Below are 121,942 nucleotides of genomic sequence, written 5' to 3'. Positions count from 1 at the left end.
GGTGAGTGATCAAGTTTATGTCAAGTAAATATGTAAAACTCAATCACACCCACTTTTCAAAAGAGCGGAGAAATGATCTTTCTACCAGTGAAGTAAGAAGGGAGAGGCGCAAGGTCACCAAGGAGTGGTGAAAGTGTTACAATTGGATAAGGAACAGGGTGTGTGTGTGTGTGTGTGTGTGTGTGTGTGTGTTGGTGGTGGTTGGGTTCTAATCCACAGCAGACCAATGTTCAGGATGCAGCTTTGGGCAGGGAAGAGGACACTATAGCAGAAGTCTGTGGTTTTTGCCCACCCTAGTGTCCCACTCAGTTTTCTTTTGGGGAACCACTTCTCTCCCCTCTCAGTCTATTTAATTTGAATAGGGCTGGCCATAACCCTCCCCTCACCAGCTCCAGGGACTAGACCTAGCCAGTTTATTCTGTTTTCCTGATCACAGTGATTGGTTCAGGGAAGGTATGTGACCTAATCTAGTCCAGTGAGAACCAACCCTGAGACATTTGCTGCAACTATCACAAAAGAGGTTCTCTTTCTACTGGAGTTGCCAAGCTGGTGGGATGTGAGCCTGGAGCTCATGGGACTCCGTTACCATGAAAGAAGAGGCTTTATGCTGAATGTCAATGCAGAGGAAAGCAGAAATGAAAGTTTGTGAAAGACAGTCCTAACGCTAGCACTTAGGTGCCTGGATCCAGCCATACCTGAAGTCCGTTTTAATCTTAGAACCATTATGGGTTTTTTGGTTGTTGCTGTTGTTGATAAATATTGTTTTATTCATTTACTTTGTGCTTAGATTAGTTGAGTTGATTTCAGCTGCTTACCCCTAAAAGAATCTTGATAAACTGAGAGAATATCTCCTGAGCCTCAGTACAGAGACATGTGAATGAGAGGGCAAAATTAGGAAGGGCTGCAGGAGAAGCAGGTCCTATCCGAGGAAGCAGAGGCTATCTGAGTCATAGCATATAGCCAATCTGAGGATTTATGGTGCCCAAGGAAAACTGGCATTTGTTAAACAAACATTAAAACAGGACTAAAACTTATATACACAGATGTGCCAGGCGTCTATGATCTAGGTTAGTGTTAAACTTCACTTGATGGTTCCTGGCAACAAAGGTGATATGGGAAATGTGTTTTTCGAAACGGTTTCCAATTTTTGCTAAAAGGATATGTTCTTGTTTGGGGCTTCCCTGGTGGTGCAGTGGTTAAGAATCCTCCTGCCAATGCAGGGGACACGGGTACAAGCCCTGGTCCAGGAAGATCCCACATGCCGCGGAGCAACTAAGTCCAGTGCGCCACAACTACTGAGCCTGCGCTCTACAGCCCACGAGCCACAACTCCTGAGCCCGCACACCTAGAGCCTGTGCTCTGCAACAAGAGAAGCCACCGCAATGAGAAGCCCGCGCACCGCAACGAAGAGTAGTCCCCGCTCGCTGCAACTAGAGAAAGCCCGCGCACAGTAACGAAGACCCAACACAGCCAAAACTAAATAAATTAATTAATTTTTTTAAAAAAGGATATGTTCTTGTTTGTCTGGAGAGACAAGTTTTGTTTCTGAGCTGAAGCTTAGGGGAGAGTTTTTCATTATTAAAATGCAGAGTGATCCGAGCCACCAGGAACTATGGGAGCTCGGTGGAGACACCTCACCCAGCCTGGGGGGATTGTCAAGAAGGTTTCCTAAGGAGGAGACCTCTGAACAGAGACTTGAAGGATGAATAAGAGTGAAGAAGGTAAAGAGAGGGGGAGAGAGGGCTTCCCTGGTGGCGCAGTGGTTACGAATCCGCCTGCCAATGCAGGGGACACAGGTTTAAGCCCTCATCTGAGAAGATCCCACATGCCGTGGAACAACTAAGCCCGTGCGCCACAACTACTGAGCCTGAGTGCCACAACTACTGAAGCCTGTACGCCTAGAGCTCGTGCTCTGCAACAAGAGAAGCCGCCGCAATGAGAAGCCCGCGCAGTGCAAGGAAGAGTAGCCCCCGCTGGCGGCAACTAGAGAAAGCCCGCACAACGAAGACCCAACACAGCCAAAAATAAATAAATAAAATAAAAATTTATAAAAAAAGAGAGAGAAAGGGAGAGAGAAAAGTATTCTGGGCAGAGGGAAGAGAATGCAACGGCTTGGAGGCAAAAAAAGAGCTTGGGACCTTGAGATATTTGAAAGGTACCTGTGGCTACAATGTGGAGTGTAAAGAGAGGAGGTGGGCAGTGATGGTGGAATGGTGCATGCAGGTGAGATCAAACCAGATCTGAAAGCCATGAAAGAAGTTTGGGCAATATCCTGGTAGCACTGGGGAGCCATGGCAGAGTTTTGAGCAGGACAGGAACACAATGTGTGCCTTATAAAGATTCCTCTGGTTGCTATGTGGAGAGTGGATAACAGGAGTGAGACTGAAGGTCAGAAAACAGGAAGGAGGCTGGGGTGCAGATCTGGGTGTAAAGAAGAGACGCCTGGGCCAGAGAAGGGGCAATGGAAGTAAAGGAGAGGAGACAGATTGAAAAGATATTGAGGTTCACCCATACATCAACATATTAATATACTGATATGGATAAACAAACTATGGTACACCCATACAATGAATACTACTCAGTAAGAAAAAAGAATGAACTATTGATACACATACAACACAGATGATTCTCAAAATCATTATGCAGAATGAAAGAAGACAGACACAAAAGAGAATTACTATGTGATTTCAATTCCATGAAGTTCCAGAATGGGCAAGGCTAATCTACGGTGGAAAAAAAAAAGTGTAAATGTGCTGAGGTGGGATTTGCCTGGTAAGTTCAGGGATCAACAAGGAGACCAGTGTGGCTAGAGCACAGGGATGGATGGGAAGATTGGGAGATGAGATCAGAGAGGTGATGTGGGGGAGGAAGTGGACAGTGGTGTGGAAAGATCATGTAGGGTGAATTTTTTTAGGTTATGTGTTGGCTTTCACTCTGAGGGAGATAGAAACATAGAAGGCTTTTGAGCAGGAAAGTGACATCTGAGTTAGGTCTGAATGAAGTCCTCTTTCCCCACAAGTTGGAAAGAACTGGAAGCTCTCTTGTTTACAAAACAAACCACCCAAACGAGATTTATTTTGCTCATGAATCTGCAATCTGGGCAGGGCTCAGTGGGGACAACTCATCTCTGCTCCACTTGGCATCAGCTGGGGCAGCTTAAAGACTGTCGGCAGGAATGATCTGATGCTTCCTCACTCACATGCCAGGTGGTTGATGCTGCCTGTCAGCTGAGACCTCACCTGGGCGCTGTGGCTGGAACATCTACATGTGACCTTTCCATGTAGCTGCTTGGGCTTCCTCACATCATGGCAGCCAAGCCCCAAGGGAGAGGGAGAGTGAGTGAGGAGACAGGCAGAAGTTGTGTCTCCTTTACGACCTAGCCTTGGGAGTCATGCAGTGTCAATTCTTTTCATCAAGGCAATCACAAAGTCCTGCCCAGTGGAGGGAAATAGACTCTACTTCATTTTTTTAAAAATTAATTAATTAATTAGGTTGCACCGGGTCTTAGTTGTGGCACACGGGATCTTCGTTGTAGCATGCAGGATCTTTAGTTGCGGCATGCAGGATCTAATTCCCTGACCAGGGATCAAACCCGGGCCCCCTGCATTGGAAGCATGGGGTCTTAACCACTGGAACGCCAGGGAAGTCCCCAGACTCTACTTCTTGATGGGAAAGGTCAAGCTTCCACAGGAAGAGCATGTGGAACTGGAAATATTACTGTGGCCATTTTGGAGAAATATCTGCCACATTCTTTATAGAACATTATCTTGGAGCTCTGCCTATGAGCAGCACCATGGAGGTAGAGTCTTAGGCTTTGGGATATTGGAGAAAAAAATGCTTGATTTATTGACAGGGAAATAGGGTTCAGCAACAAAACCCCAGAACCAGGCACACACCCAATCTGACAAGTCAGCATCTCTGGCTACTGTTTTCTGTACATCTGCTCAGATATTTCACTTGCTGATGTTCACCTCTGTAAGACTCACTCTCCCTACTGCCCAAGACTGGGGGGAATTGCTCCTAACCTCTCTACGGCTGCCTCTTGTGATCTGATTTTCTCTCTGCTCTCCCTTCCCCTGGCTCTGACTCCTCATAGTATGGGTTTATAAAGGTCAGCTGGCATTCCTGGAACACTGCCAGGGGCAGAAAATCCCTCCAAACTCAAGCCAAGGCCAACCTGGAATCAGATGATGGATGTAAGTAGGGCGAGGGTTCTGTGCCCAGTGCTGTTCTGCTTTGACTGGAACATCACGACAGCCCCATTAAGTGGGCTCCATTATTTTCCTATAGTTTAGTGGTTTCAGTATATGGTTCTAGAGACAGGCTTTTGGCTCCATCACTTGCCAGCTGTGTGACCTTGACCATGTTATTTAACTTCTCTGTGACTCAGAGAGTCATTTCTTTTTTCTTTTCTTTTTTTTTAAAAGTTTTATTATTTATTTATTGGTTGAGTTGGGTCTCTGTTGCTGCGCGCGGGCTTTCTCTAGTTGCGGTGAGCGGGGGCTACTCTTCGTTGCGGTGCGCGGGCTTCTCATTGCGGTGGCTTCTCTTGTTGCGGAGTACGGGCTCTAGGTGCGCGGGCTTCAGTAGTTGTGGCACGCAGGCTCAGTAGTTGTGGTGCACGGGCTTAGTTGCTCCGCATCATGTGGGATCTTCCCGGACCAGGGCTTGAACCCATGTCCTCTGCATTGGCAGGTGGATTCTTTTTTTTAATTTTTTTTAAAATTTTTATTTATTTATTTATTTATTTATGGCTGTGTTGGGTCTTCGTTTCTGTGCGAGGGCTTCCCCCAGCTGCAGCAAGCGGGGGCCACTCTTCATCGCGGTGCGCGGGCCTCTCACTATCGCGGCCTCTCTTGTTGCGGAGCACAGGCTCCAGACGCGCAGGCTCAGCAATTGTGGCTCACGGGCCCAGTCGCTCCGCGGCATGTGGGATCCTCCCAGACCAGGGCTCGAACCCGTGTCCCCCGCACCGGCAGGCAGACTCTCAACCACTGCGCCACCGGGGAAGCCCCTGGCAGGTGGATTCTTAACCACTGTGCCACCAGGGAAGCCCGAGAGTCATTTCTGAAAAATGCATTTAATAAAAAAATAATATACCCTGTGGTAGATTGGATTATTGTTTCCAAATCTCCACTCCCCTGCCAGCCAAGGGGCTCCATCCTGGAGGGTGGACAGACAAGGCTCAGACAGGCACGGTCACTACCCACATGTCCACAGGCATACATGTCCATGTGCATTTTGATGTCACACACATAGGTCTCATGTAACAGGCTGCCAGTAACACACAAGTCAGTAGCAACACGTGGATTCTGACAAGTAGACGTGTCAGTACATACCATGGTCAAGATATATGTCTTGGGGCTTCCCTGGTAGCACAGTGGTTAAGAATCCGCCTGCCAATGCAGGGGACACAGGTTCGAGCCCTGGGAAGATCCCACATGGCGCGGAGCAACTAAGCCCGTGCACCACAACTACTGAGCCTGCGCCCTAGAGCCCATGAGCCACAGCTACTGAAGCCTGCGCACCTAGAGCCCGTGCTCTGCAACAAGAGAAGCCACCGCAATGAGAAGCTCGCCCACCGCAGCGAAGAGTAGCCCCTCTCGCCGCAACTAGAGAAAGCCCTCGCGCAGCAACGAAGACCCAACGCAGCCAAAAATAAACAAATTTATAAAAATAAAAAAAAAAAAAGATATATGTCTTGGCCTTAGGCATGCCTTGATGTGAGCCTGCTTGTCGATGTTAGCATGTGGATGCTTGTTGTTGCACACACAGATAGTGACACATATCTGGGTTCTGTAAATAAGGGCACCTGTCATCAATAAAACATGTGAAACACGCACGACTATAATCACACACATGTAAAATCTTGCATGTCATGGTTCCCTATGCAGACGCTGATGTGTATGTTGGTGTAGATGCAGGTAACTGCCCCGCATCTGCACTGTGGCCGGAGTCCCCTGCTCGCGTGCTCAGCGCTTTGGCGCCCCCTGCAGGACAATCTCTCACTCGACTCTGGGAGGCCAGGAGGCCCCTCCCAGTGCCCTGAGTCCCCCACCTCACTGGCACATCCCTCCTTCAGGGTTCAGTGAGCAAGCCTCAGTAGCTGGGGCAGTCCCGGGAGATGTATGTCAATCTGTAGGGCTTCTGGTATTTGGTGGCCAGGGCCAGGGAACCCAGATTCTTGCAATGCACTGTGCAGTCCAGACCAGGAGGGGTTTCCTGGGTTCCTGCCCGAGTTCGTAGGTGCAGGAAGAATCTGTTAAGGATCATCTTAGGCTACAGCGGCTCCCATTTTACATATAAACAGCAAAAACTTTACACTATTTTAATATACTCTGAATTTTCCAGGAAAGCAACTACCTGTGAATCAAGGGAAGATCATACCCTGTTTGGGGCAAAAGTTGGTATTAGGAGTGCTCACCATGTCAGAGAATCATATCACTGACATTCTCCGTCTTTAGGGTATTTGAATCCCAGACAATCTAGCTGGTCACTCTGTTTTGGTTTCTCTCTTAATAGACATATGACTGTTTTTTGTTTAGCCCTTATTTCAAAATGTCAAATATAAAGATAAAAATTTGACTGAATCTTGTCTTCTTCACCTTAAATCTAAACTTATAATTCATCAAAAGCAGGAACATCGGGCCCTGTAATGTCTGAGAACATTGACCTAATGGAACACTTCTTATTTAATCATAGATTACAGGCTCACCATCAGTCATCCACAATTCCAAGACCAAATAGCTCTGAAAAGGAGAGATTGTTGTCTAGTGTACTTGACAGCAAAACCTGACCCGACCCGGGCCATTTTGGTAATCTATATTTATCCCACTGTGGTGGGATAAACAGCCCACATTTCACTGTGGAAATATTGATCTGTTTGATTCCAGGAGCCACCCTGAACCTAGCTGGGCTGACCTCATATATGCCATAAACACAAGCCACCTTTCTAAAAACCAAACACATGCTTCATTCCTAAACACACATGTCTAGTAAAGGATTGTAGAGTGTATTTTTCTTTTGTTTCTTTTCTAAACTACAGATAACGTATTGCAATAATTTTAAGTTAGAGATTATATGTACAAATAAGTTATGCTGTACATGAAATTTGTTTCCTGGTAATAAAAGGAATACTATAAAAATCTATTATTTTTAAAGGGGGTACTGGATTGAATAGATTTAAGATTATTATATTATATTACTAAGCCAGTGATTCCCAAGTATGGTCTGCAGACCCCTGGGAGTCTCTGAGATCCTTTTACGAGCTCCACAAGGTCAAAACTATTCTCATAAGACTACTAAGATGTTATTGACTTTCTTCTTCTTCCTACTATAAGGTAAAGTTTTCCAGAAGCTATGTGATGTCTGATGATATCATTGCTCTGATATTAACATGTAATGGATTTATCATTGCTACTTTTCAATGAATAAATAAATATTTTAAAATTATCAGTTTAAATTTATATAAGGTAAATATGAATAACTACCCGGTGGTGTGCTGGTGCCAGCCCTTACTGGCTTGGGAGAGTGAATTGTTAAATTTAGGATCATGTGTACCAGTTGTTAAAACTTTGATAGCATGAAATGGGCCATGGTGAGGTATTTACACCATAGAAACATTATATCATGGATTTTTTTCAGAAGGCTGGTTGAACAGTACACCATATTGTGTATTACCCACACAAGCAAAGACTCTCTGGGGGTCCTCAACATTTTTTAAGAGTATAAAGACGTTCTGAGACCAAAGCATATGAGAACAAGTGGTCTACCTAAACTGAAAAACAACGAAGCCGTAACCTAAGCCTGACGCGCCCCCTGGTGGATGTGATGATATACACACTCAAACATACAGACCTAAAAAGTGTGTGCGTGTGTGTTTGTGAAGAAATAGCTACAGGTAAAGGTCACATTGATTACATATTTTTAGTGTCTTGATTTTACATAATAAGAACACCTTCAATTTCTTGAAATATTATGTGCCAAGGAATGTTACAAGATTTCACATCATGTCATTTAATCCTCACACCTATCCTATAAGATAAATATTATTACCTCGCTTTGGTTTCCAGAGCCACTGAGAGTAAGTGGCCGACATAATGCCTCATCACCTCACCTTTGAATATTTTGTGTGTAATTATTGCAAACAAGGGCCGCTTTTCCTACATAACTACCTTCAATATCAGGAAATTCACATGATACGTCACTACCTTTTAAGCCTCAGACTGCATTCAGGTTTTACAAATTGTCCCCCTTTATAACAACAGGGCCCAAGTCAGAACCACCCACTACATTTAATTGTCATGTCTTATTTGACTTTCATGACCTTCACCCTTTTGAAGCTTGCAGGCCAATTATTATTTATTTTATTATTATTATTCTATTTTTTGGCTGTACCGCGCAGGATGTGGGATCTTAGTTCCCCGACCAGGAATCGATCCCACGTCCCCTGAAGTGGATGCACGGAGTCCTAACCACTGGACCACCAGGGAAGTCCCAGGCCAGTTATTTTGTAGAACATCCCTCGATTTGGGTTTGTCTGATGTTTTTTCATCATTCACGACAGGATGTACACCTCTGGTAGGAATGCCGCAGAAGGGATTCAGTCTTCTTATTGCATCCTTTCCGGTGACATGTGATTATGATTTGTCTCATTATCCATGAAATTAACTTTGATCACTTTTAATAATTTGAGCCTATTAATACCTCTCACTTGACTTCAAAGTGATATTATTGGGGAAAGGTGGGGAGGAGGGATAAATTAGGAGTTTGGTATTAACATATGCACACTACTAAATATAAAATAAATAACCAACAAGGACCTACTGTATACTATAGGTAACTCTACTCAATATTCCTTTTTTTAAAAGATTTTTTTTGATGTGGACCATTTTTAAAGTCTTTATTGAATTTGTTACTATTTTATATTTGTTTCTATTTTATGTTCTGGTTTTTTGGCCTCGAGGCATGTGGGATCTCAGCTCCTCAACCAGGGATCGAACCCTCACCCTCTGCACTGGAAGACAAGGTCTTAACCACTGGACCAGGGAAGTCCCTCAATATTCTGTAATAACCTATATGGGAAAAGAATCTGGGGACTTCCCAGATAAGAAGATAAGACTCCACGCTCCCAGTTCAGGGGGCCCAGGTTCCATCCCTGGTCAGGGAACTAGATCCCACATGCATGCCGCAATTAAGAGTTCGCATGCCACAACTAAGGAGCCCGCCTGCCACAACTAAGGAGCCTTGGAGCTGCAACTAAGGAGCCCACCGCAACTAAGATCCAGTGCAACCAAATAAATAAATAAATTTTTTAAAAAAAGAAAGAAAAGAATCTGAAAAAGAATGGATATAAGTATATGTATAACTGAATCACTTTGCCATACACCTGAAACAAACATAATATTCTAAATAAGCCATAGTCCAATATAAAATAAAATTTAAATTAAAAAAATACAAAGATTAAAAAATGATATTACTTTCATACATTGGTGTGGAATGTCTATGCAAATTAAGTTCTTTCTTAAAAAGTCCTCTGTGTAAATCCAGAAGTAAAGACAGACAACTGTTACTTTATCTTCCATAGACAATACCACATAATACTCCCCTGAGGAAGATACTTACCAAATATTGTAAAATAGATTATACTCCTGGATGGGAAGAATTTCTTTTTAAAGTGCTGCACTAGATGTAGAGAACGGACTTGAGGACACAGGGAGGGGGAAGGATAAGCTGGGACGAAGTGAGAGAGTAGCATGGACATATATACACTACCAAATGTAAAATAGATAGCTAGTGGGAAGCAACTGCATAGCACAGGGAGATCAGCTCGGTGTTTTGTGACCACCTAGAGGGGTGAGATAGGGAGGGTGGGAGGGAGGGGATATGGGGATACATGTATACATATAGCTGATTCACTTTGTTATACAGCAGAAGCTAAGAGAATATTGTAAAGTAATTATACTCCAATAAAGATGTTTTAAAAAATAAAAATAAAAAAATAAAATATCACTTCCTTGTTAACATAAAAATAAAAAAATAAAATGCTGCAACATATAAAAACATATCTAGTGCCATTCTAACCAGTTTTTCATACAATTTGAAAATCAAACTGTGAATTTTTGGGGAAAAAAGTATTCTCAAAGATAGGCAGAGAAAGTAGGATTGGGAAAATAGGCAAGAATGACTTGCAATGCTAATATCAAATCAAAGCATGGTGTAAATCTATGTTAATTAAAAGCAGGGTGATGATTTCACAGGTAAACAGATGCATATGAGGTGAGCTGAAGCCAAGTAAAAAGCTGGTTAATTTATATTGTGCATTTATTATGTGGTGAAGATAAAATTCAAATCAATGGAGATAAATGGAGTATTTTAAAATAGCATCTGACACGCCTATTAATTTGAAAAAAATTAGTTAGATGCCAACTTCACAGCCCTCATAAAATCATAAAGTGATAGGGGAAAGAATGGTATATAACAAAGAAAAGCCACAACATTATTAGAAAAAAATATAGACAAATAAGCTTAAACAGGTTGATAAGTAATGCCTTATGAAGGTATATATGAGAAAGATTTACGAATCAGATTCTATCCAAAGTAAGTATCTTCCTATTTTGTGTGTAGAACTGAAAACATTATGAGGTCAATTGATGTGTTATGAAGTACTGTGGTTTTCTCTGTGAAAGAATAAAGTCAGAAATATGGATGGTTGAGGAAAGAATGCTGGGGCAGTGGATGAGAACTGGAGATCTCTACTGGTTTCAAAAGACCATCCCTCACATGAGGATCCCAGGCTCCTTGGAGAAATGGCTGATTCCAGGTCTAGGTAAGTAAAGTACCAAGTGAGTCTGGCATATCTTGTTAATGCAAAGAATAGAGATGTTCTCAAAAATCAATGGGACATTTTTAGAAGACAAAATAGCCAGCGTGAATAGGATCCTTGTGTATAATTTTGGGATTTGTGTGTGTGTGTGTGTGTGTGTGTGTGTGTGTGTGTGTGTGTTCTGTGCTTCCACCAGGAGCACATAACATCCAGTTCTCTCCCAAGTTACCCTGTTGGCAGCCATTCATTGATGGTTACTGCTTAGACACATTCATTCATTTGAGTCACAAAATGGTAATAATGTAATTCTGCCCTTTTTTCCTACCTTTTTAATTTGGATTACTTCTATAAAGAAAAAATTCTTTCTCAATTAACTATACGCCCTGAGGTCCAGATCTTATGTGAAAGGCAAGATAAATGTTTGATTCTTCTTCTTCTTCTTTTTTTTTGGGGTGGGGGGACCAATTTTCATAATAGTGACCTGGTTCCCTGATCCTGTAACAGAAAGAGGGCTTGTATTTTCCTTTCCTGTCCCTGGAGGGAAGAAGTGTTAAAAAACAAAATTCAACTGAGTACATTTTAAAGACCTTATTGGCTTTATTCAAATATTCATGAATTCGGTAGTATCCAATCTAGCAGACAGAGGGGGTACCAGGTGCTGTCATAAATCCTGTCTGTTCCCATAACATACCAAAGTCCTTTAATACCCCAAAGGCATAGAGACTGTCAGTATAGATGTTAACCTCCATTCCTCTGCCCTTATGAGAGAGTGATTCATTCACCCACCTGAGCTCATTTAGCATATGGGAGGGCTTGATATTCAAGAGGTTGTGTTGATTAGGGGCGGTGTATCCCACCTGGAAAATTCCAACTCTTCTTGGAGGTAAGAGCCTTGGACATAAAGACTAAGATCAACTTGGAGAAGAGGGATTTCTGATAAATCTAATCTAGGACCAGATAATAATCTGATGTTGGGAGCACCATCTTGGGATATCCGATCAGTGGGTAAAGGAAGCAGGGCAGCAGGGTGAAGGTTTTGACAGGGTATAAGGTGATGTGAGAGGGGGAGAGTAGAGTCTGTTGAGACACACAGAGATGCTGTGTATTCTCATTAAGCAATCGGTCTTTACAGCATGAGGGACATGTATATTCCATGGACGACTCAATACCAAATCAGAGGTGACTTAGACAAGTTTGGAAGTTGAACACACAGCACTTGAGGGGCATCCCCTCAAGGACAGAAATCCCTCCCTCACAGAATCACTAGTTCTGCTTGTAAAAGATGAACTGATCAACATCACTAATTATTAGAGAAATGCAAATCAAAACTACAATGAGGTGCCACCTCCCACTTGTCAGAATGGCCATCATTAAAAAGTCTACAAATAACAAATGCTGGAGAGGGTGTGGAGAAGAGGGAACCCTCCTACACTGTTGGTGGGAATGTAAACTGGGGCAGCCACTGTGGAAAACAGTATGGAGGGTCCTCAAAGAAACTAAAAATAGAGTTGCCATATGATCCAGCAATCCCACTCTTGGGCATATATCCAGACAAAACTATAATTCAAAAAGATACATGCACCCCTGTGTTCATAGCAGCATTATTCACAATAGCCAAGACATGGAAACAACCTAAAGGTCCATCAACAGATGAATGGATAAAGAAGATGTGGTACATATATACAATGGAGTACTACTCAGCCATACAAAAGAACAAAATAACGCCATTTGCAGCAACATGGATGCAACTAGAGATTATCATACTAAGTGAAGTAAGTCAGAAAGAGAAAAACATACCATATGATATCACTTATATGTGGAATCTAAAATATGACACAAATGAACCTATCTATGAAACAGAAACAGAATCAAGGACATAGAGAACAGACCTGTGGTTGCCAAGCAGGAGGAGGGTGGGAGAGGGATGGATTGGGAGTTTGTGATTAGCAGATGCAAACTGGTATATATAGAATGGATAAACAACAAGGTCCTACTGTATAGCACAGGGAACTATATTCAGTATCCTGTGATAGGGACTTCCCTGGTGGAGCAGTGGTTAAGAATCCACCTGCCAATGCAGGGGACACAGGTTCGAGCCCTGGTCTGAGAAGATCCCACATGCCGTGGAGCAACTAAGCCCATGTGCCACAACTACTGAGCCTGCATGCCACAACTACTGAAGCCCGCATGCCTAGAGCCCGTGCTCCGCAACAAGAGAAGCCACCACAATGAGAAGCCTGCGCACCGCAACGAAGAGTAGCCCCCATTCGCCGCAACTAGAGAAAGCCTGTGCGCAGCAACAAAGACCCAACGCAGCCAAAAATAAATAAATAGATAAATAAATTTATTTTTTAAAAAATCCTGTGATAAACCATAATGGAAAAGAATAAGGAAAAAATATATATATATATATAACTGAGTCACTTTGCTGTACAGCAGTAATTAATAACATTGTAAACCAACTACACCTCAATTAAAAATAAATAAATAAATAAATAAATAAATAAGTAAACAAACACACACAGAAAAGAAACTGAATTGGAAAAGGACGAAAGAGCTATTACATGTCGACCAAGTTTAAAGGAATGTCGGGCGTTTATTGGTTGTGTCTGGTGGGGCTGAGAGCGCGAGTCTGTCTGAACAAATGTCAGGATGAGGCACAATTGCTGAGGTGACCCTGCCCCTCAGTCACCCCATCTCCTCCCAGGGATCATCTTCATCTTCACAGAAGCTCTGGGTGATTGGAGTGAATCACATCAGACAGCGAAGGAGGCTGAAGCCCAGGGTCCTTCATGCATTTGCTGCCCTCGTCCAGGACCCACACCTGAGCTCCTGGCTGGGGAAAGTCGTTGTCTCCTCCTTGGCCATCTGGGGGCTGGACAGGCATCTAAAGGGGGTGAATGATCGTGGCTCAGAACATTAGTGGGAATGGGAATGGGGGTGTGAATCAACGAACAAGATTGAGTCTCAGCATTGTTTAAAATAACTGAAGCACAATAGGATACTAAGAGCGATAAGCCCTGCCCAGCTGGTGTAGTAATGATAAGAATTATTTTAAGAAACTTCTGTGTTCAAATGAACATATCTAGGAAACAGAAACAGACTCACAGACATAGAGAACAGACGTGTGGAGGAGGGGTGGGGGAGGGAAGGACTGGGAGTTTGGGGTTAGCAGATGCAAACTATCATAGATAGGATGGATAAAAAACAAGGTCCTGTTGTATAGCGCAGGGAATTATCTTCAGTATCCTGTAATAAACCATAATGGAAAAAAATATGAAAAAGAATATATATGTGTATAACTGAGTCACTTTGCTGAACAGCAGAAATTAACACAACATTGTAAATCAACTATACTTCAAGAAATTTTTTTTAAAATAGGAAGTATACAGCAAAAAGAAAGAAAGAAAATTCTGTGTCTGGTATTGACACACAAACAAAAGCACTCAAAGGGGGACTTCCCTGGTGGTGCAGTGGTTAAGAATCCGCCTGCCAATGCAGGGGACATGGACTCGAGCCCTGGTCCGGGAAGATCCCACATGCCGTGGAGCAACTAGGCCCATCTACAAGGAAGAGTAGCCCCTGCTGGCCGCAACTAGAGAAAGCCCAGGCGCAGAGACGAAGACCCAACGCGACCATAAATAGACAAAAGCATTCAAAGCCCTTTGTAAGTCCTAGAAAACAAGTGCCTTTCTCTAGGTCATTTTCCTACCCCCAGCCCCTCCTCCTGCATACCTGACATTCTCTCTGTACTCCTGAAAATCCACCTCTTTCCTGCCTGTTTCCTGGGAGAGGTTCCCCGTGGCCAGATAAAAATAACACCTAGATGCTGTCAGGAGGAAGATTCAGTAAATTTATTCCTGGGGCAAAGGGGAATCCAGCGAAGAAGCAGGTGAAGACAGGAACTGGTGGGGACTTCTCTGCTGGTTCAGTGGTTAAGACTGCGCTCCCAACGCAAGGGACGCAGGTTTGATCCCTGGTCAGGGGACTAGATCCTGCATGCCGCAACTAAGACCTGGCGCAGATAGATAGATAGATAAATAAATATCTTTTTTTAAAAAAACAGGAACTGACAGCATCTTCCTGGGTTTCACATCCAGGAGCCCAGCTCCACCATCCTTGACTAAGAGCTGTGGGAAGGACAAGCCAGGTCTTGTTCAGGGGTGTCTGACCAGGTCCAGCCTGTCCTTCCTAGGGGGTTTGGAGGCTCTTGGACTGGGATTCAGGAGATCTGAGAGCTATTCCAGCCTGTATCACTGACCAGCATGGGACCTCAGGTCACTGTCTTGCTTGAATCCAGGGAGCAGGTTGAGAGAATTCAATAAATGGCCAATTGATCTCACCCTTACTGTCCAGAAACCCAGAATCCTTTAGACATGGTGGAGGCAGAGAGTCCCAACACCTGAGACAGCTTCCACTCTGCAGCCTCGGCCCTGCCTCACAAAGCCAGGCTCAGGAGCAGAAGACAGAGCCACTCCCACACAGAGAGGACCCAGGTGGGCAGAATGGGATGGGGCCTCTGAGGGAGCTGGTGGTGAGATCGGATAGTGCTGTGTGTAATGGCTTTTATGACACTGGAGAAGGGATAGAAGCAGGTTGCCAGCACAAAGCCTCATCACTGTCAAATCAGGGGCTCTCAGTGTCCATCGAGACCTGGCCTGGTCCCCGCTGCCCTCCTAACAGCACAGCCTCTGAGTCTCCCCTGCAGTGTCAGGATCTCTCTCCACTTTCCTACCCCAGGGCCTGACTCAGCTGCCCTGAGACATCAGACTCCAGGCCAGGGAGGGTGGGTTGGACTCCTCCCTCCACAGAGATGCTAAACCCGACCCTGGCCTGGGGACTGAGCTTCTCTCTCACCCTGGCTGGGATCCAGTCCTGGCCTAACTTCTCTTTTTGGTCGAGACAACCAGGTTTGCATTCCTCCAGGAAAATCCTGACACTGAGTACCAAAGAGATGAACCCCTTTATTTATTGATTGATTGATTTAGGCCATGCAGCGTAGCATGCAGGATCCTAGTTCCCTGACCGGGGATGGAACCTGCGCCCCCTGCAGTAGAAACCACGGAGACCTAAACACTGGACCCCCAGGGAATTCCCGAACCCCTTTATTAGATGGGGCAGGTAAGTTAGTGATTCTTTTTTTTTTCTTTTTTTAAAGTTTATTTATTTATTTAATTTTATTTTGGCTGCGTTGGGTCTTCGTTGCGGTGCGTGGGCTTCTCACTGTGGTGGCTTCTTTTGTTGCAGAGCACGGGCTCTAGGCACGTGGGCTTCAGTAGTTGTGGCTCGTGGGTTCTAGAGCGCAGGCTCAGTAGTTGTGGCGCACGGGCTTAGTTGCTTCGCGGCATGTGAGATCTTCCCGGACCAGGGCTTGAACCCGTGTCCCCTGCACTAGCAGGCGGATTCTTAACCACTGCACCACCAGGGAAGTCCATTAGTGATTCTTAGGAAAAGAGGAGGTGATCCCCAAACCTTCTCTGTTCTCAAGTGTTCTAACCACTTGTCTGTGACTCACTGGGGAAAATAGATATTACATCATTATATGGTTTATACGCAGTCACAGGAGAAAGTGCATTAAACAGTATAGCACAGCATTCTGTTCAGAGCACACTCTCCCGTATTCTAGTCTATTCTTATTCAAGTAAAACGTACTATTGTTTATGCCCAAGTGAATTGGTTTTACATCCTACCAGGATCCCCCAGTCTTTTCCTTGGGAAATATTGTTCTACCTGCTGCTGTAAGGGATGGGGCCAGAAGAGCAGATGGGGAAATGGTCCTGCAAGAGGATGTGGAATTACCGCATCTTCTGTCAGGAGAAAGGGGGTGGTCAGTTCTTTGCTATAGGGTGGTGATTTCTGCTTCAGAAGCCTTCTCCCTGGTCTCCTGCTTCTACTAACTCTCCTGTCCACCTTCCTCACAGCAGACAGACACAGGGAAGTTCCACAGACACAGATTTGACCACCTTCATCCCCTGCTTATGATCCCTCCACAGTGCCCCGTGAGCTCAGGATCAAACCCAGAGTATCTGAAAGCCTCACGAGATGACCAGCCCTGCCACCTCCAGCCCCTCTCCTGGCCCCACCCTCTGCTCTTAGAGGCTCCAGATTCACTGAATCAGCCACAATTCTAGCTCATCCTTGAAATCTCAGGGAAGATGCCACTTCTCCAGTATCATCATCGCAGACTTTCTCCAGGTAGGACTTGGTCTTCCCCACTTATGGCTTCCCAACCAGCCCTGACCTCCCTGAGTCAGAGGCTGGATCTGTGTCCCCAGTGATGGCACAGGATCTGCTACTGAGTTGGCACTGTGTCCTCACATCACCTAGTGTTACAGAACCAAACTTGGGCCTGCTCGCCTGTGTGCAGTAAAGCCAATCTACTGACACCAGGTTGTGATGAAGGAAAGTGCAGAATTTACTGCAGGGCGCCAAGCAAGGAGAATGGGCAGCTAGTGCTTAAAAGACCCAAACTCCCCAATGGCTTTCAGGGGAAGATTTTTAAAGACAGGGTGAGGAAGGGGGGTTGTAGGGTGCATGATCAGCTCGTGGGCATTCTTCTGATTGGTAGGTGGTGAGGTAATCAGGAGTCAACATCATCAACCTTCTGGTTCCAACTGGTCTGGGATCTATGTGCTTCTGGTCAGCAAACAGTTAACTTCTTCCACGTGGTGGGGCTTTCAGTACCTGCAAAACAGCTCAGGAACTTCCCTGGTGGTCCAGTGGTAAAGAAGCCACCTTCCAACGCAGGGGACACGGGTTTGATCCCTGGTCAGGGAACTAAGATCCCACACGCCACGGGGAAACTAAGCCCACGAGCCACAACTACTGAGCCTAGGCACCTCAGCTGGAGCGCTCACGTGCCACAAACTACAGAGTCCACCTGCTCTGGAGCCGGTGTGCCACAACTAGAGAGGAGCCCACGCGCCACAGCGAAAGATCCTACATGCCTCAATGAAGATCCCGCATGCCACAGCTAAGACCCGAAGCAGCCAAAAAAAAAAAAAAAAAAAAACTGTCAGAGTCAAATATGAGAAAGCAAGTCCTCCTCTTATACAAGGACATGAATAGTGTTACCTGTAAATGGCCTATTCGGCCGTTTGAGAAAGTATAGCAATTCAAACCCAAGGCTCTCTGACCCTGAAGCCTCATGACTGTTGAGTCTGGTGTTCTCAGTGTCCATAGAGCCCTGGCCTGGCCCTCAATGTCCTCCCACCAGTACAGCCTCTGAGACCCACCCTCTAGCCCTGCCCTGATCTCCTCTCACTTTTCCACCCAGGTCCTGACTCAGCCCCCTGGAGAGATCAGGCTCCAGATGGGGTGAGGGGAGGGGGCTGGGTTCCTCTCAAGGGATGCCCACCCCAAGCCTGCCCTGGGCAACCAGCTTCTCTCTGGAACTGGCAGGTATTCAGACCTACCTCGCCCCTCTTTTTGGTAGAGACGCCAGGCTGGGTGCCAAGCCTACCTTCAGCCACCCCAGGAAGCACCTGGGATAGAGGATGTGAGAGCTGAACCCATTATTGGGGAAGACGTGATGGGACAGCTAAGTCACTGGCTCTTAGGAAAGCAGAAGACAAGCCTGCGCCTGGAGTCTTTGCAATCGTGTGTGTTTGTTAACCATTGTATGTGACTCACTGGGAAAGATAGATATTACATCCTCATGTGAGTTAAGATTCTCTGCAGTGCACACTATTCTATCTTCCATCAATTCTCTTTTCATTTTAAAAGAACTCATTAAGATAAACTCATTGGTTTTACAACCTGAAAGAGCATCACGACCCACAGTTTGGAGAACACTTTTCTACCCTGCAGCTGTAAGAGGAGGGGAGGCCTGAAGAACAGGGGAAGAAATGGTTCTGGGAAACGAGTGTGCTATATATCCCACCCCCTTGAGAGAGGGCAGACATTTAGAACTCTGGTAACTGCATGATTATTTCTGCTCCAGAAGCATCCTCTCTGGTTTCCTGCTTCCTGTCTGTCCACCCTTCTGTCCACCCCCCTCACAGGAGACAGACACTAGGATTTCCCACAGACCCAAATCTCACCACTTTCATTCCTTGTTTAGGATGTGTTCTTGGCACACAGTGCACTCAGATGAAGCCAGAATCCTCACCAAGGCCCACAGGGTGACTGGCCCTGTCCTGCCCTCTGCCCTCCCAGGGCTGAGCCCCCTCTGAAATAGTCACAATTCTTGCTCATTCTTAAAATCACAGCTCAGATGTGCCCTCCTCCGGGAAGCCCTCCCTATCACCCTTGGCCCTTCTTCCCAGACCTGCTCACTCTGGTTCATTATTGTCTGTGCCCCAACTGGACATGGGAGTCAGAAGGAAAGGGTCTGGGACTAAGTCACCACTGTGTCCCCATCATCAGATAGCACAAGGCTGGTGGCAGAGCAGGTGCTCAGGGAATATTGAAAGAATGCATGAATGAATGAATGAAATCATAAATGGATGAAGGAATAAAATGTGTTCAGAGTGTATCTAACTCAACACGTCTTTGTGACATACTGACATACTGAGAACTGGCGCCTGAAGTTCAAACCTCTCCCTCTCTCCAGACATCTCTCTTGTCCTCCCTGTAATACTGTTCCTCAGCAAGGCCCGGTGGGATCTCATACACTGGGGAAGGCCTCAGGGTCCCTTTTTGCAGAAGGACCTCCCTCCCAGCCATCTCTCCCCTGCTTCCCCACCCCACAAACATAGGACTCAACCCTGTGTTGGGGGCTGGAAACCCAGGCTACCAACAGCATCAGGGCCCTGCCAGGAGTGAGCAAGTTGGGATGGGGCTCAGAATCTTCTCTATTCTTGAGTTTACTGATTGCCTGGCTGCATCTATTAGGAAAAATAGACATTATATCATAATGCATCTTTGAGATACATGCATCATGCGTCTCAAAAAAAGCGAAAAGAAGTATAGGCAAGTGGCTTCCCTAGTGGCGCAGTGGTTAAGAATCCACCTGCCAATGCAGGGGACGGGGGTTCGAGTCCTGGTCTGGGAAGATCCCACATGCCGCAGAGCAACTAAGCCCGTGCGCCACAACTACTGAGCCTGTGCTCGAGACCCCGCGAGCCACAACTACTGAAGCCAGTGCACCTAGAGCCTGTGCTCCACAACAAGAAAAGCCACCACAATGAGCAGCCCGCGCGCAGCAATGAAGACCCAATGCAGCCAAAAATAAATAAATTTTTTAAAAAAAGAAGTATAGGCAAAAATGTGCACTGTCAGCCTCCCTCAGGGGAGCAGCTCTTTCATCTTCTGATCCCAACTGGCTTCTCTCAGAGGAAAAACTACTCCCCTCTCCCTCAGATCTACTTAAAATCTGGGGTGGATTTTTTGTCCAGAATGGCAACAAAACAAATAAAAGTATGGTAACTATCTTGGTCACACCAATCACCTCTAAAGTCATCTATTGCTTACCAAGTACCCAGCACAATTTCTCCCATTCTCTCATTCATATTCTTCACATCTCCCAAATCAGTTATCATTTATATTGTTTAGATTATTCCCAAAGCAATCAACAGATTCAATGCAATCCCTTGCAAAACCCCAATGACATTTTTCCTTCTTCCAGTAATGTGAAAGCGCATTCTCAAATTCATATGGAATTGCAAGGGACTCTGAATACCTCAAAGAATCCTTAAAAGAACACTCTTGGTAGACACACAAGTCCCAATTTTAAACTTACTATAAAGCTACAGTAATCAAAACAGTGTGGTACCGGCATAATGATAGACATATAGATCAATGGAATGGAATTGAGTTTCCAGAAATAAACTCATGCATTTATGGCCAATTGATTTTTTTGTTAATTCTTTATTTATCCAGAGAAGCTATTCCTTAGCCCAGATATTCATAGTTCATAGTTTCATAGTTCAGAAACACAGGTAAGTGACAAACTTCCACAGAACTCAACCCAAAGAAATTCTTTGCATTCCAAAATCACTTTGCACTCTGAAAGATACCAGCCTTCCTCATCTCCTCAAAATCTTTTATAGAATCATAATTTCTGTAGACAGACTTCCCTGGTGGTCCAGTGGTTAAGAATCCACCTCCCAATGCGGGGGACGCGAGCTCAACCCCTGGTTGGGGAACTAAGATCCCACATGCCGTGGGGCAACTAAGCCCACGCACTGCAACTGTTGAGCCCGTGCACTCTAGAGCCTGCGTGCCACAACTAGAGAGAAGCCCGAGCACTGCAACAAAGAGCCCACATGCCGCAACTAAGACCTGACACAGCCAAATAAATAAATTAATTAATTTTTAAAAAAAGAGTCTCTTTTTAAAAAATAATTTCTGTAGAAATCTGCATTTGCAACTCTCAGGGAGACAATGAATGCTCCAACAATATGAAATCACAGATTCTTGGCCAGAACGTCACACATCTGAGGGTTTTGTCAAAGAACTGGAAGCCATGGCAGTTTTTTGCCTTGACAGTTCAACAACAATGTCCTTCCAGACTGATGGAGAAATGGACTTTGGCCAATTGATTTTTTTTATATATATAAATTTATATATTTACATTTATTTTTGGCTGCGCTGGGTCTTCGTTGCGGCGAGCGGGGCTACTCTTCGCTGCGGTGCGTGGGCTTCTCATTGCGGTGGCTTGTCTTCTTGCGGAGCATGGGCTCTAGGTGTGCGGGCTTCAGTAGTTGTGGCACGTGGGCTCAGTAGTTGTGGCTCACGGGCTCTAGGCGCATGGGCTTCAGTAGTTGTGGCACACGGGGTTAGTTGCTCCGTAGCATGTGGGATCTTCCCAGACCAGGGCTCGAACCCGTGTCCCCTGCATTGGCAGGTGGATTCTAAACCACTGCGCCACCAGGGAAGTCCTGGACAATTGATTTTTAATGAGGGTCCCAAGACCATGCAAAGTGGGAGGAAGTTTTCAACATGTGGCAGACTGGGTCAAATGCATATCCACAGGCAAAAGGATGAAGTTGGACCTCTACCTCACACCATAAACAAAACTAAATCAAAGTTGATGAAAGGCCTAAATGTAAGAGTTAAAACTAGAAAAGTCCTAGGAGAAAACATAGGAGTAAGCCTTCATGACCTTGGATTTCAGAACAGTTTCTTAGATATGACACCAAAAGCATAGAGGCAAAGGGAAAAAAAAACCCAGCATATATTGGACTTTAAAATTTTTTTAAAGTTTTGGGTATCAAAGGATACTGTCAAGAAAGTGAAAATACAACTCACAGAATAAAAGAAAATATTGAAAATCATATAGCTAATAACGATCTGGAATATAGTCTTCAGAATATATAAAAGAACTCCAACTGAATAACAAAAAGATAAATAATACAATTTTAAAATTGGCAAAGGACTTAATAGATATTTCTCCAAAAAGATATCCAAATATCCAATAAGCACGTGATAACATGATCAAAGTCATGTTTTAAGGGAAATTCAAATCAAAATTACTAGGAATTACCACTTTATAGCCACTAGAATGGTGGTACTCTTTAAAAGATAAAAAAAAAAGTGTGTTCACAAGGGTATGGAGAAATTGCAAACTGCACACTTTGCTCATGAAAATGCAAAATGGTGCAACTACTGTGGAAAACTGTTCGTTCCTCACTAAATTAAACATGTGAACAAACAAATCTACTCCTGGATTATAACCAAAAGAATTGAAACAGATGTTCAAACAATCACTTGTACATAAATGTTCATAGTAGCATTTTTCACAAGAGTCAAAAGGTGGAAACATCACAAATGTCCACCAAATGATGAATGGGTAAAAAGATGTGGTATGCCCATACAATGAAATATTATTTCTCTTAAGAAATGACGTGCCGATACATGCTGTAACATGGATGAACGTTGAAAACATTGTGATGAGTGAACAAAGCCAGACACAAACCACCACATCTTTCATCATTTATATGAAAACTTCAAAGTAGGTGAATACACTGAGACAGAAAGCAGATCAGTGGTTTATAGGGGCTGGGAGGACAGTGGAATGGGCAGTGATTGCTTAATGAGTATGAGATTTTCCTTTTGGGGGGATGAAAATATTCTGGTGATGGTTATACAACATCTTGAATATACAAAATGTCACTGAACTGTACAATTTACAAGGGTTAAAATAGTAAATTTTATGTTAGGTGTATTTTTCCACACACCTAAAAAAGAAAAGTAAAAACATTTGAATGGGGGGTGTGTGTCCAAAGAACAGAAGGAACTGTCCACACCTCTAGTGCTGACCAATTCGATCTGTTTCTGGAATGATACTTTCTCTGAGTATCTTCCCTTTATAGGGTGATTTTGATTCCCAACTGCTCGTGCAGAGCAAAGGTTGGTGTGGTTCCCCTTAATCTGAAACCCTTGATCTGTTCGGTCCCAGAAACAACTTATTCCCTTCTCACTGAGGATCAGAAGTACAGCTGGCCCTAATTCCCAAGTGTCTTCCTTGACAGCAAAGCCACAAAAAAAATAAAAGCTGTGAAAAGTGCTCAAGAGAAGACGTCCAAGGTGCTATCAGGATGTAATGAGGTTACAGACCTCATCCTCAGAGTTCAGGGACATTTCATGAGGGCAACATTTCAACTGAAAGCTGGTGCGGGGCAGGGGCGGGGGCAGTGAATAGAATGCAAATGAAGAGAGTGGGGAGAGGGTCAGACAGAAACCATCATGCATGAACCCTGGAACCTGTGGATGTGGGGGGCACAGACACTGATGCTGAGGCCCAGGAAGAGGGAAGAGAGTGGTGAGGCATACAGCTGAGGACTTGGCGGTTGAGCCATGGGAGACATCTTGGGTTGTAATAAGCAGTTATAATAAGTTGGGGGCAAGGGGGAACCATGAGGAATGGGCAAGACAATTGGCATCATTGCCCTCCACTGAGGGCCCCCTTGTCTGCAGAGGCTGGGAAGCTTCAGACTGCCTTTCCCACATGGCCTTGCAGCTGGGATTCTGGATGTATTTGAAGCTCTGGGTATCACAGCCATGGAGTCACCAGGTGTTTCCCCAGCAGCAACCGTGAGTTTAGGCAATAGCTTTGAGGTGCTGAAAAGCCGTTGAGCAGAAACAAGGGCATCAAGATCCTGGATCACAGCTCAAGAGTGCTGTCCTGGGTATCATTCATGGAGACACAGCCTAGAGCCTGTTACTCCAGCACTCCTATGACATGTAGGCTCTTAATTCACTATATCATGTGGAGGATCCAACCAGGGCTGGGTCAAGCCAGATCATCCATTCTTTCATCACTTGAAGTCACTTTGCAGGGAGCAGGGGTCTGTTTCTGTAATCCCAGGGATATGGTTGGTGCAAAGGGTTGACGCAGCCTCCCCATCAGCCAGCAGAGGAGCAACCTCCTGGCTCTGGGGAGCCCCAGCCCCTTCTCCTGCATACCTGACCTTCTCTCCATACACCTGAAAGTCTACCTCATTCCTGCTTGTTTCCTGGGAGGGGCTCCCTAAGGCCAGATGGAAATAACACCCAGATACTGCCAGGAGGAAGGTCAAGTCTATTTATTCCTGGGGCAACAAAGAAGCCAGTGGGAAATCCAGGGAGAGCAGGAACTGACAGCATCACCCTGGGTTTCACATCCAGGAGCCCAGCTCTGCCAGCCCCAAGAAGGGACACATGGGAACGTTAACCTGGGTCTTCCCCAGGGTTGTCTATGAGCAGAGGCTGTCCTTCCTAGATGGGCTGGGCCAGGGATGTTCGGAGGCCCCCGGACTGGGATTCAGGAGACCTGGGATCTAGTCCAGCCTGAGTCACTGACCAGCAGTAAGACCTCAGGTCAGTGTCTTCCTTGGATTCAGGGAACAGAATGAGAGAATAAAAGAAGTGGCTGTTTGAAGTCAGGGTCTTAACACTCACTGCCAAGAGAAGTAGAACTTTCTCTAGCCATAAGTAGAGGCAGGTCCCGACACCAAATGATGGCTCAACCAACACAGGTCAGGTCCCTCCCAGATCTGGGCTCTCTTGCAGAAATCAGAGCTGTCCCCAGACAGGGAGGTCCCATGGTGGGCACAGTAGGATGGGAGTCTCCGAGGGGGCTGGTGGTAGGATTGGACAGGACTTTGTGCAAAGGCTTTTTTGATACCTTGAGAAAGGGGCCGAGGCAGGATGTGAACCCAGGGCTACCTCATCCCAAAGTCTCAACGCTTTTGAGTTAGTGGCTCTTGGTATCTACAGATCTCAGAACCGGCACTGCTCTCCCATCAGCACCCAGGCCCCCCTACCCTGTCCTGATCTCCTTTCACTCTCCTGCCCGTTAGTGACTCAGCTCCCCTGAGACACAAGGCTCCAGGCCCTGGAGTGCAGTCCCTCTTCAGAGACGGAACCCTAACCCTGCCCTAGAAAACATCCTTTCTCCCTCACCCTGGTTGCCGTCCAGGCATCTACTGCACTCCAGATTTAAGCAGAGGCAACCAGACCTGACTCCTGTCCTGCCTGGAGCCATCACAGGAAGTGAATGGAATCAAGGTCATGAGCAATGTGCCCCAACCTGTAAAACATGACGGGGCAGCACTCATCAAAGGAGGAATCTGCCCTTGCCTCGAGCCTCCTCCATTCAAGACTTTATTAACCAATAGGCTGCAACTCTGGGAAAAAATAAATATTATATCATTATGTGGCTTCCAACATCCTTGAGGGCAAGTTTCAGGACACAATGTTTAATTGTTGAAATCCATTCCCTAATCTACATATTTTCAATTCAAAAATAATATAGCTTATGACCAACTCGAGTGGTTATCTAACCTACTAAAATATTGCAATCTGCTGTTTGGAGCTACTCAGCGGCTGCAGGAGAATGGACGCCAGAGACCAGAGGGTGATGTGGGGTTGGGAGGGGAGCATGCTGTACCCCTGCCCCCATGGGTGAAAGAAAACATTTAGGACTCTGGTAATTGCACAAATATTTCTGCTACAGCAGGATCTTCCCTGGACTCCTAACTCTAGTCTCAACCTTCCTGCCCACCCTCCTCCCAGCACAGACACAAATCTGAATACTTTCCTTCCGTGCTCGGGACCTGGCCATGGTGCCCAGTGTCCTGAGGATAAAGTCCTGAGTCCTGGGACTTCCCTGGTGGTGCAGTGGTTAAGAATCCGCCTGCCAATGCAGGGGACATGGGTTCGAGCCCTGGTCCAGGAAGATCCCACATGCCGCAGAGCAACTCAGCCCGTGTGCCACAACTACTGAAGCCCACACGCCTAGAGCCCGTGCTCCGCAACAAGAGAAGCCACCGCAATGAGAAGCCTGTGCACCGCAGTGAAGAGTAGCCCCCACTCGCTGCAACTAGAGAAAGCCCGTGCGCAGCAACAAAGACCCAAATCAGCCAAAAATAAACAAATAAATAAATAAATAAAATATTTGACTGTGCGGTATTTGTAAAAAAAAAAAAAAAAAAAAAGTCCTGAGTCCTCCTCTAGGCTCACAAGGGACCGACCCTGTCCCCCACTCCCTCCATCTCCCTCCGCCTCGCCTGCCCTCCACCCTCTCTGGGCTCAGCCTTCCTGAAATACAGTTCTGGCTCATGCTTGAAATCTTAGCTCACATATTCCCTCTTCCAGGAAGCCCTCCCTGAACTCCCAAGGCACGTGATGACCTCCCCCCAGATCTGGGCTTCCACAGCCACTAGGTTTCCCCTTCCCAAACCTGACCTCTCTGAGCCATCGTGGTCTAAGGATGGTCTGTAGCCCCCTACGATGGGACAGGACCTTCTACTGAGTCATCACTGCATCCCCAGCGACCTCTAACACAGGGCTCGGCACACAGCTCGCCCTCAGCGAATCTTTATTGCCAGGCTCTTAAATGTGTCTGTGATCTCTTTCAGACCAAAAAACAATGGGTCAACTGGGGCTGATCATCTCCATTTTACAGGGAAGGAAAACTGAGGATCAGAGAGGAAAAGTCAATTTCCAAACAGGAAACCTGACGTGTGAGCACTAGTGTCCACCCCACATCCACCCTCTAGCGCTGGGCTGAAGAGGACACCTCTACCTTCACCTGAGAGACACCAGAACTTGCCCGGGGACAAGCTTTGAGGCTGACCCGGATATTTCCCTCTCCTCTGCTTCTGCTGGGTCTGGACACTGATGCAGTTCCCGGCTCATCATGCAGGAAACGCTCTATTCCTGCTTCACCAGGTCACTCACATGGCTTTTGTCTGGAATGGGAGCATTTCAAGGAGGAACCTGAGTCTGGGCCTGAGCTCCAGGTGGAAGGGAGTCTGGAAGAACCAGCGTTGGTGGCTCCATCGGGGAAGCAGAGACACAGAAGGCAGGGATGGTCCACATGCAGGAAGGGGGTCTAGAGGGGCACAGCTGCCTACAAATGTGACAGATCACCCTTCCAAGCTCTGGAGAGAAACTTGTCCTTGCTGGGGTGAAGTCTGGGGTCCCCCCAAGAGGTGGATTCCTGCAGGATCTGGGAGAGAGACCTCCCAGTCCTCACTGCTCAGGGTGACCTGGATCCACAGAACCGACCCCACAGTGTGCCGCAGATAAATGGGTGCTTCACCTTCTGTCTTCACATGCTGACCCCAAGACAGCTCTTCTCAGATGAAATCACACATCCATCTCCCACTAAACATGCCCACTAAGCCAAAGCCTTTGAGAATCTATTGATGGTGGTGAAATTTCTCCTGCAGACAAGAAATAGTGAGAGTGACATTGATTACAACAACACAAACTATGATTCTTTGCTTTCTCATTGTCTTTCTCTCCCTCTTTCTCAGGAACACCATGAAAATTATGACTTTGGAATGTCTTACTCACCACTCCGTCATCTGTGCCTGAACAAAGCTGGGACACCTAAGGCACTAAGTGGATTATTCAGATGCACCTGAATAAATGACCATTAATGAAGAGACAGAGAAGACAGAAGAGTGTGAGTCCCAGGGGTCCTCCACGGCCTTTTCCACGTTTCTGTTTCATGAGCTTCTCCAGCATCCTTCTGAGGAATTTCCTCCTCTGCCCAACCTAGTTCAATCTGGAATTTCCAAATGTGCAAAAACTAGTCTCTTTCACCTGAATACCCTGAGCTGTGGTTTAGTGAGCGGTTCCTACATTGGGGGTCCTAGCCTGAAGCTGTGAGGTCAGGGAGCAGACAGGCCCCCCTGTTGGGATGTAAAAGGTAAGCAATGAGCAAAAGAAAAGTGCAGAAAGTAGAAGACTCGTAGGATCTGATGGAAAGGCTGTTGGGTGGATTCATTCTGGGAGAGTGGGAAGGACCCCAAGAAGCATCCTGTGCTTTCCTGTTTGCTAAAGAGGTTGTACTGTGGGGGGGTGAGAGGGAGGCTTTTGGGGGAGAGGATTATGGTGTATCATTGGTCTTCTCCTGGCTCTCAAAGGATTGACATCATGTTCGACAGTGACGTGACTGACTCCACATCTGAAACCTGTTCCTGCCCCAAGGACCCAGCACGTCTCTGCAGGCCAGGCAGGAAGGCAGGAGAGCTGATGACATCACAAGCTTATTTCTGGAGCCGGGGGGGAGGATAAAAGCACCTGCCAGGATTTTCCAGACTTCCTTCGACTCCACTGCAACCAACACAGAGCCATGAGTCCATAATGCTGCATCCTCGGTAAGGAGGACCCAACCCCGATTCTCTTGGAGCGCATCTCCAATCTCAGCCACAATCCCATCTTTACTTAACTCACCCTACTCCTCCTCCCCATCCCCGAGCCAGGCAAGTGGCTCAATCATAGCGATACCCTCTCCATATCCCCCAGGGCGGCCCCATCCACATCCGTGATCAATTTCCAAACTCATGCCGAATGACATATATATCCCAGCTTCCCACTCCAAGCCCCATCTTCTAAATTTTAATATCAGTCATGTACGTAACACGGCACCAGTATCAGCCCAGGCTTCTTTGGACCCTGACCCTAGCTGAGCCTCCTGCTCTAAACTCTTCCCTCCCAGGGAAACACCCACATTCCTCAGAACCCTAAACCCATTTCTTCTAAGAGTGCTGCCTGCATCCCTTCAACTTCCACAGACCCATAACCCCCAGACACCTAACCCAGGTCTGCCCCAACCTTTCTCTGAGCCTCGGTCAGGACAGACGCCCCCTCAGACCTTCTCCTCTTCCCGGCTGGGCTCCCTGGGGCGGACCAGTGGTTGCCCATCAGCCTCCCTTCATCCCTTTTTTCTCCCACAGCTGTTTTTTGGTTTTGTTTTGGTTTTGGGGGGTTTTTTTTGGCTGTGGTGGGTCTTTGTTGCTGCGTGTGGGCTTCCTCTAGTTGCGTTGAGCAGACTTCTCATTGCAGTGGCTTCTCTTCTTGCGTAGCATGGGTTCTAGGCACATGGGCTTCAATAGTTGTGGCACATGGGCTCAGTAGTTTTGGCTCGAGGGCTCTAGGGCGCAGGCTCAGTAGTCGTGGCGCACGGGCTTAGTTGCTCTGCGGCATGTGGGATCTTCCCGGACCAGGGCTCAAACCCGTGTCCCCTCCATTGGCAGGCGGATTCTTTTTTTTTTTTTAACATCTTTATTGGGGTATAATTGCTTTACAATGGTGTGTTAGTTCCTGCTTTATAACAAAGTGAATCAGCTATACATATACATATGTTCCCATATCTCTTCCCTCTTGCATCTCCCTCTCTCCCACCCTCCCCATCCCACCCCTCTAGGTGGTCACAAAGCACCGAGCTGATCTCCCTGTGCTATGCAGCTGCTTCCCACTAGCTATCTATTTTACACTTGGTAGTATATATGTCCATGACACTCTCTCACCCTGTCACATCTCACCCCTCCCCCTCCCCATATCCTCAAGTCCATTCTCTAGTAGGTCTGTGTCTTTATTCCCGTCTTACCACTAGGTTCTTCATGGCCTTTTTTCTTTTTTCCTTAGATTCCATATATATGTGTTAGCATACTGTATTTGTTTTTCTCTTTCTGACTTACTTCACTCTGTATGACAGACTCTAACTCCATCCACCTCATTACAAGTACCTCCATTTCATTTCTTTTTATGGCTGAGTAATATTCCATTGTATATATGTGCCACATCTTCTTTATCCATTCATCCGATGATGGACACTTAGGTTGCTTCCATGTCCTGGCTATTGTAAATAGAGCTGCAATCAACATTTTGGTACATGACTCTTTTTGAATTATGGTTTTCTCAGGGTATATGCCCAGTAGTGGGATTGCTGGGTCGTATGGTATTTCTATTTGTAGTTTTTTAAGGAACCTCCATTCTGTTCTCCATAGTGGCTGTATCAATTTACATTCCCACCAAGAGTGCAGGAGGGTTCCCTCTTCTCCACACCCTCTCCAGCGTTTATTGTTTGTAGAGCAGGCAAATTCTTAACCACTGCGCCACCAGGGAAGCCCTCGCACCGCTGTCTTGGCCGCTCTCTGCATCCTTTTGCTCCTCTGCTCACACGGAGCCCCAGGTGAGCCCAGGAGGGATGTGGACACTTGGGGGTGGGGTGCAGCTCACAGAAGACCCCAGCCTAGGACTTGCCCACCCTGCTGCCTGGGCCACATCATCTCGGTTTCCTCCAGTGTCCCCCACAGGCACTCACCTGATGCTGTGCCAGCCACACGGGAGATGTGGAGACAAGTTCTATGACCCCCTGCAGTACTGTTGCTATGACGATGCCGTGGTGCCCTTGGGCAGCACCCGGAAGTGTGGAAACTGCACCTTCAGGGTCTGCTTCGAGCAGTGCTGCCCGTGGTTGGTCAAGAGGCCCCAGGAGTCCTCCATGGTGAAGGTGAAAGGTCAAAATTGTCACTTGGACCCGTCCTCGGACGACAGGGTTTGTCACAGGTGAGGTTCTGTCCTTTCCAAGGGAGGAGGGGGTGCAGGGGAGTGGGGAGGGTCTGGATGCCTGTTCTGTGATTCAACAACCGCCCCACTCCCGGCCCAGGGCTCTTCTCAGTGTCCTTCTGTCCACATCTACCTGCTGTATTCCATCCACCTCTCCCTTCTCTGCTCGCTTCTTTCTCCATTTGTTTTTATTTCTCTCTCGTCCTCTTTGTTGCCTTTCTGTGTCTTTCTTTCCACCCCTCTGCCCACGATCTGTTCATCCCTCCATCTCTGTCCATCTCTCTCTTGCTCTCTCTCTCTCTCTCTGTCTCTCTCTTCAGTGTCAGCTGACAAGGGCTCAGGGGACCAGAAGACAGTTGGGTGCTGCTTCCTGAATGAGCCTGGAGAGGTGTGGTGTCACCTTAGATCTGGGACGTGGAGTGGGTATTTGGGGACAAGAGATGCTCAGACTCAATCCTCCCTCCTCATTCTTTCTCCTCCTTAACATTCAGCCTGAATCTGTCCTGAGTAGGGTGACCGGTCCCCTTTCTATGACCCTGGACAATCATGAGAGATTATTTTGCTGTTGGAGGTGCCGAGGGCCCTGACCTCTCGCAATTACCCCTGTGACCAACACCATGAGGCACAATCCCCAGGCTGCCACTGGGGACCCTTCATGAGATCTGTCATTCCTTTCCGCATTTTCGCCACTCCACTAGATGCCAAACACAAGGCACTTTATAAATTTTTCAACTTTACATACACTGTCATGGTGGGAGCTTGAAGCGTTAGGAATGGTCCTAAACAGTGGACATAAGTCCTTTTTCTGGCTTCCAGAGGTTGCAAGGTACACCCATTTTTTCCGTATACGAACAAATACCAAGATACCATGACCGCCTGGTTTCACTGAATAAAAGACCCGTCTCAGTCACAAGGCTCAGCTTTCTTGCCTTGACCTCGACAGGGTGTGGCACAGGGTGGAGGGCGCGACCCACAGGGAGGGAAGGGCCTTCCGCGCTGATCCTGAGTCCGGACCTGTCTCCCCCGAAAGACGGAGGTTGGGTCGGTGCGCCCCCTGGCGGGCAATGGACTCAGGGAGGGGCCGGGCGGCTCTGAGCGTGGACCAGCCCCCAGGCGCCAGCGCCGCAGAGAGAAAAGTCGCCTCTCCCGAAAATCCAAGCCCAGGGCTAGGACTTTCCACCAGCCAGTAAATTGTGGTGTGGGAGTTTGGGACTCTCACGCAGGAAGAATTTACTTGTCTCCAAAAGGATTTCTTTGGAATAAATCAAAATTTGCAGCATTATAAGATTCTGGAAACGGACAGATCTGAACTTGGTAAAACACAAAATAGAGGGAAAGGTCAGAGTGCACAATCTGTAAGACCTTCTTCCTCTTGAGTCAGCTCTGGTCAATGAGGGGCCTGGAAACATCCGGAGTGTTTGAACCTTCAACCGAACGTCATTTCAGCCCAGGTCCCTCTGAGGGCCACACCCATGACACCAGCACTTCCCAAGCGTCTAGAACAGCAAGTGGGGAAGGGGGCCCATGATTGTCTGAGGCCCGTTTTGGGACACCCCCAATTCAGTGACGCAGAGTATCACCCTACTGTGTGCAATTTTGATATAAAATTGTTTTAAAATAAAATTAATACATAGAAAATAATTTTCATTTCTTTCACAATACAAAAAGTACCCTATATAAGTCTGGACCCAGGAAGGGAAGGGACTGGCCCATGAAGTAAGTGTAAGGAGAGAGGAAGGAGTTTGGTTCCAGGGTGAGGAGGTGGATTTGGACACCGTTTCAAGTCATTCTTCATTAGATGGTTCCAGAAGGGGGTTGGATGCAGGTGCGGCTTGGCTCAGAACTGAGCTAAAGAGAAGATGAGGGGACTTCCCTGAAGGTCCAGTGGTTAAGACTCTGAGTTTCCATTGCAGGGGGCATGGGTTCGATCCCTGGTCGGGGAAATAAGACACCGCACGCCACAAATAAATAAATCAAGTAAAATAAAAATAAAGAGAAGATCGGGAGGTGGGGTTGCACATGAGGGGTAGTTATGTGGGACCAGGGCCAAGCGGGGGTGTGGCACTCAGAGTATAGCCCTGTGGGCGGGCCCCAGACTCCATTCAAATATGGGAGCCAGATCTCAGTCTAGACGATCAAGGGCCGAGCAGCACAAGTGAGTAGGTGAGAGGCTGTGGGAACTGCAGAGTCGAAATCTATTGATTCTTATCTTGCCTCGAAGTGTCCCTCGACTTTTCCTTCTTCTTCTGCCCTGTCTGTGTTCTTCGCAGTTGCCTCTCTTTTTTTAGTCTATGTCCTCTGGGGATCAGATCCACCCATATTTCTCCTCACAATCAGATTCCAATTTCACTTACTATAATGTTGACACAGTCCCTTCTGGGTCAGATTCCAGAAGAGCAAGTTGGGATGCAGGACTGGCATTCGGTTCTCTTGCTCCTTTCCTGGACGGGGCAGTTGGTAGTGGAGGGACTTTGAAAATCCACTCAGGTGGGGGTAGGAGAGCTACCCATCATTTCTGAGGTGCAGTGGGACCCTCTCCACAGCCACCACCAACTCAGCATAGCGACACATGGCCCAGAATAAATGTTCTGGTGTCTGTGTGACCTCCAGGCCTGGCATGGGACTTGAAGTGGCCTTGGTTTGTTCATTTCTGGGTCCACGGGGCCTTGACTAAGATTATGGCAGACTCACCCTTGGAGAGCTTGTGAAACGATTCATTCATTGGGTTGGAGAGAGGATTCCCATTTCTAGGAGATGGAGGTGACCGTGGGGGAGACGGTACAGGGGAAAACTATTCTGACCCTCCATTCTCTACCCAATTCCCACGATTGGGTTAGTTCACGAGTTCCGAACTCCTCTCACTAAACCTCTCAATGAAAAATGTCCATTGGTGCAGAAAGTGCTTTCAAATATACTAAGTGCTTTATTAAAAATTCCACACCTGTATATACAAAGAGAAAAAGATTTTAAATTCACTTTTCTCTGTATAAAATAGCACACAACATTCCCCAGTTACAATGACATGAAACTCTTAACAAAATTTTAAAGTATATTATGTTCCTGGTTGGAAAACTTAATTATTTTAAAAATGTTGTCTGTGTGTGTGTGTTTGTGTATCCCATGACATTCCAGTTCCTGAATTTTAGGAAGTTTCTGAATGAGATTCAGAATTTTGTCTGAAAAAAGTATTCTCAGAGATAGGCAGAAAAATGAAGAATTAAGAACAAACGAGGACTTCCCTGGTGGCACTGTGGTTGGGAGTCCGCCTGCCAATGCGGGGCATACGGGTTCGAGCCCTGGTCCGGCAGGATCCCACATGCCGCGGAGCAACTAAGCCCGTGCGCCGCAACTACTGAAGCCCGCACGCCTAGAGCCTGTGCTCCACAACAAAGAGAAGCCACTGCAATGAGAAGCCCTCGCACCTCAACTAAGAGTGGCCCCTGCTCACCGCAACTAGAGAAAGCCCCTGCACAGTTAGGAAGACCCAACGCAGCCAAAAATAAATAAATAAAAATAAATAAATTTATTTTTAAAAAAAAGAATGGAACTGTCAGCTTACTACCAATGGTAGATTTGAGGTCAAGTCCCAGTGATGCTTTTTTTTTTTTTTTAATTTACTTATTTTATTTTTGGCTACGTTGAGTCTTTGTTGCTGCGTGCGGGCTTTCTCTAGTTGTGGCGAGCAGGGGTTACTCTTCGTTGTGGTGTGTGGGCTTCTCATTGCGGTCACTTCTCTTGTTGCGGAGCATGGGCTCTAGGCGCACAGGCTTCAGTAGTTGTGACACTAGGGCTCAGTAGTTGTGGTTTGTGGGCTCTAGAGCTCAGGCTCAGTGGTTGTGGCGCACGGGCTTAGCTGCTCCACGGCATATGGGATCTTCCCGGACCAGGGCTCGAACCCATGTCCCCTGCATTGGCAGGCAGATTCTCAACCACTGCGCCACCAGGGAACCCCCACCCCCACCCCAGTGATGCTTATGTGGCACTATGAGTCAGACATCTTCTAAGGGATCGACCCATGAGTTAGATACGTTATAGTATCAGCCCCATTTCGCAGGTGGGGAAAACTGAAACACAGAAAGGTTGTCACTTGCCCAAGCTCACACACTGGAATGTCACCAGAATTCAAACTCAGGCAGCCTGGCTCTGAATAAGGGCTCTGGACCACCAGGCTCTACTATCTCCCATGTGGCAGCAAGGTGATTAGCCCTCTTCCGGCCTCAGTTTACTCAACTGTGAAATGGGCTTCCCACCAGTCACCTCTTCAGTTTGCTGCAAGGGTTAAATGACATCGGGCTTAGGTCCAGGAGAAGTGTTTTTAAATTGGGCGCCTTTGTTTCTTCAGTTCCTTGCAGGAGGATGGGAGAAGAGGCCTGGCCGCCTGCCTCCCATGTTAAGTCCTGGTGAGTTGTCCAATGCTCTACTGAGAGGAGAGACAAAACAGGGCAGAGATCCAGACCCTGGGTCTTCCAGAAACCACGGGGCGAAGTGCCCAGGGGCCTGTGTGCCTCTCCCCACACCCCACTCTCGGCTGGGTGAGGGGCCCCTTGGCTTTACCACGGTCTCCCCCCTCCGGACCGGACCACACCGCATCCTGTTGCGGCCCCGCCAGAGAAGGAAGCGGAGTCTGGGGTCCCACTGGGAAGTCCCGCGGGGTGTGATGCAAGGCCTTCCCTGCCCCCCACGCAGATAAAGGCGCAGAGCCAGCCTGGAGCTGCTAGCCATCTCCGCGCGCCCTGCCTGCCATGACCCGCCGCTGCGTGCTGCTGCCTGGGCCCTCCTCGGCCGTCCTCGGCCTCGGAGCGGCTCAGGAAGCCTCGGTAAGCTGCATCCCCATCGTGCCCCGCAGAGGGTGGAAGGCCCTGACGTCCGAGCGCAACCAGCGCCTAAGACGGCCCGTGCGCTACGCGGTGGTGTCGCACGCAGCAGGCAGCGCCTGCGACACCCCGGCCTCTTGCCTGAAGCAGGTCCAGAACGTGCAGCACTACCACGTGCGGACGCTGGGCGGGTGCGACGTGGGCTACAAGTGAGTGAGGAGGAGCGGCAAAAGCTGGAGACGGGACTGCAGGAGAGAGAGGCGCGCGGGCCCGGGAGACCGCAGGGAAGCTGTTCTAGAGCCGCCTGGCCGACACCCCGGGCACCTTAATCAACCGCGCAGCATCTTCGTTTGTCCCCAGGGTCGCTGCTTAGGGCTGGGCGTGTGCAGGCAGCGCAAAGATGCTAGGAGGAGGGGAAGCGGCTGCAGTCCAAGCTCTGACCCCAGAGGAAGGGACAGACTTTGCCAATACACAGGAAGATGTCCTGTGCACTGGATTCCCTTGGTAAAGTCCGGTGCCTCGTTAAGCACCGGGCCGGGTTGCTGTCCCAGCTCCATTTACTGCTGGCTGAGCCCTGGGGCAGGCATTCACCCTCTTTCAGCTTCAGTTTCACCTTCCTCCTCTGCAAAGTCAGTGGGGTCGTGGCCCACTCCATCACTAAGCCAGCCAATACCACTTAGGACACCGCCTGGTGTGCAGTGGGAGCCCCCAAATCCATGGACTGTTGGCGCCTATTACTATGTGCCAGGCTGTGCGCCAGATGCTGGGATGGGGGCACAGCCATGAACAGTGTGAATCTAGCCCAAAGGGATTTAAAGACCAGCAGGCAGCAACAGGTGAGAAACAAGCAAAGTCAACAAGATGAATTCAGATGGTGAGAGAAGCGATGGAGAAAAGGAACAGAGTGACTGATGCGGCTCTGGCATATGGGAGCTGAGAGAAGAGTGTAGTAAGCTGGGGGTACAGCAGAGGTAGAGGCCAGGAGGCTGAGTGAGTGGGTCATTCCTGAGGGACAAAGGTCAGGGTGACTGGAGGTAGCCGGGAAGGGTGATATGAAATGAGGAAGGAGTTGGCAGGGGCCAGATGGCACAGGGTCTTGTGGGCCATGGGGAGGACCTCCGTTCTACTCTAAGACAGGAGCCATGAGAGGGATGTGAGCCTGCTTGGGTATGAGAAGCTCCCTCTGGCTGCAGTGTGGAGAACAGACTGTAGGGGGGTGAGGGCAGAAACAGGGGCAGGGATTGGTTAGATCGGCCTCTGGGGCCCATGCCCACCAGCTCCCTTTCCAGGGTAATAGGCTGGGGTCCCGCACAGGGGCTTCTATAACAAGAGACTCTACTGGTTCTCAAGCCTCGGTAAACACCAGAATCACCTTACTGGAAATGCAGGTTCCCAGGCCCCACGCTTAGAGACTGCTTCAGTAGGGCTGGGGTGAAGCCAGAAAACCTGAGGACCTCGCTTGGAAAAATCTGGAAGCCTTCAAGGGTATCCCCAGCTCTTCTGGCTCAAGATTTTACAATTCAAAGGCTCCAACTTCAAATTTTTTTCCCAAGAGTCAGGCGCTCCAATTCTAAGCGTTTCCCTGAAGGAATGAAGAGCAGAGCTTGGCTCCACAGCCTCTGGTCTAAGTCACTTTACAGAAAAGCAAACTGAAGTTTGTTCCTCAGATTTTAGGATTTGGAGTCTGATCCAAATGTTTTGAATCCCCCTTCCTTGTCGCATCTTGTTTGGAGCCTCAGCTTCTTCACCTGTAAAATGGGGCTCCTGACTACCCACCAGGTGGTGGGGTTTGAAGTTTAAATTAGATGCATCCATTTAGCTAATATACAGAGAGTACCAACTGCTTGTGCCAGATGCTGGGGCTGTGGCAGGACCATAACCGGCCCAGTCCTGGGGGTCAATATCACTATGGTATTTCTAGTCTCTTCAATCCAGATTCTGAGAGTCTGGCTTCCCAAGTGGCAGATTCAGGACCCAGTATTAGAGTTCCCACATTCTGTGCATCCTTGCTGACCTTGTGAGCCAGAGGACTGAGGTGACAGATATCGCATCTCCAAAACGCCGATCTTCTGGTTAACTCTAGTGTGCCAACTCAAACTCGCTCAATCAGGACGTGTTGAATGAGTGAACCTGACAGATCTGCTGCCAGGATTGGAAACCTCAAAGAGGCAGATGCTGGGGCTCCAGGGTTTGTGTCTGGTTGCGGCGCCAACCCTCGAGTCCCTGATCCTGTCACTCAAGTGTACCCCAGCAGGGAAGAGGAAGCAGGAAGCAGGCTGGGGAGAGGGCAGAAGAGCTTCTCAGTGGAGAGTTCTGAGAAGCATTAGTGTCCAGGACGTGACCTTGGGTAAATAATCTAAGTCTGCTTCCTCAGCTTAAAGTGGGGATGACAACAGTGCCTGCCTCCGAGGACTGCATGTGAGAATTCAGCAAATCAAGAGCTCAGCCAATCCTCCAGGGAGGCAGGAGAGAGCCAGACCATGTGGGTGGGAGTCACGGAGACCTGGGTGAAAATCCTGACTCCTCACGGCGTTGAGGATGCAAAAGGTACATGTAGAGCTGTGCCTGACAAATGGCAATGGCCATGGTCATTGTTCTTACTGTGGAAGATTAGAGGATAGGAGGAGGGTGTTGGGGAAATTGTGTGTGAGTGACAGGGACAGGGGCAGGGCGAGCAGAGGACAGGGAGGGAGTTCTCCCCCACCCAGAAGCCCTCCGTCACTCATCCAGACCACCCTCCCACCCCCATAGCTTCCTGATGGGAGAAGACAGGCTCCAGTATGAGGGCCGGGGCTGGAACACCTTGGGCGCCCACTCAGGTCCCACCTGGAACCCCATATCCCTCGGCATCTCCTTCATGGGTAACTACATGGGTAAGTGACTGTCCAGCCATCAGCTAGGGGACTGACATGGAGCCTGGGGGATGGCACTGCGTGGTGAGTAGTTGCTGGGAGGCTCTGCCACCTACAAGCTCTGTGACCTCGGGCAAGTGACTCTGCTTCTCTGAGCCTTGTTTCCTCTTTTGGATAAAGACCATTTTCAACCACATGGTTTCAGTGAGGATTAGTTCATCTCTATAAAAGTTCTTAGACCAGTCAATGGCACCTAAGAAGTGCTTGATAAATGGCAGCTATTGCTGTGGCTTGGCTGGGGAGGTCTGGGGGCAGATGAGGGCAAATAAGCCGTTATCTTGACAGCTGACACTTGCTGACGGCTTACTCTGTGCATAAAATAACTCTTTTGATCATCCCACAGCCCTGTGGGCAGGTGCTTTCATTCTCCCCTTTCACAGATGAGGAAACTGAGGCACAGAGAGGTTAAGTCACTGCTTGGTGGCGGCAGGCTGGGTTCTGGGCCCTAGTGGGCCAGCTCAGAGTACAAAATCAGAAGCACTACCCACACTCCCTCTGCCCTTCGAGAAAGCCCCAGCCTAACTCCTGCCTCTACCTCCCACAGATCGGGTGCCCCCGCCCCGCGCCATCAGGGCAGCCCAGAGTCTGCTGGCTTGCGGCGTGGCTCAGGGATTCTTGACTCCTAGCTACGAGGTCAAAGGACACCGGGATGTGTAACAGATGCTCTCTCCAGGCAACCAGCTCTACGAAATCATCCAGCAATGGTCACACTACCACCGCGTGTGAGGCCCTGTCCGTCTTCTCACACCGCCCCCCCCACCCCATCAGAAACCCCACTGCCTCCCCCTCCCCCAATAAAGGCGAAACTCAAACTGTATTTCCGTGTCCCACCATCCCCCTCCCTACCCTCTCTCCCCCCCATAAGATCCCAGCCATCCCCCCCCAATCTCCCAGAACTCTGATCTTGCTCAGAACCCAGAGGCCCCGACCCTGAACCAAGACCCCAGAGATCCCAGCTTGGAAGCCACATCACAGCTCAGAACCCAGAGGCCTCAGGTCAGAGCACAGGAATAGCACCAAATCAGTGGAGATGTCACCACCGGAAGCTCAGGGGTCCTCACCTCCTGGGCAGGGAGCCATGCGGCAAGACACACCCTCTCTACCACACCGCCAAAGACATCCTGGGCAGCATCTCTGCTTGAACTCCTCTGGGGACAAGCTGCTCACTCCCACCCCTCAGGTCCCCCCCTCATTGCTTTAGAGAGTGCGGGAGTTTCTTCTGAGCCTGTACTCCAACCTGCCACCCAGTCACAGGCATGGCCAGAAATACACGCAGGTCCCAGTTACACCCCCTCCCCACCCGATCTTCATTCCTCCTCACTCCACCCTGACCCTTCAGTCATAGGCTGAGGGATCCCAAGGGCACATATGTTTATTTACAAAACACACTTACCCTCCCTCCCAGAATGCAATGGCTTCGGGAGACGTAGGGATTAGGGCCTCACACACCTGAGACCCCAAGAGCACCAGGAGGAGCGGGGGGCCTGGGCGGGGCCAGCACACACCGGCCCCGCCCCTCACGCCGAATCCATCCGAATCCATCGGAGGGGCAGTAGTCTCTCTCCGAGGTCACGAGCGCGTGTCCAGTCTGTTCATGTATTCCTGCAAGGCCTTCAGGCGGGCGTCGATTTCGGCCATGTCAGCTGCCTGGTGGTCCGAGCTGTACTCTGTGAGAGCAGGCGTGGCTGTGGGGGTCCGTGAGGGGCCCAATATCCTGCCCGCAGTAGCATCCCAGCGGGCTCTGGGGCAGGTGAGGGGGAGATGTGGAGTCCCAGGCTCACCTTTGATGGGGACCCAGCCCCCCGAATCGGCCAGGTGTCTCTGATGGCGGCCGCGTTCCAGGGGGCTAGGCTTCTGCTGCTGGGGGTGGCAGGAAAGGGGGTCAGGCACCCTCTATGCCTGCCCCCCAAATCCCACCGGCAATTCTGAACCAAAGGACCTCATAAAAATTAAGGGTTGACACCTACTGAGCACTTATATGCAAAATAAACTCCTTGTAGCTTCACCAGAACCCTCAGATGTGAATGCTGTTACCATCCCCACTTAACTGATAAAGAAACTGAGCTACAGAAGCTAAGTAACTACCGTGAGTCACACAGGTTCTAGGAAGGGGAGGCAGGTTTCAAGACCTGGGAATTTGAGGCCAGAGCCGGTGCTCCTAACCAGAGTCTCCTGCCCCCACCTCATCCCCAACCTCCTCTCCGATCCAAAGGTCTCAAAACACTGCCTCCAGAGGCATTTCGGAGCCGCCTTTACAACCTGATCCCCTAGAATGGAATCATGGGAGAAAGGGCCAGCGAGCTTCCGGTGGTTTAAAGCTGCCCCTGCCTCCTCCAAAGCCTGAGGAAAGACACTCACCGTATTGGACCCACTCCAGGTGGTGGGGCTGGGCGGCTTCCCCCGGCGACGAACGCTGAGAGGACGGAGTAATCAAGGACCAATGGGAGGGGTCTGTGGCACCTCCCACCTCGCCCTCTTCCATGGTTTCAAGGCTCCAGCCTCCATCACCCAAGCTCCCCGCAAAAGACAGTTTCGAGTCTCCCCAGACACCCGTTTGGAGGCGGTCCTTTCCCCCAGCCCAAGTTTTACCCTCTAGGGAGGGATTCAGAGAAATCCTCGAACTCGCTGCAGGAGCTGGCGGACGAGTAGCGGCTGCGGAAACTGTCCACTAGAGGGAGAAAGAGAGCGTGAGCCTCTTGCACTGGCCACAGCCCCGCCCAGCCCGCCTGTCAATCCCGCGCGCTCCAGCCCAGTTACCCGAGGAGCTGCGGTTTCGGGAGCGGTTAGCCGCGTCTCCTCGACCGGTCACGGCTGCGGGGGGCCGAGTCTGGCGAGACCAGGAGACGGATGGACCGTCCCCGCTTCCTCCGCTGCCCAATCGGCTTCGCTGCTGCTGCTGCCTGGAGAACGAGAAAGGAGACGCCCACCTGTGCGCCCAACTAATTCGGGAAAGGGCGTCGCTGCGCCCCGTGGGTCACACCTAAATGGGGAAAAATCATGCGGAGACACAGACCAGGTAGGGGTGGGAGAGACAAATAAGCAGGGCGGGGGAATGGGGGAGGCTGGCGATCAGGAGAGGGGATGGAGGTCAGGCGCGAAGCAGGAGCAGGTAGGGGGAAGGGGAAAGATGGAGCAGATGACAGGTGATGGAGATGGGAGTTGGGGATGGATGGTCAGAGGGTCAGGTAAAGGGGCAGGGATACGGGCAGGTGAGGAGAAAATGGGTGCTAACTTCATCTTGATCGCTCTCTGCTTCTTCTCCTTGGCTTTCACAAAGGCTGTTGGGTCGAAACGGGGCACGCGACCACCTAGGACCGGGTGGGGGTGGGGTGTGGAGAGAAGAGGAGGCTGGAGTCATAGGATCACGCCTCCACAGTTCTAGTCCCATCCACCTCCTCCCACGGGCAGGGCAGGGTCGTCACAGACCTGTGGGCGAGGGCGAGGGGCGGGCAGGGCGGCCTTGACCCCGGCCCCCGCGGTCGCTCTCCCGGGATGAGGAGCGGGCAGCGCCACGGCCACGCGACGTGGAGCGCTCCCGAGACGTCGAAGCCCGATCTTCCCGGGCCGAGGGCGGCACCACCGGTGTAGTCCGTCTCCTGGGAGCACAGAGCCCACTGTCAGTTTCCCACCGGCGACAACTCCTATCCCAAGCCTCTTCCCGGACTGCACCATCTCCGAAACTTCAGGCCCATCCCCCATCAACTCCTAAACATTCACGTACTTACACGATCCTCACAGATACCTTCTCCCAGGGTCCACCCCTATCGGAGCCCCACAAACCACGCCCCCCCAAAACCCATCTGTCACTTCCCTACATCCTAACACATCCTTTCACCAGACCCTTCTCCCAGAGGTCTCCCACAGCTCCCTGGAAACCCTTCCCAATTTTTCAACACCCACCCCAATACATGCCAGCAAACATCACTCGGATACCCACCTGCTTAGCCACGCCCTTTCGCCCAACTAGACCTCAGACCCCGCCCCTTTTCGGTCCCTATCTCCAGGTTCAACCTCCTGAATGCCGCCTCAGGCCTGCCCATCTCTCTACAGACCCTGCCCATCGTTTTCAACTACTGTGTGTCCTTCCCTATGCCCCATGCAGTCCATTAGGCCCCACCCATCCCTCCGTTCCCGCCCACTCTCAGGCTCTACCCGCCCTCTCCACCCTACCTGGGCCCCGCCCCGTCACTCAGGCCCCGCCCAACCACGCCCGGAGCCCACCTGCAGGCGGGGTCCACAGCTCCAAGGCCCCACCCACCCCGGGCCGCGCCCCTCACCCCCTCTTGTACATGGCCAGCTCGGTGTTCAGCGTCTTCAGCCGGGCACGCAGGCTCCGCTCCGACGCCTTCACCTCCTCTAGCTGCCGGGAAGGAAGAGGGGCGTAGAGGTCCAGACTGAAGCCAAAGTCCGGGACCCGCCGGCGCCCAGCCGGCCGCCCCGCCCCCTCACCTCCTTGGCCAGGCGGCGGCAATCCTGGCTTCGGCGGCCGGACCCGCGGTGCCCGAGGCCGCGCTCCTGCCGCAGCTCCAGCTCCAGGCCGCGCACGAGCCCGCGCAGCGCCTCGACCTCCTGGCGCGCCGCCCGCCCGGCCAGCGCCTCCTCGCGCGATCTGCCCAGCTGGGCCTCCAGCTCGCGCTTCTCAGCCGCCAAGCGCGACACCCTGGGAGGAGGAGGTAGAAAGCGAATGCTGGGGCGGGGTGAGGGGCATGGTGCCATAGTCCTCACTCCTCCACTGTGGTGGGCACGCACCATTTCTTGATCGGTAATTAGAGAAATGCAAATGAAAGCCATCAAGAGATGCTGAGCTGACAGGAACTTTATAAGACAGGGATCCAGCTCTCAACATCCAAACCCATCAGTCCCAACACCACCTGACAGTAGCAAATACACAGCCCCGCCGAGGAAGGCACTCTCAGAAACCTGAATCTGATTAGCCTATAGGTTTAACAACCACTTCGCGGGAAATAAACAGAACAGGGGACTACGTGAACCATGGAGATAAAATCAACAAAATCCAGGGACTTCCCTGGCGGTCCAGTGGTTAAGACTCCGCGCTTCCACTGCAGAGGGCACGGGTTCTATCCCTGGTCTGGAAACTAAGATTCCGCAAGCTGGGTGGCCAAAAAAAAAAAAAAAATCAACAAAATCCAGACTGTGGGAAACTGTACAAATAACCAGGCTTCTTCCACAAAGAAGTAGCATGAGAAAGGGGGGGAAGGGGGACTGTAATAAATTAAAAGAGATATGTAGATACTTATTCACACAAGCCAATTACAAAAAGACTTTCGTGAGATGATCAGAGAAGTGTCAGCACATACACCCTGGGTATCAGATGACATTAAGGAATTTTTGTTAATTTTGTTGGATGTGATAACAGTGCTTATGTGGTTTTTTTTCAAAAATGTCCTTATATGTTAAAGATACATATTGAAGTGTTTACAGAGGAGATTCGGTGTCTGGGCTTTGCTTCTCAGGAGAGAGGAAAGGGCATAGATCAAACAAGATGGGCAAAATGTAGATAACCGTTGAAGCTGGGGCACAAGTACACGTGCATTATACTACTGTCTACTGTCCGTGCTTGGAATTTTTCCCAATAAAACATTTTTTAAAATCCGTGGCTCCCCCGCACTCTCCAAGGAGCTTCCCCATTCGGTCCCTTCCAGCTGACTTCCCCCCTCCCCTCCTCTCCTCCCACCTCCCTCTCCCATGGTGCTCTATGCAAACGCAATTCCCTCCTCCTGAACCCTCTCTCTCTCCTCCTTCTCCTGGCAGGAACCACTCCACTCATCCTCCAAACATCACATCCCCCCCGGGGAAGCCTGCCTGCCCTCCCAGCCAGGCTGTCATGTCCCTCTATTCTCTCCTCTCCTGGCTCTCTGTACGTTTCCTTCCCAGCACCAATGATGGTGGAGCTGACATTGATCAGTGTGATCATCTGTTTTCTGTCTGCATCCTCACTCCAGCTGTCTGGTCACTGTGTAGGAACTCGGGCTCTGTGGCCTGGCTGATGGCATCCAACTCTATTCCACTTCTTACAAGCTGTGTGACCTGGGGCAGTTTCACTTCACATCTCTGTGAAGTGGGACGATAATAATAACACCTGCTGATAAGGTTGTAGGAATCTGTAAAGAGCGCTTAGACTGTGTCTGGCACTGAGTGATGGCTCGGTAAACATTGGTAGGGCCAGGCAGTGTGCCTGGCACACCGTAGGAACTCAGTAAATGTTGGATGACTGAATGAATGAATCTTGGAGTCTTCCCAAACTCCCTAACTCCAAGCTGGGAAGAGAAAGGTAAGAACCAACAGTCCCGTTGTGGATCTCACGGCAGATGACGCCACCTTGTGGCCATCCTGGGAAACACATGCACACCCACCAGGAAGACTCACAAGGTTCTCCAAGCCCCATGAGCTTGCACTTCTGGGAGGGGAGAGGTCTGGTCCTCCCAGTCAGCACTGAGCGCTCAGTCCTGGGCTAGCAGCTGCCAGCAGTGCACAGTGGCTGAGGAACCAAAGGTGGCTTGGGCTGATTGCCTGGATTCAAGGTCTAGCCAGGCCATATTACTTCACTGTGTAACCTGGGGCAAATTCTCTAACCTCTCTGGGACTCAGTTTCCTCCTCTATAAAATGGGGATGATAGTAGTGCCTACTTCGGGAGGATTAAATCAGTTAAATCATACAGCACTGAACAGAGTCCCTGGCACACAATTAAATGCTCGATAAACAATAGCTACTGGTATTATTATTATTACTACTACTAAAAATAGTATTAGCCCTCCCCAATGAGTGAGGCCCCCACAAGATGGAGACCAAGTCCCAGTCAGCCCCTCCACAGCCCTCAGCACACAGCAGGCACTCAGTAAACATGCCCATCAGGTTCCTGTCACAGCCCCCCATAACACAGGCTCCCTTTCCTGCCTAACCCCATCTCCATTTGCAATATACTCGGGTGGGTATGTGATCAATGCCTCTCTGCCCCCTGCGCTGGCACTACACCATGGGCAGGGAAGGGGCCAGCACAAGAGAGGCGCTTGGTGAAGGTGGATTCAACTGAATAGAGCCCTGCCTCGCACCCTGTCTTTGCACATGCTGTTCCCTTTGCCTGGAATACCCCTCCCTTCCTAGGCAGGGTCAGGTCTCCCTCTGGACTTCCTCAGCCCCATCCATGGTGAATCTTCACTGTCTGCAGACACATCTGTCTCCCGCCCTGGACTGGGAGCCCCAGGAGAGGACAGGGCCAGAATTATCTCGGTCATTGCTGTGTCCCCAGCACCATTAACACATGGTGGGCACAGAGGAGGGGCTCAGAATAAGTATTTGGGGAATGAGGGATGGCTGTCCTTCCAACAGTGCTAAGCATTGGGTCCCGCAGTGCATGATGGGATGTGTCCCCCCCAGCCCCAGCCGCCCACCCCCACCCCCAGACTTACTGCTCCCGCAGATGCCAGATCTCAGTTTCCCGGCTGTCCCGAGTGTCCTGGCCATCCAGCCCTCGAAGGCGGCTCAGCTCCTCCTTTAGTGAGCGAATGATGCCCTGCAGGACCACAGGGTCTGGTTTGCCCTGGTACGGGAGGGGCAGCGGGTAGTGAATCCTGAGAAGGAGGATTAGAATCATGGCATCTCAGAGGCCAAGAATCCACCCAGGAAAGGACATGTGACCATTTCTGGCCAAATACTACAGGAAATTGGTTGGGAATCTTCTGGGAACACTTCTGGTTTCCTGATAAAAACAGCTGATGCAATTAACAAGCACAGCCCTGTTCCATTTCCTCCTGCTTTGATATAGATGCAATGCCTGGAGAACCAGCAGCCATTTTGTGACCATGAAGAGATAAGGATGCAGTCAAAAAGCCAACACATTAAGGACGAGGAAAAGAAGAACAAAAACAAAAACAGAAGGAGCCTGAGTCCCTAACAAAACTGTTAAGTAGCAGCCATCTACCTAGACATCTCGTTATGTGATAAACTATTGTTTAAGGCACTGATAATGGTTATCCTGATACTTGTAGCCAAACACAATAATAAATGATATAACCCTCAACACTGAAGATTCCAAAGGCTAGGCTTAAGCAACATCCCCACCTAGCCCTGGGTACCAGGGGTCCCTAAGTTCTATCCACATCCCCTCCCACCTGACCACCAGCTACCAGCCTGATGGGTATACTTGTACTCACCTGTCAAACTCCACAGAGTAGATGAGGATCAGGTAGCGCTTGGAGTTGAGCTGGGCCGATCTCGAGGCCAAGGGGCCTGGGCGGCCCCCCATCTTTCGGTTCCGCAGGGACTCCAGATCTGTGTAGGTCAGCAGGTCAAGGGTAACCGACTCACTGCTCTGTTGGAGAGAATGGGAGGAGCTGCCAAAAGACCCAACGTGGCCATACCCAGAGCACACAACCCACACACCTGGGCCACGCCCCATTCATTCTTTGGGCTAGCTGGGCTTTTCCACACTGAGGCTGGTGATCAAGACGGCCCTGCCCCATGAGGGGCTGCCACAGGACATCATCAGAGGGAGAAACTGAAAAGAACCTAAATGCTTAGCCATAGGAGACAGCTTAGTGCTGTGGCTTCCAAGTACTGTCCACAGACCCCTGGGGGTCCCCAAGACCCTTTCAGGGGAATCCATGGGGTCAAAACACCTTGCATAATAATACTAAGATGTCATCTGCCTTTTTTGCTGTGTTGACATTTGCACTGATGGTGCAAAAGTCATGGTGGGTAAAACTGCTGGTGCCCATTAGCAGAAAGCAAGCCAGGGGCATCAAATGCACTAGTAACCGTTGTATATTCCACTGCCACGCAGTCTCCGCAGGGGGATGGGAAGGAGGGAGAAACACACAAATAAATAAATAGATAGATAAAAACACAGAAAATGAAACCTAGGAATGTCCTTGATAAACCTGTAAAAATTATTAATTTTTTGGGGGCCGCACTGCGCAGCTTGCAGGATCTTAGTTCCCTGACCAGGGATCGAACCCGCACCCCCTGCGGTGGAAGCGCGGAGTCTTAACCACTGGACCGCCAGGGAGCCCCAAATTATTAATTTTTTTGACTCTTGACCCTTGAGTGCACAGATTTTTACTACTGTGTGTGACAAAATGGAAAGTTCACATTCGGCTGCGTATCAAGGTACGACATTTTCTAGGAAAAGCACTTGTGTGATTGAATTTTGAGCTAAATTAGCCACTTTTTCATGGAACACTATTTTTACTTGAAAAGGTACTGACAGACAAAAACTACGGTTATTCAGTCTTCGATGTTTGGCAAGCATTTTCTCAAAAATGAACAAAGCGAGCCTGTCACTTCAAAAAAATACAGCTAACAGTATTTGTTGCCAACAATAAAATTCAAACTTTAAAGTGAAAATTAGAATTTTGGAAAACTTGTATCTGCCACTGTGTGCTTGACAGCTTCTCAGTGTGGAAAGGCTTTCCTGGACAGATCAGTGAGGATATTAACAAATATGACTTCCTGATACTGTATAATGAAATGTGTCAACATCTGGAAGATTTGCACAACTCCTTGAGCCAATATTTTCCAAATGACCAATGCATGATGTTACAAATGATGCTACAAATGCATGATGTTAGAAAATGGGTAAAAGATCCCTGCAAAGTAAAGATACACCAATAGATTTTAATGTCACAGAATAGGAAAAGTTCACTGGTATGGTCTCAGATTCCACACTGCGATAAACCTTTAAGAAACTACCACATGTCCAGTTTTAATGCGCTGGCAAAAGAGGATATGCACAATTATCTGAAAAAGCTATTAAAGGACTCCCTTTTTCAGCTATATATCTTCCTGAGGCATATTTTTCTGCATGTACGTCAATCAGGACATATCACAACAGACTGCAGAAGCACATGAGAATCTAGCAGTTTTCTATTAAGCCGGACATTAAAGAGATTTGCAAAAAATGTTAAAAAAAACCACACACACTATATTTCTTACTACATGATTTTGGTTTTGAAAATATTTTTCATAAAAAGGTTATTTAGGTCAGTAACAGGTTTGTTATTGTTATTTTTAAATGAATTTGTAAATATCTTTATATTTTTCTCAGTTTTAATTTACAATATGGCAAACAAATATTGATAGATAAAACCTGCATGAACAAAAGCTCTTTGGTGTCCTTAGTAATTTTTAAGAGTATAAAGGGGTCCTGAGACCAAAAAGTTGGGTTTTTTTTAATTAATTTTTATTGGAGTATGGTTGCTTTACAATGTTGTGTTACCCTCCACGGCACAACAAAATGAATCAGCCATATACATACCGGTATCCCCTCCCTTTTGGACTTCCCTCCCATTTAGGTTACCACAGTGCATTAGGTAGAGGTCCCTGTGCTATACAGTATGTCCCCATCAGTTGTCTATTTTGTACATAGTATCAATAATGTGTATGTGTCAATCCCAGTCTCCCAATTCCTCCTACCCCCCCCCCCTTTCCCCCTTGGTATCCATACATTTGTTCTCTACGTCTGTGTCTCTATTTCTGCTTTGCAAATAAGAACACCTATACCATTTTTCTAGATTCCACATATATGCCTTATTATACGATATTTGCTTTTCTCTTTCTGACTTACTTCACTCTGTATGACACTCTCTAGGTCCATCCACGCTGGGACCAAAAAGCTGGGTTAAATAAATCATGATGCATGGGTACACTGGCACACTAAGCAACCACTAACAAGGATGACAAACTCAAAAGTTGTAATAATAATAAAAATAGACAATACCTGTATAGCACTTATTATGAGCCAGGCACTATTCTAAGCTTTTTACATGTAATTCATTTAATCTTCGTAACATTATGAAATGGGGACTACTATCATCCCCACATTACAGATAAGGAAACTAAGACATGGAGTAACTGGCCCACGGCTCCCAAGTAGTAAGTGGTAGTGATGACTGATTTCAGAGTCCATGATCTTGGCCATTATGCTATACTGCCTATAGATACCAAAATGTTAACAGTCTGAGGTGGGGGATAGAAACGGAATTTAGACTCTTACTTTCTAAGTCACACATTACTTTAATATCATCACAATTTTATGAGTGCATATTTTACCTGTAATCAGAGAAATAATGTAGTTCACAGTTTTTTAAATGATGTCTAAATAGCATCTATGTCACTCTAAGCCCCAACCTGCTTCCTTCTTTCCTATTAATATTTTTAACTATTTGACATTATATATTTTTTTCAATTGTCTGTCTCTCCCACTAGACTGTCAGGTTCGTGAGGGCAGGAATTTTGTCTCTTTTGTTTACTGCTGTATTCCAGTGCCTGGCACACAACAGATGCTCAGTAAATGAAATGAATGATTATCTATATCCACTGACATGACTAAATTTTTATGAATTATTGTTGAATCTTTTAAAAGGCTACAGAATACCTTGGGAAATATATCAACTATATAAAATTATAGATCTGCAAATACATACACGTTCACAAGTGAATACAGAAATGGAGAAATGGCTGGAGTAATTTTCATCAAAATATTAATAAAAGGGACTTCCCCAGGGGTCCAGTGGTTAAGTCTCCACCTTCCAGTGCAGGGGGTGTGGGTTTGATCCCTGGTTGGGGAACTAAGATCCCACATGCCATGCAGTGCGGCCAAAAAAATATATATATTAACAATATATTACTAGGAGTGAGTATTGGGAATGGAGTGACTTTTACTTTCTTCTTTACATTTCTCTGTGACTTGAATTTTCTCCATGATAATCACTATCATTAGAATTACAATCAGAATAAGCCATTTACATTTGGGAAAGAAGAAAAGAAAACGATAGCCCTGTTCCTTCAATGAAAGAGAAGGTAGAGGGTCTTGCATACATCAGGTGGGCATCTACCCTCCCAGAGACCCAGGGAACAGACAGCTCTCCCAGCCCCCAACCCTGGCCCCTACCTGGGTGAGGGCCGACTCCAGCATGTTACAGAAGATGTTGAACTGTTTGAAGTTCCCTGTCTTGTGAGTCAAATCTTCGATGACTAGGTAGGGAGAAAAGTCCTTCCTGAGGTCTGACCACTTGCCCAGCCCAAGGGCAATGCACCCAAGCTTTCCACCTTTCGCCAACACCAGTGCCTCTGGCCCAAGGGATGAGCCCTACACCCCCTCCCCAGCTTAAAGAGCTTCTAGTCAGGTAGAAGAGGCAGGTGGACAGGATCCTGATTGGCCTCATCTTCTGGGAGAAGCTGATCCCAGGGAAGGACAAGTGAGCCCACCCAGGCAGGCACACTCACAGCTGGCATCGAACTCGGCCCGCCACTGGTCGGCCGTCATCCGGTCCTCCACCTCCAGCTCTAGCACCTGCCCAGACACCATCACCCGCACGGCATGCTCCACACCCCGGAAGACGTAGTCCACCTGCAGGCCAGCTGGCTGGTCCATGGCCAGTGTCGCTGGAGAGGGGAATGAGACAGAGACCCAGAGGGGCTGAGAGCCCAGACTCAGGAGCTGGAAGGCCAGAATCCTGTGCCTCAATTTCCTGTGCCTCTCTGTGCCTCAATTTCCTCATCTGGAAAATGGGTACAGTAATGGCACCTACCTCATAGAGCTGTCATGAGAATTAGATTGGACAATACACATAAAAGCACTTGGAACTGTGTCCTGCACGTTACTATGCCCAATACACTCTGGTTAATAGAATATATGATTTCCAATAAGAGGATCAAGATTAATATATTGATTACTAATTTATTAATCCTTATACTCATTATATATTTATTATTTGTTCATTTATTTAAACATTTGTGGAGAAAAGTCAAGCTGTAAAGGGAGACAGAGTATTGAGATCAGGCTGGGCAGAGATTTTAAATAGAGGGTCAAGGGCAGGCCTCCCTGGGGAGGTGACATTTGGGCAGAGAACTGAAGAAGGTCAGGGAACGAGCCAAGTGGCTATCCCTAAGGAAAGTGGTCCAAGTCGAGAGAACAGCCAGTGCATGGATAACAGATTATCCATGATAAACTTAAATCATTTACATTGAATTAACAATTGAACTTCTTCATTAGTCCGCTGTAAGCATAAATACTTTCTCTCAGCCAACAGGACTACTACTCACGTTAGTTCCATGAGGAGCTGGAGGAGAGGGTAGGCCTCCACCCTCAGCATGAACTCTAGGGACTGGTTCAGAATGGGAGCCCCAGGCTGCTTGGGTTCGTGTCCAAGTTCAGCTATGTGCACTTAGATGGGCAAGTAACTTAACCTCTCTTGGAGCCAGATTCCTTATCGTTAAAGCATAAGCCATCCTGGGTGCTGGGGATATGATGAGAAACCAGATTCTGTCCCTACCCTCGAGAGGGTGGCAACAGTTAAAGACATAAAAATGTCAACTAGTGGGGAAAGGGAATGCTAGGGAGTAGGGGTTGCTCTTTTAGCTCAGGTGGTCAGGGAAGGGCCACCCCCTCCCTGCTGAGCAGAGGCCTGGAAGGAGGGATCGGGGGAAGACAGGTGAATATCTGGGGATTAGGATCCAGGTAGAGGGAACAGCCAGGCAAAGATTCCAAGGCAGGATGTACCTAGTTTGTTCTGAAAACACCAAGGAGGTCAGCGTGAGGGAAGGAGAGGGGGAAAGTGAGGAGATCAGAGAGGTAACGGGCCAGATGATGTTCCTGCAGGCCTTTGTAAGCCCACAGAAGGATAACAGCGTTCATCTCCTTAGACTGGTGTAAGGATTAAATGAATTAATCATGTTAAACTCCTTGGTGAAATTGAGCCATGCCTGACCCAAGCAAGCACTCAATACATATCGGCATCATCATCATTTTTTTTAATTGAAATATAGTTGATGGACAACATTATGTTAGTTTCAGGTGTACTACACAGTGACTTGACATCTGCATACATTATGAAATGATCACCACGACAGACCTAGTAACCATCTATCCCCATACAAAGTTATTCCAATATTATTGATCATATTATGTGGCTTATTTTATAGCTGGAGGTTTGTACCTCTTAATCCCCTTCACCTATTTCATCCCCACTCCCAGTCATCGCTATTCTTGTTATTATTACTTTGTTGTTGTTTCTGAGCTTGAAAAGGACTAGAGAGACAAGGCCAGCCCATTCCCTTCCCAGTGTACAGATGGGGAAACTGTGGCTCTGTGAGAAAAAGAGCCCTGTGCAGAGTCCCACGGGTGCTGCAAAGACAGAGCCACCCAGGGATCCCCCAACCCAGATCATGGGGACTCCTCCAGTGCCTGACCTCCTTCTCTCCCCACTGTCTCCTTTAGTCCTCACACTTTCCCCAATTTAGTCCTTCCTAAAGTCTGATGTTGGAAAATTTAATATTTTGAGCCTTGAATCTCTAGGTCAGTGATTTTTTTTTTTTTTTTTTTTTTTTGACCGTGCCACTGCACGGCATGCAGGATCCTAGTTCCCCGACCAGGGATCGAACCCGCACCCCCTGCAGCAGAAGCACCGAGTCTTGACCCCTGGACTGCCAGGGAAGTCCCTCTAGGTCAGTGATTTTTAATCTTTTTAGAGTGCTCAAGCTTTTGAGAATCTAATGAGATCTCTGAACCCTCCCCAGATAAATGAATAGATCCATAACCTCTGCAAGTAATTTCAGGGTCTCCCAGAATACCACCCGCCCAGGCTCATCCACAGATCCCCTTTCTCAAATGCCCAAGGACAATCGCCAGAGCCCCAGCCATCCTAAGAGGCACGTCTCTGCCTCTAGACCCAAGCTCTTAACTTTATCTGGGGGAGGCGGTCTCTGGAGCTTTGGACGGACTGATGAAATCTGGAGAACATTTTCCCACTCACACTCTCATAACTGTACTTTCATTCTCTGGGGTTTCAGAAGCGGGGGCGGAGGTTAATAATTCCTGACCTACGGGCAAACAAACAGCCACACATTTCAACATATCCCTCACCCCCTGGCCCCCAGTGCGGGTGCCAGGCAGCGCTGGCCCCGCCCCACCGGGTGTCCTAAACCCCGCCCAGCCACCCCGCCCCTCAAACCCCGCAAGCCAATCAGCGGTCGCGCTGTCCCGGTTACCACGGCGCCAAAGGCAGCAGCGGAACACTTGACGAGCCACGCAGCCTAACCGCCCCATTCACCACCCCACTCTTGGTACCCAACTCTCCCGAGGAGGCAGAGGAAGAAGGGGACCCGCCCCACCTCATCCCCGCTGCCAACCCGGCCCTGCCCTCCTCCTTCCCCACTCCCCCACATAAGCCCCCCATTCATAGCCCTTCACTAGATAACAGGGCCTTTCTGCATCCCACTGCCCTGATGACACAGCCGCCACCTCAGTCTCCAGATAGTAAGCCCCTGAATATTCTGCCCGAATTCAACTCTCCCCTTACGCCTACCTGCCTCCTCACCTGCACAAACTGCGCCCGCTCCCCTCCCTCCATCCTCTCTTCTAGACAGAATAAATCCCACACTCCCCAGCCAGCTCGACTCTCCCTTCCTGACCCCAGCTCCCCATCACTCATTCCCTAGATGGCCTCGAGATTCTGGCCACTCCCCTTCTCCCAGTCCCCCATGTTCTACTGGGGTTCCCCCCATATTCTACTTGAATTTTGTCCCGTCCCCCCCAACACACACACACTATTCCGCCTGGATTCTGTCTGCATATTTGCCCAAGGTTCTACTCCACACACACCCCATTTTCAGCCTGTATTCTGTAACCCTGATATTTCATCTGGATTCTGTTCCCTCTCAAATTCTATGTAAACTCCCTGCACCTCCCCTCCACCATTTTCCACTTCTCTTCCCTTCGGAGAGCCCTCCTTGAACCCCCCCTCACCCCCCCCCCCCCAGTTCTGGGATTCTCCAGGCACCGAGTCACTCCCTTCCTCCTTCATGCCCCACCCTGCCCCCACTGCCGACCCTGTCCTTCTACCTGCATCCTCCATCCTTGCTCTGTGACTCCAACCAGTGGTCTGTGACCGCCGCCCAGTGGCCCATCCTGGTCGCTGGTTTTGTTCCAGTCGCACGTCTCTCCCAGCTCCTCTTCGCCTCAGCTTAGGGACCTCCGCAACCCAGCCGGGGTGCTGTGCCCTTGAGGCCCCGCCCCTGCCAACCCGCGACGTCAGCACTTCCACCTAGTGCGCTCCGGGTGGACTCCCCAGCGCCCCACTCTGGCCCACACACCTGACACCATTTCTCCGGCCTTATGACATCATGGCTTCAGTGCACACGCGCGTGCACACACACTCAGTTTTCCAACCCGCAGCCCTCTCATCTTTCACTAAGGTGACCCCCCTCCATTTCCAGTGTGACATCACCGCCCCTGGCTCCTCCTCCCAAATTATGCTCCCCGGATATTTCAGATTTCACAGCCCTCACCCCAGGACCGGAGTTGACAGTCCTCCACGCTGCGCTCCCCCCAAACAAGTCCACATCACCATGTCCCACACCAGACATGGGTAAATCACTGGCCCTGGCAGCCCCTACCCGATGGTTGTTTTCCCACCATCCGCTACCACCACGCCCCACACCAAATATTCCCGCCAGCCATGACCTAGCTGGAGTCTCCAATACAGCGTACCCCCCACCTCACATTCATACACGTGGCTTGGCCTCAGTGACTCTTCCGAGCCCCCAGCTCACTGCCCCGCCCCCCACCATGTGGGTGAATTGGGGCTGGATGGAACCCTCTTCCCCTTAGCCCTGCACTCCAGATCAAAACCTTCCACATTATCCCCCTGGAATGTATGGACCCCAAAGCCCTTTAGGACACCCCACAATCCAGACCCCCACAGTGCCCACCGCAGCCCATCACCACACCCTGGGATATCAGACACCCTCCCCCACTGTCCCTCAAATGCTTTTTGCCTTAGATAAGGACTATGCACACCTACCAACCAGTGACTCACCCTTAATTCTGCTCTCTGGTAGGTATTGTAACCATCCCCCATTTTACAGAGGATGAAGCATCTTGCCTCGAATCCTGCAGTGAGGGACTGGCACATTCATCCCCCTACTCCTTACTCAGCTGCCTTTCCCTGTCTACCTTCCTTTTCCTGCCATAACTCTCTGCTCCTTTCCCTTCCAGAGCACAAATCCAAATGTGGCCTCACACCTTAAGCACGGTACACGCTGCAGGCTGGGAACTCCTGGGTTCAGATCCTAACCCACAATGTGACCCCCTGCAAGGCATTTACCCTCTCTGGGCCTTTCCCCATCAGTAAAGCGGGGATAATAAGAGTTCCCACCTCACACAGGATTATTGTGGGGATTGAATTAGTCAGTACATACAAGGTGCTTCAAACAGTGCCTGGCACTTGGTCAGCTGTTACCATCTGTGCAACTAGCTGATGATTAGTTGCCAGACCAGAAGTTCATGAGGGCACAGCCATTTTGATCATTCTTGTATCTTCAGCACCCTGGGCCTGGCACAGATTGGGGGCTGCTTGTGAATTAATGGTCGATGCCAGGAGGCGGGGTTCAAGGCACGGGAGATACAAACAAGGTCTTCTCCTCTCAGCTCACTCCTTGTCATCCTCCAGGTCTCAGCTCCAATGTCTCCTCCTGCAGGAAGCCCTCCCTGACTCCCAGGCTGGGTAAAGGGCTGCCTCGATCACTGCAGAGTCCCCAACATGGCCTAGCACTGGGCCAGCCACAGAAAAGGAGTTGAATGATGAGAGCTCCAGTCCAAGCTCTGAACCGACCTGTTTTTCAAAGTGAGGGCCGCAGACCTTCAGCATCAACACGGGAGCTTGATGACAATGCAGCATCCTGGGCCTGGTCCCAAACCTACAGAAGCAGAATTTCTGGAGGTGTGCCCAGGAATCTGCATTTCCTACAAGCTCCCCCAGCACGAACTAGAGCTGAGATCTTCTGCCCTTGGCCACCACAATCTGTCCAGTTTATGATCCCATCTAGACCCCAACACCCTCCCAGCTCAACAACCCTGCCCTATATCACAGGGAGACCCCCCAAGAAATGGTGGTAATGGTGGAACAGTACAACTAACACCTTTTTAAGCACTATGTGCATTTCTAGGTGCTGAGTTCTAGATCCACTTGGAGCCAACACTCTAGTGAGGGGCGTCTAAGAAGCCCAGTGGATATAAACAAACACTAACATATGTCAGGTAGTGGTAAACCTTATGAAGAAAAGTAAAGCCAGGTGGTGAAGGGCCAGAGGGTGGCAGGAGCTATTTTAGTTTGGGTGGTCAGCGAGGGCCTGTCTGTGGAGTTGACATTTGAACAGAGACCTGAAGGAGATGCCACGAAGGCATGTGGGGGAACTCAATGCAGACAGAAGGGACAGCAAGTACACTCCCCACGCGGGGATGTCTTTGCTATGTTTGAGGGACAGCAAGGGGGCCAGGGTGGCTGAAGCAGAGTGAACAAGTGGGATTGGTGGGATCTGAGAGCCGGGAGGAGGGGGTGCTGGATCAGGTGGGGCCTTGTAGGCTTGGCAAAGACTTTTACTGCGTGAGATGGGAGCCATGGGAGGGTCTGAACAGGGGAGCAACATGATCTGACTTTTGTATTAACTTGACCATGGGGTCAAGGGCAGAGGCAGGGGACCCAGTGAGGAGCCCACTGCAAAAGATCAGGTAAGACAGGTGATGGCTTAGGCCAGAGCAGTAGCAAGGGAGGTGGTGAGACACGGTTGGATTCTGGATGTGTTTTGAAGGTAGGCCTGTGAGATTTGCTGATTGACAGACAGTACGTGGGTGAAAGAACAGGGAGGAGTGAACGACAACTCCAAGATTTCTGTCCTGAGTACCTGGAAGGATGGGACTGCCATCAACTGGGTTTGGAGGTTGAAGGGGGAAAACGCCAAGTTTAGTTTGGGGCAAGTTTTTAAAGTCTGTATGTCAGCTGGACTTCCAAGTAGAGAAGAGCCAGCCATTGGACATATGAGTCTTGAGTTCAGAGTAGAGATCCCGACTGGAGATAGACACTTGGAAATATCATTACATAAAGAGCATATGAAGCCAAGAGACTGGGTGAGGCCACAAGGTGAATGGTACATACTGAGAAGAGAGGAGGTCATTCTACTGATGATGAAGCTGAGGCACAGAGGCTTAAACAACTCACCCAGTGGCAGGGCCAGTGGCAAAGCCAGCATTCACACTCAGGCAACCCAACGCCAGAGCCCACACTCTTAGCCACCGGTAGGGTTAAGAAGTTTAAGAGTTAATTCACATAAAACACTTGGTAGGTGCCTGGCACATAGTAAGCCCTCAGTAAACGCTACGTGTATCATAAGCTTTCACACCTCGTCAAAGCACACCCTCATCCTTGGAGTTCTCACTCAATATTGTTCTTCACCTGCCCTCCACCCAAATCAAAGCTTTAACTGATGGCAGGGACTTCCACCACCCCACAATGCTCTATAACTCTCTGCCTTAAAACCTCCCATTAAATCGCAAGGCTATCTTACAAGGACATTTCTATATTTTACCATCTCCTGTCTCCTACTTTACACACTTCCCCCTTTAAAGAGCCTCCTGCGAAACAGAAAACACCCCCCGACTCACATACCGCCCTCTGCCTCACAACTCTACCCGTGTTAAAGGGCAACCCCTCCCGATTCTCACACTGCCAGTTCTGCTGCCTGCCCAGCCCACTCTCCCCCCAGAGCATCCCCTCCCCCCAGGATCGCTACCCCAGCCCGCGCACCAACTACTCTCGCCGCCTCTCACCTTCTCCACGGACACCCCTCCTCGCGAGCGGTTCAACTGCCGAAGCTCCAGCCCCGCCCCAGGATCCGGCCTTCTCGCTTCTGATTGGTACTGGCTTACTCGCAGCCAAGTTCCCATTAGTCAAAACAGACGCCCGTCACTATAGCCCGCCCCAGAGAAGAACCCGCCCTCCAACGCTTGTAATTGGCCAATTCTGAAGAGAGGTCCCGAAATGGGTCGGGTCGTCAGTCTCCTCTCCAATCACTACTGGCCGGTACTACTGCCAGTCACACAAAGAAGGTTGTTCCTCTGAGAGCGGAGGAAATCCCGGAAGTAGCTCTTTGACTCCGCCCATAACCCCCTGCGGCAGAGCAGGCCACGCCCACGCGGAGGGGCTGGCTGGAGAGGACTGTCCGACGCGCCTGCGCAGAGAAAGGTCTTGGCCGCGGGTACAGAAGCTGCGGAAACGTTCCTAAAGACTGGTTGAGATTTATCATCGTTCAGTGCGTTCCAAGCCTGCACTTAGCAGTTTGCAGGCCTTGGCTTATTGATAGTTAGCAGTAACCATGCAATGTAGGGGCTATTATGATCCTCATTTTGCCACTAAGGAAACAGGCTCAGAGAGGTACCGCCACTGGCCCGGGATCACACAGCTTGAAAACTATCCCTATTTTGGCTTATGAGTCATCAATAAGGACAATACAGCTTACAGGATTTGATGGGGGAGTAGGGGAGGGGAGCGTTCTTTAAGAAAAGGAATATAAAATCACTAACACAAAACTGGGTATGAACATGAAAATTTACTTAAATATGAAATAATTGTTATTGTACTTTTAATATTGTTATTGTTACTTTTAAATGGTACATATTTAAAAGAGCTGACAAATACCACAAACATTGCAAAATCCCCAAAGATAAGGTAGTGTTTTTATTAACTTACTACCTGACACACCTGTGTGGTATGTTTCCTACTTTTTTGGCTGCTTATACTTATTTCATAATATCCTGATCTGCAGAGAGAAGAGAAAAGTAAATTATCTTTCCTCTAGCATACTTGATGGAACTTTTTTTAGTCATTATCATTTAGAAAAAGTTCAGCTTCACAAGTCAGTATTGGTGATGTCATCTAAGTTTTTTGGAAATTTGTGAAAACTTTCATAAAGTTTAACTCATGTAAGCTACATGTTTTGGAAAATGTTTCCACAGACTAGCTTCTAGCTCAGTCCTTTTAATTCTTGACTCCCTTTCATTATGCAGGTGCTTCTGGAGTAGACCACTAGAGGACCATTCATACCACAACAGACTGGCCTTGTAACTAGTGAGTTAGCACCTTGGACAATAAGATTATTCTGGAAGCCATTCCAGACACCAGGACAACTAGTTGGGTAATGTAAGTACAGCTGAAAGTGTCTATGAACCACATCAAAACATCCCATGAAACCCAACCTGAATGTATCCTCAACTCACCTTCCCCTCACCTAGATCCCACCAGTAACCAAGGTGACTCCAGCCCCACCCGTGGTAGAGAGAAATGCAACAGGGGGACATAGAACTGGGAAAAACCAGTGGTCTTAACCAGCTGTATTTTAAATACCTTCCTTTTGTGAATTTTAAAAAAACATCAGCCCATAGGAACACCTTGCTAGGGCCGTGGAAGGGCCTATGCAAATCAGGGGCCCTGAAGCTTATGTGAGCTTTACTATAAATCCACTCTGAATACCTGTCATCATGCATCTATTGAATTGAATGTCCACTGTGTACCAGAGGCTAATGCCAGAAATCCTGCCCTGAAGCATAATAGCTAGTCCTGACACTGCCACCAATTGGCTGTGGGGACCCCCTCCCTCTCTGGGTGTGAGTTTTCCCACCTATAGATTGAGTATTGCTAAAAGACTAACATTTTTGGTTATTAGAAGGCCCAGACATAAAGTCCACTAAAGAGTCCTATTAAGAATTTGGGGGCTTTGCAATCAGAGAGACCTGGATTAGAATCCCAAAGCGTATGGAAAAAAAATAATCTCTCAAGGCTTCCTCTTACCAGCTTGGGACTGTCCATAAGCCACATGTCTTCTGTGAGCTTCGCTTTCTTCATCTGTAAATGGAGTTCAGTGCATTCATTCATTCATCAACTGTTTACTGAACACCTGCTATGTTTCAGGCACTTTTTTATATTCCAGACACTATGTGCTGAGAGTAGGTACCTCAGTGAACAGGCAGAAAAAGCCCATGCTCTAGTGAACGGGAGACAATAAAATGCAAATAAATAAATGTCAGGTGGTGATAAGTGCTGTGAAGAAAATAAAGCAGAGTAAAGGGGACAGGATAGCCAAAGAAGTGTCTCAGCGAAGCTGGCTTAGAGCAGAGACCTGAAGTAAGTGAAGGAGCCAGCCTTGTGGTCCAGGGGTAGAGCATGCCAGGAAAAGGAAACAGTGAGTGCAAAGGCCCTGAGGTTGGGAGCATGCCTGATGCATTTAAAGAACAGTGAGGGGACTCCCCTGGTGGTTCAGTGGTGAAGACTTGGCACTTCCGCTGCAGGGGACACGGGTTCGATCTCTGGTTGGGGAACTAAGATCCCACATGCGGTGCAGCCAAAAAATAAAAATAAATAAACGTCTTTAAAAAAAAAGGACAGTGAGGAGGTCAATATTGAGTGACTGGGAATGTGGTAGAAGAAGTCTGGGAGGGATCCAGAAGCCAAGTTGTGTAGGGTCTTAAAAGCCATTGTGAGGTCTTTGCTCTGAGTGAGAAGGGACCCATTGACGGTGGAGGGCAGCAGGGGCATAATTTTACTCATGTCTTGAGCAGTCATACTCTGTTAAGAATAGGCTGTTAGAATAATTCCAATGAGATAAAATGGTACAACCTGGGAAAAACATTTTGGCAGTTCCTCATAAAGTTAAACATAGCATTATCTAATGACCCAGCAATTTCACTCCTAGGTATATACCCGAGAGAACTGAAAACTCGTGTTCAAACAAATACTTTCCATGAATCTTCATAGCAGTACCATTCATGATAACCAAAAGGTGGCAACAACCCAAGTGTCTATCAATAGATGAAAGGATAAACAAAATGTGATCTATCCATACAAGGGAGTATTATTCAGCTATAAAAAGGAATGGAGTACCGATCCATGCTACAACATGGATGAACCCTGAAACACTGTGTTAAGTGAAAGAAGCCAGACACAAAAGGTCACATATTGTATGATTCTGTTTGTGTGAAATGTCCAGAATAGGCAAATCATAGAGACAGAAAGCAGATTAGCAGTGCCAGGCACTGGAGTCGGGGGGGGTGGAAAGGAGGGGAATGGGGAATCATTTAATGGGTGTGGGGTCTCCTTTGGGGATGATGAAAATGTTTTGGAACTAAATAGAAATGATGTTTTCACCACATTGTGAATGAATGAAATGCCTTTGGTCTGTGCCCTTTAAAATGGTTAATTTTATGGTGTGTGGCTTTCACCTCAATAAAACAATTTTTTAAGCAAAAGATAACCAAAAAAATCATTCACATGAGAGATGATGGTGGCTTTTCTGAGGGTGGTAGCAGTGGAGGTGGAAAGACGTGGTTAGAATCTGCATCTCTTCTAAAGGTAGAGCTGACAGAATTTGCTGATGGATTGGGTGTTGGGAGGGAGAGAAAGAGGAGTCAAAAATGATTGCAAGGTTTTTGAGCTGAGAAGCTGCCAAGATGAAGTTTCCATTTATTGAGATTAGATGAATAGCAGGTGCGGGAGGCAGGGGAAGAGTGGGGATCGGGAGTTTGGTTTTGGATGCATTGAGGTACCTAATAGATTTCCAAGTGGAAGTGTTGAGAGGGTAGCTGAATAGATGAGTCTGAATTCAAGGGTGAGGTCCAACCTAGATAGATAGGTAAGTAGATAGATAGATAGGTAGATAGATAGATAGATAGATAGATAGATGAATGAATTTGGGAGGCCATCCCCAAAGGAGTGAGTGGAGAGAAAAAAAGAGAAGAGGACCAAAGACTGAGCCCCAAGACCCTCCAATGTTTAAAGACCCCAAAGATGAGGAAGAAACAACAAAGGAGTCTGAGAAGGAACAGCCACTGAGATAGGAGGGAATTCATGAGAGTGGGATGTCTTAGAAGTCAAGGGATGAGAATAAACCTAGGAAGAGGGTGTGACTGTCTGAGAGAAGGCTCAAGTAATGTGTGGGCAGGGCACTGAACTATTAAATCGAGCCATAGGGAGGTTCCTGATAACCTCAAGGGGTGATTTGGCCAAGGGGCGGAGCCAAACCCTAACTGGAGTGATTCAAGAAGGACTGAAGGAAAGGAATTGGAGATATTAGTACAGATAACTTTTTTGGAGGGTTTTGTTGTTGTAAAAAGCAGCACATCATTGGAGCTGCAGCTAGACGGGGTTCATAAAGCTTGTTAGTATTACACCGTGTCTTTACACCAATGGGAATGATCCAGAAGAGAGGGGAGAATTGATGATACAGGAGAGGAGAGAATTGCTTGATTTACATCCCTGAGTAGGCGAGAGGGGATGGGATGTAGTGCACACGTGAAGGAGTGGCCTTGGCTAGGAGTGGTTTCCATCATTAGCAGGAGGGAAGGCTGAGAATAGGGTCTCTGGTAGAGGTAGCTGGGATAAATATGTTGGGAATCTGCGGAAATTCTCTTCTGATGGATTTAAAACAGGAGCAGGGTGAAGGGTGAGAGTGAGGGCACAGAGGAGGTGGTAGAGGTTGAAGGAGGGAGGAGAAGGTGTGAAACATGCTTCCAGGAATGTGGGAGAGTGAATGGGCATGAGCGGGGCTTCCAGGCATGAAGTTACGGTAAACTCAGGCTCACTGCAGTGTGTGTTTTTGTCTAGCCACGTTCAGCAGGTGCAGGCACATGGCAGATGAGAAGGAGAGTTAGGTGAGAATTGCCTGCAATCGCATTCACATAAAAGCTAGCAACAGGACCTGGTACCTGGTGAGTGCTGGAAAGGAAGGCAACTGTAATAGCAATAAGTGCTTTGATTTGGGAAGACAGAGAGTCTGTGAAAAGAATAGGGATCAGGATTATGTCCAACCTTATCCCTTATCCCTTATCCCTTATCCCTTTACAGGATGGGGGAACAGAGGTCCAGGTGAGTCCCTTCCGGGTTTCACACACTCTAACATGATTTTTTTAATGTGACATGCTGTTATTACTATATTTGTAAAATTTTACGAATTTTACAAATTTTTACAAATTTGTAAAATTTTTATAGCTGTGATAATTCAGAGGCTTCATTAAGCCGCAGGTATTTTTCCTGCATCGTCTCATTCAGAGGTAGTGAGGTGGTGAATGAGCGTGTCTGCCTGGGTCTGAATCCCAGCTCTGCTCCGTCTAGTCAGTTTCTCTGTGTGTCAGTTTTCTCATCTGTAAAATGGGCGTGATACCAGGAGCATGTGCCTCATAGTGTTTTTGTGAAGAATAAATGAGTTAATACAGATAAAGTCCTTAGCGCAGTGCCTGCCATGTAGTAAACATATAATAAACAGTGGCAATTATCACGATATAGGAAGGAGGTACTATTATGTTCCCTTGTTTACTGTGACAGTGGCTAAAGTATTAAACTGTTAGCATTCAAAGCCCCCCCGCCCCCCCCCCCCCCACACAGGTAAGTTTGTAGTAATTCTGAGCGGAGATGCAAACTAAAGCAACCCAGAGAAGCTTAATTGATCTACATAAGAAAGTACACAAAACAATGCTTTCTTTTTTTAAAATAAATTTATTTATTTTATTTATTTATTTTTGGCTGCATTGGGTCTTCGTTGCTGCACACGGGCTTCTCACTGCGGTGGCTTCTCTTGTTGCTGAGCACGGGCTCTAGGTGCGCGGGCTTCAGTAGTTGTAGCACGCGGGCTCTAGAGCGCAGGTTCAGTAGTTGTGGCGCACGGGCTTTGTTGCTCTGTGGCATGTGGGATCTTCCCGGACCAGGGCTTGAACCCGTGTCCCCTGCATTGGCAGGCGGCTTCTTCACCACTGCGCCACCAGGGAAGCCCAGCAATACTTTCAAATCCATTAGATTGGCCAAAATTAGACAGTCTAAGAACACCAAGTTCTGGAGAAGTATGTGGAAGAACAGGTCATTGGGCACTGAAGTATTAATAGGTGTATCCTTTCCAGAGAACAATCTGACAATACTTTGAGAAATTAAATCTGAGGATGCCGGCCAACCTCATTTCCCCACTGTCCAAATGAGGTGTGTATGAGGATGAGCCTTGAGTGGAGTTTAGGTAGCAAAGAGTTGGAAAGAATTTGATGTCCATCATTAAGTCTCAAAAAATGGAATGTAAATCAACAATACTTCAATAAAATAAATTTTTAAATAAGTGGAATGGAAAATATATCCTGGAACATCCCACAGCAGTATAAGAGGTAGAAGCTGACATTCATGCCATGCTTAATAATGCTGCCTAAATGCTTTAAGATGTCAGCTTGCAACGATCCTGTGAGAAAGGTACCATGATTTAACAACCCCCATTTTACAGATAGAGAAACCAAAGCCCAGAGAAGTTCAGTAACTTGCCCGAGGTCATTCAGCTCGTGGGCAGCCGGGCTGGGACTTGAACCCAGGCAGCCTCTCCAGAGTCTATAAGACTCACTCCTCAGGAGCTAGAAATAAGCACAGCCACATCGAGAGCTCTCAAAACAAACAAACAAAAATAACACACACACACACACACAAAGAAAGATAATGAGTTTCTTCGCTCAGTGACATTTTTGCAAATTTAAAACACAGACAACAAAACTGACCTTAAGGATACATAGGGATCTTTGTAAAAGAATAGAAGGACTGGGGGCCCCAAATTAAGCACGCTAGCGTGGGTGCCTATGGGAGGGGGCAGATGAAGGGGGGAAATTACTAAAATTAAATTCCACCAAAGCTGGTTGTGTAGAATCAGCTTCAGCCTATGCACTGGTAGTTCTAAGCTCGAGTAGCATGGAAGTTCCCAGGGAGGGGGGGAGGTTATAGAGGGGGTAAGGGTGTACCTAGAAATTCAACTGAAAAGAGAAGAACTACTGAGGAAGAGAGTCAGTGTGATAAAGTTAAGGGGGCGGCTTCATCAGCCAGGCTGCCAGAGTTCAGTTCCAAGCTCTGCTGCAAGTGACTTAACCTCTTGATGCCTTGGTTTCCCCATCCACACGCAGTGGAAAGATGCAAAGAAAGCTCCTTCTCCCTCCACCAGACCTAAGGCAAGAAATCTATATCGTTCCTCAGTGTTCTTACAGATACCCCATTTTTGTTTCTCTTGCATACAGCACAGTGTCTGATCTGACTTGCCTTTTTAAAGGATGGCTCAGCTTCTGTCAAAAGGATAGGCAAGGGCAGAAGCCAGGATCCCAGGAAAGGGGCCCCTGTGGGAGTCCAGATGGGAGCCGATGGGGGCCTGGACCTTGGTGATGTTGATAGAGGTGGCGAGACGGGGTCAGACTTGGAATTTAAAGGTGCCGCAGCAAAAGTTTGCTGATGGATTGGATGTGGGTGTGAGGGAAAGAGGGGGTGTCAAGGGCGAATGCAAGGTTTTTGGCCCGAGCGACTGGGAGAGTTTGGAATTTATCCCAGAGGCAGTAGGAAGTCATAGGAAGATGTTGAGGCTTGGCGGGGGTGAGGGGAGGAGGGTATGTGGTCAGATGCCATGATCACCAAGGAGGCAGCCAGGATCGGGAACACAGGCTTGAGAGACAGGAGAGGGGGATGGAGTCTAGCGCTGGCTCAGCCCCCAACTCACTATGGGCTCCTGGGCAAGATACAACTGTTCTCCAGATCTTCATTTCCCCATCCTACAAAAAAGGCTATTAGGAATAAAAGACCCTCAAGTCCCCCTCAGCACAAGAATTTTTGCTCCAAGATTCTCTGACTCAAATATACCCAGAATCAGGTAAATATAAGATCATCACTCAAGATCAGACCTCCTCCCTTCATCCTCCTTCCCAAAGCCCATCCTTGCCCCACTGGACAGGACACAGAACCTCCCTGCTCTGGGAGCCTGGAGGATGATATCAGTGACAATGGCAGGCAATGTTTGTTGAGTACACATTCTGTGTCAAGGGCTATTCATGCTCTGCCACACAGAGACCAGACAGGAGCCCTGAGAGGTGGGTGCTTTATTATCACTCCCATTTGTAAATGGGGAAACTGAGGCTCTGGAGAGGTGAAATGGTTTGCCCAAAGTCACGTGGGAGACCTAGGACTCCAGTGATGTCTCCCCAGCTGCACTGCTATCTACCGCCCTGGTCCAGCCACCAGCACTTCTCACCTCCTCATTGGGCTCCTTACTTCCACCCCAGCCCCCCACATAGTGTTCTTCACGTGCAGCCAGAAGGATCTTGTGATAAAACCTAAGTCAACTGAGATCTTTCCTCAAAACCCTCCCAAGCTGCCCATCTCACTCAGAGTCAAAGCTAAGTCTTTACAGTGGCCCTCAAGGCAGATACAGTGTGTTCCCTGCCTAACTCTCTGGCCCCATCCCTCCTGCTCTCCCCTCCCCACTCTTCTCTAGCTTCCCTGGGCTCCTCCTTCTTCCTCCAACAGACCAGGTGCACTCCAGCCTCAGGGCCTTTGCACCTGCTCTTCCCCCAGAGACCCACATGGCCCACTCCCTCACCTCCTTCATATTCTGCTCAAATGTCACCCCCTCAAGCGAAGCCTTCCTTGTCACTCTGTTTAAAACTGCAGGGAATTCCCTGGTGGTCCAGTGGTTAGGACTCCACACTCTCACTGCTGAGGGCCCAGGTTCGGTCCCTGGCCGGGGAACTAAGATCCCACAAGCTACGCTGCTTGGCCAAAACAAACAAACAAAACCAAACAAACTGCAGCCTCCCTCCATTCCCCTGCACCCCAATCCCCCATCCCCCTTCCTTAATGTATTTTTCTTCATGGCATTTACCATCATCAAACAGACTGTTTTACTTCTTTTGCTTGTTTATTGTCTACCTCCAGAATGTGAGCTCATGAGGTCAGGAATTTGTGTCTGTTTTGTTTACTGCCATATGTCCAGTGCCTAGAACAATGCCCAACATATAGTAAGTGCTCAAAAATTTTTTTGTTAGGTGGATGAGTGAGGATCTGCCTTTAGGGTTGACACTTGTAGCTACTATACGTTGTGTGCGATACCCTGCGTTAACTGCTCTGTATGTTGGGTTCTTTTTTTTTTTTTTTTAATTTTATTTATTTATTTATTTATTTTTGGCTGCATTGGGTTTTCGTTGCTGCGCACGGGCTTTCTCTAGTTGCGGCAAGCGGGGGCTACTCTTCGTTGTGGTGCACGGGCTTCTTATTGTGGTGGCTTCTCTTGTGGAGCACGGGCTCTGGGTGCGCGGGCTTCGGTAGTTGTGGCTCACTGGCTTCAGTAGTTGTGGCTTGCAGGCTCTAGAGCGCCGGCTCAGTAGTTGTGGCGCACGGGCTTAGTTGCTCCGCGGCACGTGGGATCTTCCCAGACCAGGGCTCGAACCTGTGTCCCCTGCATTGGCAGGCAGATTCTTAACCACTGCGCCACCAGGGAAGCCCTGTATGTTGGGTTCTGATCACACCCGTCCATCTCTCCTGGCCCTACTGGGGTCCAGGCAAAGAACCCCTCCTCCCTGGAGTCTGTTCTGGCTCAGTCCCAGCCCCCAGGCTGGCTCCTTCCCCTCCATTGCCCCTTTGATGCCCATGTCACTCCCCTGCTTAAAATCCTCCAACGATTCCAGGATTCCACCTCGTAACCTCCACTCCAGGGTTTTCCATACTGTGTGTCACAACTGGTTAGTGGACTGTGAAATCAACCAGCATTTTTCAGTAGCCTAGACTAGATCAGAGTCTGTGCACATAGTATAGACATAGTATAGACTAAGGTATAGGTGAAGTATGATTTCAAGAAACTTTTGGGGACTTCCCTGGTGGCGCAGTAGTTGAGAATCTGCCTGCCAATGCAGGGGACACGGGTTTGATCCCCGGTCCGGGAAGATCCCACATGCTGCGGAGCAACTGAGCCCTTGCACCACAACTACTGAGCCTGTGTGCCTAGAGCCCGTGCTCCTCAAGAAGAGAAGCCACGGCAATGAGAAGCCCGCACACCACACCGAAGAGTAACTCCCACTCGCCGCAACTAAAGAAAGCCCTCGCGCAACAAGGAAGACCCAACGCAGCCAAAATACAAATAAAATTTAAAAAAAAAAGAAACTTTTGTTTCAGTGTCATATGCCTTGGAATCATGATGTAAATGTATTTCTTACTGTGGGTCGAAACATTTTGCCAAACCCTGCACTACACAGAACTGCCTCTCCTAAATCCCATGTACAGACTGGATGGATGATGTTAATATCAGCTTAGATTTCTCTCTTTGCTGGGACCCATGCCAAGTGATTTTATCTGCTTTGGTCTTGGACTCCCGGCCACACCCCAAGCACTGTTAATGATTCCCAGTTGACAGATGGTGAGACTGAGGCTCATACTGAAGAAAGCCCATGCCTGAGGTCACCAGGCTGTGAAAGAGGAGAGCAGGGCCTGAGTCCCAGCCAACCTCCCTCCCTGAGCCTGCCCACTCGGCCACTGGCCCTGCCCCTCCTAGTCTGCTCCCCACCTACACAAAGAACTCAGCTGTGCCAGCTCATCCCCAGAGCCTCCAGGTGCAAGCTGCCTCAGAGATCCCTCAACATCCCAGCCAGCAGTACTGGTTGAACCCCCATTTTGCAGGCTAGAAAATCGAGGCCAGAAAGCATTTCCAAGAATCCACCATTCTATCACTCTTCTCCAAACTCCCCTCTTTGAGAGGTAAGAGAGAGAAATGGCTAAGGACGCATCTTTGACTGTCTGGGTTCAAATCTCATGCTTCAAAACTTTGTAGCTGTGTGATCTGAGGCAAGCTCGCTGAACCTCAGTTTCCTTTACTGCAAAATAGGAATAATAATAGTACCTACCCATAAAGCCATGCTCAAGACTTAAATAAGTTGGGATAAGTGTAAAGTTCTTAGATCAGTGGCCACACCCCTTGGCTGGGAATCTTCCCAACATCTCTATGTAATTAGACTACTATTTGCCCCCCAAGTTTGTCGCAGAGAAAGGGAGGCCCTTGCCTAAGTTCGCACAGCTAGGAAGCAGGAGAGTCAGAATTTAGATGCAGATCTGCCTGGGCTTTTAACCACCTAGTCACAATAGTCCTTCGGGATGTTAGTATCAGCAGCAACGACATTTTCCGAATTAAGGAACAGGAGACTCAGAGAGGGTAAGGACATGCCCAAGTCACACAGCCTGTAAATGGCAGAGCCAGGTTTCAAAGCCAGGCTTGTGTGTGTCCAGTACAGGCTGACTTTTGTCCCATGAGCCCCTCCATAAAGCTCTGGTGGGGCAGGAGGAGAAAGCAAGTTGAGAGCTGCCCTTGCCTCCAGCCTAGTCTGGGGGTCTTGTATCCCTGGTTCCAGCCCCTGCCCAGCCTAGGGTGACTGCTTCCCTAAAGTCTCTAGGGTGGGGGTACTGGGGTGGCACAGATGATGGCAGAGGGTGCAGCCTCCCCCTGCACCGGCCTCTGATTGGGGCCCTGCAATCCCCCAGGATTTGGTGCTTGGAAGGCTGACGTTGTGTTGCTATGGCAATGGGTTTGGGGCGGTTGCCATAGCAGCAGAACTAGCCTGGGTTTAAAAATATCTAGGAGGAGGTTTGTGTTTGTGTGTGAGTGTGAGTGCGTGACCGACCGTGCTGTTGTGTGTGTCCAAATGGGAGGGCTTGGGGGGTGTGTGTGGAACTGGGGCTGCAGGCATGACTTGAGGGTGGGGGCTGAGCAACACCCGGACTCCATGTGTGCCGTGTGTGTTGCTGAGTGGCCTGCGAGGTCCCATGCATTTTGTGCATTAGTCTACGTGGGCCATGCATCTAAATGTCTGTGATTCCCCAATTAGTGTGGAAGACACAATTGAGTCTGTCAGTCTATATATCATGTCACTAACATGTATGCCTTATGTAACATAGGTTGTGTATGTCTTGTAGCTTTGATCCTGTACGTGTAACTTCTCATCATGTGTGTGGCCAAGTGTGGATTTGTTCTGACTCTGAATAGGTGCACCTGGGACATACTCAGATATTAGATTATGTATCCATTTGTGCATAAGAACCTGTGGCGTGGCTTTGTGAATGTGCATAATGCATAATGCACATTCACATGAGTGAATGTGCATTATGCATTATGGGTATGTGTGTATGTGTGTGTATGCCTATTCCCTGTGAGTCTTCTTCATACATCAGAGTGTGCCTGTGTAAAATTGTTGAGTGTGCACCTGTGTGTCTGCAGGGGGGCCTGTGTGACTCTGTGTGTGTTGGGGGGAATTTCACACCTTACTCCACGGATGTTGGGATATATATACCTGTGTGGTGTGACTACATGTGACTCAAAGGTCTAAGGTGTGGATCTCTGCCTGACCCCAGTATCTCCCTGCATCCCTCTGCCTCTTCTCTGTCTCCATGGCAACCAGCTCCTCAGCTCCTTCCAAGAAGATGGAGGGGGAGGATCCAGACTGCAGTGGACCACAACCCCCTCCCATCCCCCTTGACTCTGGGGACAATGGGGGGGAGGGGACAGATGGGCGGCCACCCCATCCACCCCAGGCCATCTGCTACCCTCCCCATCCTGGGGACCTGAGAGCGTGGCAAGGGAGGGACAGTAGTGGGATGGAGCAGAGGGAGGGGCCCCCCAGCTGCCACAATTACCCCCATCCAGGCCCCCTCTGAGCCTAATCTTGCCTCTGGCTGACCTAGGAAGGAAAAAGAATCCTTGGAGACCAGAAATCCAGGGAGAAGAAAATTCATGTATCAGACAAAATTAAATATTAGCAATAATCCATTCTAAGGAAGGGGCCCCTACTTCCAGTGACTTTGGGCTCTGAAATTAAGCTTGGCCTATGTTTGAAACCCAGTTTTCCCTCTGTCTACCTATACAACCTTGGACAAGCCACACTGCATATCCTGGGCCTCCATCTGTCATCTGAAAATCAGGTTTTCTTAATGACATGAATAGTAATACTTACTCTTTAAGGGCCAAGGCTGTTTTGTCCCCCGTTGTATCCCAGTGTTTGGGACAGTGCCTGGCACTTTGTAGGTTCATAAGTGCCATTGACTGAATTGAGTGTCAGTTGGGTGCTAGGCTCAAGCACTACATTTTGTAAGTCAGGTGTTCATTGAACTCAATCCCCTAAGCCCTTGCAGTAACTCTGTGTCGATTCTTCAAGGGATAGATGAAAGATTTGAGGAGCAATTTCCCAGCTGTCGGGGGTGGGAGACATGTGAAGTGGGATTTCTTTTAGCAACCCAGTGATGTCAAGTGGCTGAGGCTCAGTTTCCTCATCTGTAAAACGGGGGTAACGGGAGTACCTCACAGAGTCGGTTGCTCTAGGAATTAAATGTGATAATGTTTGTGAAGTGCTTACTTAGAAGCGGACCTGGCACATGGTAAGTACTTGTTCAATAAACGCTCATTACAGGCGAGGGGTGGGGAAGGTGTGGAGGAGCCCAGGGTCCTTACTGCAGCCTGGGGTAGCCTGGTCCCTCTCGTAGCTGCGGGGAGGGGCGTGGTCAACTCAGGGGGCGTGGTCCAGGATTCAAGGACAGGCCAATGGGGCGTCGAAGGGCGTGGCCCTGACCTGCATGGGCGTGACCTTGCGCGGGTGGGAGGGGCCAGGCCGCTGTGGGAGCCTCCGGGAAGAAGATGCTCGGGCCAGCAGCCACCGCCAGCCCAGCCACCGCTGCCGCCCGCGCTCGCCGCCCCCCGGGTCCCCACTAGCGGCCGCCTCCGCCTCCCATCTCCGGCCCCGTTCCTCCGGCCCCCCGCCCCGGGCAGGGTCTGGGGGGCTAGGCCCTCTGCCCCGGGGAGCAAAGAAGGGGGTCCCGTCCCCCCAAGTGGCGCGGCCAGTCCCCGGCCTCCGTAATCTTGAGAGAGACCCCACCCCTCAGTTCTCTCTGGGCCCTATCCGAGACCCCCTTTTCCTTCCCGTCCCGCTCACATCCGCTCTCCAGGCTCTGTCAGCCCCCCAGAAGCAGCTCCCTCCCTCCTCCCCTCTCCGGGGTTCCCCCTCCCCCATCCCTCCGCCACCGCCCCTCCCCCTCCCACATCCCCTTCCCTCCCCCTCCCTCTCCCCCGTCCCCCGCCCCCCCCACCATGAGGATGATGGCCGCCGGCGCGGTGCACGGCCTCTTCACGGCCTCCGCGGCCCCGCAGCCGCCGCCGCCCCCGCCGCCGCCGCCGCCGCAACCCCAGCCTCCCCAGCAGCCGTCGCCGCCGCCACAGCAGCCGCCGCCGCCGCCGCCGCAGCCGCCGCAGCAGCAGCAGCCGCCGCCCCAGGCCCCCCCCATGGAGCCCGAGGCCCCGGATTCCCGCAAGAGGCCCCTCGAAACGCCCCCCGAGGTGGTCTGCACCAAGCGCAGCAACACGGGAGGTGAGAAAGGGCTGCGGCTCCGGGGGGGGGGGGGGCAGCGGGCAGGGGGCCGCGCCTTTCTCTAGCCTCCTCCCCCCCCAGATGGCAGGTGCAAGGGCTCTGGGGAGGGGACGGGCGCCCCTCCCTAGACTGGGGAACGGAGAGGGGAGTTGGGGAGGGAACAGGACCCCTTCTCCCTCTCGCCGCGGCCCTGGGCTGGGAGCTTTGTCTGCGTTGAGAGGGCTTTGGGGGGAGGGGGTGGTAAGTGTCCTTGGGGGCGCGCAAAGGATGGGGGGCGTGGGTGCCTCCGAGCGGGTGTCTCTGTGTCCTTGAGGGGTGTGTGATGTGACCCTTTCGGGGCAGGGGTGTTCCCGGGCTGGCGTGTCCTGGCGGGGGGAGGGGAAGGAGCTGAGGAGGCCTGTGGACCCGGAGCTTCCCAGCCTCCCTCCCTGGGGATGTCCTGAGCAAGGGTTGTCCCGGAGGGAGGCATGTGTGGGCCATGGGCGGGATTTTGCGTGGGGACAAGCTAGGTGGGTGTGTTGGGTGACATGGAGGAAAGGGTGGGTGTGTAAAGCTCAGAGAATGTGTGGCTGGGACAGGTGTGTGTGTGTGTTCGTGTGTGCGTGTGAGCCCTGTAAGGCCTGGATGTGTGACATTAGGGATCATGGATATGACAGAAAGGAGGGTGTGTGTGTGTGTGTGTGTGTGTGTGTAAGAGATGAGAGGGGCTGGGCTCCGTGTTTGAGACCCTCATAGGGGTATATGTGACAAGTGCATGCATGTCACTCCAGAGGGGACTGTGGCAGAGTGTGACACATGAGTGAGAGGGTGTGTGTGACATGCAAGGGGGTGTGTGTGGGCTGCCGAATGGGCCGGCTCTGGGTGTGAGCCATGAGAGGCTGTGTGGATCACAGGATGGCAGTTCAGTGTGTGTGACACAGGCGTGTCCCGGGTGGGGTGGGACCAGGAGAAGCTGGTGAGGGTATATGACAAGAAAAGAGTGTGGGCGTGACTCCAGAGAGGCTGTGGCTGGGTGTGACACACGGAGGTGTGCAACGGTGACATCAGAGGGGGTGTGTGCAACAAGGGAAGGTGGGTGTATGACAGGGGAGAGACTGGGGCTCTGTGGTGAAATTCACGAGGGTGTGTAACAAGGAAAGGGAAGGATGGGGGCCCATGTGACAGGGAGCAGGAACGTGTGCATGTGACACCCAAGGGGTGGGAAAAGGGAAGGTGTGTGTGTGACATCCAAGTGTGTGTATATGTGTAACAGGGGGCTGTGTGTGAAATGGTTAGTGTGGGGATGATTCTGTGTGTGTATGACAAGGGAGTGTGTGTGTGTGTTTGTGTGATGGCTGCATGTTTGACAACACAGAAGGGGTGTGTGTGTAAGACAAGAGGGACCCTCACTGTGTGTGTGTGAAGAGGTATGTGTACCAGAGAATAAAAGCCAAGCTGGGAACTCTAGGTGTCTGTCTACCCGTGAGGTAGGGTTTGTCAGGGGACTCAGAGCCCAGCCCGTTAGCTCCCTGGAAGGAGGGAGACCCCAGAGCAGACAAGCCCCTCCCAGCGGTCACCTTGGCCAAAATCTCCGCTTCCTCTGGCCTTTTCCTCCGGATGGGAAAGGGATGGCCTCGGCCAGAGCACACTCTTCCCACTCTATCAGGCATTGTAGTGGGTGGGGTGGGGACCTCCCACCTCCTCTCCTTGGATGAACAGGAGCCGAGTCTCTTCCTCCCATCCCAGCCCCCTGCCACCCCTGGCCAGGTGCGATAGGAAATGGGGGAACCCCTGGCTGCCTGTGAGGGTGTCCAGCAGAAATTGGAGGAAAGGGAAGTTGGGGGAGGGGTGGGAGGGAGTTTCCTGTCCTTCTTCCTGCTCCCCCGCCCCCAGCACACACATGAATGTGTCCCTGCCACATCCTTGCCTCCTTCCTGCCTCACTGCCATTCCCAGTCCCAGGAAGGGTCGGGTACCCAGGCGGTCCCTGAACCCAGCCTGGAGGTCCAGCCCCACCCCTGCTGGGGGGGAGGGGAGGAGGTCTCATCCTTCTCTTAAAGGGGCTGAGATGCTCAAAATCTGAACACTCAGAGCAGAGCAGCACCACCTAACTGTGACGCTGCCAGGACGGTCAGGTCCAGGTGTTTGGCACCTACTATGAGTCAGGCTCTGAGATACGGGTTAATGTCCCAGTACAACCCTCCGGGGAGATGATTTGAGCTGCTTTTTCAGATGAGGAAAACTGAGGCTTAGAAAAATGAAGCCACTAGCCCGAACTCACACAGCTCATAAGTGGGGAAGCTGGGATCTCTCCAACCCTGGGCTGCCTGGCTCCAGAGCTCATGTGCTCGGCCACTGTGCATCCTGCCTCCTTCAGCTGTGGGGAAACTAGGGTGAGCCCTTAGGGACCCTCTCCTCCAGACTCTTCCCAGGGGAAACTGAGGCCCAGAGATGCGAAAGGACAGTCCTCCATTTGCAGAAACCCTCAGGGGCAGAGCTGGGCAACCGTCCAGGACTTTCGTCTCAAAATTGACGGCTCCTTCCAATAATATTTTCATGTCTGTGGGACACTGGGTCAACCTCACGCCTTTTCTGGGCTTCAGCGTCACCATCTGCCAAATGGGGAAATAACAATAGTTACAGATGATAGCAGCTACCAGTATTCTTGCTTACTGCCTTACATGCAATATTTCATTTAATTCTCCCAACTTTCTATGATGTGATACTACTAATAATAAATAAATAATAATAATAAATTATAACAATGGCTGACAGTTATGGTGCCACAGTGCACCAAAAGTACTAGGGAAAACACTGGGCACGGACCAATCATTTCATAATCCTTACAGTCTGATTATGTTACCCATCTTACAGGTGACACACTGAGGCACAGAGAGCTTAATTAACTTGCCCAAGGTCAGTCAGCTAATAAGAGGCAGAGCCAGGATTTGAACTCAGGAGGCTGGCTCCATTGGATGGGTAGACTCTATAGTGAACCCCAGTTTCAGGCAAGCAAACCAAGGCTCAGAGGGGTAAGGGACTTTCTAGGGTGTCACAGCAAGTCGTGCCAGCCTGGGCAGATTGAACTCCTACCCATGGTGCCAGCCTAGGGGCTGATAGAGGAGACGGTGGCTGTTGAAATTGGCTTCTGGGCATTGTGACTGGCAGGCAGACACCGTTGGGAAGGAGACGAGGCGCTAAGGACAGGAGGGCTTGAATGAAGGGGTTGGATGGAAACTCCAGTTGGGAACTCACTGGAGAAACAAATAATCCCAGTCTGGTGGCACGGTAACAAAGAGTGTCTCCCTTGAGTACAGATGATAACTCTTTTTTCTTTCTTTGGCCACGCCGTGTGGCTTGCGGGATCTCAGCTCCCTGACCAGTGAAAGCGTCCAGTCCTAACCACTGGACCGCCAGGGAATCCCCACAGACGATAACTCTTCAGGTGCTACTAGAATGGCCCCCATACTCCTGACTGTATTCCCACCTCTGTCAGCCCCATGCACACAGAAACAGCAACTCCCCACCGCACACACACACCGCACACCCCAAATGTAGCTTACACCAGCCAGACCTTGCTCCCAAGATCCTCGATCGTTAACACAAAGTCAGTATCACCCAGGTTAAGAGCCCTAGAATGAGAGCTTCCAGGGTTCATCTCATCGCCGTCATGTGCTTGGGGTGGGACCCTCGGGTGAGTTCTTTCACTGCTCTGAGCCCCAGTGTCCTCATCTGGAAAATGGGAACTGTTAAGATGCACCTCCACCTCTCCAGGCTGTTGTGTGGGTTCAGTGAGATTGTATGTGAAGCACACGGCATCAGGCCTGGCAGATAGTAAGCACTCAATAAACAATAGCTATTATTATTACTATTATTATCATCATCATTATTATTGCTACGGAGAATGTCACATTCCTGATTTACCATCCAGTGGTGATTCGCCCCAAGGAAATCATACCCCATCCACCTGTCTCTCACTTGGAGGCAATGTCACAACTCAAAGACAGTTGTATTACATTTCTCACACAGACAGGCAACACCGTCATTCACAGGAAGATGTCACCCACCCAACATCCCATCCCTCCTCAGGGGTCCCACTCCCAACCACACCCCTGCCATCTTGTCTTCCGCCAGCGACATCCTCACGCACTCCCAACGACAATATCAACATCCCACCCCAGCCTCCTCAGACCTCCACAGGACACACCGATGCTTCCACCCCCCGACCCCCAGACAAGAGCAGGTACCATGAGTGCAACACCCCAACTTTGGTTCCCCCCGAAATATACTGTCACCAAAACAACACCTCTGCCGCATCCAATTCTGCCCCCTCTCCCGGATCCAAGCCACCTTTCGGGATCAACTCTCGGTATAAAGTGCCACTCTTCCCATAGCACCCCAAATCTTCTGGGTAGGTTAACATTATTTGTGGAGGTAGGAGAGTATTGGTTACTTTTTGGAAACCTTTATACGCATTCCTGAGGAGGTTGGACACAAAAGGGAAGGGAAGACCAGAGACTCAGAATGACTAGAAAGTGGGAAGGCAGCTTGATCCCAAGGTGGAAATATTGAAATCGCAGCAGAGGGGAACCAGGAGCGCTGAAGTTGGCATCTTCATTTGCTGTCCTGTGTAGAGGGAGCTGCCTGGACCCCAAAGGAAAAGCGAAGGGAAGGGTGGGTGGGTGGAAAGTTCTGGCATCTAGATTTTGCTTTGGTAGAAGAAAGTACTTTTTCACAGGCAGAGCCTTGGTTTTTCAAACAGGGTGGGATGTGTGAGGTCTGGGGACTCCGGGTTTAGCTGAGGTCACGTGTCTGCCCTTTGCTGCAAGGCAGGCTGGCAGATAAAGGCCTGGCTTCTTCCTGGAGGAGGTGGGCTTCCCACGGTGGGAGATGCAGAAGATTCTGAAGAAGAGCAGAGCAGACTGTGGGCTGCCATGGGGACTCCTGGGGCTTAGAGTTCTGAGCTTCTACAGGCGAGAGGTCTCAGCTGGTCACTCTCTGTAGGACCCTGGCCTCTGAGGAGGGGCCTCCAAACTTCCACTAGTCTGATATAAGGACTGCCAAGCGCCCACAAGTTTGTCCACGGACGAACTTTTTGGAGGATCATTTTTAGTTTATATCAGTGTGCTTTGGGAGGAAAAAATATAACCAGCCCTTCAAACTCGGACTATTAGCAATGATTTTTTAAATGTCCTCTTTAAATAGATGCATTTACATTTTAAGAGGGAGTGGACTTAAAGGGCATGGACTGTCTGTCTTGTTCCCTGCTATGTCCCCAGGATCTAAAACAAGGCCTGGCACGTAGCAGATGCTCAGGAAGGATTTGTTGGAACGAGGGAGGGAAGAGGGAGAGAAGAAGCAAAGAAATAATAGTACAGGGGGATACAACAAGGGCCAAATTCAGGAAGAGAGTTACAGAGATGCTGGGAGGGTGAGTGGAAGCAGAGCCTCGTTTCTATCAGTGAGAAGACATTCCTCCTCCAAAAAGCAGGGAGAAGCCTGGAGAAAGGTGATGAAGGAAGTGGGGTCTCCCCTCCTCCTATTTCCTAACAAAACCCCAAACCTTGGAGGCTCATTTCCCCATTTACCAGTAAGTCTCTCTGACATAGAGCACTTACTGTGTACCAGACACTGTGATAAGAACTTTACCTGTGTTCATGAAATAGGTAATATTAATAACGATGATGATGATATCTGACATTTCTCAAGTGGTCTGTGTGCCTGAGACCCTCCTAAGTACTTTACAGTTTAGCATTTCATTAATGATAATAACTCCAGGAACTAGCTCTCTCCTGTCCCCATTTTACAGATGAGAAGACAGAGGCCCAAAGAGGTGAGGAGACTCGCCCAAGGCCACACAACCCATCAGTGGCAAAAGTTGTACTCAGTCTAGGGCTGTTTCTGCCATTTCATTCGGAGATTCTCAGACAAAACCTGAGGAAGTGTGAAGGAGGGGAGTGGGGGGCGTCCCCAGTTTTCTTCCGAGCAGACGATTACCTTCCATCTTCAAGAGGGAAGCTGGGGAAGTGGCTCTGGCTGGAGAAAAGATGGGGAATGAAATCAAAGAAGGAAAGAGGACGGAGTTCTAGTGAGAACACCTTCCCATCTTTCTGAACCTTCCAAAGATGGAGAACTGGCCCCCCATCTCTGTGTCAGGTTGAGGGGCAGGGCTGGCAAGGGGCCACCTCTGTGAGTCCAGGGAAGGAAGTAATTTGGGGGGGGGGGGGAGGGTGTCAGGATGATTGATGGAAAGGCACCCTGGGGGGCTAATTACCTAATAGGCTTAGTGGTCTGATTAGGCAAGTTTAAGAGGATTGCCTTGGGCTAAAGGAAACCCCTTAATTCTGGACCCCTCCCCATGCCTGCAAAGCCACATCCAGCCCTCATACCTCCATCTTCACACATCAGGGAACCCAGAACTTTCAATCTTAAGGGACCAGGTGGAGATGGGCATGACTCCCAGACCCCCAGTCCTGCCCCCACTTTTATTTTAAATTTTTTGGCCGCACGGGGCGGCATGCGGGATCTTAGTTCCCCCACCAGGGATCAAACCCGCAGCCCCTGCAGTGGAAGCGCAGAGTCTTAACCACTGGACCGCCAGGGAAGTCCCACCCTGCCCCCACTTTCAACAGAGCAGTTTCTCTTTTATCTGCTCTGGATGTTGGAGTTTCACGGGAGACATTGAAAATAGCTTTCCTTTGCTTAAAAGAAAAAGTTGAAAAACCAGTGGGGGATGATGGCCTAAGACCTTAAGCTTTGGAAGCAAAATGGCCTGGCTCGTCCCTTCCTTTTCCCAGTGTTTATTGCATGCCTACCAAGCGCTGGGCGCTGCATGAGTCCATGGACACAAGGGCAAGCTTCAGTGACGTGGCCCACACTGGATGACTGTGGTACATCGTTCCGAAGGCATGAGACAGAGGGATCCTTCCCCTCCTCAGGGTTCCAGGAAAGCTTCCAAGAAGGGACATTTGAGGGGGCACCTGAAGGACAAGAGTAATTCACTGAGGGAGGGGAGTTCCAGGCAAAGAGAATGTGCAAAGGCCCTGAGGTAGGAGGGAGGAGGGAAGTTTGAGGAACAAAAAGGAAAATGTGTCTAGTGCACCTGGAGGAAGATGAGGGTGTGCGGCTGGAAATGTGGACGGGGCCAAATCACAAAGTAACTTAGACTCAGAAAGTTCCCGAATGTCTACCCTGGGGGCGACAGTTTGGTTAGAAGGTGGGAAAGGTTAGGCACTTGCCTTGAGACTGCATTAACAAAGGGCTTTACACGTGACCAAGAAAACTGGTCCATAACAAAGAATGACCAAAGCCCCATAAAGGGTCCCTGGTGCCACTTCACCACCTCTAGGTCTTTGAGTCTGTCCTGAAGCACATTGGTCTTTAGCCACCAGCAGGGGAAAGTGTTAAGCATGGGTGGGCGAAAAATGAATCAGAGTTGCATTTGAATCTCAACCTAGCAACTGTCTTGGTGCCCTTGGGCCGGTACCTTCACAGCTCTGTGCCGCTCTGTGCCTAAGTTTCTCGTTATGTAAAAATGGAGCTCATTCTACCCACCTCAGTGGGCGGTTGTGAGGAATGGATGAGATCAAGCTGGCAAAGCACTCAGCAGAGCACCGGGTCAGCAGTGAGTGTTAGAACCTCTCCGGAGTCCAGCCCTCCTCTCCCCTCCCCCTTCGCTGCTTCCACCAGTCAGACCACCATCACTTCCTGCCTGGACCATTGCAGTTGCCTCTTGCTCTTCCACCCATGCTTGTCACAGTCTGCTCACCTCATGGGCATCAGAGGGATCTTCTTAAAATCTAAGACAGATCACATCCCTCCTCTGCTCAGAGCCTTCCCGTAGCTCTCATCTCACTTGGAATAAAAACCACCTTGGTCCACAAGCCTGAACACTCCACCACTATCTCCAACCCTCTCAGCCCTCATTTCCTCTGACTCTCCTCCTCCCTCACTCAGCCCCAGCAACACTGGCCACCTCTCTCTCACTCAAACAACGCAGGCATAACCCCATCCCAGGGCCTTTGCACTTGCTCTTCTTCCACATAGCCCCATAGTTCTGTTCCCTCCTCCACAGCCTGGAAACAGTGTATCATAATGGTTCAGAGTATGGACTCTGGAGCCAGGTGGGGTTCAGATCTCAGCCCTGCCACCTACTAGCTACGTGAACGGGAGCAATTTCTTCACCTTTGTTTACTTATCTGTAGAATGGGTTTTTTTAAAGTACCTCCCTCATAGCATCAGTGTGAAAATGAAAAAAACTCGTATTTGTAAATTACTTGGAACAGAGTCTAGCGCATATTAGGTGCTATAGAAATGTTTGATGAACAAAGAATGCCGCATTCTTGGGGAAGGCTTTCCTGGCCATCGGATCTGACAATGCAGCACCTACACTCCCCTTCCTCTTTCCTGCCTCTTTTTGTTTTCTTAGTACTTACCACCATCCGACAACGTAAAACACACTGTCTGTCTCCCCCCTCTAGAAAAGTGTAGCTCTGTGAGCTCTTGGCTGAATCACCAAAACTCTTTTGGCCTTATTTGCCTTATTTGCGAAATCAGGGAGCTTTGTCTGTTTTCTTCATGGCTGTTTCACTAGAACGGTGCCAAGCACGTAGCAGGTGCTCAGGAATTATTTGTGGAATGAATGAATAAATGAGCGAATGAAGATCATGACGTGTTTTATTTTCCTACTGCTATTCTCTTGGTCATTGCTCCTCTGTGTTACTACTGTGATCCCAGTGGTTTCCTAGCCCAGCCCATGCCAGTGCCTCCCTGGAGGTACCGTCCAAACGTGAAGACCCCTCTCCCCTGACTCCCCTCCCCTCTGTGTGCCCCTGCAGAGGAAGGCGAATACTTCCTGAAGGTGCTGATCCCCAGCTACGCGGCGGGCTCCATCATTGGCAAGGGCGGGCAGACCATCGTGCAGCTGCAGAAGGAGACGGGAGCTACCATCAAGCTCTCCAAGTCCAAAGACTTCTATCCGGGTGAGCCCCAGCCCAGCCCTCTTCCTCTGGCCTCCCATCCCTCCCACCTGGGCCCTCTAGGAGGGGGAAGGGCTGCCCTAGGGGCAGTGAGAGTGGTAGGGGGCCTCCCCTCCCCCTAAGGGGACAGAGCTGCCCTCGGCCCCAGGGGCCAGGCCTGAGCAGATGGGGGTGGGGGCAGGGCAAGACAATAGGGCTGCTGCATATTCATGAGCTCATTTGCATGATGTGCTGGCAGATGTGCCCCTTCCCACACACCTGCCCCTTTGGGTCAGTTGGAGGAGCTGGGGTGGGGGGCCAAGGAGGCAGGTGTTAGGGTGTTCCTCAGGGCTTGGGGGGCCAGCCATGCATGTTACATAGACCCTCACTCTTTCCCTTTGGATTCCTCTGTCACCCCATCTTGCCCCAATCTGAGTCGCACTGGTTTTCCATCTGTGTCATTCTTTATGTGTCTCTCATTCTGTTTCTGACTTTCCCATCTCTTGTTCCCTTAGGCTCCATTCCCATCGGCTTCTCTCTGTCTCCTCCTGCTCTGCTTTCTGCTCTGTCTCTCTGGTTCCGTCTGGACATCCCCCATCTCTGTTCTCTTAGCTTCCCAGCCAGTCTGTGTGTCTTGGCTTTTTCCTCTTCCTCCCCTCCTCTTCCCTTCCCTTTCTGTCTTCCCATCTCTCTCCCCATCTTTTCCTTTTCCCCCACCTCTCTTATTCTCACATATTTCTCTCTCTTCCTCTCCCAACTCTCTCTGTTCAGTCACCCATTCAACCAGTAGTTGGTAGCGCCCCTCAATGGGGTCATTCTTTGCCGGCGTTGCCCCTCATTTCTTTCTGCCCCTGCTTGCCCATCTCTCCCTTTACATTTCTCTTTTTCTCCTAAGTCTCAGCTCCCTCGTGTTTTTTTTCTTCCCCTCTCTCCAAAATCAGCCCCTTTTCTGCCTCTCCTCCAGCTCTATCGCCCTTCCTTCAATCATAAATTTTTCCAGGCCCCTCCACTCTCTGTAATCTCCCTCAATATCTCTCACCCCTTCATATATCCCTCCCAAGACCTATGCCTGAGTTTTGACATCTAGGAATCCAGGGAAGGCCCCCTGAACTGCATCTCTGGTCCAGTGCTGGTTCTAGTTCATCCTTAATCCCCTTGGATTTTTTAGGTCAAACACCAGAGCTGGAGCCGAGGGTCAGGACAAATTCATATTCTCTCTCTCTCTCTCTTTCTCTGTGTGTGTCTCTTTCTCTCTCTCTCTCCTCCCTCCACCCCCCTGCCTCCCATCTCACTAAGCAGCTTTGGCAAGAGGTTTAGAGAACAGTCCAGGGAACCTGGCACAACCCCCTTTTCTCTTCCTCCCTGGCCCAGTTTCCCCCTCACTCCTCTAGCCCACAAGATACGGATGAGACCTCTGCTTGGGACTTTCATCCAAGGACACTTGGTTCCTTGCCCCTGGATCACATTCTGTGACATAACACATGTCATTCCCTCTCAACTCAGTGACACATCCCACTGGCCAGGCAGCCTAGAACCCCAGAGGATGGGACAGTCATTGCCTCTCTCCTGGGCCAAACACTGTTCAAACAAGCGGCGTGAGCCAGCGTCTCTCCCCAGCCCCTGGATGTGCAGCCAGCCCCGCTCCCCACCCCTGAATTGGAACTTCCAGATCATACATCATGTGCTGGCTCCTGGCTCAGAGATGCAGGGCACAGCTCCCTACATCCTGGTCTTGTTCCTAGGACTTCCCAAGACCCACAGGAACATAAGAAATGGAGATGCTACTGCTCAAGCATGTGTTCCTCTGCTCCTGGCTGATACCTTTCATTCATTCATTCAACATATATTCTCTGAGCATCTTCTCTATGCCAGCACCGTACCGGACCGGGATGGGGACATAAGCACTGACTGTGACACCCCAGCCTAGCCCTCCCGGATCTCACATCCCAGTAAGGGGGATAAACCGAACACCATTGATGACCTAGAGTGGTCAGGGCTGGGACAGGGAAACCCAGAGGATGGAGGGAGCCCCAGACAGGGCACCCGACCCAGCCTGAGGAGATCAGGAAGGGCTTCCTGGAGGAGGAGGCCAGAATAATAAGAGTGAGCTAGGTAAGGAGCAGTGAAGGGTGCTTCAGGGAGATGAAAGAGCATGTTCAAAGCCTGGGGGTAGGGGTTAGTTTGTTCAGTGTGGCTGGTGAAAGGACAGGTGAAAACTGATAATAGAGAAATTTGAAAGGGTCCTCTGGGCCTAGTTGGTTCTGTCTCACACACACACACACACACACACACACACACACACACACATACACACATACACACTGATGTGTCTACTCCATGAAACAAAAACCTACCTGGCCTTTACCCAAAGGGAGGGGTAGAACACCCAAAGGGTGTCCCCTCCTTGATACAGAAACCCCAAGCCCCAGATTCAATCCCTCCAGGTCATACATGGAGAAACTTAGACCCAGAGGAGGCAGGTACCTGCCCAAAGCCACACAGTCTTCCGTGTAGCTCACCAGACATTCTAGTGATTCTAAAACTCCTCCTGATTTTGAGGAGCTGCCTGAAGCCCTGGACCCTAGCCCCAGAAGAAAAACGGACACATACACTTTTTAAATTTTTTTAGTGATTATAACATCTCTGCAGCCAAGTGCAAAATCTTAAGTGACTACTTAATAAATTCATACATATTCTTTTTTACCATCAAAAATACAAAAGCAGAATTGCAGTCATTGTATGCCTCTCCCCACCACACACACACACTCTCCACCCACCCCAAATTTAGCCCAGGGTGGCTCAGTGGTTAAAAGCCCAGACTCTGAAGCCAGACACCTGGGTTCAAAACCCTGATCTTTCACTACTGGCTGAGTGAACTTGGACAAATCCCAGACCTCTGTGCCTTAGTGTCCTTAGCAAATCAAGAATAATAATATTGCCTGCCTCATGTATTAAAGTGAACAAATACATATAAAGTGCTTAGAATGATGCCTGGTGATTGGTGTTATGTAAGCACCAGCTGTTATTATTAGATATTCTTTCAGGGTTTAACTGAGTCTCCCAAAGCCCCTGCGGACCCTGGTGAAGAACTACAAGTCTGTGAGATCACAGACTCCCTGAGCTGGAAGGAAGCCTCCCAGAGATGGAGAGCTGGGCCACTTCAGTCAGGCTCTCCCTGGGGCCACCCCACCCCCCAGTTCCCACCCTGACCCACACCCTTTCCTATTTACACCCAGACGGAGGCAGCCTGCACGCTGACTCACGCTTGGCTCAGACCAAGCCATTGTTCTGGGGTGGAGGGGAGTAAGAGGAGGAACAGCGGCCCAAAGGAGATGGGGGATGTCGTCTACACCAGTGACCCAAGACAGTGACACTCAGACACATGGCGAGACTCGCTTGCCAGGCTGAGGGATGGCAAGCAAGGGGTCAGGGTGGTAACACTAGCGTGCCACACTGGAATGCCCACAGGACGCCGGACACTCACCCCCACGTGTCCCAGACACACAGGCACACGGAGCCTGGCGCACACTCAGGACCTTTTCCAGACCCAGGGAGTTTACTGGCCCTGCAGACAGAGTCCCACCCAGGAAGAGACACACACACACACCCCACACACCTAATATGTCCAAATCAGCCGGGCACTCACAGCTTCACCCCGGCCAGGCTTGGTGGAGTCTTCTTTGTCTGGCTGTAATTCAGACACTCAGACACACACACAAATACATCAGTCCTCCAAACAGTCTTACATACTGACCCCTGGGGCTGCCTGTTGGTCTCTTTCTCTTCCTCATGTTCACACACATCAGTCACAGAGTCTTGCCTGTTTCCTATACACACATCCTTACACATATACGTGCATTCCACGTACCACTCATCCAAGTAGTCTTTTGAACACCTAGGGGTGTCTGGATATCTCTTTCCTTTACACACACACACACACACACACACACACACACACACACAGAGTCATACAATCTCCAAGTGCTATACATTCATCATACAGCCTCAATGCCACTTCCTGGGATTCTTTGTTTCTTATTCTCAAACCCTCGGGCACACCCAGCTCAGTCTCACAAATAGTGTACATAACCTTGAATGGCACAGCGACACCCAAAGTCTTTCCCCCCACACAAGAGTACACACAAACATCTTTACTGGAATCACTATGTCACACAGTCTGTTTATATCTGTGTCTCTCCTGCTCTTTCTTTTACACACACACACACACACACAAAGATAATTGAGCCAGTCTTGCCCAAGTATACACATGCACACACACACCACTCACCCAGACAGCCTCACAGATGTACTCACACTGGTCAGTCAGTGTTACCCAGAGTCTCTCTCCCATATACATGTATCCCAGCATCACCCAGAATTAGTGTCTCTTCTCCCTGCTGCCCACCCCCAATACACACATACAAATAGTAAGGATGCCCAGGTCAGAACCACAGCCAATATCTGGAGAATCGCCAGCAAAGGCACCCACCTCACCCTGCTTTCTCCATCCCCCTGTCTCCACTCTTCCATGAGTTGCCTTTGCCCCACTCTGCTCTCCCCTCTCCACAGCCTTGCCCTCCCCCACCCCTCAGCCCTCCATCTGGTGGGTCCAGGCAGGCACTCAGGCCTCTCTGCTGTCTCCCCCATCCCCCAGCCCTTCCCCATCCTCTCCAAAAGCCCAGAGGCCGTCGCTGCAGGCTTTCAGGGGTTGCCATGGCAACGGGGCCTCATCCCTAGTCCCCCTGGGGGTGGGCTGAGGACCCGGCCAGCCACACCGATAAGGGGGTTCCAGTTACTGTGGCAACCATTGCAGGCCTGAGCTCTCGGCTTCTAGAAGGTGGGGAGGGGGGAGTGAGTGAATGGTTGCCAAAGCAACCGAGAGAGCCAGCAAGGACTGGGAAGAGGCAGCTGAGCCCTGTCTCCCTTGCCCAGGGCTGCTGTGGGCATAGCAAAGTACTTAAGCATCATTCTTCCATCCTCTGGGGTTGTTTTAAGGGAGGGAGAGGAAGTGCAGATAACAAAACAGGGATTCCACTCATTCTCCCAGCTACCCATCATGGTCTGGGAGCCCATGCCAGCTTGCCCAGGCTTATCAAGTGACCTGGGGCCAGTGAGGTCCACTCTCTGGACCTCAGTCTTCTCCTTGCATTAAGTGGGGCCTGTTTCTCAAGAATGCTCCCCTTCCTGTCTGATGAGTGTGCCCTCTCTCTTCTTTGCTCAACAGGAACCACAGAGCGAGTATGCCTGGTACAGGGCACAGCAGAGGCCTTGAATGCTGTGCACAGCTTTATTGCCGAGAAGGTCCGAGAAATCCCACAAGCGATGACCAAGCCCGAGGTGGTCAATATCCTTCAACCCCAAACCACAATGAATCCTGACAGAGCCAAGCAGGTTAGCAGGGGCAGAGGCTGAGTTTCTGTAAAGCTGGTGGGGTTTGAGAGAAAACACTTCTGCCACGTCACTGGATTGCGATGGGGGCTCAATGGGATAATGGCTATAAAACATTTACCAGTCAGACACATGGTAGTGGTTAGTATTATTGTTAGAGAGTCAGCCTAAGGACTCCAGACCTCTTAGAGTGATTTGATTCAGAAAGAGAGTGAAGGTCTGGGAGAATCTGGCCCAGACCCCCTTACTTATTCCTCCTTCCTAGGATTCTCCAGATCCTCTTCTCTCTTCCACATCTTCCCATTGTCTCTCAAAACCACCTGCTTCCCACTTCCTGTTCTCACCGGAAGTAACCTCAGTGACACCCCCATCCATAGGCAGAAAATTTTAGAAACAGCCTCAGGTACTCCCTCTCTCCATTAATTACTGAATAGGACTAGCCACCATTTTGGGGAAAAGGTGTTTCATTGGGCGGGGGCGGGTCCCTCTCCTACACAGCCCTCTCAAGGAGGGATGGAAGGAGGAGGGCAGAGCCTCTCTGTTGCCTCAGTTACCGGGAAGCCGTGGTGTAGGGGAGTGGCAAGGAGCTGACCAATCGCTTCCTGGGCCTCTCCCGTTGCCAAGACCACCATGCACACCGGGCAGGTGGGCTTGCTGCAAAGCCCCTGGCAGCACGGTCCTGACTGCGTAGAGGGCCAAGGAGGAAGAGAGCACGGGGTTGGCTGCAGTAAACTCCCCGTTTTCTCTCCCCTTCTCCGCTCCCGTATACATGTGCACACGGTGCACAGGGGCGAGATGACCCGGGCAGGCGGACAGGCCACTTGTGAGGGTTCCTTAACGTCTGCCTAAAAGCAAAGACAAGAGAGAGGGCCTCGGTAAAAGGAAGCTGGAATTCCCTGGAATTCTTTTTGCCCTGAGGTGGGGGAGACCACGGGTCTGAGTTTCTCTGAGCTCGTGGGGAAACAGTGGGCAGAAAGCTCTGGAAGAATGCTTCGGAGCGGAGCGTTCCCCCCAAAGACTGCGGGCTTGGGGCTTGGAGCGCGGCTGCTGTCCTTGGTGCTGAAGCAGCTCTGCTCCTCGCGCCCTGCCAGGCCTCTCCCAAATCCCTTTCCACCAGCAGGCCACAGCTTACCCACAGTTTACAGGGAGGCGAGGATATTGCCTCTTCCCTCCGCCTTGGTCGTGGCCACTAGGGGCTCAGGGTTCATCAAGAGTTTGTACATGTTGCAGGGAAAATGGGGTCAGCACCATCTGTGCCCGAGCCTGCCTCTCCACCACCTAAGGCACAGGAACTGTGAAATAGCGGAGTCGAAAGGTTACAGAACCAGGACTTTTTCCTCTGCCTTATTACTCCGGGGCTCCAAAGAATGAGAGAGAAAATGGCTGAAGGCTCAGGCTCTGGAATCAGATGTTGAGTTGAATTTTCCTCTGATACTTCTTACCTGTGTGACCTTAAGCAGGTGACTTGATTTCTCCACGTAAAATGAGATTTATTATGGTACCTACTTAAGGGTGGTGGCTAGTGGTCATTAACGTTTGAAAAGCACTTATCATGTATGCCTAATGCATAGAAAGTTCTCAAACAATGTTCGCCGTTGTCGTTACTATGGGATTTTTGAGTCAGGAGGCAGGTCTATTCCCTTTCTGCCTTGGACTTGCTGTGTTGCTCTGTGTCTTTTTCCCTTCTGTATGCCTCAGTTTCCCTTTCTTTTCAGTGGGGAACCTGGGCCAAACCAGGGCTTATAAATTGAAATGCCTCCAGGATTCAGAAAGGGAACAGAAAGGATTGAGGACTGCGGACTCAACATAGAGATATCATGCCATCCCTAAAGGGGGCAGCTGCTATTCAGCTTCACTTGATTCTTGCCATTTGGGAATGGGGACAGAGTGTTACCGCATCTTCCCCATTTTTCCAGAGAAGTCAAAAATATTTTAAATCAACTGATTTTTCAATTTTGGCTCAGTTTTTAAAACACTGTGTGGCTGTGGGCTGGCTATGGGCTGACCATCACCAGTTTGCCACCTCTGGGCTAGACCGGTGATTCTCAGCCCTGACTGGTATCTGAGTCATCTGGGTAGCTTAAAAACACAGATCCCTGAGTTGTGGCCTGGAGCCACTGAATCAGAGTTTCCGGGGAGAAGGCATGGGAATCTGAACGTGGACTCTGGCCTGGGATCAGATCCTGGCTCTACTGGTCACTATCTGTGTGACCTTAAGCAAGTTACTTAACCTCTCTGTGCCTCCGTTTTCCAATCTATAAAGTGTGATAATAACAGTACCTACCTTGTAGGGTTGTTGCTAAACTTACGTAAGTTACTATATGAAAGTATTTAGAAAAGTGCCTGGCACATGGTAAGCACTGTTAACGGCTGCTGCTGTTAATTGTTGTTGTTGTTATTATTATTTTTAAATCTCCAGACTTGCAAACCTCTGAGGCAGATGGTCTCTGAGGTCTTTCTGGCTCTAAGACACCTACAATTCTATGGCTCTGAGATTCCAAGATTCTAGACATGTATTATTCTAACAGTCTACTGTTCTAACATCTAAGATTCTGTAGAACTGCATGTGCAGATGTAAGCTGCTGTGGTCTTGCAATCTGGGCCTATCACGAAGGCAGCTACTGTTTTCTGAGGGCTTCCCATGTGCCAGGCACTAAGGGATCATTTTAGTCATTGAATATTCTCCATAATTGTATACAGTAGCTGTGGTTATGTCAATGTCAGAGATGAGGAAACGGAAGCACAGAGAGGTGAAGTCATTTGCTTTCACCATTTCTTGGCGAACACAGTTCCTTGGATGAAAAGGTTCCATCCTTCCCCCATTGCTCTGAAATGCTGTATCACATACTAAATACCTCTTTACCCTTAGGCCTGGTTTTGTACATTTTTCTGTTCTATCCCCTTGACTTGTCAGACTTCTTTTTTTCCAATGATTTCTTTAAAATAACAGCTGTATTGAGATATAATTCACATACCGTAAAGTTCACCATTTTAAAGTGTGTAATTCAGTGGTTTCAGTATATTCACAAAGTTGTGCATTGATCACCACTATCTAATTCTAAAACATTTTCACCACCCCAAAAAAAGCCCCATAGCCATTAACAGTAATTTTCCATTCCCCCAGTGCCTCTGCCCCAGCCCCTTCCCACCATTAATCTACTTTTAGTGTCTATGGATTTCCCTATTCTGAATAGTTTATATAGATTGAATGATATTTCTGTGGCATTTTGAGTCTGGCTTCTTTCCCTTAGCATAATGTCTTCAAGATTCATCCATACTGGGAATTCCCTGGCAGTCCAGTGGTTAGGACTCCACGCTTTCACTGCTGAGGGCACAGGCTCAGTCCCTGGTCAGGGAACTAAGATCCCCACAAGCCGCGTGATGCGGCCAAAAAAAAAATTTTTTAAAAGATTCATCCATACTGTAGCGTATAACAAAACTTCATTCCTTTTTATGGCCAAATAATATTTCACTGTATGGATATACCACATTTTGTCTATTCATCAATTGATAGAAATTTGGGGTGTTTCTACTTTTTAGCTATTATGAATAATGCTGCTAATGAACATATGTGTGGATGTATGTTTTCAGTTCTCTTGGGTATATACCTAGGGTGGCATTTGTAGGTCATATGATAAATCTACATTTAACTTTTTGAAGAACCGCCAGACTGTTTTCCAAAGTGGCTGTACCACAGATGTGGGATTTAAATCCAGGTCCGCCCATGGGGATAACAATGACAACCACCATTTCATGTGTACCCACTATGGGCACATATTAATTGCCTGCTCTCATGGCATCCAATGCTTGGCACATAGTAGGTGCTCAGCAAATGTTGCTTGTTTGAATGAATGGGTGATGACGTGCCCATGGGGACCAAGCAGAAACATGACTGAGGGGAGGTAGTCTGGTATAACCTGGCAGAGGTAGGCACTACGTGTCATCTGAAGGGCAGCCATACTCAGTTCTGGCTCATTGTGGCCATGCTTGAATTTCAAGCTCATCATTTCATGCGTGATCTCTATTAGACCTCACAGTAATCCTATGGAAGAGGTATGAATATCCCCATTTTATGGAAGAGAAAACTGAGTTTCCAAAAGATTAGGTCCCTTGCCCAGAACCAGCGGCGGAGCCAGGATCTGAACCTGAGCAGGTGCCTCCAGAGTCCAGGGCAGCTTGTCAGGGATTTGTGTGCAACGGACTGCAAACTGGTAGTCTGGCTGCTACACAGTGGTTCCTAGACGTTTTGAAGTGGTTGCCAACATTTAAAAACTAGGATGCTTCACATTTTACAAGTCAGAATTGCCAGTTAATCTATAAAACTCATATCAGGCTGAATTTGAATATCACACACACACAGAGACCACCACCACCACCAGGTGAGATGCACCTGGCTGCCTCCACCCAGCCCCATTCCTGCTTGGTCCTTTGGGCATTTCATCATCCATTCTTTCATCCATCCATTCATTCACCCACTCTTGGCTAGGTATGTGCCAGGCATTCCTCTAGGCACTGAGAACCCAGCAGTAAACAATACAGACACAAATCTCTACCCTTGCGGATCTTAAATTCTTCCCTGGAGAATCAGAAAATAAGTAAATAAATAAAATGTATGGGATGTCAGAGAGTGAAAAGTATTATGAAGACAGAGAAAAAGGAAAGGAAGTATTGGGGCCTTTTTTTCTCTTAACTTTTTATTTGGAAAATGTTTAAAGAACGTTACAGTGAACTCCCTATACACTGCACTTAGATTCACCAATTGTTAACACATGTTTTATCTGTACACACACACACACACACACACACACACACGTTGGTTTTTTGTTTGTTTTTTTGTTGATCTATTTGAAAGTAAGTTGTAGATCTCATGACTCTTCACCTCTAAATACTTCAGTGTGTACCTCCCAAGAACAAGGAGAGTCTCCTATGTTATTATATTACTATTATCACACCTATAAAAATTAACACTGAATTCATAATATTATTTAATAAAAAGTCCATATTCAGATTACCCCAAAATATCTTTTATATCTATAAAGTATTTTTATTAAAGATTCAGTCAATGTTCATGCATTGCATTTGGTTGTTATACCTCCTTAATCTCTTTTAATCTAGCATAGTCTAGGATATATTTTTGAAGGTAGAGCCAACAGAATTGCTGATTGGATGTTGAGTGTAAAGGAAAGAAAGGACTCCTAAGGGTTGGGACTGAGTAGTGGAAGGATGCATTTCCATATGCTGAAATGAGGAACACCATGGCAGAAACACATTTGAGGAGGAAGATGAGGAGTTCCATTTTGGATTTTAAGTTTGAGGTGTCCACTCAACATCATACTAGAGATGTGAGGTCAGCAGTTGTGAGTCTGGAGGTATCCATGCTGGAGATGTAAAATAAACACAGACAAGCTTTGATAATCAGGTGGTCAGGGAAGGCCTTTCTGGGGAGGTGCATTTGTGCAGTGAATGAAGAGAGGGACGAGCCGTCTTTTCTGGGGAAAAGCATTCCAGGTGAGGGAACAGCAGGTGCAAGGTCCCTGAGTCTGGGCAGAGCTTGGCAAGTTGGAGGAACAGCAGGGAGTCTGGTGTGTCTGCAGTGGAGTCAGCAAGAGGGAGGGAAGAGTGAAGTCAGGGAGATCAACAGGGAACAGAGCATGTCAGAGCAGTGGTTCTCAGCCCTGTTTGCTTGTTTGAAGGGAACCAATGTCCCCTTTCTCCTACAAATATTTTCCTATGCCCACTTTACTCTCTGAAATTATATATATAATATGTCTGTTTGTATAAATAAAAAACATATCTGGGGCTTCCCTGGTGGCACAGTGGTTAAGAATCCGCCTGCCAATGCAGGGGACACGGGTTTGATCCCTGGTCCGGGAAGATCCCACATGCCGCGGAGCAACTAAGCCTGTGTGCCACAACTACTGAGCCTACGCTCTAGAGCTCGTGAGCCACAACTACTGAGCCCGCGTGCTACAACTACTGAAGCCCACGCGCCTAGAGCCTGTGCTCCACAACAAGAGAAGCCACCACAATGAGAAGCCCGCGCCCCTCAAGGAAGAGTAGCCCCGGCTCGCCGCAACTAGAGAAAGCCCGCGCAGCAACGAAGACCCAACGCAGCCAAAAATAAATAAATAAATAAATTTATTTTTTAAAAAATCTACATCTATAAGATTTCTTAAAATTTATTTATTTTATTTATTTATTTTTGGCTGCGTTGGGTCTTCGTTGCTGCGCGGGCTTTCTCTAGTTGCGGCGAGCTGGGGCTTCTCATTGGGGAGCACAGGCTCTAGGCGCGTGAGCTTCAGTAGTTGTGGCTCGCGGGCTCTAGAGCTTAGGCTCAGTAGTTGTGGCGCACGGGCTTAGTTGCTCCGTGGCATGTGGGATCTTCCCGGACCAGGGCTCGAACCTGTTGTCCCCTGCATTGGCAGGCGGATTCCTAACCACTGCGCCACCAGGGAAGCCCTATATTTTAACAATTTTATTGAGATATAATTCACATAAATACATTTGACCCATTTAAAGTGTGCAGTTCAATGGCTTTATTATATTCAGAGTCCGGCATCCATCACCGCAATCAATTTTAGAATATTTCATTTCCTCAAAAGGAAACCTTGATCCCCTTAGCTAGCACCCCTCAATCCTCCCAGCTCTCCCCACCCCAGCCCTAAGCCACCACTAATCTACTTTGTCTCTATAGATTTGCCTATTCTGAACATTCATATAAATGGAATTATACAATATGTGGTCTGTTGTGCCTTACTTCGTTCACGCAGCATAATATTTTCTAGGCTCATCCGTGTTGCAGCATGCATCAATCCTTCATTCATTTAAATTGACTGCCAAATAATATTCCATTGTATGGATGTATATTTTCTATATCCCATAAGACTTTCAAATAAAGGAGAGATGAAAGGAAGGTTATTTGTTATAAAATAAGGTGAATTTTAATATGTAAATACTCAGCCAGGGCCACAGTAGAATAAATAATGAAATAGTCAGCTGCTCACACCTAATGTGGCCTGAGTGAGACAGAGCGTAGTATTGGAGACTTAAATGATACAGGTGGCATTACTACGGAGGTCATGGTTTTCTTTTTTTTAATTGAAGTATAGTTGATTTACAGTGTTGTGTTAATTTCTGCTGTACAGCAAAGTGATTCAGTTATACATATATATATATACATTCCCTTTTATAGTCTTTTCCATTATGGTTTATGACAGGATATTGAATATAGTTCCCTGTGCTATACAGTAGGACCTTTTTGTTTATCCATTCTATATATAATAGCTTGCATGATGTCATGGTTTTCTAAAATGATGAACAACTCTTGGTAAAATTCAGAACAAAATAAAGTACAATCTTCCCTTGATTTACCAATAGTTACATCCCTGGAAATTTCAGTAGATCTTAAAACCGTGCAAAAGAAAAAAATACTTGGTACTTACACGTATCATGGGGCTCAGTTCTGGCTGCGAGACTTATAAGCAGACTTCTCGCCAACATGAACGTCCAGGGGGACATTCAAAAGTTGTACAGGACCTGGGACTGTTCTTCATTGTGAGGAACTGACTCACATTACGGGGTGCAAACATCCCTGACCCTGCCCACTGAATGCCCGCATCTGCCCCCAGTCATTGCAGACAACCAAAACCACTCCCACAATTTTCCTAACACCCCCAGGGTCTGGCTTGGGGGTGGAAAGGAGAGGCAGAGATGAAAGCTTCAGAGGGTAGAATCCACAGGTCTGAGGGGACGTGAGAAGGATTGAGAAGGAGGAATTTGTGTGTAAAAATGCTCTTGGAGATGTGAAAGGAGACATTTGGTTTTGAAATATACCCACTGGAATCAGGATTGATACGGGGGCTTCCCTGGTGGCGCAGTGGTTAAGAATCCGCCTGCCAATGCAGGGGACATGGGTCCGGGAAGATCCCACATGCCACGGAACAGCTAAGCCCGTGCACCACAACTACTGAGCCTGCGCTCTACAGTCTGCATGCCACAACTACTGCGCCCACGTGCCACAACCACTGAAGCCCGCGCACCTAGAGCCTGTGCTCCGCAACAAGAGAAGTCACGGCAATGAGAAGCCCACGCACCGCAACGAAGAGTAGCCCCCGCTCGCCGCAACTAAAAGAAAGCCCGCGCACAGCAACGAGGACCCAAAGCAGCCAAAACTAAAAAATAAATAAATTTATTAAAAAAAGATCCGATTTGTAGCTGCAAAGGATGGGCTGCTCTACAACTGAGAAGGGGGACCCTCATATGTAAGTGACCAATTTTCTCCATCTTCTCTGATGTAAGCTTTTTTTAATCATCATTTTTTGCAGATAAGACAACTATATTAGATTGCTAGAGCTGTTATAACAAAGTACCACGAACTGGGTGGCTTAAACAACAGAAACTCATTTTCTCACAATTCTGGAGGCTAGAAATCTGAACTCAAGGCATCGGCAGTGCTGGTTTCTTCTCAGGCCTCTGTCCTTGGCTTGTAGATAGCCACTGTCTCTCTGTCTTTTTTTTGCGGGGTGGGGGGCCCGTGCCGCACAGCTTGCGAGATCTCAGTTCCCTGACCAGCGATTGAACCTGGGCCACGGCAGTGAAAGCCTGGAATCCTAACCACTAGGCCACCAGGGAGCTCCCCGCCTCTGTCTTCACATGGTCCTCCCCCTGTGTGTGTCTGTGTCCTAATCTCCTCTTCTTATAAGGACACCAACCATATTGGATTAGGGTCCACCCTAATGACCTCACTTAACCTTAAATGCCTCTTTAAAGACTCTGTCTCCATATACAATCATATTCTGAGGTATTAGGGGTTATGAGTTCACCATGTGAATTGGGGTGGGAGGGGACAGCAATTCAGCTCATAACAACAATGAAGAGCTTAAGCGAGGTGACCATGTCATAAGGTGGAAAGCACAATGGAGCAGGAATCCACGAGGCTGGATTTCAGTTCCTTCGCTGTCTGGGTGACCTTGGGGCAAGTCCCTTCACCTCTTAGGCCTCAAGTGGCTCATCTGCAAAGTGAGACTAATGATGCCTTTTCTGGGGCTGAGAGTCGGAGTACTTAATGATATAGAAGGACATGGGCACCAATGCAAGATCGGAGAGGGGTCCTGGAGGGCTCCCACTGGGTTAGTCATTCAGCTTCTAGGTGCCGGATGGAAGGGAGGTCCCAGATGGAGGGGAGGTCCCAGGGGTCCCAGGAACCGGGTGGCTGAGAGGCTACTAAGGAGAGATGGAGTACCAGCTCCTTTTTTTTTTAACCAATGAATATGGAAATATTTCAATATTTCTAACCAGTAGAATCATACTGGTGCATATCAAGGGGGCGTGCTGGGCTTGATTTTGGACATTTGAGAGCCGGGGTGGGAAATGACTTGAGATGGCAAGTCTTAGACTAATGTTGCCCTTCAGTCTCCGATTGCCCCCCTAAAGACCCTCCCTCTGGCTCCCCACGCAGGCCAAGCTGATCGTCCCCAACAGCACGGCGGGCCTGATCATCGGCAAGGGGGGCGCAACAGTGAAAGCCGTGATGGAACAGTCGGGTGCTTGGGTGCAGCTGTCCCAGAAGCCGGAGGGCATCAACCTGCAGGAGCGCGTGGTGACGGTCAGTGGCGAACCGGAGCAGGTGCACAAGGCCGTGAGCGCCATCGTGCAGAAGGTACAGGAAGATCCCCAGAGCAGCAGCTGCCTGAATATCAGCTACGCCAACGTGGCTGGCCCTGTGGCCAACTCCAACCCCACTGGCTCGCCATACGCCAGCCCCGCTGATGTGCTGCCCGCCGCTGCCGCTGCCTCGGCCGCTGCCGCCTCTGGCCTGCTGGGCCCGGCGGGGTTGGCGGGCGTGGGAGCCTTTCCTGCCGCCCTGCCCGCCTTCTCGGGCACCGACCTGCTGGCCATCAGCACGGCGCTTAACACGCTGGCCAGTTACGGCTACAACACCAACTCCCTCGGCCTGGGCCTCAACTCGGCCGCAGCCTCTGGGGTCCTGGCCGCCGTGGCCGCCGGTGCCAACCCTGCCGCCGCCGCCGCTGCCAATCTCCTGGCATCCTACGCCGGTGAAGCAGGGGCCGGGCCAGCCGGCGGAGCTGCTCCACCTCCACCCCCGCCGCCTGGAGCCCTGGGGTCCTTCGCCTTGGCCGCTGCCGCCAACGGCTACCTCGGGGCCGGGGCGGGCGGCGGGGCGGGCGGAGGGGGTGGCCCGCTGGTGGCCGCTGCGGCCGCAGCGGGGGCGGCTGGGGGCTTCCTGACGGCGGAGAAGTTGGCGGCTGAGAGTGCCAAGGAGCTGGTGGAGATTGCGGTGCCTGAGAACCTGGTGGGAGCCATCCTGGGCAAGGGGGGCAAGACGTTGGTGGAGTACCAGGAGCTGACAGGCGCCCGCATCCAGATCTCCAAGAAGGGAGAGTTCCTGCCAGGCACGCGGAACCGGCGGGTCACTATCACGGGCAGCCCCGCGGCCACGCAAGCCGCTCAATACCTCATCAGCCAGCGGGTCACCTACGAGCAGGGAGTGAGGGCCTCAAACCCCCAGAAAGTGGGATGAGGCCTGTGGTGTGTGCTCCCACCCGGCTCCTGTCCCTCCTTTTCCTCCTCCTCCTCCTCCCCCTCCCCCTCCCCCTCCCCTGCCCCCCAACTCCTGACCTCAGCTCGGTAGAGTCCTGCTCCTCTTGGGATGGGGCTGGGGTAGGCCTGACTGCACCCCCCCTTTCTGGTAGTCATAGGCAGGATTGAGTGATGGCTGGGGATGGGGCCCAGAAGCTCCCTCCCCAGCCCTGAACTGACCCCTTCTTCCTTCCTCCCTATGCTTGACTGGGCCTGACCCTCCTCTCCCAGGGCCCAGGTCTGTGTGATATCTGTATATATTGCATTTTGTTGATTTTAATAGAAAACAAAGCGTTATTTTCTCTTTCTTTCCCTCCTTTTTTTCCCTTCCTTTGATAAGGATTTCCCCCCCCCCCTTTATAAGTTTTTGTTTCCATATGGGAGGAGGGGAGGGAGCCTCTGGGTCACCTAGAAAGAGGGGCCGCCCCAAAACAACACCCCGCCTCTCCTGCTTTCAGCTCCGGATCTGAGGGACCTGATGGGAGCAGAGGTAGCAGAGGAGTCTGAGTTGAAGTGGGGCATTTGGAGCAGGGACCCCGGAGTTCCCAGATTTTCTCAGCTACTCTCCCCTCACTGAAGTTGCCCCTCCTAGGTGGGACTTTTCACTTTTTTGTTGTCAGGTTGTATGGGGGGAGGGGTGCGGTGCTGCTGGGACTGAGGCCGGCTCTGGGATTGGGCCAGTCCGGTGGGCAAGACTCTGGCACAAGGCTGGAACAACTTCCTGTGGCATCTCCTATGGTTTTTCCTAGAGTAATGGGCATGAAGGTCCCTGTTGTGCTGTCACTGAGTCAAGTACTTTCTGGGGTGCTTCTGGCACTCCCTATGATGTCACAGGAAGTAGTTCCCTGGAGGTCACTTCCTGTGATGATAGGAGAGACAGGTACTTCCTATGATGTCTCAATGAGCCTTCCTGGAAGGTTACTTCATGGTATCATGGGGGCGTGTACTTCCTGTGGTGTCTCCAGGTTACTTCCAATGATGTCATCGGGGTGAAGCATGCACTTCCCGTATCAGGCCATGGCCAGTCACTGATCCTCCTTCTCTACCCACACCCCTCTTTGGTGGGTCTTGGCCTGGGGGTCTTCCTAGGAGGAGAATAAGGGGTGGGAGTTGGATCTAATCTGGAGGACTCTAAGAAAGAAGACCCACTATTGTCAGGGTCATCTCCATCCAAACGCACCAAGTCTGAACTCACCTGGCAGGGAGGGGGTGGGAGATGGAGCTGGTGAAAACTGTTAAAGACCCTCATTCCCACCCCTGCCTTTTGTGTGCATGCTTGTGTCTGTGTGGCTTTGTTTCATTAAGTCTGGTGAGCCAAATGTATGGTGGCTCTGTCAGGCCATGGTGGCCCAGGTGTATTCAGTGAGCCATGGTAGGGTCCCTTGAGCCGGAATGCTTCGTGTAGTCTAATGCATTAGATTGACTTGTGGTTTCCAGCAAGCTGGAGTACTTTGGTGGTATCTGATGGGTCGGAATGCTTTGGTGCTCTCACCAGGCTCTGAGGATACTAGAATGTTCTAATGGAGTTTGCCAAGCCAGGCAGCCCTGAGAGTTGGTTTGAGAGTGGCTCCCTGGGCACTGCGGCTGTGATCAGTTCTAAGGCCTTGTTGGTAGGCTGAAATTTCGGGGCCTGACAACCCCATGGACTTAGGATAGCTGAGACCCACTTCTACCCCCATCCATCTCCCCCTCCCCCATGGAGACCACCTCCACTTCCTCCAACCCAAGGCAGGGCCTCCCAGTGCCCTGGTTCCATCATCAGCATCTCTGGGGGAGGGGCACCCCATGCCCACCCTCTCCCCCAATTGTCCCCCCTCCTAGGTCTTCCAGACCCTTCTCTCCTCCATGGCTTTGGGGATATCCAGCCTCCTCGTCTCTCTTCCAACAAAGGAGGGGAGAAAAGCCAGAAACAATTCCCACCCCTAAAGCCTGGGAGACCCCTGCCCCTTGCGAGAGAGCCACCCCCAAATCAAAATGTGAAAATCCCTAGAAAGCAATAGCCTTCAAGGTACCTTGCACTGAATTTCCCACCCCAGCCCTTCCACCTGATGGGAGGCTGTAGCTTGGGCACTAGGGTGACTTTTTCCCTGCCCTCTTCATCTCCAGGGTGGGGGGCAGGCCCCATTTCCCCATCCCTCACCTCCCATCGCTGCTGCCCTCACCCCTAATCTCCAGACTGAACCCAGATGGAGATTTGAGTGCCAAAACAATTCTTGATGTAACTTTGTACATATCTTCTGCAGTTGGGGGCTCTTGGGGTCGGAGGTGGAGGTGGCCCTATGGGCCACTGCTCCCCTCCACCTCTCAAAAGACCTTACAGTATTTCACAACATCTCCACCCACATATGGGTATTGCAGTATCTAGCTGGACTATCCCCACCTACAATTCCCCGAGCCGCCATAAGGAGGGGAAGGAGCCAGGGAGAGGTGAAGTAAGGTCTGGGAGTGGGGAGGTGGGATTTGAAAGCACTCATTTGCATATCATTTGCATCCTCAGCTGCCCTCCGGCTTGTCAGATGCTTTCTGTAGACCTATTTCTGGGTCCCAATCAGCGGGATCCAGTACTCCTCTCACACAGACACGTCTCTGGAGGCTGGGCCTCCTGAAAAGTGTTCCCTTGGGGTATCTGTGTGACAGCCCCCTCCCTATTCACATTTTTCGGGGACCCCCTACCCCGCCAGCCAGGGCTATCTGGAAGGTAGTTTGCTAGCTCAGTGAGCTGGTTCACTCACTGTGTTGGTGAGTGGAGAGCCACACACCTTTCCCCATTTTACCTTAGGAAACTCACTCTATGGTCTTCCCCATCCCTTGAAAGTCCCTTCTGCAATCTGACCTCAATCTTTTGTGCTGCAGTTTGTCCAGAGGGGACGCAGATGTGGGGTCAGGGATGGGGATCATTGAAAAATCCATCACCTCTTTCTTCCCCCCCCCCTTCCCTGTTAGCCAGTCAGATCTCAGAGACTCTGAGTGGCCTCCCTGCACCCCCTACTCTTCAGCACCCAGTAGGTGCTTAATAAGTGTTTGCTGCAATGAATTGTCTCCTTGTTCTTTCCCATTTGCCCTCCAACTCCCAACTCCCCCCCACCCGCCCCCAGCATTTTCCTCTCTCTCTGGCTCCCTATGACTTTCACTTTCTCTCCCTGTGGCTTCCGTTGTTACCTGTCCTGTCTCTATCTTCGTCTATGTCTGTCTTTTCCCTTTCCTCAACTCTCAATCCTCTCCCTTCTTCTATTGCCCCATTAATTTTAAAAAAAAGTGCCAAACTTCCTTGGAACTGAGCCGCTCTGGGGGGAGGGAACCTCAGACAGAGGGGAGGAAATGGGACCATCTTCCTTTGAAGAGGCCCCTAAGAGGCATTGAAAACGTCTGTGGACACTTAGCTCAATTGCGTCCCCCTTCCTCACCCCTCTCGCCCCCGAGTTTTTCTTAGAATCTTTGTAAGAAAAAAAAAAAGAGAAAAAAACTCTCCTTCAGCTAACCCCTAATCTTTTGGATTCCCCCCAATTTCCACCAGCCGGGGAGAACCCCACTTGCCTCCTTCAGGCAAATCTGTAGAAATTGAGGAGGGGGAGACAAGCTCAACCCCTCTTCTGCTGTCCTGAGGGACAGTGCCAACTGGATTCGAGAGAAGGACCTCAAAGCACTTATGAGAAGAAGGGGTTCAATGTGCCAAATTCACCTCCTTCATCCCCTGTCCCGGGGGGCTCTGAGCCAACCTGCCCCAGCCACCTTCTTCCGCCCTGTCCCAGCCATCTCTACGTGGGCAAGGAGGCTTCACTGCAATAATTATTAAGGGATCAGAAGGCAAAGATCGTGCCATCTTTATCTGCCCTAATGCCTGCCCTGGACTTGTAGGTGGGAAGTATGGGTATCCCAAATGGAGTTTGGTTAAGAGTCGACTTAATAGATTGTTGCGGACCTATACTTGGAAGAATACGGTACCACTCTTCTCTGAGTGGTATACCTTCTCCCCTTCTTAACCCGCAAATCACTCAATATCCCCTTGTTCTGTTTCTCCTGCCTATTCCTCCATCCCCCACCCTCTTTATTTTGTTTCTGATTGGTGGCCTACTGTTTGGAAAGTGAGAGGATTCCCCTGCGTTGAGTATTGCTCTGTCAAGACCAGGATTAGAGGTTGTGATAGACCGAGAGGTGGAAAAAGTATTGAGTATAAGAGTGGCGATGAGGATGGCATTTGGGGCTTCCAGGCTGCTGATTGGGTGCACACCTATCACCACAGCCAGGCAGGCCTTCGCTGTTGGCCACGCACCTGCCCCCCTGCCGTCTGGAACCCCAAGGCCGGCTGTCGCGAAAGCCTGAACTGGATGTCACGATGGGGAGAACGGGATCGCGATGCCCACGTTGGGGCACTGCGGGCCGGGGGCGCTGGTTTTACGGCTCTCGTGGAGTCGCGACACCCAGCCCGGCTATCGCGATCCCTCCCCACTGCAGTCAGCCGCCTGGACGCCGTAGTGGAGGAGGTTTCTTTCCGTGGCTCCGCTGCAGGTGTGTGTATGGTCTCTGTGCCCTCCGCCCGTTGCGTGGGGGATTGCTGGGTGGCAGGGAGGGAGATGGGGAAAGTCTCGTTGGTGGCGATGGGGGTGGTGAAGGCTGCTGCTTTTTAAACCCTTCTCAGCCAGTCCAGGACGCTCTTGTCTCCCAGAGATAATTGGGGGGGACCGCCTAATCCCCCTCCCCTTCCCCCTTCTCCACTCCTCCCCCACCCCCAAAACCACCAACCTCTCATCTTCTAAGTGACTCCATCACCACCGGCCACCGGGACCTGCGGCTTCATTGCTCCAGCCCGCCCCACTCGACCGTCAGACTCGCTCATCGAACTCTTTCTGATTAACCCTTTCTGTGTTCATCCCACGGAAAACTGTGTGTCCGGCGTGGGGGAGGGGGGAGGCGAGGGGCAATAGCTACCTTTCCTCCATCGCCTCCCACCGCCCATGCCTCCCCACCCGCACCCCATCCCATGCCCCACCCCCATCCCTCACCCCAAGGGTCCTCCCCAGCCTGGGGATAGAGACCCTTTATAAATATCTATGCTGTTTGGCTTTGTCCCTTTCAAAGGCAGGGTCAGGGGTGTGGCCTCCTCCGAGTGGAGAGCTCACTCTGGCCCCACTCCTTTCTGTGCCCCCCCCCACTCCCCACCCCTTCATTGTAAATAGTCACTTTTGTACTGGTTTGAGCCAGGGGACGTGGGGAGTCATTTTTTTTTTTCTTTGTGTTGGCATCTCAGGCCACTGGAGGCATGGCCCACATCCCAGCTTGATTTGGGAGAATTCCAAGATGTGTCCCCTCACCTGCCCCCAATGCTGAGGATTTCAAGATATCAGTATTACTCCTAAAGGGATGGGGTGCACAGATCCCCTGGCAGGGAGGTGGGAGAGGTGTGAAAAGGTGTAGCCTGAAAGGATGACTCAGTTTTTCCCATCTGTGAAATGGGTTCGTCCTCCAAGTTCCCTCAGGAGCCTCAGTGAGATAATGGTGGAGTCAGAGGAGTTAGAATCTCTTTCCGCTTTCTCTGTTTGGGACAGATAGGGTAGGAGAAGAATGGGGGTGGGGGGTAGGACTGTCTTTGGAGAGCTGATTGCTAAATCCTTATTAGGACCTCAAGCTAGCTTCTCCCAGGCTTGTTCTCTCGGAAAATGGAGGGAACTGGAGGACCTCTAAGGCTCCTTTGGTACCCCCAGTCCTTAGATTCAAAGCCTGAAGCCCAGGGCTGGCCCCCTGCCTGCTGCCCCTCTCCAACATTCCACTTCTTGGCCCCAGACCATCTGCCATGTGGCCATGCCTCCAGTGCCTCCATTCAACCCCCTCTAACTGATTCCTTCCATCCTCTGCGACCAGAGACGCCGCCCACCTCCCCCCCCCCACCACCTCCAGAAGCTCCTGGCTGGGGCCCACTGCCCTCTCCTCTCCCCTCCCCCCATTGCCATGCCTGGGCCATGCCCACCCCCCACCTCCCCACCCCACCCCCAGTGTCCGTCGTGTGACCTAGTGCACCATGTATTAGCTTCCATGGCCCCCCCCCGGCCCCCACCACACCCCTTCCCCCACCCCTTCTCCCTCGGCGACTTCACCTTTTTTTGCCGCGATAAACGCCATCTCAGCATCTGTGTCTAATGTTGTCTTTTTTGCTTGACATCACACACTCCTTCTTAACCCATCCCCTTCCCTCTCCCTCCTCCCCCCACCTCCACCCTCATCCTGAATTCTTTCCCCCTTTCCCCCAGGGCTCTGGGCATCTAGGGGAGGAGGGTGGGGGGACCCCGAGGATGGGCCCCGGAGGGGGGAGGGGGAGGGGCAGATTGTTGTCTCTGGACTGGGTGAGCATCCAGAGCAAGTGTGTCTGAGGGGAGCCAGGGATCCAGGTTGAGCTCCCAGGGCCTCGGTGTCCAATCAGGAGGATTGACAGCCACCACCACCGCCACACACACGCGACACCACAATCCCGGGACGCACATCCCCACACAGCATTGCAAATGCACAGCCCCAAGTAGAGTCAGGAGAGCCCAGGGTTAAGGTTTTGGAGTCTGCTGCTAGGTAACCGTGGGACTTTGAGCCTCTGAGCCTCCATTGAACATTTTTGTTTAACGTTATTTCTGTAGTTTATGCTAGGATTCAACGTATCATTAGCTTTAAAAAAAAATTATTGAGCACCTACTACGAGTAAGGCACTGTTCTAGGTGCTGGAGAGAAGGCAATTAGCAAAACAGACTCAAATGTCTGTGCCTTCATGGAGCAGAGATTCTACTGGAATCTGGAGACTCTTCTTTAGCACAGAACCTGGCACATGGGACTAAAAACAATTCAGAGGTTGCAAACCATTGGCCAGCAGACAGGTCTGCTGCACACATCACCTCGTTTGGCCTGAAGAGCATTTCCTGTGAATTTGGTGCCAGCCTTTAAACCTTGGGAGACTTCGCCTACACATGTGCCCCTTTGGAGAAATCAGATGTGGCCTCTCTGAGTGGCGATTGTCACCTGGCCATAATGGGCTGGAGCAGAGCAGTCACTCCATCATCCAGGGAAGGCAGCCTCAGTCCCTCCCTGACCTGCACTGCTCATTTGTGTCCCGTGCCTGGCCCCTGGATGCATTTGTGTTTGCAGCCCCTGTGGTAAATGTTTAATGCTAACATCCTTATATCTTGGAGGTGTCAGAGATGCAGCTGGGCAGGCGATGATGTGCCACGCAGGAGGAAGGATGAAGTTTGAGGTGGAGAGACAAAAAGAGACGGCTTTGGGGGGGGTGGCCAGAGGCTGTGGTTCCGGTGTGACCAGGGCACCTCGCTTCCTCTCTCTGGGTCTCAGTCTCCACATCTGGAAAACGCCCGACCAAGCTATACTTACCTTCTGGAATATTCCAGAAGGATTCCAAAAGCAAATCGCTCCATCAGTACCTGACACGGGGGAGACACTCAGCACATGGTGGCCACTGGAGCGTCCCCTCCAGCCGAAAAATAACGATAAAAATGATTCTAAAGAAGGACAGAAACCAAGAGAGGGGATGGGAGGAAAAAGGAGATTGAGGCTAGGACAAAGTAAGAGACAGCGATGGGGACGAAGAGAAGGGAAGACATGGAGAGGAGTCCTCAACTGCTTGGGGTGTGTTTTTTCACTCATTCACTCATTCATTCATTCATTCAACAGACATCTGTTGAGCACCTACTATGTTCTCAGGCCTGGGGACATGGCAACGACCGTGACAAGTCACCGCTCTCAGGCGTACAGCCTGAGCACCGTATCGCCAACTCTTAGCACATAGTAGATGCTCAAAAGTCTCCCATCCCTTATGCCACAGGTACCTCTGGTCCTGGCCTGTGACCTTCCGGGATTACCTGATATTCAGAAATATCACCAAGCCAGGCCCATTTTCAGGAAAAGTAAACGAATTTTCCACCAGGAACCTGGGAACTTTGAAGGGTTTGGGGGATCGGAGTCGAGGAGGTGGAGTTAGGTCTCAATTCTGCTGTGTGACTTGGAGAAACTCTCATGACCTCTCCGATCCAGGAGATGGAAAGGAAAGGAGATGAAGTCAGGATGCAGGTGAGTAATGGGGCACTCCTAACTCCCCCAAGGCTTCAGATCTTCTCGTCCGGTAAGGGAAGGGGAGAAAGGAAGGAAGGGGTGGGGGGCCTCGATGAGAAGAGAGATGAAGAAAGAAGACGGGGGAGTTGCCTGGAGGAGAGAGATGGCCCTAGAGACAGGGCTGGGGTGGGAGGATGGAGGGAGGAGGGGACCTGAGTGGGGATATGGGGGGGGGGGTGTCAGGGGTGGCTCTGAGAGGCCATGGCGAGGTCATTAAGAGTGAACAGAGAAGGCAGAGGTAGACTGGCAGAGGGGGAAAACAAGCACAAACCGGAAACGGAAATGAGGCAGAAACAGGACAGAGATGGAGATAGGGTTGTCAGATTCAGCAAATAAAAATACGTGTATGTCCAGTGAGATTTAAATTTCAAATTTTAAAAAAGATTAGTTTTCTTAAGCCTAAGTATACCTCATGCCATATTGGGGCCATCCTTCTCCTAAAATATTAGTCGTTGCTTATCTAAAGTTCAAGTGTCACTGGGCATCCTGTATTTTATCTGGCAACCCTAGAGGGCGAAGAACAAAGAGAGATCTGAGTGGCCACAACGAAGCCAGAGCTAGTCAGAGGAGCCAGGTCATCCAGGTCTACTATCTGGAATCCAAAATCCGGCATGCCTAGCTCACTGCCTCTCTCTGCCCCTGGGTCTCCCCCTCTCTCTGCCTCACTCTCCCCAGCTCTCTGCCTCTAAGGCCCCCTCTCTGTTTCACGAAGCCTCCCTCTCTTCAAACCCTCTCTCTGATCCCTCCCCTCCTCTTAGTTCCTCAGCCTTCCACTACCCTCAGGAATCTGCCTCAGATATCAAAAGTGGTTAAGTCACCATCGTCACCACTTCCCAAGTCATCAAGGGGGCTGGTCTTTGGCGGTAAGGCCTGAGGGACAAGTGACAAGAGAGGTGGGGGCTGCATTCGGGGCCACTACTCCTTCCTCGGGCAGGGCTGTTGAAGTTGGGGCTGCGTCTAGGCTTTGGGAAAAGAGAGATTCTGCCAGAAGAATGCTCCAGCAGTGGGCGGGGCCTTGGGGATTCTGGCAAGTCAGGGACCTCCCTCTCCAGCATCCCTTCCATCCTCCTGCCTCCAACTGCCGTGCCTTCCGGAGAAGTTTAGTCGCTAAAGGGTCCTCTCTACCACCACCCCCACTCCAGCATTCTGGGGACGTCTCTGTGTCACTTTCTGGCCCCCTGTCCTTGCCTCTGCTTACGCTCCTCTCTGCCTCAGTTTACCTTCAGTATTTCTCTGGGTGTCTGTCTCACTCAGCATATCTTCCTCCTTTCCATCGTTTTTTTATTTTGTTTTGTTTTTTGTTTTTTAATCTCATCCCATCTTATCCCTGCAAGGCCTGTCTCTCTCCTAGTTTCTGCTAGAGGGTGAGGTCTCTGTGTGCCTCTCTGACTTTCCCTGTTTCTGCCCGCGTCTGAATCTCTTTCCCCCTGTCTCTGTACCCATTATTATTGCTCAGCAGTAGCAAAAAGAATCCACTCTGGGGACTTCCCTGGCGGTCCAGTGGTTAGGACTCTGCGCTTCCACTGCAGGAGGCACGGGTTCTATTCCTGGTCGGGGAGCTAAGATCCCGCGAGCTGCACAACGCGGCCAACCAAAACAACAACAACGAAAAGAATCCGCTCGGGCCAGTGTAAGCAGAAAGGGACCTTTTAAGGGACCCTGAGCCTGGTAGAAGAAACAGCTTCCAGGGCACTTCCAAATCCAGAAAGGGCCACGCAGGACCTACTGCTCCCCTCCGCGATCAGGAAGCCGGCCACTGGCCCCACAACCGTACCAGCTCGCTGAGATCTGCACTGGCGGGGCCTCGGCCTCGCGGCTGCCTCTCTCCCCATTTACTTTGGTTGGAAATTCAAGCTTCCCGCGGAGGCATCTGATTGGTGGAACCTAAACCTCCGTCCGGAACCCCCACCACATGGCATTCTGGGAAATGTAGTTTTTAGCTTGCCAGCCTCTTCAGTCCCAGGAAAGTGCGGTAGGAGAGTGGAATAGAGAGACACTAAGTGGAAAAGATGTTGAGGGGGCCCATTGACTCCCCATTATTGCACACACTCCGTCTGTCCATCTCTGTTCCTATGTGCATGTGTTTCTCACATTCAGTCTTTCTGTTTGTCTCTGTCTCTGTTTGTTGTTGTTTTTTTGCCTCTTTTTCACCGTCTGGTTTTATTTCAGCCTTTTCTCTGTCTCTTTCTTCATCGCTGGTTTCCCTGCCTCACCCTCACCTCTTTCCCCAGTTCCAGCTCCAGTATTTAAGGGAGCCTCTCTCTTGACCCACATCCCACTGTAAGCTGAAATGGAGGCTCAGAGCCATAGGGAGGGAAGATATGGGTGCCCCTCGGTTCAGCTGTTCAACGGACAAGCCAGGAAGACGACCCAAGCTATGGAATTTCTCAACTGCTTTCCCTGCAGGTGGGAACATCCAGCCCCAACAGGTGGCAATGTGAACTGAAAAAGTTTGGTGAGTTCCCAGCCAGAGCTAGAGTGGCCACAGGGTTTTAGGAACAGAGCCCAGCCATCATTCGGCCGGATGTAACTGACAACTCAACCTGCTCTCCCGGGAACTGCGGCGACCTCCACCCTCTCCCCTCTTCACTGTTCTTCTTCTTACCCAATGATCTTAGAACTGCGGGGAAATGGAGGTGCATCCTTCTCAGGAGGTACACAGTCACTTCAAAAACATTTATTAAGCACCTACTATGTTCCAGGCATTGTTCTAGACATTGGGCAACAAAAGACACAACAAATTTCTCTATCCTGAGGGGCTTACACCCTACTGGGGGAAATTGACAATAAGCAGGATAAATAAATTATACAGTACACTAGATGATAATACATGTCATGAAGAAAAATGAGAGCGAGACAGGAAATAGACAGTGCTGGAAGGGAGGGACACTGCAATTTTCAATACGGTGAATGTAAAGGCTTTATGGAAAACGTGACATGTGAGTAAAGACCTGAAGGAGAGGTGGGAGTGGGCATGTAGATATCTGGGGAAAGAGCATCCCAGGCAGAGGGAACGGCAAGTGCAAAGGCCCTGGGGTGGGATGTATCAATACCTGGAATTATGTGTGGGATAGCAGGGAGGCAAGGGTGGCTGGGACAGAGTGAGCAAGCGGAGGGTGGGAGGAAATGAGGTCAGAGGGGAGACAAAGGGGGCCATATTATTTAAGGTCTTGGGGGCCACTGTGAGACTTTGACTCCTAGTGAGAAGGAAGCCACAGGAATGTTCTGACCAGAGGGATGTGAGCTGACTCAGGTTTTAACAGCATCCCTCTGGCCATCATGTGGGAAACAGTCTGTAGGGGATGGGGGCTAGGAGAGTGAAATAAACAGGAGGAGCCCAGTGAGAAGGTGACTGCAGTAGTCCAAGTAGAAGATGATGGTGGCTGGACCAGATGGTGGCTCTGGAGATGGAGAGGAATAGTTGGATACTGATAGAATTTGAAAGCAGCACTGACAACATTTGCTGGTAGCCTGGATGTGAGAAGTGAGAGAAAAAGAAGTCAGGGATGACTCTAAGTCACATAAAGCTCTTAGGACTGGAGTTTGGTTCCAATTAGGATTAGAAATTAAGAATCAGGCTAAGGCTAAGATTAAGGATCAGTAGCAATCGTTATCGGTGGAGTTTGGTTTGAGGTTGAAAACGGGGTTAAGATTCTGGCAAAGATGACAACCAGCCCTGGTGTATGGGTTATGACCATGGTTGGGGTTAGGATTAAGTATGTAGGATAAGGGTAAAGATGAAGTATAGAGTTAAGACACTGGTTATAGCAAGAATCACAGTCAAAGCTAGGATTATGGCTAAGATTAGGGCTGGGTTTGGATCTAGGACTGAACTGGGGTTAAAGAGAAACTCAGAGACTGTGAGAAGTGATCAGAGAGCAGAGAGAATTGGGGGGAGAACTCAGAGAGACTAGGGGACAGAGACCTAGAGAGAGTAGGGTTCAAAGATCCAGGGAGAGGGAGGACAGAAACAAAGACGGGGAAATGGAGACCTAGAGAGATGGGAGACAGAGACCAAGACGGAAGCCTAGAGACTAGAGAGGAGTGGACAGAGAACCAGAGAGAAGGGGACAGAGACCTTGAGAGGGAGTGAGTAGAGAACCAGAGACAGGAGGAGACTGAGATCCAGAGAAAGAAGAGAACAATGATGGGGGGAGGGGCCAGAGAATCAGAGGGAGGGGGAGATGGGGGAGAAAATAGATACCCAGAAGGGTAGAGGATAGAGACCCAGAGAGAAAGAACCAAAAACAGAGAAATTCAGGGAGGAGTGGCGAGAGGTGGAGCCCAGAAGTCCCCTCCTCACCCTCACCTAAGCCAGCTTCTCCTCCCTTTTTACTTACTGAGGTGTGACCCTCCCCCGCAACACACACACACACACACACACACACACACACACACACACACACACACTGAGTGGTTCTGAGTAACAGCTATATGTAGTTCATTTGTTGATTTTAATAGATGAATTGTCATTTTTTCTTTCTTTTCCTTTTTTTCTTTTTAAGTTTTGTATCTTAGCGGCAAGGAAAGGGAGCCTCTCCAATCCTGACCACTCCTCTTTAAAAACAAACAAACAAAAAAACCTTAACCATTTCCTCTCTTGCTGTGGATCTCAGAGATTGGGTAGAACTTTGAGGATGAATGTAGCAGACAAGTGCCCTTTGGTGATGGGTATCCGCAGATCCCCAGACGCCTGCAGCTCTTTTCTCCCCACCGGAAGGTCGATCCCCGAGATGTTTTTGAAAGATCACTTACGGACAAGGGGGTGGAGGTGGGCAGATGCCTGTGAGTCGCATGACCTTCAAGGCCTCTGCCTACACCCCTCCAAGGCCCCGAGATTCATGTGGCTCTAGGAAAGGATGTACCTCGCCCACTCCCCAGGGCAGCGCCTTTCCAGGGGCAAATAAAGTCTCCAGGACCCACACTCATCCAAAATAGTGATTACTCAAGGCCTAGGGCATTGAGAGGGCTGCGGGGGGCTTCGGGCACCTAGAACCTAGTGGGCAGGGGACGGTGATAGACCGGGCGGGGAGGAGGCGTGGTGTTCTGTGGGCGGACTTGGGCTGACCCAGACCTGGAATTGACAGGGAAGCATGGCTTAAGGACTTTATGTCTGGGATTGGAGGAGCGATTGGGGGCGTGGTCCAAGGGCTGTGGGCGTGGTTAGGGAACGCGGGACTTCGGGACAAGGGAGGTAGCTGACTTCTTTAGCCCTGGGACTGGAGGGTTGGGGAGGGGGCGTGATTCCGGACCAGTGCCCGGTTCGTACTAGGGTCGAGAGCGGATGCGGAGAATTAATCTTGTAACTAGTCCTGGAGTGGAAGATCCAGAAAGTATCGATGTGGCACTTCCAACCGCTCAGGAATACACAGGATGGCAAACATAGTAACATCCAATGGACAGGAAATGAAGCTTAGGGAGTATCACCCAGCACACACTGCAGAATGACACACTGAATCAAATAGGCTGCCCTTGATGAACCACAGGCTGGGCCCTATGCCTGACACCTGACAAGCACCATCTCCTTGAATAATCACGAGGCCATGTGAAGCAGAAATTGGGATTATCTCCATTTTACAGAAAAGGAGGCACAGAGACGCTAAGTAACTTGCCCAAAGTCGCCCAGCTAGTGAGACATGAGGTTGGAGTTGAAGCCATGCAACCTCCTTCCCAAGCCAAGGCTTTGATTGACTAAGACTCAAATACTCCCACGGACCCCAGGAGCAGAGTCAAGGTAACGAGCAACAGATGCACACGATGCACGTCCTGACTGCATGATCCTCCCTCCGCGCCCACGTTGCCAACTGTGAGACCCCAACCAAGCCACCCCCGCCCCAAGCCTGGGGTCCTCACCTAACCCAACAGTGACAGCCTCTGCTTTGCCCAGCTTTCCTGGCAGAGCTGGAGTCAAATAACTGACCAGAGTTTTTGACTGGGCTTGAGACCCCTGGGAAGACCCTGGTTGGATTTTAGGCCGTCCTTGACCCCTGAGATTGAGTTAACTTGGAGGGAATCCTGGCCCAATGGCTAAAACCGGAGACTCCAGGTTTGTCACCCTTCCTTTGTCACTGACTACCTGTGTGATCATGGGAAAGGCGGTTATCCTCTCTGGTTCTCATTTTCCCATCTGGATAATGAGGATCACCAAGCACCTTCCCAAGACCTTCCTCCCTGGGTTGTTGTGAACCCTGAGTTACCTGCTTATAAAGCACTCAGAACAAAGCGTGGCACACACTAAATGCTCTGTAGATGCTAGTTATTATAACTAGCTGTGAGTCTCCGTTTACCTGTGTGAGGCGGACGGCGTAGACCAAACCACACAGTCTGCACCTGAGTGTTCCGTGAACCCCCTGAAATCGCACACAAAATCACACGTGTTTCCATACAGCTTTTCTCAGATACCCCAATGGTGAGAGAAGCACAGAGAAAGACGGAGACAAACACACGCCCCTTTCTAAGCAAGGGTGAAAGGGACCTCGGATCACATCACTCTCTGCTTACAACCCACATCCCCACCCCAGTGGCTTCCCATGTGAAGTCCTTGCTACCCACGTGGTCTGCAAAGTCCCACCCCACCGGCCAGCCCACCAGCCTGATCTAGAGGGGACCCGGCCTCAGCCTCACTTGCCCTCCTTGACCCCCCCGTCCCACCCCCAGCCCTCTCTCTGCTCATCAAATACACCATATTTTGTCTAGTCTCAGGGACCTATTATATTTGCTTTTCCCCTTTTTTCTGACTCCAAAGCACAGGCATGTTGACACTCTTAACATCTTACCTAAAATAGCCGCACACCGCACCTCACCCCACCCCAGAGTCTCTTTAACAAATACTCTGTTTTAGTCTTTATAGCACTTAATGTTATTCATTCATTCATTCATTTCAACATGTTTTTATTGAGCGTATGTGCCAGGTGCTGTTCTAAGCACAGATGCAGCAGTAAACAAGACAAATTCCCTGCCTTCATCCAGTTCACATTCGGAACCTCCTAACGATTGGTTTATTTGCTGGTCTGTTTTCCTCCCTCCCTCCGCCTCACCCCCAGCTAAAAGGTTGTTTGGTGAGAAGAAGGAGTATTTCTGTCTCCTCTCTAATGGTAGGCACTTTTTAAAATGTTAAAATGTATCCTAAGCAGGATCTCCACATAGTCTCAAAGTGTTATCACGGCAATCACTTGGTAATTACAAAGGGGTGAGGGAGCGTACACAGCGGCGAGGTCTGGTACACACCACCTAAACCAAGGGAGAGAACTCAGTATCGCCCATGACAGGCATTCTGATGTTCTGTGCCCTCCATGTGACATCCATCCTAGCACAGAAGGACGGGAAAGCACCTATGCACTATTATTGCCCCAAATGCCTGCATCTAATCATGAGGAAATATCAGACAAACCCAAATTGAAGGGCATTCTACCAAACACCTGGTTTTCTTGAAAAAAAAAAAAAAATCAGTATCACGAAAGAAAAAAAGGTAGGGGATTGTTGTCGATTAAAAGAGACTGAAGAGGGGCTTCCCTGGTGGCGCAGTGGTTAAGAATCCGCCTGCCAACGCAGGCGACACAGGTTCGAGCCCTGGTCCGGGAGGATCCCACATGGCCGCGGAGCAACTAAGCCCGTGCACCACAACTACTGAAGCCTCCGCACCTAGAGCCCGGGCTCCCCAGCAAGAAAAGCCACCGCAATGAGTAGCCCCCGCTCGCCGCAGCTAGAGAAAGCCCACAAGAAGCAACGAAGACCCCAACGCAGCCAAAAATAGATAAATAATTAATTAATTAAAATTTTTAAAAAAAGACTGAAGAGATATAGCTAAATGCAGTACGGATCCTACACTAGATCCTGGATTTAAAGGGGGAAAAAAACACTGCTATAAGATATTATTGGAAGGTTGGAATGATTAGGAAATTTTGAACATGTATGTTTGATGATAGTAGTCCGTCTGTGTGAAGTTCCCTGAACTGGATCATTGTGCTGTGGTTGTTTAAGAGAATGCACCTCTTGTTACGGGGTGTGCACATGCTGAAGCGTGTAAAGGAGTGTCATGATGTCTGGAACTCACTCTCAAAAAAAAAAAAAATCAACCAAAAAAATATATATATAATTACATTATATTATATATAATATTATATGTAAAACTTATTACATGTAAAATTTACACACACACACTTGTGAGAGAGAGGAAGCAAATGCGGCAAGTGTTAAAAACTGATGCCTTGAGGAATTCCCTGGCGGTCCAGTGGTTAGGACTCCGCGCTCTCACTGCCGAGGGCCTGGGTTCAGTCCCTGGTCCCGGAATTAAGATCCCACAAGCCGCGCGGTGCGGCCAAAAAAAAAAAAAAAAAAAAAGTTAAAAAAAAAATTGATGCCTCAGTTTATACTGTATGGGGTTTCATTTCATTTTACTAGGTTGCAACTCTTCTGTGAGTTTGAAAATTTTCAAATTAAAAAGCTGAGGGAGGGAGAATGAATCAAGGACGCTTACTCCATAAAGGTAAGCTATGGTTGTGCTCAGGGAATCTGTATGCAAAGTTGTAGGTGGGGGGGTGGATTTTCCTGGGAGAGTGGGGTGGCCATAGCTTTCAGCAGATTCTCGGTGAAGCCTAAGACCCAGGAAGGTACCACAGAAAGCAGACAGGAGACTCTCCGTATATGGAGGGTATCTCACTGGGGAGCACAGACTTTTGACAATGGTGGTCAAAAGGATCCCCTGAGGGTGTCCACAAATATCTTGGGTGTCCATGAATACTTCAGGGAAGCAGATCCACAGATTGCAAGAAAATTCTGCACTTCCAAATCATATACCAACTCCTGGTCAGTACAAGTACTGTCCCAAGTGCGGGCGTGCAAGATGGCCCAGCAGGAGGCCAGAAGGAAATATTAGAACCTGTTTCTACTGTTCATTTTTATCTGGTTCTTTTTCATTTTAATTGGATTTTTCAGGTGGTGTAAATTTATAATGTACATTAAAACATCAGCACAGGAAGAAATATATATTATATATATATATATATATATATATATATATATATATATATAAAGTTTGTAAATAAACCTACGTAGTGGTACATTCATGAAAAAAATTTCACTGAATAATTTCACTATTTGCAGCCAAAAATTAACAAAATAAAAAATGAATAAAAGAATGGCCATGTGTCAACAAGAGTGGAAGCTGTGTGATGGGTAGGTGAGGGTGGCCATAACAAAATACCATAGACTGGGTGGCTTAAAAAACAGAAATATATTTTCTCACAGTTCTGGAGGCTAGAAGTCCAAGATCAAGGTTCCAGCTGATTCAGTTTCTTTCACACGGCCTTTCCTCTGTGCTGGTGGAGAGAGAGGTCGGTTTAGTGTCTCTTCCTCTTATGTGGACATCGAATCCATCACATGAGGCCCCACTCTAATGAGCTCATTTAACCCTAATCATCTCTCCAAAGGCCCCATCTCCAAATACCACCCCACTGGCGGGCGTAGGGGTGGGAGGGGTGGAGCTGGGGTGGACACAATTCAGTCTATAACAGTGTGTGTTTGAAATTTTCCATAAGAAAAAGTTCTTAAGGAGAGCTCTCAATGTGCATCAGAATCACCCAGAGTGCTGGTTAAAAATGCAGATTTTTTTTTTATAATTCATCTGATGGCCTTTTATTTTTCTATTATTAGAAAAGTGCTATGAGTTCACTGTACACATTTCAATCAAACCGAAATATAGAATGTGGAACATACAAGTTCACTAAGAATTCTATTTGTAGACTACCACCATTTGCAGTTACATTAAAAATGGGAATATTTTAAGACTCATCCTCAGAAACATCTGCTTCTCTGGTGTGGGACACAGAAGGCTGTATTTTTAACAAGGTCCCAAGCTCCTTCTTATGGTCCGTGGACCACCATCACCGTACTCCACTGCCAGTCTTGGAGAAACAGTGCCAAGGATTGAGGTCCAGGAATTAGGATGCAACCCGGTCCCGCTGAGAGCAGGAGGTTGGCAGACTCTGGGGGAGGGGGTCTCAGCCTTGCTTCATGGAAACCTCCACTCTGTTAAACCAAACACATCTCAGGCCTCCTAACATTTCATCCACAAATATTCTGGGATGTGTCTTTTAAAAATAAGAGTTTTTTGTTTTTTTGGGTTTTTTTGGCTGCACCATGTGGGCTGTGAGATCTTAGTTCCCCAACCAGGGATCAACCAGGGAGCCACCAGGGATCGAACCCGAGTCCCCTGCATTGGAAGCGCGGAGTCTTAACCACTGGACTGCCAGGGAAGTCCCATAAAATAATGTTTTTTAAAAACAACAAGGTCCTCCTGTAGAGCACAGGGAACTATATTCAATGTCCTGTGATAAACCTAATGGAAAAGAAGATGAGAAAGAATGTATATATATGTATAACTGAATCACTTTGCTGTACAGTAGAAGTTAACACAACGTTGTAAATCAACTATACTTCAATAAAATAAATTTTTTTTTAATTTAAAAATAAAAATAAGGGCTTTTAAAAACATTGCTATAATACAATTATCACACCTGAAATTTTTTTTAGAATAATTTCTACTCTCACTTGATAAAACTAATATGATACCTGGTGTGTCTGAACATAGGAGAGGTCTTTTTACTCTTATAGTGAAGAGTTTGGGGTTGAATCCATGGTGGAAAACTAAAACAACAACATAAATGGCAATTATTCAATCTCATGAAAACAAAATGTTATGTCAGAAAAGAAATATAAGCATAGCATATGCTAAGGTTCAGCTGAGGACAGGATTTTACTTAGTCATCATAATATAGACATGAATATTGATCTCATGATCAATTGGGAGGTGATTCTGCAGTGAGGAAGGGGAGAGGAAGTGTGTTTGTGAAGTGGTGTGTATGAAGAAACCTCAATCTTTACCTTCCTTAGTGGAAGTCAATTGATAATGTGAAATAGAAAAATAAGAAGTAGCAATTTATTTATTTTTATTTCATATTGGAATATAGATGATTTACAGTGTTGTGTTTGTTTCAGGTGTAAAGCAAAGTGATTTAGTTATACATATTCATATGTCTATTCCTTTTCAGATTCTTTTCCCATATAGGTTATTACAGAATATTGAGTATAGTTCCTTGTGCTATAGAGTAGGTCCTTGTTGATTATCTATTTTATATACAGTAGTGTGTTTATGTTAATCCCAACCTCCTAATTTATCCCTCCCCCCGACCTTTTCCCTTTGGTAACCATAAATTTGTTTTCTTAGTCTGTGAGTCAGTTTCTGTTTTGTAAATAAGTTCATTTCTTTAGATTCCACGTATAAGTGATATCATATGACATTTGTCTTTCTCTGTCTTATTTCACTTAGTATGATAATCTCTAGGTTCATCCATGTTGCTGCAAATGGCATTATTTCATTTTTTATGGCTGAGTAATATTCCATTGTATATATGTACCACATCTTCTTTATCCATTCATCTGTCGATGGACATTTAGGCTGCTTCCATGTCTTGACTATTGTAAATAGTGCTGCAATGGGCTTCAGGGTGCATGTATCTTTTCGAATTATGGTTTTCTCCAGATATAGGCCCAGGAGTGGGATTGCTGAATCATACGGTAGTTTTTTTTAGTTTTTTAAGGAACCTCCATACTGTTCTCCATAGAAGTAGCAGTTTTAACATGTTACCTAGGATCCTGAGGGTAAAATACCCAGAGAAACACCTACAAGAGTTCAAAGTGATTTGATAAAAATTAAAATTAAATTAAACAAATAATTGACACAAAATATATTAGGGGTCCTTAAGGTGGAGTGTCCATAGGACCTCTCAGAAGGCTGGGGGTCCTTGAGCCATGGCCTCGTGTTTGTGTAGGTTTTGTTCAAAGAAGAAGGGTGCTGGACTCCAGAAAGTGAAGGGCCCTCTGAGATGAGACAATGGGAGAGGGGTTGGGCAGGGTCATTAGGATTTATAAAGTGCCTGGCATGTGTGCAGGGGGCTGTCATCCCCACAAGAAAGCTCAGGATGCCTCCACCTGCCACATGGGAGGCCAGAGACTGGTATTCCGGCAGAAACAGGGCACATTCAAATTGGGTCATTTGAGGAGTTTGAGAAAGGAGCTATTTACAAAGGTGTGGGAAAGGTATAGGGACATCCCAAAGCATGGTGCAGTGCCCTGGGCCAGGTAAAAGTGGGTACCCCAGGCTGACGGCTGTGAGGAGAGGGAAGGGGACCCAGATCTGGACATAGAGAAGGTTTTGGGAAGGGCATGAACTCTGTGATGTAGTGATGCCTTGACCTCTCTCTCCTCTCAGTTCCTCCCATCTCTTGGGATGGGGTGGGGGTCGAGCGCTGGCTGAATCCTGTTGATGTAATCTGTACAGGTCAGCATCCCGGCCAGAAACAGCTGGGAAGAGATGGGCAAAAGTGGATCTGGAGGGACAAACGGGAGCTTCCTACAGCAGGGAACTGAGGGACAGAAACTTATCAGTATGTCAAATTTCCATACGTGATTAAAAGGGAAAACAGTGATACCTAGGCTGTTGGCTCCTCGGAACCTCTTCCCAGCTGACCCCCCATCTCCTCCCAGCCCCTCCTCAGGTGTTCCTCCCCACCATCCCTACTCCACCTTCTAAAATGCTTCCCTCAGGGATGCCTGGAAATAGCAAAGGACCAGAGAGTACAAATGACTCATCAACAGAAAAAAAGATAGCTCAGAACACCAGTAGAATCTCTAGGAAAGCTTTTAACCTGGAGAAGTTACGGCCTGGCCATCTTTTCTTTTTTTTAATTTATTTATTTTATTTATTTTATTTTTTGGCTGCATTGGGTCTTCGTTGCTGCGCACGGGCTCTCTCCAGCTGCAGCGAGCGGGGGCTACTCCCCACTAAGGTGCGCGGGCCTCTCACTGCAGTGGCCTCTCCCGCTGCCGAGCACGGGCTCCAGGCACGCGGGCTCAGTAGTTGTGGCACATGGGCTCAGTAGCCGTGGCCGGCGGGCTCTGGAGCGCAGGCTCGGTAGCCGTGGCGCACGGGCTTAGTTGCTCCGCGGCATGTGGGATCCTCCCAGACAAGGGCTTGAACCCATGTCCCCTGCACTGGCAGGCGGATTCCCAACCACTGCACCACCAGGGAAGCCCCATCTTTTTTTTAAATTGAAATATAGTTGACATACAGTATTATGTTAGTTTCAGGTGTACTACATCATGATTTGACATTTGCATACATTATGAAATGATCACCATGTAAGTCTAGTAACCATTGGTCCCCATGTAAAGTTATTAAAATATTATTGACCACGTTCCTTATGCTGTATATTACATCCCCGTGACTTATTTATTATTACAACTGGAAGTTTGTACCTCTTAATCTCCTTCACCTGTTTTGCCGCCACTCACCCCCTGGGCTAGCCATCTTCTTAAAGGGAATATGTTCGGATAATTGGAAAGTTTAACGTAGCTTTTTCTGCATTGGGTAATGGCAGGCTGAAGTATTCACAGCAACCTTCCCACTGAACACAATGGAAATGCTGGAAATTTTTTTTTTAATCTCAAAAACACTATGGAGAAACAGTTTTGACAGTTTCTTATAACACTAAACAGGCCATTACCATATGACCTGGCAATTGCACTATGGGAATTACCCAAAGAAATGAAAATAAATGTTCACACATAAAATTGGTACATGAATATTCACAAGAGCTTTATTCAAAGAGCCAAAAACTGAAAACAATCCAGATGTTTTTCAATAAGTGAATGGTTAAATTGACTATGGTACACCCAAACCATGGACCACAACTCAGCAATAAAAAGAATGAGGTGTTGGCATGTACAACAACTTGGGTGAATTTCCAGAGAATTCTGCTGCATGAAAGAAAGCCAATCCCAAAAGGTTAAGTGCGGTATTATTCTATTTCTGTAACATTCTTGAAATGACAAAAATCATAGAAATGAATAGAATATGTTGCCAGGGTATAAGGAGAGCGTAGGAGCCAGGAAGGAAGTGAGTGTGTCTATAAAAGGGTAACACAAGTGATGCTTGGGGTGATGGAAATGTTCTGTGTCTTGACTGTGGTGGTACGTAAACAAACCTACATGTTACAAAATTGCATAAAAGTAAACACATACACACACGAGTTCACAGAGCAAAAGCTAAATAAGATCAGTGGATTGTATAAACGTCTACATCCTGGTTGTGGTATTGTATTATTATTTTGTACGATATTATCATTTAGGGAAACTGCGTTAAGAGTACACAGGATCGGGGCTTCCTTGGTGGCGCAGTGGTTAAGAATCCGCCTGCCAATGCAGGGGACACAGGTTCAAGCTCTGGTCCAGGAAGATCCCACATGCTGCAGAGCAACTAAGCCTGCGTGCCACAACTACTGAACCCACGCACCTAGAGCCCGTGTTCCACAACAAGAGAAGCCACCGCAATGAGAAGCCCGCGGGCACCCCAACGAAGAGTAGCCCCTGCTCGCGGAAACTAGAGAAAGCCCGTGCGCAACAACAAAGACCCAATGCAGCCAAAAATAAACAAATAAATTTATTTTTTTTAAAAAAAGAGTATACAGGATCTCTATTCTTTCTTATGACTGGATGTGACTCTACAGTGGTCTCAAAATGAAAAATTTAATTTTCAAAAAAACGTTGATGAGATGAAAACACAGAGGGGATAAAAGCCTGCAGAGTTTCCAATATAAACGGAGAGGCAAGCATATGATCCAGCAATCCCACTCCTGGGCATATATCCAGAGAAAACCATAATTCAAAAAGATACATGCACCCCAATGTTCATAGCAGCGCTATTTACAATAGCCAAGACATGGAAACAACCTAAATGTCCATCAACAGATGAATGGATAAAGAAGATGTGGTACATATATACAATGGAATAGTACTCAGCCATAAAAAAGAATGAAATAATGCCATTTGCAGCAACATGGATGGACCTACAGATTATCATACTAAGTGAAGTAAGTCAGACAGAGGAAGACAAATATCAAATAATACCACTTATATGTGGAATCTAAAATATGACACAAATGAACTTATCTACGAAACAGAAACAGACTCACAGACATAGAAAACAGACTTGTGGTTGCCAAGGGGGAGGGGAGGGCAGGGGAGGGAAGGTTTGGGAGTTTGGGGTTAGCAGATGCAAACTATTGCATGGCTAACAACAAGGTCCTACTGTATATCACAGGGAACTATATTCAATATCTATAATAAACCATAATGGAAAAGAATATGAAAAAATATATATATACACACATACACACACACACACACACACACACACATATAACTGAATCACTTTGCTGTATACCAGAAACTAACACAACATTGTAAATCAACTATACTTCAATAAAATAAAATAGAGAGGCAATAAGAATATGCAGAAGGTGTTTTTACCCTAAGAGTGTTTGCTGGGAATACACGGTTGGGTTTCATGTTATGACCTCCAGGGTCAAGGCCCAGGACCTGGGCAAGGTAGAAAGTGGAAAGGAAGACCTTCCCCATACTAAGCTTCCCCCTCTGAGTGAGGGTAAGCCAGATTACACATGCTCCTGAATGTGCCCTGCATAGGACAAATACAAGGTATAGAAATAAATAAATTAAATTAACGGTAGATTTAACACCAATAATATTAGTAATCACATTAAACACAAGTGGATAAATACTTTAAGTAAAAGACAAAGACTGTCAGGCTGGAAATTTTACGAGAAGGCTCACTGGATGCATCTCAATAAATAAAGGATTGAGATTTTCTTTTTTTAAAAACCCTGGATTTTGAAATAATTGTAGGTATGCAGAAAAGTTGAAAAGATAGTGCAGAGAATTCCTATGTATGCTCACCCAGCTTCCCCTAATTTTAACATGTTATATAACTGTGTTAGGTGTATCAAAACTCAGAGATTAACACTGGCACAATACTACTAATGAAATTATAAACTTTATTCAGATTTCACCAGTTTTGCCACTAATGTCCTTTTTCTGTCGCACAGTTCAATCCAGGACACAACATCCTATTTTGTCTTCATCTCTCCTTTGACTCCTCTACCTGTGACAGTTTCTTGGTCTTTCCTTATTTTTCATGACCTTGAACTTTTGAACATTACTGGTCAGGTATTTTGTAGAATGCCCCCCAATGTAGGTTTGTCTGATGTTTTCTCATGATTAGACTGAAGTTATGGTTTGGGATGGGGGAAATATCACAGAGGCAAGGTGCCATTCTCATCTACCATATCATGGGTATGCAATATCAATATAACATCATGGGACATGTTAACCTTGATCACCTGATTAAGGTGATGTCTGCCAAGTCACCCCACTCTAAAGTCACTATTTTGGGGGACTTCCCTAGTGGCACAGTGGTTAAGACTCCACGCTCCCAATACAGGGGGCCCAGGTTCGATCCCTGGTCAGGGAACTAGATCCCACATGCATGCTGCAAATAAGAGTTTGCATGCCACAACTAAGAGTTCGCATGCCACAGCTAAGGAGCCTGCCTGCCGCAACTAAGACCCAGTGCAACCAAATAAATAAATAAAATAAATATTTTAAAAATAATAAAAAATAAAGTTACTATTTTTCCTCTTTCCACACTCTATTCTTGGAAGTAAGTCTTTTAAAAAAAGAACTGAAATAATAGTCTGACTTAACAAAAATATATATAT

At 49.1% G+C, this 121,942-nt stretch overlaps 3 protein-coding genes across 6 annotated transcripts; 2 read left to right on the top strand and 1 right to left on the bottom strand.

Moving 5' to 3' along the window:
* The first annotated feature begins 35,298 nt into the window (after nt 1-35,298).
* PGLYRP1 (peptidoglycan recognition protein 1) lies at nt 35,299-38,939 on the top strand. The gene is made up of 3 exons (XM_068529101.1): nt 35,299-35,579; nt 38,122-38,243; nt 38,827-38,939. The coding sequence occupies exons 1-3, from the start codon at nt 35,299-35,301 to the stop codon at nt 38,937-38,939; spliced, it is 516 nt and encodes a 171-aa protein (XP_068385202.1).
* Nucleotides 38,940-39,698: 759 nt separating this feature from the next.
* Nucleotides 39,699-57,972, bottom strand: CCDC61 (coiled-coil domain containing 61). Of its 4 annotated transcripts, XM_068528130.1 has the most exons (15): nt 57,905-57,920; nt 55,914-55,998; nt 50,527-50,685; nt 50,192-50,274; nt 46,455-46,612; nt 45,711-45,872; nt 42,732-42,942; nt 42,560-42,642; nt 41,709-41,878; nt 41,515-41,590; nt 41,040-41,182; nt 40,872-40,950; nt 40,641-40,695; nt 40,064-40,142; nt 39,699-39,949 (listed from the first exon to the last, which is right to left on the bottom strand). In XM_068528130.1, exons 3-15 carry the CDS (start codon nt 50,672-50,674, stop codon nt 39,852-39,854), a joined length of 1,545 nt encoding a protein of 514 aa, XP_068384231.1. In that variant the 5' UTR covers nt 50,675-50,685; nt 55,914-55,998; nt 57,905-57,920; the 3' UTR covers nt 39,699-39,851. The 4 variants fall into 4 exon arrangements, with proteins under 4 accessions (XP_068384231.1, XP_068384230.1, XP_068384232.1 ...); XM_068528129.1 differs by lacking the exon at nt 55,914-55,998 and having other exon boundaries at nt 57,905-57,972; XM_068528131.1 differs by lacking the exon at nt 55,914-55,998 and having other exon boundaries at nt 40,064-40,139; nt 57,905-57,972.
* Nucleotides 57,973-72,192: 14,220 nt separating this feature from the next.
* Nucleotides 72,193-97,155, top strand: NOVA2 (NOVA alternative splicing regulator 2). The gene is made up of 4 exons (XM_068528686.1): nt 72,193-72,292; nt 81,108-81,251; nt 86,452-86,618; nt 96,073-97,155. The coding sequence occupies exons 1-4, from the start codon at nt 72,208-72,210 to the stop codon at nt 97,153-97,155; spliced, it is 1,479 nt and encodes a 492-aa protein (XP_068384787.1). The 5' UTR covers nt 72,193-72,207.
* The last annotated feature ends 24,787 nt before the right edge of the window (nt 97,156-121,942 follow it).

Source organism: Eschrichtius robustus, chromosome 19 (genome assembly GCF_028021215.1).
Source record: "Eschrichtius robustus isolate mEscRob2 chromosome 19, mEscRob2.pri, whole genome shotgun sequence".
Classification (NCBI taxonomy): domain Eukaryota; kingdom Metazoa; phylum Chordata; class Mammalia; order Artiodactyla; family Eschrichtiidae; genus Eschrichtius; species Eschrichtius robustus.
The sequence above is the reverse complement of the archived record's forward strand: the minus strand, read 5'-3'. Positions and strand labels throughout refer to the sequence as shown.

Coding starts and splice junctions, on each gene's coding strand:
- NOVA2 (XM_068528686.1), top strand. CDS start 72,208: ATGGAGCCCGAGGCCCCGGATTCCCGCAAGAGGCCCCTCGAAACGCCC. Junction 72,293..81,107: donor CAAGCGCAGCAACACGGGAG/GTGAGAAAGGGC, acceptor GTGCCCCTGCAG/AGGAAGGCGAATACTTCCTG. Junction 81,252..86,451: donor GTCCAAAGACTTCTATCCGG/GTGAGCCCCAGC, acceptor TTTGCTCAACAG/GAACCACAGAGCGAGTATGC.
- PGLYRP1 (XM_068529101.1), top strand. CDS start 35,299: ATGACCCGCCGCTGCGTGCTGCTGCCTGGGCCCTCCTCGGCCGTCCTC. Junction 35,580..38,121: donor GGGTGCGACGTGGGCTACAA/GTGAGTGAGGAG, acceptor CCACCCCCATAG/CTTCCTGATGGGAGAAGACA. Junction 38,244..38,826: donor CTTCATGGGTAACTACATGG/GTAAGTGACTGT, acceptor TACCTCCCACAG/ATCGGGTGCCCCCGCCCCGC.
- CCDC61 (XM_068528129.1), bottom strand. CDS start 50,674: ATGGACCAGCCAGCTGGCCTGCAGGTGGACTACGTCTTCCGGGGTGTG. Junction 42,943..45,710: donor ATCTGGCATCTGCGGGAGCA/GTAAGTCTGGGG, acceptor TCCTCCTCCCAG/GGTGTCGCGCTTGGCGGCTG. Junction 41,879..42,559: donor CTGGCCATGTACAAGAGGGG/GTGAGGGGCGCG, acceptor CTGTGCTCCCAG/GAGACGGACTACACCGGTGG.